The 144,179-nt window shown below is 33.9% G+C and overlaps 1 protein-coding gene across 1 annotated transcript; it reads right to left on the bottom strand.

The window, feature by feature from the left end:
* Positions 1 to 30,239: 30,239 nt before the first annotated feature.
* Positions 30,240 to 116,118, bottom strand: LOC131401208 (protocadherin-11 X-linked). The gene is made up of 4 exons (XM_058536298.1): positions 115,817 to 116,118; positions 68,604 to 69,187; positions 40,806 to 43,301; positions 30,240 to 37,186 (listed from the first exon to the last, which is right to left on the bottom strand). The coding sequence occupies exons 2-4, from the start codon at positions 69,141 to 69,143 to the stop codon at positions 37,142 to 37,144; spliced, it is 3,081 nt and encodes a 1,026-aa protein (XP_058392281.1). The 5' UTR covers positions 69,144 to 69,187; positions 115,817 to 116,118; the 3' UTR covers positions 30,240 to 37,141.
* Between the last annotated feature and the right edge of the window lie 28,061 nt (positions 116,119 to 144,179).

Here is a 144,179-nt window from a genome sequence, read left to right as displayed (position 1 = left end):
ATTTAGGCTGCAAATTTGTTTCTTGATTTACAGTAATTATTTGTATATCTCATCAGGTCTGCTACAATTAATCATAGCTCTTTTAGCATCTTCTTTATTCAAAACAACCACTCCTTATAAAATATGTATCAATAAATGATGCTCCTCAGCGTAATATAAGGCTATGTTTTTACTAGGGGTGCCTGCAAAGAATACAAACCCCAAGGGCCAAGTTTGATTAGGTTGTTCATTTTACAAAACCCCAAGGTAAATAGTTCAGTCTTTTTCATATGCGTAGTGAGGGAAGCGTTACTCAGTGCAGGAGTTGAGAACATATTCACAGCCTGCTGTCAGTAGTGAGTACAGATAAAGGGAATCACGAAAATAAACGTTGAAACTTAATTTCCAGTCTAGGTGTCTGTTTGTCTCGACGTTTTTATTTTTAACTGAAAAATAGGTTCACAGAAATATATGTACTTTTATCTGGCCATTTATTTGGACTATAAATTAGAGTAAGTCTACACTTTAACTCTGGACAGATTATTAATACTTTCCTCGTAACTATGGGGCCCTGAGTACAATCCTTCCTCCTTTACACCCTTGCGAATTATGAGACCTACTTTCATCTAAGCCAATACCTAATTAAGTAGCAGATCAGAACCTGCAAGCAGAGTCTGTAGGTGTTACATTGCTTCTCCCAGTATTCTCAGAATGCTTTTTTTTGTTGTTGTTCTTGTTTTCCCTATTCACCATGAGCCCTCTGCAATGGGGTAAATTCTTGGAAAGCTTATGACAGATATCAAGGATATGTCGCATGAGCTTAGACAAGTCATTTAACTTCTCTGGTTTCCTGAGATTCCTCATCAATAAAGTGAAGGAACTGGACAAGTAAGCCCTTCTAGGTTTGTGAGTCTAAAATCTCTACCATTTACATTGTTTACAACGTCAGTCACATCAAAATAATTTTTTAAATCTCCGTTGAAAGGCAATATGCTTAATGGTTAAAAACATGACGTCTAGAGCCAAAAAGCCTGGATCCCTTCCTTACCAGTTACTAGTTCTGAGACCTTCAACAAATTATCTAAACTTTCTGTTCCTCAGTTTCCTCATCTATGAAATAGGGAAGATAATGGAATCTATATCATACAGTTATTGTGAGAATTAAATGAATTAACATATGTAAAGCAGTTAGAAAAGTCTTTGACACTTAGATGGTGAATTTGTTACATTATCTAACTGCCAGAGACAACAACCTGGAATCATATTGACTACATTATCACTATTTTTTCTGAACATTTCCCAAAAATATTGTTTTGCATTGAAAAACATTCAGATATTCTGGACAAATATGTGGCGTGTGTGTGCGTTAATTTCCTATCACTGTGGTAACAAATTGCCACAGACTAGTGGTTTACCACAATAGAAATCTGTATTATAGCTCTGGTGGTCAGAAGTCCAACATGGGTCTCGCTGGGCTAAAGTCAAGGTGTCACCAGGGCTCTGTTCCTTTCTAGAGGCTCTAGGGAAGAATCCCTTTCCGGCGTCTGTAGGCCACTCACACTCCCTTGGATCACAACCCTTTTCCTCCATCTTCAAAGTCAGCAGCAGTCAGTGCATCTAACTTCCCATCACTACGACCTCCTGGTCTGCTCCCCTTTTCCACATTTAAGGAGCCTTTTGATTACCTTGGATCCACTTGGATAATTCAGGATACTATATCTATCTTAAGATCAGCTGGTTAGCAAACTTCATTCCATCTGTAAACTTAATTCTCCTTTGCCACTAAGGTATTATATTCACAGGTTCCAGGAATTACAACATGGACATCTTTGAGAGGACGTTATTCTTCATAGCACAGCATGTATTTTTCACATTGAAGCCCACAAAATATGAATTTGTTTTTTATTTTCATTAATTCAAGAACCTGTTCCTTTTGATTTAGAATTTCCATGAACTTTTCTTTTTCCGAGTCTATGTGAAATTATAGGTCCTCTGAATGTGGTTTAGGGGTTAGTTAAGAGATGCTTTACATCACTCACTTTTGTTAAAGATTATATGCAGCAAAAGTGTTTTTAAGCTCTGAAAGATATTTACAATAGAGACCTAAGATTCTGTCATCCAAAATATCTTAAGAATTGCTACTATAGTCTCAAAATTAAGAGCCTGGACTCTAGAGCTAAACTGATTGCGTTTAAATCCAAGCTTTACCACTTACTAATTGTGTCATCTTTGACAAGTCACTTAACCAGGCTATGACTCAGTTTCCTAATCTGTAAAACAGAATTAAATATATTACCTAAATTAGATAATATATATCAATAGAACAGGACCTGGCACTCAGTTAAGTGCTATATACATGTTAGCTATTATTACTGTTTTAATAAATTTTGAAATTATCTATTTAAAATGTCTAATTTTATAAAAATGCATTACTAACATTAATAGTAATAGATCTTGACTGATTTTACAGCTACTAACTTATACAACAAAGACTCTCTTAAAAATGGAAATTTTATATGTGAATGTGTAATGCCAAATACAGAGTAAAATAAAGGACATTTCTATATGATAGAAAACACTGAGTCATCAAATGGCTGAGATATTATGTGCTATCATCTTCAAAATGCAAGAGCATCAAATATTTCTAAAGGGAGAGATACTCTGGAGGCAAGTTTGTAAATGGAAAATTCATCTAAAGACCAACCACCACTGAAGGCTCTGTGGCAAATTTTATTAGTAACTTTTTGGGTGATATTTTGACTCTGGAAATCCATAGAGTCAACAGCATTTGTAGATCTAGAAATTTTCAAGTGTGTGCTTTTGCAGGCACTCAGATTATGAAATTACAGACTAATTAGTGTAACTGGCTATATAGGTCCAATTGAGGTTTATCTATAATTTTAGCAGGTAAAAGAGAATCTACATGACTCCAAGATTTCCTAAGACTTGGCATTTTTCAAATTATAAACACAGTAACAGTAGAATTATAGTTAGTGGGAGAAAAAAATTAAGAAGAAAGTAAGCTAAATTCAGAGATTTTTTTTCCACAAATATATTTTTTCTCATCACTCTATGTTCATACAAAAATGTAAATAATAAATGCAGTATAAAATGACTCAATTGTCAAAGAAAGCATCACAAAGCAAATTATAACAACAACAAAGACCAAAAATCCTTAATTTTTCTGTAAAGTGCCAGATTTCTCTGCCTTTACACTTACTCTGAGCTATTCATGGGGCAATTTGGGATCATTTTACATATTCATTTTCCTTTTAAATTGAAAGAAATATACTGATTGAGCCAAACTCCCTGTAAAACGTCATGGCCTTTTGTTTTCAATTGTTTACTGAATGCAAAATATAAGTTTGAATTATTTAGCACATAAGGGACTTATTCAGGGCTCTAGAGAAACGCCTCTGGTACAGTATAGTACCTCCCTATTTTATTCACCATTGCACAGAACATCTATAAAAGGCCCAAGTGCTTGCACAGTGCTTTAGGGCTCATTCCCATTATCCCTGAGCTGTGGTTACTTCAAATGCTCTGCTAATCGTTCTGTGCTCTAACATGCTCCAGAGGAAAATCTAAATGTTCCCACAAAGTCAAAGAGGAGTTCCACTAATGAAATTAAGCGAAGGGGATAAAATGTGTTTTTGTCAATGTAGGCCCCTCAAGCTAAACTTTGGAAGGTGATGCACATGGATTATTTAGTACAAAAGCTTTTAATTAGTATTACTTTACACTTACTCCGTAAAGGGTAAAAATAATCAAAACAGTCCATCAGGCTTGTTGAATGTGTAACTAAGCAAGTTTTCAATAAGCTGAGTTCCCATCAGTTATCTACTTGAAAAGTACCTGAAAGTTAATTTAAGAGAAGTCACAAGGAGTGGCTAAACAAGTTCTTTCAGAGGAAACATACTTTTTCCTTTAATACTTACAAGGAATTATTTTTATCAAACCCAAACTTCATTCTTTTTCTTTTTAATGCTTGTTTCTTTTTTTTCCTGATAGGGTTCTCTTTTTCTCAGTACCTCACACTTTAAGTCCTGGTTGTGGAGTGTAATTTGCATTGAAAACAACAATTCCCAAAAGCTTTGGTGAGGACATAATGGCAAAGAAACAATATGCAAATATTCTGCCTCTGCCTCAACATTGATTTCTAACCAGCCCTATGTGTTAATGTAATTGCTTTAATAGACAATTGTCTACAGCTTGTAAACTTGAATCAACCCACATCACTCTTTCACTGCAGTGCCCAAAACATTATTGATTCAAATATTATCTCTAAAAACTAAGACAATCCTTTTTTGAGACTTCAAATTTAATTTAAAGACTGTGTGTAAGTGACTCTAGGTCAGTGCTGCCATCACCTGAACACCAACTGACCTTGACAGCTCTGATATTTTAAACAGGCAGTTGGTAGTGATTGACTCACCAAAGAACAGCTCATTATTTATGGTGCTCTCTCTTACTGAACCGACTTGATTCTGACCTGAGTAGTTTTCATCTGCACCTGAGCAGTGTAGAATTACAGACTCCTACTGAATTGAAAAGTAATCTCTTCCTTTGTATTCCCTAATTTCATGGCTTTTATTTTTTCAGTCTCCCTGAAGGGTTTGTATCCCCTCCTGTGGGTGATATCTTACCTACACTGTCCCAGTGGGCAGTACTGCTGGTACAGGCACTTCTCTTAAGTCTATATTGTCCTGAATTCTATTCTGTGGATTAGAATTCTTCTTAATATTTTAAAAGAGAGCCAGAATGCCAGCAGTTGTTTGAGGAAGTCATTTATCATGTGACCATGGTAAACTTAAAAAGAAAACCTCATACATGAATCCATAAAAATCAAGTTGATTTTCCAGGAGATTTAATAAAGCAAAAATTCCCTGAAGTAGTTGAGAACTTTTCTTGAATAAAAATGGAAAATCCACCATTAGCACACAATGTGAAAAAACATTTTTGCAGTAAATATTCCCGTGTTAATATTCCATGGACACATTTCAGACCAAGTAGAATGCCTCTTGATCAACTACATCTTGATCTGTAATTATCTATTATTATTAGATGTCTTTCTCCTCTTATTCTCCAATGTTTGGGTGCCAAGTAAACTTATATTCTTCTTAGAAGATTAGCATATATGCATTGTGTTGGAAAAATTATGCTTCAAATAAGCATTTGAAAAGAAATTTTAGTTAATAATATGTAGCATTCTGCTTGTGCTATCACCCAGTAAATACGAAACACTTTTATATGTGATCTCTCTTCAAGATCAAAACAATACAGTGAGAAGTTACAGCAAATATTAAAAAGCAATTTTTTTCCCAAGAAAGGAAACTCAATCTAGGAGATTGAAAGACTTGATAAAATTCACAGTGCTAGTAGTGGGAGAGTCAGAACTAAACTCAATCTTAATAGGCTCTAAATTCAATGCCCTTTTTTGTATACAACCCTCCAACTTAAGGGGAAAGTGCAGTGTCATGCACACTGAGATTTGAAGCAATAGTAATCATGGTAAGAATAATAACTAAGACACTTTCTTTAATTCTCCATCCCAATCTCTCAGGCATCTGCTCACACACATGCACGCACCCAAGCACGTGCACACACACACACACACACTCCATTATAAGGAGACTTAACTTGACTATTTACTAAGTAGTAATTTCCTTGGGAAGGCCAAAAAGCTGACTAAAATGTGATAATGATATATCATAACAAAAGTAATCGGGTAAAAAAGTAAGTGACAAGTAAATAGTAAGAAATATGAACAGAGAGGTGATTAACTCTGATTAACTACAGCTACAAATGAATCAACAAATTTAGCTTCAAATATGTCTAAGAATTAATTAATCAAATATCTCAAGGCACACACTCTCTCTGAAAAGCTTCTGATTCCATATATTAAAGGTAACTTTCCTTTTATTGGAAGAGTAGGTCTCTAGGGCAAGATTCTACACTCAATAATATTCCATAGATACCTCCTTCTCCCTGCAAGATAAGTTTAGGAGCAATAATTGTATTTGATTCTTTATGTTCCTTCATTTGTTACCTAATGAAAAAAATCTAACAGTAAAAGTAGGATAGCAAGGCAAACAACAATTTTGAATTCAATACTTTACTAACAAAAAGAAACTTACAGTTAGGTCTTTAATTCACTAGAATTTTCTGGATAAAGACCTCAGTTCTCTATGTGGTTCACAATAGGAAACTAGCAAAAGTTTCTGTGCTTGCTGATAGAAATATATTAACTTGAAGAACTCTAGAAAATATATTGGGTTTTATACATAGAATATTCTCTTACTAATTATACACTATTTTCCCAGATTAACATGATTGTAATTAAATGCTTCATAGAATTACAATTTAACTTATATATTAAAATACACATACTTCATAAAAGATTCTCATAAGTTTTAGTTAAATGAGTTAGTCCCTTCATTGTGTAACGTGCCAAGGTTTTATGAATACATAATACTATTATAAAATAAATGTGTTGCCTTGAAGTAGTATTTTATCGGAAAGTTGAAAGATTCCCTATAAATTTCTTAATATTTTCAGTTCAAATTAGCTATTGTAACTCTAGAATCAAATTCTAAAATCTGTAACTTCTATAGAACAAAACTCTAGCAAATAATTTCAATTGTTTCTAGATGAACATTACTCTATGGATTGCATCTATTACAGTTTGGTTATATATTATAGAAGATAAGGTGATCTTGAGAAATAGTTGCAGATTTCAGGTTGGAGCCAGATCATGGAAGATCCCAAATGCAAGATGAGGAAGTTTGGACCCACTTCATTTAGTGATGAGAAGTTTGGAGTAGAGAATGACGTTATCAGAACATGACTATAGGAGAATGATTCCAATATCAACTGATTGGATAGACTGAAGAGAAGACAGCTTAGAGCCAGGGAAATCATTTAGGAAATCATTTCTCTACTTAAGATAGAACGTAATGAAAGTGTATGCTTTACTTAAATACAGAAAAGAATTACAAAAAAATAAGAAAATAAGTGCCTGAATTAAGATGGTGGCACTGGTAATGGACACGTGTGAGCTATTTTAGAGTTGGAATCAAGATAACTTAGACTTAGGTGGGTATGAAGGTGATGGAGAAGGATGTTTACCATCGAGAGTTATTACTACTTTTAGTATTACTTCAAATATATCAGAAGCCCATTAAGTTTATGATTAAATTTCTATCAATGAAGTAAAATTAAACAAACAAACACACAAACACATCTTAACAAAAGTTAAACATATATATAGGCATCCCAAATTAACTTTCCATCTTCATACAAATGAATATATCTTGTCTATATGATTGTTGTGCTTTTGGACTTTTATATGTAAGCAGTTCACATAATTTTTAAAGCCTGAATTAAGAACTATAAGATTACTTCTTACATTTAATTCAAGGATGCTTTTTAATTCAATGCTAGTTTCAGAAATTTATATTGTCACTTATTTTACTCAAAAGCATCTTCAATAATAATTGAAAGATAAAACAAGTTTCGGGAAGCCAAGGTTAAAGGAAATCTCATGGGCCTAATTGTATATATTTAATGGTTTTACAGGAATCCATTATGTCACCTATCAGTGTTGAAGAAACTCTCTTTAGAGAACATAGACGATAGATGGTTGCAGTTTGAGTTCAGATAATTATTTGCATAATGTTACTTGCTTATACCATGCTTGGAGAGAAATATTTGAATATGTTTGATACTTCACCAGTTAAAAATAAATCTACTTAAAAATACACATATACATATTGTAATGCTTAAGCTCTATCCTCAAGTACATTTATTTTTACTCAATATTTCATTAAAATGGTAATTTACTGTTATTTGATCATAATTTCAGTATATTTCAATTGAATTTATGGTTTTTACAGAATTTATTCTATCAATGTCTTTTAGATTCAATTTCTGAAATTCTAACCTAGGACATAGTTTTAGAGTTATATTTATAACAATTGTGGTCTCCAAATATCCTTGCCCTCTTCTTTTGCTATCAAAATTAGCTAGACAACTTTTCTAAATAATTAGCCTCCTTGGCTGAATATTAAAAGCTATCAAAACATTTTAAAAGTTGCTATATATAAGAGGAAAAATCACTAAATTAATGGATCTTGCAACTTATAATTGTTTACTGGACTATCAATTCATCTAAGGGGGATCACAATGTATATATCTGTATTCTAAGCACCCAACGTGATACCTAGTACAAAACAGATCCTCCATACATACCTTAGATGTTTTTGAATGACTCATAATAATCCAAGTAATTTTCAATCCAACAGAATGTATGTCACCAGAAAACAAATTTGCTTCATTCTTTCTGTGGGGTACATTCGTGTCTAGAAAGTTACCAAACAATCATTTTGTTGGTGGTGGTGCTGTGGAGTTGATTCTGACTGCTAGTGACCCTGTGTTCAGGAGACTAGAACCCTGCCTGATCTTTTGTCGCCACCCTCTCTCCTTCCCAGTGCTTTATCAGGCAACATTCTGCTGCTGTTCATAGAGTTTTCATGGCCAATTTTTTCTGAAGTGGGTGGCCAGGTCTTTCTTCCTAGTCTGTCTTAGTCTTGAAGCTCTGCTGAAATCTGTCCACCATGGGTGACCTTACTGGTATTTGCAATACCGGTGGCACAGCTTTCTGCACCCCAGCAACACACGGCTGCCATAGTATGACAACTGACAGATGGGTCATGTGACTCCCTAACCAGGAACAAAGCTGAACCCGGGCCACGGAGGTGTGAGTACCGAATCTTAATACTAGACCACCAGGGCTAGCTAAAACAATCAAAAGAGATATGGAAATTGTAAAGTGCCATAAACGTCTTGTGGTTATTTAGACAATGCTGATTTTAATCATTGACAATTTCTAAATGATTTGATTGGAAGAATTAAAAGTCTAGTTACATTTTTAAGTGAAATAATTCCAAAAATGCATTGCATTTTCCAAATAATTTTGCACATTAACTAATTAGTCATGGTGTGAGATTGTTCACAGAACTGGAACAGATATAACTACCCTAAAATTCATGATTCACAAATCACTCTGTGTTAAATAGTCACTTCTTTAAAATTACTGCTTTAGAACATTTAATTTCATTATTTTAATAGTGGTTTCTCCATTTCTATTTTCTTAGTAGGTTAACAAGTGTTATAAATATAGTGGTTAAATTTATAAAAGCCTCAAGTATGTAAAATCAGTTTCCCATAATAATACTGTAATTTCTTTTTACTTGTTGTTCCATCATACTTAAATATAACACAATAAATGAAAATGTTATGAAGGTTTAGCAAAAAACAATTAAAAATAAATATTTCAATGGAAAAGAAATGAATTAATAATAGCATATTTTTCCAACAGAAATATCATATAGCATTAGAATTTCATAAATTGAAATCAATACTACAAAATCCATGATAAAATATGTTCATCTAATTCAGTTTTATGTAATTTTTACTAAATAGTGTTACCAGAGAAACTCATATTTACATATAATCAAGTATCCCAAGTATCCCAAAACATATTGCAAAATGATGATTCTATGCTCTGCCTGGGTACTACTACAAAACATATACCAATTATCTTTTAAGTTCCCATAATACAAAAAAACTAGATGCTTGAAGTCATCAAGAAATTTAACAGTCCACATAAAGCATTATTCATTCAACCTATTAGGTCATATATACTGAGAATATAGAAACATGTAAGATAAAATCAGGAGACCTCATAGATGAGTGTAACCGGTACCAAGCTTAATGCAGATAGGATGCTTACCCTTTCCTCTCTTTCCTTTCTTGAATATTTATTTTACAGACTACAGTTCACTTCCGAATAGATAGCCTTATCTTTTGAGTAAGACTGAAATTGCTGTTCATTAGTAACGGAGGTCAATACATACCATCCCTACCTCTTGTAGAGTTATCTGTTGGACTAAATCTCTCACTAACTTAGCCAGAGAACACGCAATGGTATATTTTGATTATTCTTTCTTCACCTGAGATAGAAATAAAATGGAAAGCCCTGAAAAAAATTAATGGTACATATTGAATTATTCAGAGTCCACTTTACTTCCAGAGAACACTTTGGTTAAAATCAGAGCATTTAGAACTGAAAAGAACATTTTCACAGAACACCTTTGTGATAGGTAGAATTCTAAAACACCCTTCTCTCAAGATATTCGTCCTAATCTCTGGGACTGAGAATATGACGAGAAGCCTGTGATTATGTTAAATTAAGTGGCAAAAGGAATTTTGCAGATGCAATTAAGGTTACTAATCAGTTGATTTAGAGTTTATCAAAAAGGAGATTATCTGGGTGGGCCAGATCTAAGTACATAAGCCCTTTAAAAGCAGAGAATTTTCTCTAGCTGGTGGCAGGAGAGGATGTGAGAGAGATTCGAAATATGAAAGAGAATAAACTTGTGGGGGGTATCTCCATTGCAGAGATGAAGGAGACTAAGGATTTAAGAGTGGCCTCTAGAAACTGAGTGGTCTCTGGCTGACAGCAAGAAAATGGTACCTCATCCAAGAACTAAATCTTCCCAAGGACCTGAATGAGCTTGGAAGCAAATTCTTCTCCAGAGATTCCAGATAAAAGTCAACCTGGCCAACACCTTGAATTTGGCCTTGTGAGACCCTGGGCAAAGAACCCAGTCAAGCCTGCCTGAACTTCTGACCTACAGAACTGCAAAATAATAAATGAGTAGTTTTAAGCTGCTAAGTTAGTGATAATTTATTACACAATCATGAAACTAATGCAGCATTCATTCTTCATAGATAAGGAAACTGAGTCTACAAATATAAAATGATGTGCCTCTCTCTTCATTCTTCACATTTCACCCAATGCACTTGCATTGGGTTCTTCTATTGGCAACTTTCTGTGAATCTCACAAAACAAAAATATGTAATTATTTTTAAATAGTCAAATATCCATAAAACTCAAAAAAAAAACTGCCAAGGAAATAACACATGAATTACTGTGTTATCAAATGTACTAATGTGGGAATTATTGTTATACATCTCCATACTCTAATTAATTGAAATCACTTTCCTTTTAGCCTTGGAAGTAATAAACTGATTGGAATACCCATTATAATAGGTCCAAAATCTTTGGGTGTCCATAATAGCTTTTCTACATATATATTCAATTAATTAATTAAAAATATCCTCTAGAGATAAGCTTACTTACTCTGACTTAGCTAGTTTCATTATTTCATATTGAATTAACATGCAAAAGTCCCTATGTTTTTGCAAATTTCAGAAATAAATATAAAATCAACTATCTTTGTATAGACCTAAATGAGCTTTAAAAATACATTATACCAAATTAATGGAGTTTCAGTAATCCTATTAAGGAAAAGAGAAACTGCTGATGTAACTCTGGAATCTGTCATTTGCTTGAGTTAGCAAGTGTTTGTTCTAAACAGTTTGTCAGGCACAAGAAAAAGATCAAACTGGCCACATTAGAATCCTACAGTAAAATAAAATGGAAGAATTTAAGTAAACCTCCAGGATGTGCCCAAACACCAGATTATTTGACATTGTGTGTGTGTGTATGTGTGTGTGTGTGTGCATGTGTGTGTGTACGTGTATCTTTCTGTATGCTTCTTAGCATTATTGCTGGTAAAATAAGCGAAAATTAAGTGATATGAATCAAGGAGGTAGGTTAGTGTCTTGAAAAAAAATCACTGAACAAGGTAACAGTCAGAAAATTTGACTCATCTCTCATGAACCCTATTTCCCCGTCTGTTTTCTCTTACATGGTCTGTGATGCCCCTTTCCACTTTATGGATACTTTTTACAGGTGAACCTAACAAGCTGCCTTTGCTTACATAGATTTTTTTCTTTCAGTTATAAGCCCTATTCCTCTTCTGTAATTATAACATTTATAATGATCATAGCATTATAATGCTCAATATTATAAGAAGAATACACCTGTAATTTTTAATCAGTGGAACTTGAGTCTTAACTATCCATCTTCCTCTTGATTCTATACTCCTTCGACACAAATTGTTCTATTTTATTCAAATTGTTTCAGGCTCTCAGTTCGTCTTTAAGATCTTGAAGTTCCATTTTCATGGACCATTACATAGGAGCATTTGATTTTTGTGGCAATAAATCATTATTTTTGAGAAAAAGCTTTCTACTCTTATGTGCATATGTATTTCAGTGCTTGCTACACATGAACATACTGGTATACTTTGTGCCGAGTGTACTGATTATATTAACTGAGGATACTTATTTACAATATTCATTTTGCTGAATCAAGTATGAGTATTTGCTCTGATAAGATTAAAATTATTTTTTAAGTAGACCAATAAAAATAATTAATTTTCTATGTTTCAGCTTCAATGTACCAGGGCCAGGACACAGTGAGAGAAGGAGGTTTCTCTAGCAGGGTACTTGCACGACCTTGAGAGTGAGTGTCTCTAAATTTTGTGCCCTAGGTGCCTCACTTACCTCAACCTAGTCCCACCCTTGTAATGTGCATTAACTGATTTTTATATTATTTAATTTTGCATCACTTTTTCTGTTCAGACATTATGTTGAATGGCAATTGCAGATGTATAAAATTGCTATGAATGTATGCATTTTCAATATTTGAGAAAAGAGGACAAAACGTGATATCTTATACAAAGTGTATTTGAAGGTACCGATAAATATGCTCACCAAACACCTTCTTTCAAATGATGGAACATTTATTTTTGATATAAATAACAGAGTTATAGATTTATCCCTGGACATAGGAAGTAGATTTAACCTAATATAATCATTGAAATGGCCATGCATCTGTAGCAACAATAAAGAAAGGATCTAACACTTATCAGATTGGATTAACTTTACAGTACCTTTGGCATTTTGTGATTGCACTTCCAAATAAATACCCTTAAAGGTTATAAACTTACAAAAAGTTGTGTTTGAAATTCCAATAATAAACTTTTATTAATTTAGAATTTCTGAAGCCAAAAATATATATAGCCTCAAAATCTTCCAAAATTTTCTAGTTTTTGTTCTATTTTTAGATCCCCTAAAATAGGTTGCAAATAAATGATAGTTGTAAAAGGTCAAGATTCAACTATTTTAATAGGGATTTATGAATTTATCTCATAATCGTTTATGGTTTAAAGAAAAGCTAGTCCAACTTCTTTATACATCATTAACTGAACCAAGTAATTATGATTTAGGGACTAAGATGAGAGTGACATTTTAAACAAGGTCAGATACTTTCAAAGAAAACAAAATGTACATTTGACATTGTTGAACTTTGCAAACTAGACAATGATACTGGTAAATGTGATCTGACATAAAAATCTTTCCAGTCTTTTCTTCTTGGCTGTTTTTCTATTCTTACAGATCATCATGTAACGTCCTCTGTGAGGTTTGCAAATGCCAATATTGGGATGTAACTTTTTTTAGGAAGTCAAATGGAGTATATCTAAAGCTCGTGAAAATGTGTTATTTTTTTTGGTTTGATAAATGCTTGTATGAAGAATTAAGAACCTGCTTAAATCTGTAGATGAATGTTTCTACACAAGGCAACTTGAGCTTTCCTATAGTAACATTTCATTGTAAATGCAAATCACCAAGTTCAAATATCAAGGTGTTTTGGTTGGGCCTATAAAAAGAATGTATGTCATAGTTCAATATTAGTGTCAACCTTTTCCAACTTCTAATTTCTTCTTTCCCCACCTTAGGTAGCCTTTACTGAGAACTGATAAGGCCCAACAAGGGAAACATAAGTGTTGTTATTTTTATTGCTTCACATAAAGTGAAACCTTATCATGGTGATATCCATAGAGAAACTAGAGACAGAAAGGCCAACGTGCTCATCAGCAGTCTTTTCAGATTAGTTGGAACACTTAGTTTCACTGGAAGATGCTGTAAAAAATGTATATTCCAGAGATATCTTGATGAAACTGGCTTAACTCACTGAATACTATTGGGCAACGACTCTCTGCAAGCCGGAAATAGGAGGTGTTACAAAACAGGCATTACTGAAGAGTGAAATTACCTTAGAACTGGCAATCTAATCATATAATGTGCCATCTTTACAGACAAATTAGGAAATGAATGTGACATACCAGCTTCCAAGGTCTCTCTTGAGCTGAAGTTTTCAACTATTTATTAGGCAATATCAGGTAAGATTCTGAATCTAGTGAGGCATCAAAAAGACTGCAAAATTTGATTTTTTTTTAGCCTGAATTACTCTCCTTTGAAGTCAGCAAGCCATAATAAATGCCTGCACCTTCTTAACGTTATATCAGTAAGACTTTTTTAAACCAGCGAAACACTGCAAGACCTTTAAAGGAATTCTTTCAACATATGAGATGTCATATACATTTTTAATGCATTTCCCTTTGGGTGCCTTGAGTTTCTCATGACTGTGAATGTTTAGGTGGGACATATTACCAACATCTGAGCTACCAAATGTGACAGAAGCAAAGGATCAGAAAGGAGAGGTCGATATTTTTACAAAGTAGTTGTGGATGGCAGCACCTAATTGTTCAAAATAGTTTTATCTTTTTTCTTTAAATATGTCATTTTAAATTTATTTTTTCCAAAAAATTACTTCAGCTGATGGAAAACAATCCAGTTTCTGCTCAGCTTTAACTTGGATACAAATTTTGGAGCAAACCATTTGGAATAGCTTTGTTTTGAATAGGCCTGTGTAAAATTGCCTCTTCTCAAAGGAATGAAATGGCTTTCATAATGTGCTATTTTCTACTTTATCTTGAATGTTTTGTATAGTTTATTTTAGAATTACATAACTGTGCAATTGTATGAAAAACTGTAAAGAAATAACTAAACTGAATAAAGTTGTCCTTTACAGTGGCAACATATTACATTTGGTTTTTTAAAATACAAATTGAAAAGTATCAGTACTAGTTAAGACCATGGCAGCTTGAAAACCTGTATCTGTCTATTACGATAAATTTAGGTCAAGGTTTGGGTATGTGTGTTTGTTGAAGTTAGTGTGTAGTTGTATGTACATCTGTGTACCAATGGTTGCTCTTTGGAGAAGTAACAGACATATAGAAATCCAGAAGCCACACAGCAAATAAAAAATAAATACCAGATTCACCTTACCTCTGTCTAAAGATTAGCTATTTACAAAACCACTAAAATCAGTTTAACACTTGCTCATGTTTTAAAATTATACTAGTGAAATAGTTTGGTGGTACATATGATTTTTATACTTCCACTTGTCACACTATTTTAATTTATTTTAAATGCAGTATTATACACTATACATTGCCTGCATGTCATTGAGTTAGCAGAGCTACCTAAAGTTTATTTCTTTGGCAAAAAACAGTGTGTCCATTAGCACTTTAATGGTGAAAATGCTTTTCTAGCAAAAGTATTCTTGATTTTCCTCAAGGAGACTTATCCTTTTTAGAAAAAAAGAACAATGAAAGAGCAATGTTAATATTTGTTCCAAAAGTAGTTTTGTGTTTGATTTTTAAATAGGGATTTCATAAACATTTTGTTTGTCACTTTCTAGGAATCTAACCAACGGGATGATTCTTCACTGATTTAATGAGTTCTTATGACTACATTAAGTAAATAAATAAACATTTTCTGAGTGCCTGTGTGCTGAAAACTGTGCTAGTTACATAAAAAACTAATAAAGACATTGTGTCTGGCTTAAAAAGCTCAGTCTAGTGAGTAAGCTTATTAATGAGCAGTGTTTCAAATACGTGGATGAGGATTCATCTAATGGACATATGCTTGTGTTCAGTGATTATCATCCCTGTTTGCACATCCAAATCACCTGTTAAGCTGATAGAAAATAAAGATAGCTAGGCTTTAATTCAGACCTACTCTATTAAAATCTCATGGGAGAGATTCTGACCTCCGCATGCAATTTTAATGCACAGCCAGTGTTGTGAATCACTGGTCTAGACGGTGATCAAATATAAGGTCGCTTTTATCAAAATGGTTAATATACTGAGTCAATGATGATTCAGCCTGTTCGTTCCAATCTAATAGAGGGAAAGGGTGAACTCCTCTTTACTCAAGTAAAAACAAATTGGGAAAATGCTGAAGAATCTTCAATATATAATTGCTTATTAGATAGTTTAACTGTCCACGCCCAACACAGAAAACAAAGATTTCAATATGCTGAACTTTATTAAAATAAGATTTAAAGAAATATCTACATATCTCTGCTAAGTTAATGTCAACTTCTACAGCTATTTGTAAGCTAAAAATATCTTCTCTATTACAATATTAAATTCCTGGGTCAACCACATTATACTTTTTTCTAGTCTTGAATATGCTAAAGATATTTCATGAACATTGAAAACCATATCCTGAATTATACTTCTTCTATGTGAATTCTATGAAGCATTAGTTTTGAGGTATAAAAATGACAAGTGACTAGTTATGTGTATAAAGATAAAGAACTAATGAATTGTAAACATGCTTAAATTAGATAGAAATCATGCAGAAAAATGTACTATAAAGTAGACAGACTTTTTTTTCTTTTCTGACATTGTACCATGGTACACATACAAAAAGGCACAATTAAGTTTATTTTTTAAAAAATAAAAATTTCAAATCCTGAGAAAATTAGTTGATATATCATTTTCCACCATCAAGTAAAAATGTGTACAATTGATAAAGGGAAATAATCAAAAAAAGGAAAATAAAAATATCATTCTATCTCAAAAAAACCCACTATTTATTAATTATATGTTATTTTCCAATAAGATACAAAAGTGTAATTAAATAGAAAAAATCTACAAACCTAAACTTTGCACACTGTTTCTCTATAAAAATTACTTTATGTACAAATATCAGCTACTATATTAAAAAAAAAGTATTTAATAATGGTGTATTATCTATTAGAGCCATTGACAACTGAAAGGATTATATATAAGGATGTCACTTTTTAAAAATTTTAAAATTCAGTCACTTTAAAAAAAATTTCTTATTTATGCATACAATAAGTTTCTGGAAGTGGAATTACAGACTTTTGATACACATTACCAAAGTTTACTTCTAAAAGCTGTTCCTTTACATACTACCACAAGTTTCTCTTGGAGTTTTTCAATAGAAGATCACCATTAATAACAAATATTAATAGCATTCTATTTTCCTTTTCAATATTTACTTTCCCTATGTTATTTATTTTTTTTTATAATTTTTATTTATTTACTCCCCCCCCCCAAAGTGCCAGTAGATAGTTGTACGTCATATCTGCACATCCTTCTAGTTGCTGTATGTGGGACATGGCCTCAGCATGGCCAGAGAAGCGGAGCGTCGGTGCACGCCCGGGATCCGAACCCGGGCCGCCAGCAGCGGAGCACGTGCACTTAACCGCTAAGCCATGGGACCGGCCCTCCCTATGTTATTGTTTTGAATGGAATGTCCAAAACAATTTCAAACAAATAGTGATCTAAGGTTATTACTGATTTTAACGGAATCTCCTCCAGTGTTTCTCTGTGAATTATAATGTTGGCTGTTGGGTCAGTACACAGAGAGATTTATGTACAATAAGTTCATTATAGCATTGTTTATAATAGCATAAAATGGAAACATCCAACAGCATTAGATAACTAAATATATTATGGAATATCTATATAATGTGATACAATATAGCCATCAAAAATTTTGTTTTAGAAGAATATTTAATAAAATAAGAAAATAATTATTCCTATTTTGTAAAAACAAAAAAAAAAATCACTGGAGTATATACATAGAAAAATATTGGAAAAATATGCACTAAACGTTTATTATCATTGAGTTGGTGGGACTTCAGGTAATTTTTATTTTTCTTTATTTTACTTATCTATTCATCTGTATTTCTCAAACTTTCTAAAATTAATGCATGCTATTTTATAGTCAGAAAAGAGTCAGTTACAAACAGGTACAAGTTATTTTGGGGAAACATAATGTTCAAATTGGCTGACAGTTAAGAACTCTTTGCTTATTAATCAATCAATCATAGTTGATTGTTTCCACTAAACTAAGAAATAAAAATACTTAGTTGTACTGTTACCTTTAACTCTTGAATATGTTTCCATCATATGTAAAATTGCGCTAAATATTCATAACAGCTTTCATACATGTCATATTCATCTCAAAATATTTAATCCCTGCATCCATCTTCTCATCTTTTTTTCCCCAGAGAGAAAAGGAATTAGAGTGCCTCCATCTTTAAATGGACAGCACATACACATTTGTTCTCCATCTCTTCGACTCCCAATTCTTTACAGAACTTGCACTCCCAGCTTAGTTCAAACTCCAATTAGTAATCTCCAACTGCCTTAAATCTTGGAATCATATTAGAAATATTATTCACTTTGACCTCCCCATCTCATTCGTCAAGCCCTATTTTCAATTTCCACCTCTACCATCCTAGTCCTGGCCCTTAACTCTTATTTTGATCTCAACACAACATTCTCCTAGCTGATTTCCCTACTTTAAACTTGGCTTCCATCTTCCATTATGATCCTTAACTCCTTAATTAATTGTCTCAAAATATTTTTCATCATAATATTTTCCTACTCAAAGATTATTTATGTGTTCTATCCTAGGAATTTGCTTATGCTGGAAATACAAAAATCGTTCTTTCAAACAACTCAAAGTCTAGTGGGTAGAATAAGATTTTATGTGATCACGGTAAGAAGCAAGTTGGTCAGGGAAGGCTTCATAGAGGAGTCTGAACTGAGTCACGTAGAATCTGTGGAAGTTAATCATGTTAACAGAATGACAAAGAGCAGGCCTCCACTAGAAAAAACATGAATGAATTTGCAGAGACTAAAAACAGCATGTTGTATAGTAGAAAACTGCAAGCAATTTGATATCCCTGTAACATAAACTATGACCCAGGCGGGGATGGGTGAAACCTAAAGCTGAAAAATAAGCAGAGACCACATCATAGAGAGCTTTGTATGCTATGCTAAACAACTATGGTATTTAACCTGACAATTGTGAGGAGCCAATGAAAGATTTCAAGCATAGGAGTGAAAAGACAAAATTTCCAATTGAAATAGAACATCCATTGGCTGTGAGGAGGCTGGTTTGAGTGGAACTAGACTAGATATATGATGAATGCCAGTCAAGTAGCTATTGCATTTGTCCGGGGAAGATGAAGAGGACCTACAATAGCACAGTGAAATAGAGACAGAAAGCAATAAATGCTACCATTGTATGTAAAAGTGTGGAATTTGGAATTAAAATATTTGAATTTAAATACCAGCTCTACTGATTATTATCTGTGTGACATATGGCAAGGTGCTAAACTACCCTAAGCTCCGTTTTCCTCATAAGTTAAACAGGGAAAATAGGATTAAATGAGATGTTCTTGAAGTTCTTGGCAAATGCCTGGCATGTAGTAAATTTTCAATAATATTATATGCTATTATTATAATAATATTTCAAACGTAAAATCAGAAAAAAAAGTTGAATTGTTGAAATGAGGAGGGAGCAGGAAAGGAGAAAGCATAGAATATTACCTAGGTTTTTAACTTGAGAGATTTGAGTAAATGGTGACTCCATTTAGTTGATATAGGTAATGGGCCAGATTTGGGAAAAGAGAGTTAAAAGGAATTGATTCTATTTGGAGAATGTTGAGTTTGAGATTCCATGGACCATTGATGGGAAGATGTTCATAGGCGAGTTTTATACAGCTGTCAAAATTGCAGGGAGAGGCCAGGGCTATATATGGGGATTAGAATTCATCAGGATATAGGTCATACGTGAAAAAACAGGGAGAGTTTAAAGTGATGAGAACAGTAGACAAAGAATATAACTAAAAAAACCCAAACTAACATTTATGCCATGGACAGATGATGTATTCACATACAGAAAAGAAATAAAATTGTCAGAAAGTAGAAGAAAAATCAGAAGGGAATATCATCATGGAAGTCATGAAAATAGAACCCCAAAAAGGAGTGAACAAATGAGAAAAAGTGTCAAATGAAGCAGAAAGGTACTCATATGAAAAATGTCCCTTGAGTTTAGAAAATAGGAGGTCACTGCTAACCAGATGAAGAATGTGGGTAGTGAGTGGATGTGGGTAGAGACTAGATTACTATGTTTTAAGGAGTGAATGGGAATTGAGGAAGTGTAAATAGTAAATGTAATTTTCCCATTTGAGAAGGATATACACGAAATGGTGTTCTAAAAATAAATATTAAAACTCCTTTAGTCTGATATTTATTGCCTCCATAAAGTTGTCCATAATATAGCCTTAACATATCTTTCTAAATTTATCTCAAAGGTAGCTAAAAACTCTGTTCCAAAAATATGACATATACTTTAGCTCATTTAATTCCTACCAACGGGAACCATTCCTTTCTCTCCATTTTCCCAAATCCTACCTTAAGGGCAAATCATATTCAATCTCTTCCATGAGTCTATCTATCTGCTACTCTAGTTCACAGTGGTTTTAAATGACAATTATTCTTATACTGCCTTGTATTTTAGGTATTTATTTTCATGGGTATACAACTCATGGGCGTAAATAACGTGTTTTCAGTTCTGAAACCAGTATTTGAATTACTTAATTTTTTTTTTTTTTTTTTTTTTTTTTGTGAGGAGATCAGCCCTGTGCTAACATCCGCCAATCCTCCTCTTTTTTTGCTGAGGAAGACGGCCCTGGGCTAACATCTGTGCCCATCTTCCTCCATTTTTTTATATGGGAGGCCGCCACAGCATGGCTTGCCAAGCAGTGCGTCGGTGCGCCTGGGATCCGAACCAGCGAACCCTGGGCCGCCGCAGCGGAGCGCGCGCACTTAACCGCTTGCGCCACCGGGCCGGCCCCTGAATTACTTAATTTTTAAATGAAGATGTTAACAGAATCATTGATAAACTCACAGTATGGTCAGAATTCTGTCATTTTAAATAATATACAAGTTTTAAATGTATAAGTCTATGCTTAGGAAAAAACAGGAATCTATCGAAATACTAAAAGGGGTTAATTTTGAATGGCAGGATTATAAAGTGATTCCTGTTTCCATCACCGTATTTTTTTTCTTTATTTTCTAAACTTTCTATCATAAACTTTTATAATCAGAGAAAATAAGCATAGTAGAAATAAAATAAAATAATCGTGCTCCTGAGCTGAAAATCTATAAACTATTCATTTAAAATTTTATGGATGTGTAATTTGCTTTGCTAAACCAACATAAACAACTTAATTAGCGTTCCAGGTGTGATGGAAATATAAGACTTTAATTGAAAAGTTATTAAACTGATTCTGGACAATATATGATATAATTTAAAGTTTCAAACTATTTTTTAGGCAATTTAGTTTCTATAGCATATGGATTCTAATTATGTTGAACCTAAGCTCTATTAAAAATGTTGTCTTTGTGTTTTATATCTAGATACCTATTTCAATTAGAGCTATCCTTTCTAAGAGAGCCATTCATGTACATGGAGATAATAGAGTAAAATGGCTAATATTAAAACCACATATTAAGTCAGATTCTTATCATTATATTATAAAATTTCCCCCCAAAGTCATTTATTCATAGTTCAGAAAATCGAGTCTTACTCATACAATATCTCCCTATGCCTAAGTAAAAAGAATGTGAAAAAAGGAATTAAGTATATATTTAATGCCAAGTATAAGAAGTTGAATTTTCTGAGTTTGTAAACTACCTCTGAACAGAGGCATTTTGAGTCTTATGCCAGAGGCAGAATGATGGACAGAAAAGAACTTGAAATTGAGAGGCCAATCTTGGTAAAATTCCAGACAGGCCACTTACCAGTTGCCTGAGGTTGAGCAAATCACTGAAACTCTGAGGCTCAGTCTCCCAATTCAGTTTGTGACGTGAGGATGACGCTGACAACGTCTTGTTCACTGGGTAGTCAGGTGGATTAGTTGAAATAATAGATAAAGGGCACTAGCAGTTAGTCAATGCTTATTATGTGCCAGTCACATTTTATAGGTTATTTCATTTAGTTCTCACAACAACCCTATGAATTTGCCACTATTTTTGCAATTTTCTCGGATGAAGATCATGAGACTCAGAAATACTTACAAGCTTTTTGCAAGACCCAACAGCTAAAGACCAAAAAGTCAGGGTTAGAACTCATGCCACCTGATTCGGAAGCTCATCCCCCTCCTACTGCCCCAGTGTGCCTAACACAGAGTAGGCACACAAGAACGTTTTCTCCTTCTCTTTTTTCTCTTTTTTTTGAGAAAAGTCACTATAGCTCTATCATTTCTAAAATGTCCCTTATTTGCCACTGAAAGCTGTCTCAGCTCCCTTAATTGTCATGCAAAACCCATGGTTTTAAGGAATTTGAGTCCATGTGCTTACAAGCTGTTCTAAGAAATACTTGATATAATTTAGTTCATGAATTAGAAAGTACATTTCAGAAACACAGGAGTCTCCCAGTCTCCCCCATATAATCACAAGCTGGCCATTTTGGGAACTTGAATGAAATATTAATAAGGTATTTGTAATCAAGAACCCATCATTTTCAGTGTCTTGTGAAGGAAGAAACTTGATTGTAGAGCAGTTTTAAAGGCTTGTTTAGTTAAATAGTATCGATAACAATTATCATTTACCTAGAGCTCTCATTTTTCAAATGCTTTTTGAAAAATTGCCTCATGTGAGATTCTGAAAAACCCATCCTCTCCATTTTACACATGAAGAAACTGAATCTCAGACAGCATAAGTGATCTTCCAAGGTCACATTAGATTTACTAGCTAGGAAAGCTAAACCTCGACCATGGTCTGAGTCTTACAGCAGTTTTATTTTTGTTAGTTTAACTTTTTCCCCAATTTTAATACCATTCAATATCACTTCGTATAGTTATTATTCAGGGCACAAATTTATCACAGACTACATAGGTTGTGTATGTAGTAGTAAGAATCCTGAACTGGAAGTCAGGATATTAACACTTATTACCTGATATTTTTAAAATCTAACTGTATGACCTTGGGCAAATAGCTCTGCATGACTTAGGCAAATCACTCTCACTTCTGAGTCTAATCTTCTTCATCTGATATTTTATGATTCTAACACTAAGTCAGCCTTGTCAATAGGTTTCACAATCATTAGAATGCAAAACCTTATTTCCATCAACTATATTTAAAAATTCATCCACCTACAACTGAAAGGGTTTTAAAGTTAACGTTATTGCCTAGAGCATTACTCAATACTTCTACTCAGGGTCTTGTAAAGAACACACATGATAGGGTTCAAGAGGCAGGACTACTGTGTGGGACAGCTTTAACTAAGTAGTTAATAAAAATAGGGTTGCCTAGACTCAAATCTGAAATAGCTGAGATGTAGGGAAACGAGCGCTTAAATTGGTTAAATTGGGTTTGGGCAAATTTTGGAAGCTCTCTGATATCCAGGGATTTTTTTCTCTAATTCTATAAAATGGGTGTGATACCAATAATATCTAGCTCATTGTATCGTTCAGAAGATTAGATGAGTTCATCAATGGGGAACAGGACTTATATTCATTGACTGTCTACTTTATTTCAGACACTGTGCTATGTACATTTTTATACACTATCTCACCGAATCCTCACTTACAACCCCATTAATTGGACATCTTGACATTGCTGGAAAGATGAAGATCCTTAGGTTCAAAAAGGTTAAAAATCACACAGCTAAAACTTGCAAATCCAGATTTGGAAACCAAATCTATCTGACTCTAAAGCCCAATCATGTTCCACTACATCTTGCTGTCCATTGTGCCTAGCATTATTTTTGGCACCTAGCAGGCACTCTCAAAATTTTCCTTGAACTATCCTTCTCTTGTTTCCTTCTTTTTTCCAATCCTTATTTTCAGAACTTAATACAGCACAGCCATCTGATATATGTTCCCTAAGTGGTCTTGAGGAATTAATGCAGCTTCCTCAATAAGTGCTGAACCTTTCCCATTTGGAACCAAATGTATCATATGATATTGTTTAGTATATATTGCACACTATTAAAAATTGATGTCCCTATAGCTACATATAAATTGCTTAAATTAGGAAGCATAATCCAGAAACAAAAGATTATTTCAATTTCTCCTATGTAATCCAAAATTAGCAATTCTAAATGACTAAAGTAAAAATTCATATTGTACTTGAATTAGTGATTTTCAATACTTTTATAGATATCTGATGGTCCGTATTTGATATATATTTCTGGTTATTACTAATATGTCTCATCAGGTTAATCAGAAATTCATAGTTATACTGACTGTATTAAATTTTCCTATTATAAATTGATGAAGAAATTACATTTATATTTGGAGATACACATATATACTTTTCTCTTTCAAACTCATCTTGTGGCTTACCAAACTGCAGGACATTAGAATCGTATTATGTTTTAAATATTGCAAAGGCAGAATGGAAAGGGGAGGGGAAGTCTCAACATACTATCTGCAGAAAGCTCGATTTGATTAAATATTTTTTGAATATCCATAAGTGTCAAAGTTTGTTCTGGGGTTCATATATCGAGAGTGGAGGTAGATGGAAGAAGAGAGACTTCTTTGTCTATGCTATTCGCATTTTTCCAACTGACCTGTTCACAGGAAATTGTGCCCTATGGCACATATCTGCTAATAGCAATAGCTTCTGGAATGAACATGGTGCTTGCCAACCTTACAAAAATCTAGTAAGAAGAATTATCTAAAAGATCATCTGCTGAGCTTAAATGCATCAGAATGAGTCAAGGAAGGACCAAAGAAAGTTGGGAAAATCAACTTAAACTGGGTGTTGATTTGTAGAGCAGAGGAGAAATTCACCAGGAAAGTGGTAAAAGCAAAGGGCCTCTGAACTTCAAATCAGGAGACGTGGGAGCCATAACTCTGCTAGACATGTAATGAGGTGTAGAGGAAGGAGAACTGAGAGTCAATTAGATCTAGTTATAGATTCTCTCTCTGCCACTTACTGTGTAACCTCTCTGAGAGAAAGAACTATCATATGTAAGGTGCCTAGCACACTGCATAACATAAAATACATGCTCAAAAAAAGTTGGTTCTCCTCATACATTGCTGGTGGGAATGCAAACTAGTGCAGCCACTATGGAAAGCAGTATGGAAAGTTCTCAAAAAACTAAGGATAGAACTACCATACGATTCAGCTATTCCACTGTTGGGTATTTATTCAAAGAATTTGAAATCAACAATTCAAAGAGGCTTACGCACCCCTATATTCATTGCAGCATTATTCACTATAGCGAAGAAGTGGAAGCAACTCAAGTGCCCATTGACTAATGATTAGATAAAGAAGATGTGGTGTATATATATAGAATAGAATACTACTCAACCATAAAAAAGGACAAAATTGTCCCATTCGCAACAACATGGATGGACCCTGAGGGTACTGTGTCAAGCGAAACAAGCCATACAGAGAAAGACTAACACCATATGATTTCACTCATACGTGGAAGACAAACTAACAAACAGACAAAGAGAACCGTTTAGTGGTTACCAGAGGGGAAGGGGGCTGGGCGGTGGTCACAAGGGGTGAAGGGGCACATTTATATGATGACTGACAAATAATAATTCACAACTGAAATTTCACAATGTTATAAACTATTATAACCTCAATAAAAAATAAATTAATTAATTAAAAAGTCAGTTCTTTCTTTGGGCCTTGGGTTCCATCATCTATCAAACAACAGAGGCAGACTAGGATACCACATAATCTCTAAAATAGAAGCAGATCACAGATGAAACAATACATCTCATAAAGGTTATAGAAAATACTACACATCTTGGAATTAGATTGGTCAGTTTAATATAACCAGAAGAGTAAAAAGCATTTTCAATAATTCAAGTAAATGTTTATCCAAATCCAAAACAAAAATGTTACCATTAGAAGAACATAATCTTTATCTTAGTTTTTCTTTTTAAATTAGGATTTAAATTTAAGTTCTATAAACTATTTTAGTGTGTGTGTATATATATATATATATATATACACACACTATATACACATTATATATATTAGTATTATATATATCTAGCTCTGTATGGAAATTGAACCTATACGGAGATCTTTCTGGACTATTAGATTCCTTTATTCAAGGGGAAACCTCAAGGGGAATATATATGACTATTTGATGATTCTGCCAGAGAAGAGAGAAAGGATAAAACTTTGAGGGATGAATATATGAAACTTTAGGGATGATCATTTGTAGAAGGGCCAATAGTAGGTATTACCAGGGAGAGGCAAATTAAGAAAGATGTAAATTGATGAAACAGAAGAAATGTTAGAGAGAAATCTGTGGTTTTAATCCTTTGGCTCCTAGCGTCTCTTTCTCTTTTCCTGTTAGGCTTTGGTTTTTTTCAGCACTAGCACCCTCTCTCAGTGTCTCAAACCATTTTTCACAAGACTTAAGCACTTTGTTGCTTTAGCTATGCAAATTGTACTTCTCTCAATCTGAAAAATGTAATTTCAGAATAGCAGGTTATGTGGCTAAATAAGCTTTACTCTCCACACAGTGCATATTTATATTATAACGAGAGCAGTGATCACTGCGCAGGGAATAACAGAGTTCAGGTTATTTGATTGAAGTACATCAGAAAGTGATATTACTAAGAAAGACTCATAGGAGAGAATGGTCAGAGACCCGTTTTCCAGGGTGAAAAGGGCCATCTTGTCCAGAAAGCATCTAAGTAACTGATGCTTTTTCTCCTGTTGGATTCACAGAGATTAGATAAGAGACAAGACACTTGTCCCTATCTGAATATGGGACACAAAAGTTGCCCAGAGAATAGGGAGGACAGACCTATAGCGTGTTTCCTTTATGTGTTAAGAGGACAAGGCTCTCTCAGCAGGTCCAAAACTTCCCATGCCCGTATATGATAGTCAATCTGGGGTTGTAACACATTCCACATGCCAGAGCAACCTAAAGAAGAAAGGAGATGTTGACAAGTCTATTTTCAGAATTTTTTCTTAGGTTTTCATATGAGAAAGGATATGGAATTTTCTCCACGAAAACAAAAATGCACCATGAAATTTGAAATTTCACACACAAGCACAAAGACAGTTGTGGTAGGAATAGAGTTAAGGCAGATTTGACACATAGCTATGGTAATGTTTTAGTTAGATTCATTTTAGATAAGATTGTTTCTAAGAAATAAATCAGAGTAAAAAATACTCTTTGGCTCTATCAGATTAAAAAAGAATAAGTGAGGGTGTGTTTTATGAATAATAATCCTTCCACTGTCCTAATAGAAGTACTACAAAAAATATTTTAAAAAACATACAAATATGAGAGGAAAGTTTGTTCACTAGAAATGTGGCAATGTGCTATCTTGCAAGGTTTTCGTGTTATTGAGTCCTTAGCTTTGTCTTCATATCCAATCTTCCAGTTGACCCTATATTATAATGGCCCTATATTCCCAAGGGATATGCACTGAAGAAAATAGCCACTGACTTTAACTCTAAGAATGTTACTAGTTGCTTTTATTTTATCAGTGATGGTTGGAAAATTCTCAGTAATTATAACTGAGCTAAAGAAACATTATGTCCCTACCCATGATGATGTTCATTCCCTTTAGAAAAAAAGTTAAAATAAGTAATGAATTTTTGTAAACCACCATCAGGTAATATGGAAATGTTTTATAGTAATATTGGTGTAACAGCATCCTGGTATAAGACTGTCTGGGAAAGATATGAAAGAGAAACCAACACAAAATCCCATGCATGCAACTTAGAAAGAATTTTTCTATTATAATAAAGACAAAAGAAAAAGGGCTAATTTAAGAACTATTTGATTTATTTTCATCTCATCTACTTCCAGGAAGCAGGTAGTATATTTGCTTTCAGTATGTGTGCATTCCATAAAGATATCTATCTATCTTTATATATCAGATACGTATATATTAGTTTTGAGTAAGGATATGTGGTTTCTGAATTTTCAGGGTAACTCTACCACGTTATAATTTGGATGTTATCTACATTTGATATCGCCTGGTTTTTTCCATCTGTTCCTGTTTTCACAAAATTGATAACTTTAATTTTAAGCATGGGAAGAAAATGATTTCTAGTTGGGATGACCATTTCATCTTAGCACTTCAGTGATAGTATTTATGTATATACAAGCACATTTTAACTAGAGTTGTCAAATCAGTTCGTTGTGATTCACCATGGAAAATGTTCCTCTATTGAGGACAAGAAAACCTTTTTCTTGCCATATTTTTCTTTGAAGAAGTGTCACATTGAGATGCTTCTTTTTTGCTAAAATGCATAAAAGCAGTATGTGGTTCTCTGGTCTCTTTGTATAGGAACTATATTGTGATCAACAAATGGGTTAAATTTTTCCTTTGATACTTTTTATTATAAGTGTAATTCATGGACAAGAAATGCAATAAGAATTAAAATATCTGAGGTAAATATTAAAATCTTTCTAAAATTAATGAAGAAAAAGGATGTAACAACAATTTTTTGGAAATGGTTTCCACACACTGATGTCTGAAAGGTTAAATGACCTAGTCATTTACTTGAGGTTTTTAACTTTATAAGAATTATGTAAGGTTAATGTTAAGAAACAGGAAAGATATTGAAGAAAAGGATAACATCTAGGCTTCTTTCTTTTTTTCTTTTTTGGTGAGGAAGAGTAGCCCTGAGCTAACATCTGTTGCCAATCCTCCTCTTTTTTGCTGAGGAAGATTAGCCCTGGGCTAACATCCATGCCCATCCTCCTCTACATTTTATGGGATGCCTGCTGCATCATGGTTTTATTAACCGTGTGTATGTCCGCACCCGGGATCCAAACGTGCGAACCCCAGGCTGCCAAAGCAGAGCTCACGAACTTAACCACTACGCCACCAGGTCGGCCCCCAGGCTTCTTTCATTTTTCATGTAATCACAGGTGGCATTCTTTCATTTTTATCATATTCTCTCTGTTATTAAAAGTATTTGTTTTCTTTCCTCATTTCCACAATTGCACTTCCACTTCAGTGACCATGGCTTAGTTATTTTTGTTGTCCCAACAGCAGTGTCTTAACCAAAGGAAGTATTCAATATAATTCTGGTAAATTGTTTAGATTTATGAAAGCATCAAAGTGCATGGCATGGTGAAGCAACAAGGAGCAGAGTAAATGTGACAAAAATACGGGGCACATGGATTAATAAGAGATACGGGATGAACAAGTAGACCTGGTTAAAATTGTAAAATCTCTTGAAAAATACAGTAATTAAAGTTTTATTCTATATGCAATGGGGAAAAACTTGGAAGCTTTTCTGTCATAGACTCCACCTGATCAGATCTGTGTTTTAGAGAGTATTCTGGGTACAGGGTAGCAAATGGATTGGACAAATGAAAGTAGGAAGCAGGACAACCTATTGGTAGTGGAACAGGTAACTCATGACGAAGACCTGAATAAGGAAGTGGCAAAGGGACAAATGTCAGAGGCATTTTAGAGGCAAGATCAATAGGATTCGTTTACTACTTGGATGTGACTGAGGAAAAGAAAGTGTTTTTGACTTTAAGATGCTTCCTGAAATGGGTTAGGTACCTGTTTGCTCAGTTCAGATTTCAAGAAATTTGGAATGAGTACCTAAAATATACTTGCCAGGTACTTTACTAGCGATATTCATACACACACACACATACACACACACACACACATCTAATCATTATGATAAAAACTGAAGTTTTTGTGTTTTGTTACTTTTATGTGCTCTTTTTCTTTTTCTTTTCTTTTTTTTAACCTTGTATACCCAGAGATTTTCTGCACTGGAAGAAAATGAAAGTTTTTTTTTTTCAACATACTTTCAGTTAAACTCCTTGGGTGAGGGGCTTTTTACAGTAAACCACGGGAGAACCTTGATTGTCCCACATCCATACCTCCTTATACCCCAACCCTCACCATAACCACTGTGATTCTCTACATTGCGTTGCTCACAGTAGCAGTTTGAGAAATATATAATCTCATTTGAACTCATGGTAAACTCTATTATGTGGCATGTTCTATGAAATACAGTGGTTAATAAGTGGTACCATATTACCAATCTTCAAAGAATTTTAGTACAATAAAATGCACAAAGCTAAAACTTTAGTAAATATGAGTCACTTCTATCTACTTCACTGCTTTGGGTTAATCGAAAAAGACAAGTTATCTCCCAATGTTTGTGAACAGGAATTCCAGTATATAAAGTTCTGGTTAATATAACACAGATAATGAGTTATACCATGAAATTGTAGGATGTTAATGTGCTAAAAATTATTTTAGGATCTTTGATGATGTTAACGAAATTGGTAGGCCCTGCTGACAACAAGCGCTTCAAAAAATATCAGAAGATGTGTTATTGCAATGCAGAAACAACTTTATTTATAGGTATTTCACTTAATACAGATTACACACACTTTATGCACTGAAATTACATCAAACACAACCAGTGTTAGTATCTACACGTATTCCAGTTGAAAGATGCTCTATAATCTTCATTCTAATATATTCACACAAAAACCTGTTTATTCTTTTTTAAAATTACAGCTGCAAATAACAAAGAAAAACAAAATTTTAAAAGTGACTGCTGTGAATGCTTTCATATTTTAAATCTTCATAATTTTAATGTTACACAGCTTTTCTTCAATTGCTGTTCTTAGTACTAGCTCCACTCAAAAACAGAAATGATAATAAAATGTACACATTGCCCAATCTGAAAACTGAACTTATTCTCATAAATACTTCCACGATGTTCATCAATCCATAGTGCACACTGAGATGTTTATAAAAATGTATGTGTGTATATACATAGATAGGTAGATATTTATGCATGTATATGATTATAGTAAATCGATATCTTACCCTTTTGATGGAAACATAAACCCACAAAGTTGCAGACATATGAAATTGAAAATGTGACATTGTACAGAGCACTAACAAACAGAGAACTACTTATCTCGTTTTTGGTTTCATAAGTATTAAAATTAAATAAGGTATTAATACAAAATAAAGAGGATTATTTTTGGATCTTTTTGTATATGTTTTAGTTATACCAACTGATCAGAAATTGACTAGTACTGAAGGCAAATTTATCTTAGTTTTCTTTGTGAAAAAGAAGTAGAATCTACACTGGTACTTAGATGGGAAAAAGCAGTTTAACTTTTTAATGTATAATGTAATGTTACTGGATCTGTGATCATTCGGAAAACAGGGAAATTTTATGAGGAGAAGTACTGCAGTTACACTAGAGGCAAAATAATTTGATTAAAAGTAAAAAACACGAGTACATATTTAGAATGCACTGAATATGACAAGAGTTTTATTAAATGAAAGGTGATGTATAGGAAGATATAAGGGATGCAGGATGATTATAGTTTGGAAATGAGGCATAAGAGTTTAAAAAGAGAGAGAATAACATTGTAAACATAGATATATAATCTCTGAATAAGTTGCCTTTAGCGTGAAGCTTATATCACTTTTTTCTCCTAAAAATTTGACAAACATAAATATACACACATACCATGTGCAAACATATATATGCTTATACATACACTAGCCCATTTTGATGCCATTCTGTTAGAATTACTTAAACACCAAATTAAAATAAATTTTTCTTTAGACACATAGTTAGGTATATTAATTTCTAGAGTTTGGTATGTTTACCCTTCAATTCCCACACCTAAAAATACTTGTATGTTCCCCATCATTTTTATAATTTGTGTGCATTTTGAAATAAATGTGTGCATAGTCTTATAGACAAATAAAATTTATATATGTAAAGTTGAATTGTAGCACCGTGTGGAATTTTGTGGCTAGATGTTATAAATTACTCTAGATTCAGATACTGATATCTTTATAAAGCATGTCAAACTCTTTTTTCCTATCTAAAAGGAAATAGTTATAATATTATTCTGTAGTATTAGATAAAGTCTGTGTCTTTACAAAGTCAATCAATTTTGTCAGGTAGATAAAATATCTCCATGTTTAGTGAAAAATTGTATTTTGCCTCCAGAAGTTTTGGAATCATGTAGACAAAGCCATGATACCTATCTGGAAACGAACTCAGCACCTTCTCTTGAATACCTATCCGTGTGAAAAAATGTAATTATTCAATCTGAATATCATAAATAAATGTATACAATTTTCTGCAAAAAAAGGCACCCAATACATAGTTCTGAATGACGAGATCAAATGAATAAAATTAATAATGAAATATAATGTCTCTTTTAGGAGCTCATAAATCAGCTTTCCAGAGTCCATGCAATTCCACTTTTGTGTGTATTTTTTCCCCATCTTGAATATGAGACTAGGCCTGTGTTTACATATCAAAAGAGCTGGTCAAATTTGTTTTTTTTTCAATTTTAATTACTTCAAGGTTGTGACACTGAACAACTACTTGAGCTGCATGTTTGAATTACTGGGAATATTTTTGTGTAAAGTGATAGTGTTTATGATCAATTCTCTTTAGTTTTGAAGTATCATTGAAATGGTGATTTGCATTGATTTTGAAATGGAGGTTAGAAGTGACATGTAATAAAACAAGTAAATACATTTTAAAGTTTATTTCTTGGATTTCTGAAAATAATATTTTTCACCAGAGTTGTATATTCATTTACTTCTAATTACCACCAAATAGAGTAAAAGTAGTACTATTTAAAATTTTCTTTAGTTAAGTATCTAATGAAAGCATTATTTTGTTATCTAATGTTTTTGCCAAGTATTAAGATAAAAAGAATGAAAATGATTTTAAAAGTTAACTGCATTTCAAAGAGAATAACATTTTATGAAGTAAATCAATGAATAATTAATAAATATAAGGCTCCAGGACGAAGGAGAAAAGTGCAAATATTTCTAGAATATCCATTGAAATATTTCATTTTCATTATTATGTCCATTTGACTATGTAAAACCTAATGGAATGTGATTTTTTCACTTGACAAAAAAAGTTTTACTCCTCGTTGGATAGTATTTTTGTATGTGTGGGTAATTAAATATAATTAACCACTTAAAAATGGACAGTTTAAGCAATTTTAATTGAGATTATCTAGAATATGAAAAAGGTAAGAGTTGGTTATGAGAATTCTTGGAAATAATTAACTTGGTTGTTCGTTCTAAAGGAATTTTTGGCAGATATTAAGATGGCATTCTTTTTAACTAAAAAAGCTTTTTAATCAAAACTTGATATTTTCACTGAGGGGAGGTTAGTTTTGCGGTGGAGATAAATAGTATGCCTGTGTATTATACTGTCAACTAATCAAGCTATACTATTACATGAATTTTTCCAACCATACATCTATAAAAATAAACAATATGCATAATAAATAAGTCAATTACCACTGTGTAAAAAATCCTGCATGTATAGTTTATAATATAAAAAAAACAGAATAATTCTTTAATTTTAAAGTGCACCACTTCCAAAAGTTACAGAGCCTTTAAACAGAATTACTAAGCAAATTATAAAGAAAAACGTACTGATATAGCTGGAAATAAAAACAAATAATTTTAAAATCCTTCATCTAAAATCTATCTACAATTTCCTAAATTTTTGTACACTGAATGTGTATTGCATGTGCAATAAAAATAAAAGCCTACGACTACTCTAGAATTAAAAAAGTCTACTTCTAATTCTAAATACCACATAAAACCATGGATGTCATGTATGGATAACCACAATGCATGAAAAAACAAAAAGCACAATAGTTCTTTTTAAAAATAGTAATTATATACAACACATACAGCTTTATATTATCACAGCACCTTTGAATATACTAGAAACCTAAATATAAATAATATTTGAAATAGACAAAAGCTAAGCTTCACAAAATCTAAGAAAACATGTCTATTACACAAGAGCATCTCTAGGAAGCATTTACAGAGTGTGTCTTAAGTTCATATAAGATTTTTTAAGATTTGCTTGTCCTGTAGCATTTCTGTTGAGATCATTGCTTCATATCACACCTAGCTAGACACACAATTACAAAATCTAATTAAACAGTGACGAGTGCAGGCAACAAAATAGTAAAATGAGGCAGTATTATTTTGTGTTGAAATTAAAAGATTAGTAAATACTGTACAAAATAACAGTTGATTGATTGAACCTAAATTCAACTTTTAAAAATTATTCTAAAGTATATTTATTCTCATTGATTGATGTGTATGGGGTAGTCAACAGACAAAACAGAAGATGCATACACAAAAAATTAATTAATGGATAGAATTATAATTGTCATAAATTTTTAAATTTAAATTACTGAAAATAAAAATAATTAAAGAAATGTAAAGGCTTGAATAGTCCTATTGCTAAAAACAAACTTTTATATTTAAAGTAAAATGAGGGAATGTATTTCACCAATTTTTTTCAATTTATGCACTGTGGATTTTAATCAAAAGAAAATACTTCTTTGAGTGATTGCAGTGGTGAAAGTATACAGTACACTGTAGTTTATCAATTAGATGGTCTACTTAATCGATTCCATAGACTAAGTTCACGGAAAGTTCCTTTTCTTTATCTATGATGACTAGTCTTAAGATTTGCTTTCCTTCTGTTTTTCTTTATTTACTGACTAGAATAAGAGCCAGAGAGACTGTCAAGGACATTTCATTGGGAATATTCCAGGAGCCCATTAATGCCAACACAAGAGATGAGAAGATATCTGAGACTTTGTAAGCCAAACACGTAATAATAACAATAATTAAATTAAAAGTGGCACTAAATCAACTGATAAGAAGGAACCAAGTAGGAAAATACATATTTTTATTCTCTCTGGCTTATGTGGAAAACTAGTTTCAATGCTGTCCATATTGTTCTCAGTTGGTAATATTATTTCCTCAAGCATAAACAAAGGACAGATCAAGCGTAGTTAATCATCAAAAGTGGAATCCATTTTCATCTATGGCCCAATTGTAAACACGGTTAAATTTCAGCCATCATCTATATGGATAAATATTTTAGCCTCAAAGAGCAGGAAAGAAATCAATTTCGAAGTTCCTTTCTTACAGAAGTTGTATTCTGACAGATGGAGTCACAGCTTTAAAAATAAAGTTTGTTTTCATATTCTGCAAAGATGACACCTGTAAAACTATTGAAGAATGCTTTATTTAGAGATCCTGGATAACTATTTCAAGACATTTTCATCTTAATATATAAAAAGGAGTGATTAGGAGTTTCTCCTATCATAGTCATAAAGGAAAGGGTCACTGAAGTGGAAGAAAAATGAGGTATTCTCCCTTAGCTCACAGAGTGTGCAGAAAAGGAGAGACCAGGGTGGTCATGACACAGCACTTAAAATGCATTTATACAATAATTACATGTACAAATGGTCATGAAGCCACAGTAGTTTATTACGGGACACTTGAATACTGATTCATTTTCTTGGGCGTCATCATTTTATTCACAATTAAATTGAGATTACGGATTTTGGAAACTCCTGCTCTTAGTATGTCTTGGTACCTGCAGGACACTGACTCTAGGGGTATAATAAGTTGACTCAATTTTGATATTCCTTGGAATGATTTGAATTAAACTATTTAATTTATCAGGAAGAAATAAGGGAAAAGTTATAAAGTTATTCTATGTGAATAACTTTCACAAAGGTAAAATTTAATTTTAAGTACTTTTTTCTACAACAGTTGTTTATAAGTATGTAATACAATATTGTAACTTACATGAAATTTCTCATTACCAGTAAAATAGTTACACTCACAGTCATTATAATTAACTAAGTAATGTTTGAAAAGCCAAATAGCAAGTATGTTCAAGGAACTTGACATCGTTGCAGGTACAGAGGATTCTGCATTGAGTAAATGGGAACACTAAATTTTAACAGGAACATGTTTAAAATATTACCTATATATCAAATATCCAAGAATCACACTAATTTGAAATGCTAAATAGAGCATAAACCTCTTCTAAATACCTGTACATCAAAGAACACTTCAAATAATACACTAATTTAATGTACATACATAATAGGCCAAATCCCATTAACACTTTGCAAGGTAAAATAATACACAGTGAAGCATTTGAATGAAAATCCAGGAAACATATGTTATGTCATGATTATAAGGGTCCTTTATACTCCCTTTTTGTCTCAAGAAATCATGTTTCTTTTAAAAATTCCATTAGTAGTCTTAATAAGTCATAAGCAGCTTAAAGAATATAGCATAAAATTGGGCAACGTCATTCTTTCCTCAATAAATTTAATGTACGCCTAATTTGAGGCATTTAGTCGTTTGTGTAGGAAATGAATTTCTTAACATATTGTGAAAAATGAGTTAATTTTAAAGGGCAAATAATTTAAAGCAATGAAACATATTCAGTAATTTAATGCCAGAGAAATAAAATATATCTATTTAGATGTGACTCTAGTACCTTATATTTTCATAGGTATTTTCAAAATTAAGATAAAATCTTTTAAAACATCTTGTTTAAATCCTTGTTTCTACTCTTATATGACTAGAGTTATGTTTATTTATACAAGAAATATCATTACATTTCCTTTTCAAAATATCAGGGAGTATAAAGAACTTTACATTCTCCTTTTGATAGATAAAAATAGAAAGAACTTCTTTCTTTTTCAGTATTTGTAGAAAAAGGAAACATGATTACAACAAAAATAATTTTTAATTATTAAAGTAGTGGAACAACATGATTACAGTCAACATAAAAACCCCAATAAGATTATTTTATATCATCCAACTTTTAAGCAGAGTGATGGGTAATTATAATTATTTTCTCGGCAACACTATATTGGTGAATATTTTCAAAAAAATGAATTTAAGTGTTTTGTTGTTGTGTTTTTGGTCTTAAAAAATCTCTTGCCCTGGATACCTTTCAGAGGGTAGCTTGGATAGTTGAGCTTCACTTCCAAACTCCCGGAGATGATGTTTAAACTCTTCAGCAATCAGACATGGCAAGTAATTCCATGTTTCATTATTGACATATTAACCATCAGTTTGTACACCAAAACAGCATTGTATTACATCACAATTGTTGACATTCAGAGCAAGCAAATGGAGAAACAGCAGGATAAAACTCTTTTATTACACTGAACTGTTTCTTCCACAAATTTTAAATTTTGACCGCAAGATTACAGCTAAAGTAAGCATAAGGTTCAGTGGGACATTATTTTTAAGGTGGTTTTTGTTTTGCTTGCCTTTATAATGAGAAATCCAGATTACCAAATTAATGATCTTAGCCAAATTTTGAAATTCACAAATCATTGGAATTTTTTGGAAGGGGAATGGAATTATGTTGTTCCTAGAAAGTTATATCTCACTGCAGATTTCAATAGTTGATGTCCTGGAATCAGTCTAGGACAAGAAAAATAACATGTTATCAAAATCAGATGGTTGTGTTCTAGGAGTCTTAGTTGCCAAGCATGCTACATAGCTAAAATTCACATTACTAACATACAGATGCACAAAATCAAAGTTACTGAATTTAACAGTAGTGAATAGCAATCCCATTCCAAGCTGATTCAGACTCCTGTTACCATTTTGAATCCATGTATAATACCTACAGCATGGTTACATCCATGAATTTTCTTATAACCGTCCAAACCTTCCACCATTCTTTTTACCTCATTTCCGAAACTGCGAGACTCTTCCAACTCCAATCACAGAAATTTGTTAGGATTTTTTTTCTTTTTGAAATGAAGTACCTCAAATACATATCTCAGACAGTTACTGGTACATAGAAGGCCCTTGAAAAATGCTACTGCCATTGTTATTCTACTCTCTAATTTTCAAGTGTAGAGTCTTCACAATATTTTAATGGGAGAGCTGTGTTAAGCAAGACTTGGTTTTGGCAGCATATCTCTTTTATATGACAATTTTCAAAATTAATTCTGAAATGGCTATGCTTTTTGTTTCTCTGGAAATACCAACCAAATGCTATCTGCTTGCTCTGAAAGATGTTAATAGAAGGTAAAGTGTAGAATCATCTTTTAAATTTCAGGTTTTTCATTTCTACTACAATATATATAAAAATGCCTTCCTGTATACTTGTAAAAATGTATACCAAAGAGGGACATCATAATCCCCAGTTATAAATGGTTTTATGCATGGATGTATTTCTAGCTAAGGAATGTTCCATATTTTTTCAGAACTCCAGAGTCAGAAGAAAATCTACAGAAAATATTTGATTCACTTTTTAAAACAAGAAATTTCTGATAAATTCCGTTATATCTTACAGGCTACTAGAACTATTTCATTTCTTCACTTTCATATTTCTATTCAGATGAGTAATGAACTAAATGTAAATATCACCCTAAACTCTCCTTTTGGAAATGTATTTCTCACTTCATTTAAAATCAATTGGAATATTTCTGCCTTCTGCTAACAGTGATATTTTATTCCACTGTCAGAATTTCCTCAAGGAACAATGAATTTTTATTGTATTGGGTGACACTTTTCCCCATTAGGTATGATGTTTCTTTAAAAAGAAGACATCTACTGTATTTGAATTTTTAAATACATGAGTTCTTCTTCAGTGGTCACTTATCTTGCTAGCATTCTGCAACATGAGTGAATATAAGATGCCTCTTCTGGCATTAATAAGAAATTGAAGAGTATATGGAAAGGGTGAAAACAGTAAATGCAGCAAATAATATAAGAATTAAAATTATTTTTAGTATCATATTAGTCTACCTAAGTTCACCAATTCAATGTCCAGAAGATATTTAGTAATTAATCTGAAACAACTGGGAGCCAATGACATAAATTATAGAATTTACCTATTTTTTTGAGATGTGAAAAAATAGAATAAGTCATCTGAGAATTCATTGATTCTAAGATAGACCTTTTAGCTAATAAAAACCTAATGATAACCAAGAACTTATTCTCGCTATCATTTATTTTTCATATTTTGCCTATCTCATGAAATCGTTTGCCCTGTGTTTAGGAAAAGATCTCTTAGCTAGATAATATAAAATGCCATCATGAAAAAAGTTATTAATTTTATTGACTTTATAAAAATTACAAAATATCAAAAAATAAAAAGGAGGATATTTGAAAAATACTTCAATTTCTTCTTCATCCATGCCTTGTTTACTGTATGTTCATATACTCAAGTAAAATAAGTCTAGCTCATAAAACATCTCCATACCTTCATGAACCGTTGAAACCAGAATTTGCTCTTTTATCTGACTTCATGAATGATTCTATTAAAAATGAAGATCTGCAAATGTAATTCACAAACTCCACCTTTTGCATACAGCTTTAAGTGAGTCACAAATTTAGCCTAGGGAAAAGTGCTGTTAGGATACACACACACATAAAGTGCTATTGATAAAGGATACTTTTCTATTGAGAAATGTTTCCAATAAACAGAATAATAGCAATAAGAATTAGAAAATGAGTGCCCTTTTAAATGGTTAAATATAAACAAAAACACACCCTGAGGAGATATTAGGCATCTATTATGTTTGTCACCCATCTAAGATCCATCTAGGTAGGAAAACATGGAGCTCATTCGAGCTGTAGAAATAACCTCTTCCCTGTAAACTCATAACAAAACTTTCTACAAAGAGGGTATGGTTCTATTTTACTATTTGCAATAGCATAATTATGGACCTATTGTAACAAAATGCACCCACAACTGAATTAGTATCTGACCTTCACTGTGTAAGAGAGAAAGGTTAATGTTATTGTATAATGTAACTACACTTACCCTTTAATGACCTCGATTCTTAAAACTATTTCTTAAATTACAATAAATTATTTTCATTGTTATTTTGAATCCTGATAGACTTTAATATCTCTAACTTTGATGAAAGAAAATCTGTTCTGACTTTCACATTACTACCATCTTATTAAGCCTGAATAGGTTTTCAAAAGCCTTTATTTACTGAAGCTGAGATGAAGACCTTTTTCAGAATAATACAGACAAAATAATAAAGTCAACATGTGGCATGACTTCGAAAGAAAAAATGTAGATAAATTCCATCACTTGACTTTATTAAGGAAATAACCATACTTAAATCATTTAATTTACTTATGAATTTCTAGATAAATTTTTATTAATTTCTCCACAGAATACAGATAAAAAGCACTGTATAAACTCTTGTTTTCATAACTTTATTGGGTTTTAAATTATTGTACACAGTTTTCTTGGGTCTTAATATACCCATATTTTCCTTTGGGCCCATTAGAGAAAGGAAACATATTTCATTTTCAAAAAGTCATTATCTTTTAAGAATGTCTCCTGAAGGGCTCTCAATACCTTGCATAAATATGCAAATACTTAAATGGATATCTAAAATAGAGATCTCATATATATTTCATTCTCTGGCTTGAAGATGAGAGTGAGTAGCATGACTTCATTTTTCTATTCCCACTCTTGCTACATTGTGTGAATATAGATTTTAGGAACCAGGAAATAGTGAGTTCCTAATGTGAAAATGACACTCTCTTTTCATTGTGGGGCTTGGGGGCATGGTGGGTAGGGAAGATATCTTGATGCTATTTGGTTATCTTGGGCAGACACAGATTTTTCCTAAGTGAAGTTGAGATTCTCAACACCATTATTATGACCCGCTTATCGGATTCTAAAAAGCTTTATTGTGATGTACCTAGTCCCAACTGTTCTGATCCTCATGCACACAGTGGTACTAAGGACAGTGCCACAGCCCTTTATTTTGGAGTTTTTCCAGTATATTCTCTAGCAAGAAGTGTCATACTGCCATCTACAGACAACATTGCCCCTATTATAATCATCATTCTTCACCCAATTTTCCTGCAAGAATGAGTCATTTTGTTCTGATTTTCTACCAAACTTAAAATGAATCCGTATATCTGTTTGGATACTTCTTCAGAATATGATTGCTTCGATCCCCTGTTGAGTCAATAGATTCTGTAAAGTTCTATTTCAACTGAAATTAATTTTTAAAAATATAAGTAGAAGGGTTAGTTAGAAACTTGGATTACCTACCGGTCTGGTGTGTACAGACACAGGGGTCTTGAATGTTGTCACTGGATAGCTGCACTCAGAAACACTGTAGGGATCAGAACTGCCGGAGGAACACTTGGAGATGGAATCGCAGGCCACGAAGGTGTTATCAAGAGGCAGTTCCTGGATGATGTGGTGCTTCGAATTCAGAGGCGTTTCCGGCTGGATCTGGAAGGCAGGTTGTGGGGAGGCAGACTTGTAGTGTCGGGCCAAATCAGGGCTATCAGGCTTGAAAGTAGTAGGTGTAGTGCCCCAGTTATACTTGCCCATGGTTTGCTCTTCCAGTTCAATGGGAAGGTCTAGTGTGACACTGTTTCCATCATTGTCAGCATCATCTGTCTTAGTTTCTTCAATAGTGACAAAGTTAAGCAGCAAGTTCTTAGGGGCATGCTTCTTCTTCTTCTTTTTCTTTTTCTTCATCATTATCATTTGCCTGTTTTCTGGGTTTGGAGTAACCCATTCAGAATTCTGTTTGTTTTTCTGAGCAGCCTTAAGGTGTGGTGATTGGCGGCATCTTACTACAGCAGTGATGAAAATAACAAGGATGACAGTTATGGTGCCAGCAACAATGGCCACCATGATCTTGACATAGTCACTGGTTGGTGAGGATGCATCAGCTGTCTCAATATTTTGGGTCACTGGTGTTTCAACGTTTTTGCGCACTAGTTCATGAATCAGTGTAGCATTGGTCACTGACTCATTCACGAATAAATTAACAATTACAACATTGAAGAGAGAATCAGGTTGTCCTAAGTCCTTAGCTTTGATTACCAGTCTGTGTAAACCAAGGTCTGCAACCACACATTTCTCCTTCAGTGTAATGTTGCCTGTTGTTTGGTCAATTATAAACAGACTTTTTGTGTTTCCTCCTACAATGCTGTAACGAAGCTCTGCATTCATGCCAGTGTCATTGTCAACAGCAACTACCGTGAAGACCACTGTGCCTGGATTAGTGGATGGTAGAACTAATTCATAGGAGTAGTTGGAAGAAGGGACAACAAAAACTGGCTTGTTGTCATTGACATCAACCACATTTATGGTCACTTTGGCAGTTGAAGAGCGGGATACTCTACCACCATCCTCAGCCTTTACATAGAAAGTATAAGATTCTTGTTTTTCTCTATCAAATGAAATATTTGGTTGGATGACACCAGTCTGTGGATCAATGGTGAAGTCATCATTCACATCTAAAATGGAGAGAGTTACTGCAGAATTTTCTCCATAATCAGGATCAGTTACAGTGATTAGTCCTACCGTGCCATGTCTTGGAAGGTTTTCTGGGACATAGAAGTTGTACTCATTGTGAGTGAAAATTGGACTGTTGTCATTCTGATCAAGAACGGTCACTAAGACTGTGGCATTGGTCATTAAGGGTGGCATCCCATTATCTTTTGCCAGAACCGTGAAGGAATATTTTTCCTGTTTTTCTCTATCCAATTTCTTCACTGCAGTCAGAATGCCTGTACGACGATCCAGGTTGAATTCAGATGGAGCATCAACACCTAGCAGGTAACTGATCTCAGCATTATGCCCACTGTCTGCATCCGTTGCACTTATTTTTGTCAACTGGGTGCCAGGAGAGTTATTCTCAGGAACAGAAAGACTTATAAAAGGTTGGGTGAAAACAGGAGCGTTGTCGTTTTCATCTTTTACTTTGACGAGGAGCATGGATGATTGATTCAAAGGAGGTTTGCCAGCATCTGCGGCCAGTAATTTAATGGCATATTCTCTTGTGGACTCATAGTCAAGATATGCAGCAGTCTCTAGGAGGAACTGATTACTAAATACCGGCCTTAATCTGAAAGGGACTTCGTGATCTGTAAAGCACGTCACTCTACCATTGTGGTCAGCATCCTTATCTGTCACAGTTATGAGAGCAATTTTGGTGTTGAGTGGAGCATTTTCTGAAAGAACCACAGTGCCATTGATTGGATTGATGATGTATCTTATGTCAATTGATGGGACATTATCATTGATATCTGTAACATTTACTAGCACCATTGCTCTTGCTGGCGTCAATCCACCATCACTAGCTAAAACTAGTAACTTGTGGTTTGGTGATTCCTCCCTATCCAGTGCTTCTTTGATTGTGATAAGTCCAGTGGTGGTGTTGAGGTGAAATAGCCTCTTGGCGATGTTGGAGACTAGATTGCTGAAATAGAAGTGAATCCTGGCATTTTCACCTATGTCAGCATCTGTAGCATGTAGCTGTGTCACTGAAGTACCTACAGGAGCATTTTCTGGTATACTGACTTCAATTTCACTCTCCTTGAAGACTGGGCGGTTGTCATTTGTATCAGCAACACTTACTTGCAAAATAGCAGTACTGGATCTTTGAGGAAAGCCACCATCTTCAACCTTTACTTTCATTACATAGGTATCCTTCTCTTCTCTATCTAACTCCTTTTGAACAATCAGTTGTGGCATCTTGTCTCCTTCTGGTGTTTCAATGACATCGAGCCCAAAAATACTTTGACCCTAGAAAACATAGAATGAAACATATTTAAACTTATGTTATTATGTAAGGAGACCATTTTTCACTTTCTTGAAGCCACATGACAAAGGATCAGGTCAGAAATAAGTGCCAGAAGACTTGAATTCTAAGCCTCAACTCTGCCTATAACTAATATTGTGACCTCAAGCAAGCTGCTTAACATCTTTAGGCATTTGTAAAATTAGAGAATTGTGCTAGAAGATGTTCTGAGGGCTTTTCAGGTCATAGCATTTTATGATAATAAATGTAATTCATTATGTAAACTATTAAAGTTTTCAAAAGGATGAAGTATGTAGAATTTTAAAAAGAATTGTCATTAAGTTTCACATGATGAATGAAGTTATAAGTGAATTAACCATGGTGGTCCAAATGACTCAAAATATCTTACTGTAGATTTCAGTTGTCCAGGATGCCTTTTCACCACCAAAAGTAACAATCAAGTATAAAATATTCATCCAAGACAATAGTACATATATATCATCTAATAAATACAGCTAAAACCTTTGGCAGAGGGATAAAAATAAAACCTTGTGTAAAATACACAGAATTTCCTTTTTTTAAAAAAATAGAAACAGGTGTTAGAAATGAAATTTTCTTGGAGATTAACAACACAATGTTATTTAATTAACTTTTTTTTTTAACAAGCAAGCACAATGGACTGAAACTCACATGCCAATCTGTTAAATTGGGAAATATAGCCTGGAACAGCAACTATATTCCCTTCATGCCCATGAAGTCAAATTATAGGAATGTTTAAAAAACAATCTCCACTGGTTCTGGCTTCCCCCAAAACCTGCAAGGAGGTGGTTCAATTAATATAAAATTGTAAAATACTTACTCAATGTGCATGGGATCTCTTAAGTGCTGCTGCTTATCAGTACACAAAGGGTCTCACACTCTTAACAAGTCTTTTAAATAGTCAAATATCTTAATTTTCTTCAAGTCCAATTTGTAAAAGAAAAAAAAATTCTTAAAGTCCCCTATCTGAACTACAGTAAGATGAACCCTACACAGATGAATAGTGATCTTGCTAGCTGATAGAACAGCAGTGTTGACTGGCTCTCAGGGGCAGTCTTATCCTGTGTTACTTGTAGCACTTTGACAGAAATGAATACGATAAAAAGGTACTGGAGACTGTGAAGAAAAGATCAGAAGGCCTTAAGATTCTCAGCACATGCATGATTATGAACCCTTATGTGTGCGTGCACACACACGCACACACACTATAATTTTTAATTCTCCAATCTGTTTCTTTAACATAAAAGTTACTGACGTGGCAAGGATCAGTTATTGATCTCTCATTTATGTGCTCTGTCATAAAAGAACAAGACAACATCTGAGGGTTTTTTTTCATAGTTTTGTCATACCAGTGTCTAAAATAAAATCCTAAAAGTTAGAAACTAATAAATGATATCAGGTTTTCAAGGATCACTAGAATATATGGTGAGATTATATGTTCCTATTGACTTTTTAATTTTCCAAATTGTTATAATTGCCTACATATAATTTTGTACAATACTCAAGTACAACTATCTTTTTCCTCATGAATCGTTTAAAGATATTTCTGCAAATTTTTGGACTTTTTTTTTGCTGAGATTCATTTATACTTTTATTCAAATCCGGAACCATAATACATCTTGGTGGAAGAATTAGATGTTTATTATGAAATTTAAGGTGGCATTTCAGAAATATTAATTAAAATCATCAGTTTGCTCCAATGCGATTTTTAAAAAATTTTAATATGAAGTCAACAATGTGTATTGGTTATCTTGTTTTTAATTCATACAAGCAAAATGAGCATTCTATTAATATTTTATTCCTATAAACCAATAAACAATTTGCCTTTTCTTTGAATAAAGTATATAGCAAGGGAAACATTTTTCATGTCATATCTACTTACAAGTGTGAAAATTAGCAAACTGAAATCTATTTTTCAACTGTGTATTTTAAGAATAGAATTTTATAACAATAATATTAAATATAAATAAAGTGTTTACTATTATAACTTGATCTATATAAACTTAGTAATTAATGATAATTTTATTTTTCTAATGATAATTCAAAAGGCTTTTAGGAAAGTTCAAATCTAGAATGCTACATTTATGACTAGAAAACATCGTTTCTAAATTGCACTTCATAAAAATCCATGGCACTTAATACAATTTTGTTAATTCTTGGCATGCCAATATTGAGTGGCTAATATGGTCACAGCATTCTTCTAGGCACTGGGAATATGGTGGTGGGTAAACATATTTTACTAATGTAATGGAAATTAAATTCTAGCTAAGATGATAGAAAAATCAATGACAATCTAAGTATTTAACGATGGTATTGATACTAACAAATTCATATTAATTAAGAGAAAAATTATATTTTAATAAGAGCTATAAATGGAGATTATAAAGTATTATTAGACGTTCTATAAGGAGAAACTAGTATATATCATATAGTATAAAATGAACAAGTAAATACTCTTAAGTCCTTGACTTTCAGACCCAAGGATCTAATTTATGACTATACTACATCTGGGAAATAGAATATGCTAGTTTTAATTTTTAATTTTATGTTTGCATATTTTGTGCTTGTAAATTTAGAGTTTAGTCTTATGGGTTGTCTGAATTTTGAATGAACCTTTTCTTTCCCAAGCAAACAAAAGCTAGTTTACGTAGATCAAAAAATCCAAGAACAGCATGTTCATTGTCTTTTTTATTTTTAGTCTTTTAACAACAGGAAGTATTTACTGAGCATCTACTATATGCCAGTCATCTAAGAACACAGTGATGACTAAATATTTTTTTTGCCTTCATCATTGTCTTTTAATTATTTTATGTGAAGTGACAGTAATCTTAAAAGATAGATATTACAAATTCTCAAAGTGATGAGATATACATACCAGAGAATGTATAATGTCCATATTGCTCCTCTGTCTTCTATGACTGCTCTGTCCAATACGATAGCAATAAGCCACAAGTATTTAAATTTAAATTTTAATTAATTAAAATTAGATAAAATCTAAAAATCAGTTCCTCAATCTCACTAGCTATGTTTTAAGTTCTCATGGGTACACATGGGTAGTGACTACTGTGTTGGATAGCACAGATATAGAACATTTCCACTATTACACAAGGTTCTATTGGACTGTACTGTTCTAAGATTCACAATATTTTTTTTTAACAAACATCTATGCTCAGTCAGGTGATTGCATGCATACCCACCCAGATATTTAGAGCTCTACAAGTGACTTGTATTCTCCAAGCAATTTGAAAAGGAGTTGCCCACACATAAGACATAAATAATTTTCAAGAAAGTTTTGGCCAGATATCTAAGTTTGATGCCAAAGTGTGGTGCCAACGTGAGCTTACTATCATTATTGAATGACTATTCCAAGACTGTTCCTCTGTCTTGTCTCCTTCAGGAATAAAGAATGACTAACACATGGATCCAACATTAGTTCTACCCTATGGCAGTTAACTCAACTGGCAGTCACACCCACATGAGCAATGAAAAAAACTGACGCCCTTTGCCATATGTTAGACCATGATATGAGAAAGGTGTGGGAAAGGTAAAAGGGGAAATAAAGATGTATGGTTCCTTAATTCATGACCTCACTAAATTTAGCATAGATAAATCGTATATACAAAAAAGTTAAAAATTGGGGATAATTGACCTGTAGTATTCTGAATTCCAAACCTACATATAAAATTATTTTCCCTTGTTTATAGGGACAAATTCTACCTGAAAAAAACCCTTGGATATGTCTCCCAACTGTTCTTCCTTTGGTGAGAGCACTAGCTATCACTCATATGTGTGTATCTCTTGGTAATTTACTTAAGCCTTAATACACTAATGGATGTGAGTGTAGGCTAAGATGGCATCAACTTTCATTTATATGTATCATCTCTAAGGACACAGCAGAAGGCATATACTAACACATTCAGTAAGCATTTGTTAGATGAATAAATGCATAAATTAAAAGGATAATTCCTATTTTAAAAGACAAAAGGAGAAAGAGCAGGTTCTTGTTTTTAATTCTCAGTTTGTGTAGGAATAGGAATATGCTATAATTACTGACCTAGGTTTTTTTTTCTTTTACTTTAATAAAACTGTCCAGAAAACAATTTCAGAATTATTTTATAAAACAACTATTTTTTTATGTTTGGGATATAATAAGCTAAAGTTTCAATCTCTGGTAAAAATTTACAACCTAGTTGTAAACCTTTATTTTCAGAAGTGGTGATAAGTACTAAGTGTGGTAAGTGGCCAGTGCATTATTTATAAAATACAAAACCTTACATCTATCAGTCACACATATACAAAAAATAAAAAGGGAAAACAAAACCTTAGAGAAGAAAACAACATATATGAACCAGATGCAACACACTATATGTTGATTTTGGATTCTGATATCTTAAATGACATTGATCTCAAGTATACAAAATTGACAGTTCCACTTCAGGTTAAGAAAAATGTATGGACTTTCTAATAACCTCATGTAATGCAAAAGACTTAATTACATTTGTGAGTGATATTTCTTCCTAAATTCAAAAATAAGCTTTGAGTTTGCAAACCCAGGAGAAAAACTGCTGAAATAAACAGGATCTTAAGCTCATCTGAGACTTTAATTCTTTGTAAGGATTTGTAAAATCAAAAAAGAGAAATTTAGTGCTGGATATGAAACTTCCAACAGAAAGACTTTTGCTTTTGAAAAAGAAATGAATAAAGGATATTCGTTGCCAAATTAAAAGCTATATTTTTTGCCTGTTGTTCTGGGAAAGAATTAACTGAACCATTGTACTAAACTTTAAAATTTTTGACATATGCATATGCAAGACACCACTTCATTGCTTCTTGGAAGGTAATAAATAACACAGCACTTCCAGAGCTATAAATCTGGTACAGCTGCCCAGAAAATGCAGACAGTGCCAGTAAGTACTAAAAATAGTTCCAAAGAGATTGGATTCTAAAACTGATTAAATAAAAGCTGTTTACTCGGTAGATCGAGGAATACTGAGGGAAAGACTAAAAAATTATTTCTGAGTTTTACCACTTCTTGATTTATCAAGAACTAACTTAATTTTTTTTTTAATTTTTCATTTCTTTTCTTACTGTTACTGATATGTCTTTGGGCCAGAAAAATGCAAGGACATAGTTTCAAACGGATAAAACCACAGACATATGACTATTTTAATAAACATAGGGAAAGAAATTTAATATTTGCAATACAAATATATTGGGCACTATAATAAATTTACTTTAATTCCTTTAAAAAGTTTCTTTGTTTACTATAGGCTGCCTAGAACTACTGGAGAAAATAGCAATTGTTTCTTAAATAGTCAATATTGTTGTGTCATTTAGATTCTATGTACTATTTCTAGAACATTTCTTTCAGCATGCATTTGTAGCATTGTCAAGGAAATACAATTAAAAAATGGATTACATGTAAAATGACCTGAGCTGTTAGTCATATATTTGACAATAACCTTGAAGTCACCAAGTTCCTCCCTACTTTAAAGTTATATTAAGGAAAGGAGAGTTATATGTTTAAGAAAACATCAACTCTCTTTGAAAGAAATAAATTTACATTAAAATATTAATAGCAGTGGTGTTAATTTTGGCAAAGCCATGAACAGAGTTTAAGATATCACACATGTTTATCTATTGGGATTTAGCAAAGCCTGTATGTTAGTACAGTGATATTCGTAGCATAGAGTTCTTCTTCTTTTTTTTCTGATTTTAGTCCCAAGAAAAGAAATTCCTTCCATTGACTTTTTTCCTCTATTTTATCAGATTTCAACACTAGGAACAGTTTGTTTTTCTTCTTTGACAAAAGAGTAGGCACTCAGGAAGGTTCTTAAAAATGATAGCACTTTTGTACTAAGTTCTGTCTTAAAGTGTACTCCTCTCTTACTTCTGGATTTTTTTGATGATATATGATAAATACTATTTATTTCCTTTTTTATGGCCATGTGTCACTGTCACTATTCTGTGTCCTCCATCTGGGAGAATAATCAAACCACTTGATTATATTATTTGGAATAAGCACTCAGATTGAAATGTTTTAAAGTGTTAACTTAAATTCATAATGTTATGAACTGAAACAAAGGAGATTTAATCGAAGATATCAGGGTGGTTATATCAATGAGAACAGATGGATATTGAAACAAATCTACTCAACAGGTTTCCATTTTTCAGTCTATTCTTCATTTAGATTTGAAAAGCCAGATTTTGACTTTCAGAAAAAAAGGGAAAACCTTAAACAAATGACTGAATATGAGATATATTTTTGAAACAAAAGACATCATCTGATTCATTCCACCAACTTCCTATGAGGAAACCAATCATTTTTTACTAGTATGTATAATAATTCAGCATTCTTTTTCTTATTTGTTCCATTTGCTGCTCACTTGCTCTCTCTCTGTCTCTCTCTTCAGCTTCTAACACTTGCAAAGACTATGCATGCCTTATAACATAGAAAACTTTAATACTAGGCAAATGTTTAAAATACAAATTGGACTTGATCCCAGAGATTTTAATGTTTTACATTTTATTTGAAAATATTTTCTTTTAAGGGATATATTTTCAAGCATGTGATTTTAATCACTAACTGCCTTTAATTGAAAAGACATGCAAAACAAATGAAATGTCATTTCTAATTGTTGTTAATCAGCTCTTTTTAGTAGCTGCTCCCTTGTGCTCAAGTTAGATGAGCTGGATTCCTAAGAAAACAAGAGTACAGTATATTGAATCACTGCATACTAGTACTAGAAGAGACTTCAGATGTCATTTAGCCTTCCTTCTCCTTTTACAAAAAGGACACTGAGAGACAGTGAGGTTAAGTGACCTACTCATGATCACACAGCTAGCTTATTGAAGAGTCAGGTTTGAAAGTCAAGTCTCTTGACTTTGACTTCAATAGTTTTAACTACAGTTACCACTCAAAAATGAGACCTTATTGGTGCTAGTAAAAACTCTGCTACTGTGGAGAACTCAAGGGCATGAGATAATCATCAGGTAATCATTATCCAAATAAAAGCAAAAACAAAACAAAAAACTGTGTTGCTTGATCCCTATTGAGCCACTGACAAAAAGCTTTCTTTCCTGTACCCTTCAAATCTACCCTACTTCCCTAAGGAGTAATATTTACTGAAAAAAGAAACCAAAGAAACACTGTCTAAAATATAAAGAGCATCATCATTTCCATGCATAAATTAAGATGAGTCAAATTCTAAAAATGGAACTCACCATCACTCTTTTTTAATAATTAGTATAAAGTATTTTACATTTCATGGAAGATTTTCTTAAATCTTTTAAAAAAATTCTTAAAAAATCTTTCTAGAAAAAAAGGCAAAAGCATTTTATGTTGCTGCATATTTTACCTAATCTCTTGTTTAAAAGAAGTAAGGTAATGATTTAAAGGTTAATTTTAATTAAAATTCATGATTAGGCCAAACCATATGAAAAGATTAACCATCAAATAAATGGAAAATATGATCTTTCACTAATAGCTACTCTTGCAAACCTGATTTCTTATTAATATCAGGGAAGATAAAATTCAAGATGCTCCTGGTCCATTGTGACAGTAAAACCTTCAGGTAAAGACAAATCAGTACATAAGATAACTCCAAGGGTGGGAGAGGGGAGATACTGCTACAAAATCTAAGGTTTTATGAAGGCATTTTATCTTCTAAGTCTCAGAGTTTCTTGAGTGGTTCTAACTCTGATTGGTTCTACCCTCTGAATTGTTAAAAGTTCTCAGCCAATTTCTGTTGGACTTAATCCTCAAAGCCCAGAAATTGTTTTATTTTCCAAAATATAATATCAGTTTCTATATCATATGGAAAGGCCGTTTCTTCTGTGTGTTGCGGCCTCTGAATATCAATTAAATGGATGTCATGATAAAGACGTTGGCAATTTTTTTTTGAGAGAAGTTAAGTTCAATTTGTCCATGGATCACATTCTCTTGGAAATGGTAATCACTGCAAGAATAGCTCAAATCTTTTGCTCTTTAGGGCAAATGGAGTTTCAAATGGGCAGAGATGGCTCATTCTAATCAAGGCCTTGCTAAATAATTGGAAGTCATTAATGCTATTGTGGGTGAACAGCCAAATCTTGTGGATGATACATATATATATATATATTTTGTATTGTTGGTCTCTAAAACATTGTTCACATTTATGAATAAAAGTAACAGATTTCTCAGTGATCTGGTTTTTGAGGGTAGGATGTAGCCCAACCGAGTCAGATGTATATGGTGGTGGGGGGCAGTTGTTGAAGGATGGCATGAGAGGGGCAGCAAACTTGGGTCCTTTTTTTTCCCCTGCACATTTCAAACGAACCAAAAGGCTATTTTTTTTTCCAAACACAGGTGAAGCACTGGGAATCCTAGATATGGCTTTTTACAATCTAGACTTTAACTCAAATGCATATTCTTCTTTGTGGGAGGTAAGACTAGGCAAGGAATGGGGGGCATGGGATAGATGTGACATGCATCTGGGATAAGGGATAATAAAAGAGAGAAAAGTTCAAGGCAGACAATACTAGGTCATGCCCAGAGGAGAGTATCTTGTCTACTGAATCAGAGAAAGCTCCAGATGAGGTCATTTATAGTCAGAGTTATTTTAATAATCCAAAGCCTACCCAGTTGGCACTAACCCTATGGGACATATCTCAAGATGTTAAAAGGGCCTTACCACTGACCCATGTTTTCCTCTTTTAATTTAGGGGGAAAAGGAACTCATCCTCATTTGCCCAAATGTTTTCTGATACTATTTTAGAAGAAAGTACCATGTCCTCTGAGATCATTTGTGTTTCTTTATTATTACCTGTGTTTTCAGCAAGATGGAGAGGTGAAGCCCAAACTTCTCTGGCATTAAGCAATTCACGAGTTCATTTTTTAAAAATCATCAAATAAGGCATCATCATTAGAAAATTCATTATCTTTATTATCAACAATATCATCACCATTGCCATTACCCTCACGATATTCATCATCATTATGATTGTTGTAGTAATTTTTATCTTGTGAAGGCCACTACCTCTCCTGGATAAATATCAGAGTCTTAATCAGTTTCATAGGCCAAGACAGATATCTTTTATGTAAACACAAGGAATCAAGAAAATCAAAATAAATTTTAACATCTATTCACTTTTGAAAGCTAAAATACATAAGCCATTGCTATCTAAATGAATTACTGGCATAGTAAATGACAAAAATATTTTTACCACTGCCTTCTACTAAAAAAAAAAAATCATCTCTTCTTCTTAAAGCAGCTCCCCTAAAGGAAAAAACCCATCAAGGTTCTATAAGCATAACTATGTTTTTATATTTAAGGAGTCTTAACCTACTCAAACTTGCTAGAAGTATTTAATATCAGCAAATACTATGCCCCATGGCACTGATTCTAGGAGTGATTTAAATTATGTCTGGGATCAGTTTGAATTAGAAGAGACAATTATATTTTCAGACTGCTAGTAATTCTTTTTTCTCAGGTGCACTGTATCACACTTTTTAATCAGGGCATCAATACACTATAATATCTAACCACTATCCAGAGAATAGTGATGTTCATAAAAGTTCTCCAAAATTAATTACGGTGATGCCTTGAAAGGCAGAACCAGTATTTTTATGCCACAACGTCTAGCAACTGTGTCAATCGATCAAACAACTGAAACTTCCAGTCTTATTCAATTAATCAGTTCTTTACAAACTCAGCTAGCGACAAGCTTAACCAAATTGATCTCAGTTTTGCTCGTTGAACCATAGACATTTTCAATCATGAATAGCATTTTAGACAAAAATGATTATAGACATATGGTCAAAAATATGTTTTTATGTCCCACAATGCTAAAAGAAAACAATTATAAAATTTAAGCTAAAAACAATTTATCATAAATAAATCCATTAATAAAAAGATTAGCTTAATAAATGCTTCTTTTAACAAGATAGCCACATTAGTGCTATCATATACCAATGCAAACTGTGTTCCATTCATATACTATATCTTCAATTAGTTCTTAATTTGTCTAATTCTAGATGTTAATTTTTATCATTTCTTATCCTTATTAACAATAGCAAATAGTTTTTTTCAAAGTTTCCTATTTTAACACTACTAACAATTCTTATATGACTGTAAAGTCAAATCAGAAAAATAATGATTTTATTAATGAAAAGAATAAACTTTTCTTTGCTAGCTGAGCTCCTTTAAGTTATAACACTTTTACAAGCATGTATACTCATAAATATCAATTTTATTCTTCTAAGTTTTTATTCTAACATTGGAAATTAAGTTGGCAAAGGACACACATATTTGGTTAATATAAATACTCAATTTATGAAGTGGATTCATTGCATAAGTTAAGATTTTGCTAGTGTTAATAATAAATGCATTTTCTTGATATGTAATAAAATAGAATAAATATTGAAATACCTTTGTGTAATTAATGAACTGTTTATCCCATCTGAAATCAGAAGAAGAAAATCATCTCTCAGGCTACTCTGCTCTACCATTTGGCATTGTGTTCCTTTTCTGTTACAAAGATAACAAAGTGACTTCTATATTTAAAATTAATTACCATAATTTTGCAAATTAAAAAAAGCACTCTTACTTCATAAAATCTCTATCAAAAAACTTGTTATATGTGCTAATACTATTCCACCTATGACCCCTAAGATTTAAGAAACTGTTCAAATTGCATTTATTGTTTAAACATTTGTGAAGTATTTTCTCATCTGGAACTGCTCATCATTTGAAAGTTTGGGGAAATGTTCAAAACAACCTGACCTGCCCTTGGAGTTACTAAAAAAAAAAAATTTGCTCTTACCATACTAGGACATGCAAGGATGGGCTAAAGCAGTAATTCTCCACCGAAGAATCCACTTTCCCCACCCTGCCACCCCACACAGGGGATATTTAGCAAACTCTGGAAATATTTTTGGTTGTCACAACTAGGCAGGAGGGTACTATTGGGATCTAGTGGGTAGAGGCCAGGTGTACCAACAAAGTTCTTGCAATGCAGAGGACAGCCCCTGTCCCACCCCATCCCACAAGAAAGAATTATCCAGCTCCAAATGTCAATAGTGCCAAGGTTGAGAAACCCTGGGCCAACACATTGAGAATTAGAATCCTAAAAGAAGAAGACTAAATTGTATCCAAATAAAAAGTTTTACTCTGAAATCAGTATAACTGCAGTTATACTTGTAGGGTCCAGCAAATAACCAGAAAAGATGCCGAGAAATATAAATGGAAAGAAACTAATCACATTTGTGCATTAGAATCATTTGCACAAACATCACTTTTCTAGGGCAGTCAGCTGATTATAACTAAACATGTTTTTGTATAGACCTTATCTTGTGGTTAATTATACTTTTAAAAATGCTGAAATTACCAATAAGTAATACCTAGTTTTATGAAAATATAATGGATTAAACGTTTTTAGGAGAAGAAACTTTTGACTTTGATTATTTGTAGGGTAGGCCAGAATAGCAGCAAACTAATTTCTATTTGTGACCAATGAAAGTACCATTTAAAAGTTCCAAGATTTATACAATAGCTTGAAATTATAGGTGGTAAAATCAATACATATTTAAAATATAATACTTGAATTTAAGAAAATCCAACAAGTGTCTAATGATCAAACCATCTGACTACAGAACTGGAGAAATCTTGATTTCCTCAGCTGACTTTTGGTTATCAACTAAAATTTTAAAATCAAGTTTTGATGCAGGTTCCAAGACACGTTCTCATCCAATAAGAGCTAAAGCTATAGATGACAAAGAAAAACTGAAAATGTGGGAAATGTTATATATACATAGAAGCCATTATTCTATTTATCTGATATGAATAAATGTCAACTATTTATGTTACATTTATGTAAATTTAAATTTAATATTGTCTATTATTTCTTTTTTTTTTTTTTTTTTTTTTTTTTGTGAGGAGATCAGCCCTGTGCTAACATCCGCCAATTCTCCTCTTTTTTTGCTGAGGAAGACGGCCCTGGGCTAACATCTGTGCCCATCTTCCTCCACTTTATATGGGACGCCGCCACAGCATGGCTTACCAAGCAGTGCGTCGGTGCACGCCCGGGATCCGAACCAGCGAACCCCGGGCCGCCGCAGCGGAGCACGCGCACTTAACCGCTTGCGCCACCGGGCCGGCCCCTGTCTATTATTTCTTAAATAAAAATGGTGAATATATTTGATCTGTGACAATATTATATGAAAAACCACAGTGGTCTAAATATCTAGGTTTTACAGATATTTTCATAATATTCTAATGTGATTCTTAAAGTTTTGTGCTTTGCTTAGTGATTTATTAACGTACAGTCAGTAAACATAGGTTTATGACAAAATGTGGGAAATTTTCCATAGCTCACTACATATCTTAATTAATTTGCATCATATTGAGTAATAATGATACTGGAAAAAACAAGATTATGACAGCAGACAACACTATTTGCAATCTACCCAGAAGTTGATCTAGTTCATCCCTTACCTATTATAACAATGTCTTTCCCTTATTCTACTAAAAGAGCTGTCATAAATGTCAAAAGATACAATTCTTGACAGTTAAGGGTTATAAAATAAATGCTTCAAAAGTAAAAAGTTGGTAGAAAGGAATTTTTAGTTTAACTCTCTTTTGAATTGGGACATTTTGGGGCTTTTGTTTCCTTTTTTATGATCTACATTAAATAAAGTGTACCACTTAAGATAAAACATAAGCAAACCTATTTTCAGTCCTTGTGCAGCAACAAGTCAGTTTAAAAGGAGGAAGACAAAAAGATATACAGGGTAAACTGTAATTAAAAAAATGTTATATTTGGAAAGTCACGTGTCTTAATAAGATTTTTAGAATAAAATGTTCTCAAAATTGAGTTCCAAACTATAATGTCCACAAAACATTCTATAGCATTAATAAGTCACTGTGATTAAAACATGATAGCTGGGCAATGTGGTAAAAATAAGAAAATTATTTTTTACTCTTGACTAAAAATTAATGTAAAAGTCTTATATGTCAAAGCCAGTGTAATGCTTATATTTCCCCTCTAGAAGTCAAAGCAGAAGTTGAAATTGCAGGTATCTACAGACTCTGTATGTTATCACAGCCTCAGTAAGAAGCCAATAGTTTGAAGAGAAATGGTTTAAGGAAATGTATACAATTACCAAAAAATCTTCAAAGGGAATGTAGCTGCACCAAAATAAATTGTTGAAAGATGAATCTCTTTATTAATGATGTCCATTACATTGAGGTTTGTGATACCTACAAAGTCCAACTTGAAATTCCCTTTAAAAATTCCTACTATTCTAAATAAACACACCAATTTGCTTTGACCTATCCTCTTAGAAGAGGGAAGATGCTGCTCCTTGTAAAATACTCTATACGTAATGGAAACCAAGAACAAGAGTGCTACCACGCTGATCTGAACTAAAGAGGAGAGCTTGCTAAAAACACAAAAAAACATCTAATGGAGATGTGAGTTTATCCAAACCCATGAATAATTCTAGATTTAAAAAATGCTTTCTGATAGTCTTGATCTACATTTGCTGAAGTAGAAAATTTCTAGGAAGTAGTTTTAAAGTATTCTGAAGAAAAATGTGATGGGAAAGGATATGATTCACTCTAATTTGATTATTAACTACAGCATAACAAAGTATTGACTATGGGTTTGAAAGATTAGTTATATAGAATTATGCTAAATTACTTTCATGCACATAATAGCATTCACAAAGAAGCCTGAATATTAAAGTGGTGCTCAGGTGATAGACTTTGAAGTTATGTTTTGATTATCAAACTGTAATTTAATGAAATCACAATTTCTCAAAAATTTGACAACACTGGGATATATATTTTTGAAATATAATAAAACCCTATCAATGAGAGTAGACTGGTAAACATTTAGTAAATACCAATTTTAACTTCTGAGAAAGACGCTTTTCTCTGATCTAAATCATTTGTGATTTGGCAAACTGCCAACAGATGGAAGCACAACACTTAATTAATGTAAAGTTAAAGAACCTAATAATAAGCAATTTCCATTTTACGACATCATTACTCTAAAATCAAATGTATACTATTAAACCACTGGATTATTAAACCAACTGAACTCTATACCACATTTTGTATTTCACTTGATTTTTATCACCAGAATTATTTAGGTTTGTAGCAATTGCTATTAACTCAATTAACTATATACTTAAATCTAATTCAACTATTTTTATTAGGGACTATGCTAAAATATTCAAGTTATCTCTAAGAATTAAAGGCAAGTTTCAAAATAAACATACTTGTAATGTGTTTACTGATTCATTGAATCACTTCACTTTTCATGAATAATGTCATATAAAAGATCAGTAATCCTGATATACACAATCGACTTTTAAAGTAGAATTCTGCATCATATCTGGTTCAACGAGTCAATCCACATAGAACATTTTTGGGGGAAAAATTTAAATTTATCTTTAAGAAAATAATTAGCTCTACTAGAATAGGATATGGACACTTAAGTCACCATTCAGATATCTTCTGATGGTGGCTTAAGTGCCCATATTTATATATTTTAAAATATATTTTATATATTATATACATTTTATATATTTTTAAATATATATATAGTCACCAAAACCCTTAATGAAAAATCCAAGCAAGTCCACGTAAAAAAACAAAACATACGATGCAAAAACAATTAAATGATTATTGGTGACATTTTTTAATGTTGGTGAATGGAGAAACAACAACAGAGTGCAAATTTGATATTGAATCAATGGTATCAATTATTCTCAAACCAGTATAATAAGGGAAAATATAAACTATTCTGTTAAAAGGATTTATGAAAAATACCTCCATGCAGATAAAAAGTCACTATTCTCCTACGGAAACCATTCAAGGCTCTTGATCTACAAGCTAATTCTTATTTTGGAAAGACGTGCAAAAGGTTCTTTAGTTCACCCTCTCTTTAGGCTATACTCAAATGGCCTTCAGATAAATAGCTATTTAGGGAAAACTGTGTAGAAAAGGAGAAACTGGGTAACACATTTAGCTTCTTTAAACCTTAATTGTTTAGAACCTTGGCCAGAAGTCTAATCTCCCCTACTTTTGCGAGTTAGTTGGTGACAGCAAAGGACAGATAGTCTTCATATATTTGAATAATGATGAAGGAAATCTTATGTCCAAAATAAAAGAATTTTTAATGAAATTACACCTGCTTTCCGTGCCGTTCTCTTGCCTATTTAGCTTTAGTGCATACTACATGAGATGAACAATGCCAGCTCAAAAAAGGATTCACTCTACATAAATTTGATGACAGCATGTCTGTTGCCACATAATTCTTTACAAGCTAATTTTTTGCCACTTGAGCTAACTCAGCCTGAGAGTCACTTAGCTAAAATAAATGGAAAGTGCAGTTTGAGTTTGTGCAAGTAATAGTTGGCTTCATTGATGTTATGCAGGAAGTGGCAGCTCTCTGGCTCAAGGTAGTCCAGACCTTCAGGAAGAAGATGGAACGTAAAATGGCAAAGAAAGAACTACTTTAGATATTTAGGGTTTTAAATATTGTGACTATATTCTGTTAGTCCCTGTTTAATTATTAAAAAGGGGCCCCTTTCACTTTCAAAATTGTCTTTATTTGGAGGGTAAATTATATGATCACTCTCATTTTATACAATGCAAAGAGATAAAAGAAAACCAGAGGAGGATAAAATAGAGGTGAAAAAATAGACACAAAGATATATACAAGGCAAACAAAGATAATTCTTTCTTTAATTTACAAATGGAATCTGAATTCTACAGGTCAAGTCATTTGTCCACTCTCCCTGTGGAAATCATTAAAGAAAGCAACACTTAAAATAACTACAAATATTGCTTAAGCAATCATCAAAATAAGCAGCTATCTTTTAAAGCAACTACTGGTAACTGCAACGGGAGAGCAAATCCAGTTATTTGTGTAACAGAAATTGCTAAACGTGTGAAAGCACAGACTTATGCAGTCAGTTATTTGTGAGGAAGAAAACAACAAAAAAAGTCTTTCAATATCACACTAACAAAACGCAAACGCTGTTGTCAGTAAAAAGAACTGCTGATAACTCATTGTGGCAATGCACTGCAAATACGAGTGAATCAACTGTCACTAACTTATTGAAGCAATCACAAGTTTGAGAAAGCTTCACAGCTGCAGCAGATGAAACGATTGTCAATAAACTGTGTAGCAAAGCATGGAGATACTTTGGAATAACTCTTGAGGTTATATAAAACAATAGTTTATGTTTACTTACAAACTGTATCTAATCTAATTAAGACATTATGCCTTAAGGCGGAAAAAAAAGAAAACAAAAATAATTGCTTTACCAAATTCCACAGTTGTCTGGTAATATCAGGAAGTTATTTGGTAAAATGCTATTTTTACATTCATCAATACCCAAATAAGGCCAGTCACTATTTTGTGGGGTATGTAGATCATCATCTCAGACAGGAGTCAATTTTTTGCCTCAAACTTTTAACAGTCTATATTATAGAAGACCAGACATAGTTAAAATGAGATTACTATTCACAAAACATTCACAAAACAAGTGGAGAAAAATTTTAAATTACTTAAATTTTCCACAGTATAATTATATTGGTGTAGACAAATATAGCTCAAGAAGTCGTGTCTATTAGATACACTATAAAAAATTCAGATTTCTGAGAGAGTAAAACTTCAATTTTATTAATCTGGTTATTTTGCACGTAAACTGGTTTTCTATGTGACATCTCCAGCTTTATAAAAATCCTTTCATAATACCAGTTAGGTATTTGATCTTAAGCATCCTTTGAAGGACTAAAGCAAAACTCCAGGCACCTAAATATGCCTGAAAACTCATGGTGGAATTTTTGGAGAAAATAGATTTCAGAGAAATGTCTAGAATCCTAAAAGCTACAGATGGATAAACTAGTTTAGCCTATATAGAAGCCAGCCAACAATGCTCCAAGTACCATATATATCATCCCCAATGAAGAAATTTTCACTTTTCCAGTGCCATGAGTACTACTATTTAAAGATGCATTCCCTTTCAATACAATGGTTTTCAAAGGCTTAAAAATGATGCAGTGGTCATCACTACTTCTTCAACTTACAGAGTTCTAGACTGGGTTTGGAATCTAGGATAATGATGTTATCTGAGAGGGTGATACAGCGTTGAAGGAAATGGTATAGCTACCTGTTGCTGATCCTTTAGGAATCACTTTCCTCACAGTAAAATTAAACGGTTTAAGTGCCTCCTGAACATGCAAAATCTGTTAAATACTTAAGTCCTCAGAAAAAAAGTAGTGTCACTCCTAAATGAAGTACAGAATATAATACTCAACAGCAGAATCTTATACTCTTTTTGTGTATTCAGCCAATGTAAGTAGCCTTCATTTTATATTTATTTATTGAAGGCAATTGAATATCTGGGAGTTAATTGAATATTCATTAGTTTGTAACTGAACATGATTATGTTTTCCAGCTTTTTGATAGCTATATGCATTTTCATATTCATCTATATAATCATTCAGTGACTTAAATAAAGCACTATGTTCAACTAAAAGTAATCTATAAAGTTTTACACTTCTTAATTTATTTATAATCCATTAAATCGTTTTTTTTTTAATTTATGCATCCTTGGATTGTTTAGAGCATCACTTTGTTCTTCTATTAACCATTTACTTTATTATTTCCATTGCCAACAGCAAAGCTATCCTTGTCCCTTGCCAATCTATTTTAAATGGGTGCTTCTAAGTAAACTCTTGCCCTCAGAGAATACCTTGGCCCCTTCATAAACCAGGAAACCATACTAGCATCGATGAAAGGCTAGTTCTAGCAAATCTCCTTCTTGAAAAATGATATTTAAAATCTATCTAATTTAGAATGATTAAAAATTCAAATTTGTCATTACACATCTCTCCTAGAGAATGCACTGCAAAAAGACAATCGTGATTGACTTACAAGAAAAGAAACATGAAAATAGAAAAAATTTTCAGTGTGAAAAAAGAAAAGACAAAAAAGGAAATTTTATTTTTTATAATGGCATATGAATGAGATGTAAATAAATCAATTCCAGATGGTAGAAGCTGTATATGAGAAAGTATTCACATTAGCAGTTATCATAGTCATATGGGAGGCCAGGAGGAGGCAAAGACAAATGAAGAGAAGGAGATATTTGATTCAAGAGAGAAACTAAAGAAGGTAAATGGAAGTTTGTTTGTTTTAGATTGAACTAGGTCCAGAATAAATGCGGAGCCAGTGGCATTGATTAAGAAAGAGAATAATGCTATCATATTTTTCTTTGTATATATATATAAAATATGTATGAAAAATAAGTTTAGGTTGTAAAATAAGCTTTTTAAAGAGTATAAAGCATAATTTTAGAACAAATGGGGAAAGCTATAATTAAACTATAGAGCAAAACCAATAGCTATTGTCTATAGAACATTTTTCTTCAAGGCAGTCAGCAAATTTTATATATTTTTCTTATTTTATTAATTTTTATAATATCCTTGCCTGTTAGATAAAGATAAATTTAACTTTTTCCAGCATATAGGAGAGGAATTGGAGTAACAGATACTAAGTTTGAGAATTAAGATAATAGAAAGACACATGTAACTACCACCACCAGCACAGGAATTACGGGTTTCATCAAAAAAGTTTTATTTCCAGTCTCAAAACTGTTTTGCAGATAAATGTTGGCAAAAAGTATCACTGCCATAATTGCGAATCTAGTAAAAAATAAAATATCATAAATTAATGAAGATGCTGGGTGAAAATCTACTAAAAGTAGATTTGGAAATTTTAACTTTCCTGAAACGGTGAATATTCCATGTTCTTAATGGCATAATGACCATTTTAAGATAAAATGTTATTTTAATATAATAAATATGTTTTCCTCCTTACTATCATCAGTGTAATAATATACTCCCTATAATGCCTGTTATTAAGCTCTTTGGGGACAGTGACTATTTTTCAAACATATTTTTATCCCTCAAGACTTTGTACATTGGGCACTCATTAAGTATATGCTAAATTTAGACGATTGGAATTAGACTAAGATATTAGTTAGCAGTCAATTACTTTTAAAACTAAGACAATATTTAGTAGAACAGCTTTCTATTTAGAATTTTACTTCATTCTACTGGAGAAGCTTAAAATAATGGATTTCTATATTCAAAATAAGCAAAACGATGAGAGATGTTCATGAGAATATCCTCCATAAAATAAAATTACTCACTAAATGAGATCTCAAGAACAAATGTAAATTAGGTTAAATAACCCAAAACTTCATTTTATAATATTCAACTTTTAAAATTGCTTGTTTTGCTTAATGAAACAAAGTTTAAAATTACTATTTTCAAAAGGTTTTTAATTTGTATTTCCTGTTGTATCACTTTGTATTATGTACATTTCTTGGTTTACCTGCAAGTATAGAGATGTCTACATGTAGCAATTAAAATATAATACCATTAAACATTCTTTCAATGTATTAAAAAAAAGCAATTAGTTTTTTACGACTGGTAATCTAGAATTATCTCTTGCATTTCACGCAAATGGGAAATATATGGACAGCTACAGTTTTATTGTTTGAGTTGCGAAAAGACACATATTTGTGTGTGCATGCATGTGGATATTCTATTTTGATGCACTGAGCTCTCTAGTAATGAATATTTAACATTTTATAGATAAAACGCATTATTACATACTTGTAGAATAATATTGGTGGAGATATAATAATTTCTGAAGGCAAAAGACAAAGAACATTTCAAAAATAGTTAAGAAAATTAAGTGCTGTTTTATAATTTTATAATTTATAATTAAATTGAACTTAATACTTTCCTTCCTCTGGTAACTTCTACCTGCATTCAGAAACTAAAAGACATTTCAACAAGGATATACTAAAATTTAATTTTTGGTCAAAGCGTTTTTATTTGATCAATTATGCTATTGAATTATTTAATTATTCACACTTTTTTATTGATTTTAGAAGATGACTGTAAACTGATAAAAGTAAAGGGAGAATATTAATTTCTTTATATTAGATTTTGAAGTGAGAACTATTTTTCATGTACATTTTACATTTTTTGCTAAAGAATAATTTCTTCAAAACCTGGTCCAAATTCACATAAAAGCATAAAACATAAAGCTTGATAAAAGCTCAAAGCTATCTAAACTATTTTATAGATCAAACTAAAACAAAATCAGAAAGTTTCCACCAAAATGACCTTATTGCTTTTATCATCACCTCTGAACAAGAAGTCATCACCTCTGATACAAAAACTTTACCAATCCATACATTTTTTTTGTCTAAGATTGAATGGAAGATCATACTTCAGTTCACTAAAAGGGTGTGTCCACAGCACAAAGTGTTGTTATATAGTCACTATAAAGGGGTATAGAGAAAAAGAATAATTTATGCCAAACGAACTACCCACATTGGGATATTTATTATCTTAGATTATTAGCATTGATGAGAATTATGGAAGTCAAGTAGATCTGTATAACCAAACCTCGTGTTTTTATTAAAGATTTCTATACCAAATAATTTTGTCTTGTATAAAGATATATTTATATTAGGTTTTAAGTCATTCCCTTTGGCAGGCACAAAATTAAGCATCAAATTGTTTTTTATTTAGATACAGTCAAAAACGGAATAACAGATCAGTAAGTCTCCACCTAATAATAATCAACATAAAATTTAGCAGTATTTCTTATAGTTAGTTGTTATTATCAGGTCAAGGGACAGGAGGTGAGTAAACTAATCACATTTGCTCTTCACACAAATTGGAAACACATTTGTTCTTCAGAGTCTCAATTTATAAATGCTAGAATTGAGCTAAAATGTTCTACATAGATGTGTTCCATGTGGGACTATTAATAACAGGTGTATTTAATGAAAGGCATTAGTGGACTATGAATATTAACCAGGGCTCTGATAATAGTAATGAAGTCAAAAGTTACTTAATCCTATTAGTGTCACACTTTCATTTTAATAAGACCTGACAGCATTAATAAAGATCCATTTATGAAGAGAACGAGTTTTATGTTGTCCTTTTTCCCCACTGGAGGTGCACTTTGATAATAACCCCCAGCTTCCAGGGACCTAATAGTCATTAGCATTTGATGTCCTCTCTTTTTCTTTTTAGCACAGATCAAAAATGTTAATCTGCACATCATAGCATTCAAAGAATAAAAAATCAAGTTATCTTAAAGCTGAAAGGCTGAACTTCTAAGTAAAACGTCATTTTATAGTTGAAAAAATGAAGAAATCACTGTATTCAAATTCTTCTGAGCTCCTTAGAGGCAACTATGCTTTCTAAAACAGTTAAACATATTGTTTACTATAGCATATTCTGCCTGTAATGGCATCATTGAATCTTTACTCACTCATCCTGATACTACACATCACTTTGAGCTATGGTTACATAAGATAAAGAAATACTAATTCCTTCAGAGTAATAAAGTTTGCTTGCTCTTCTTCTCCACGGTATATTATTTGATGCTTCATTCTTGGCAATTCAAGATTACTAAATCTAATGGTAGATGAGATTTTCACAATTTGGATTTTCTAATCCAAGATTTCAAAACAAATCTAAGTCTAACTTTAGTTTCATATTTAATAACATTTAATAAAATGGTATATTTATAATATACATAAAATAATGTATGTTTATAATATATACAAAATGGTATATATATGCACACATTCATACATGTATATGTATCTATATATATGTATGTATATGTATATAGATACATATAGTTATAAATCTTTGGCATAGGTAGTCAAAATTAAGGGAAATTATATCAAAATACCACGGGAAATTCTCATTATAGCATGACGTTATTTGAAACATAGGGAAAAGAGATTTCACTTCTGAGTATTTTTTCAAGTGGCAACCAACATCACAAACTTTTGTAGATAAATATTTTTTTCTTTAGAGAGCAATCAAATCTCTTACAAAGTTGAAAATTTATCTTGCCATGGTCACACAGATAAGTTTTATTTTAACATAATTTTCTTTGTACTAAGCAGAATCACTTGGTAATCACTTCATTCTTTCATTCCTCACTTTCTCCTTTTTCTTATTCGTTCTGTTTTTTTTCTTCTTCCTTCTTCTTATATCATGAACTTGCTGTGATCTCCTCCCTCAAAGTTATCCATCTGTCTATGTGTCTGTCAATCACATCTAAGAGTCAGAAGACCTTATTCTGGTTCCCAATTCTATCATTTACTAGTCATATGATCACAAACAAAATAAATTATCACTCTGAAATGCATTTTCCAAATACTTAAAATGTAGAATAATAATGCTTTCCTTGTTTATGCCAAGGCACACCTAATATCACAAAAAATGCATAAATTAAATTAAAATATTTATATATTAAAGTTTTGAAGATAAATATTCTAATTTTGTTTTATGTTACTTTATATTATATACATTTTTGATACATTTAATAAATCTTTTCCACCACTGCCTTTATTTTCAGTTAATTAATATAGAATTGTCAATAGCAAGATCCCTTCATGCGTAAATTGACCTATTTTTCCCTAGAACTTTTCTCTTTATCTCCCCCTTCTCTCTCTTTGTTATCTGAACTTTTCATATAAATTTTATATTTCCTTATTTAGGATAAGCTGTGATTTTGCTAGTCTTGTCTAGTCAATAAAAATTGAAAAAATTAATATTAATTAAATTCTCATCCTATTTTGCAAGACAGAAGGTCTTTTAAAATAAATTATTGTGATTGGCCTACTTACTTTTAAATTGTAACATAAAGTTTATGGATAAATCATAACCTGTTTTTTTCTTTCTTTTTATTTAACCTCCCTATCCCCTCAGCACACATACCACTTTCTTGACAGGACCATTTTGTAAGTCAAAGTGCACTCAGTTAATATCACCCATGTCATGGTCCTCTGCATGCCCGGGGCTATGCTTTGTGTTCCATACTCATTATTGTTAACAAGCAGTCAGGACAGTATTTGTCCAGGGGGCCACACAAATTCCCCAGTACTTTAGGTACATCACACAGTTCACTTTTGGCTTATCGCACATTCTAAAGCAGAAGGAAATTTTAGAGCATGTCTATTTCCAAGGCTCATCTAAGAACCTCTACTGAGCCTTTTTGTCATTTGCTGGCAATCTTTCAAAGAAATTCAAATGAAAACATGTTTTAACAAAGCTAAAATTATGCTAGTAGGTTTCTTTGCTTTATTTGAATTTGTTAAGCAGCTTTCAAGACAAATTAGAAATTTCTTGGAAGTTCATTAAGCTGCCCTGAGGGAGATATGACAAAATTATTCTTTGAGTAAAGCACTGTATTTCAAAACAACACCTTTGTCAGGATGGTTGGGTGGAGAGAGTCTATTACTAATACGTGATTTAAATTTGGTAAGGTCCCATTTTGATTTTACCTGTTAATTTTTATTTCCCAAATAAACTGTCTTTCTTTGTTTAGGCTGTGCTGTCCAATATGGTAGCCTCTAACCACATGTGGCTATTAAAATTAAGTTTAAATAAGATTAAACATTCAGTTCCTTCGTAACATTAACCATATTTCAAGTACTCAAAAGCCACATGTGGCCAGTAGCTACCGTATTAAATATCACAGATTATAGAGCTTCTGTCATTGCAGAAAAATCTATTACAGAAATTTTTGAGATAGTATCCACTCTGCTACACAGCTTACTATTGCAAGTGATGTCTCACATTTCTGTAAAGAGTTAAATGCTTTAAAGCATCTCCAAAAATCTTCTATACAGGCGTATCTGCTCGTATTCTTATTCTTCTCGATTCTGCCCCTGTGACATTTATATCATCATCCTCATACTATGAGTAAAGAAACTAAAGGTTTAGAAAGATTAAGCTTTCTGAAGGAGGTGATGTCTAGTCAGTGGTAAGCACACAATAGTGATCCATATCTTTCTGACTCCTGCCTGTTTTTCTATTTCGCCAGATAAGAAGATACCACTGCAGGGACCTTAACTAAAAATGCTCGTTTATAAATTATCTATCCCTTCTTTTTCTGTTTTTGCTTCTTATACTCACACACAAGTCTGCATTTCACTTGAATTCGCTCGAGAGATCTGTAGCCTTCAATTTCTGAATGCATTTATAAACAAATATAGCTTCACAACATATCGGCATCAGCTGAGCAGTTTTCTACTATTACACGTCCTCCAGGCCAAAATTTTCAGGTGATACACATCAAAATGTCTTATTTATGTGTTCTTTGAATATTTTCTAACATTGGCCATTATGTTAATCATAATCTGGTAGTGAATAGTCAGAAACTGATTATAAAACTTGGAAAATTCCTTTACCATATCTATATTAAATCTGAACATTTGTTCTTTTACATATTGTCCAAGATCATTCAAATGCATTGAAGTATTTCACACACCCCAATCTGAGTTTTATTCTACTCTATATACCATATAGGTAATTGAAAAGAATCGCCCTTTCACTTGATAAACATGGTTCCCCTGCACATATTTTGAAGAACACTAAATATTCCGCCTATTCTTCCCTCTGCCTTTCCCATCCCAAGACCAAAATCAAGCCAAAATAGGTTCTTCAGATTAACCAAAACTTTTTGGCTAAAAAGCTTACTTACCCTTTATAGCAAATGAATGTTCTATGTTTTCAAAGAACAGGAACAAAATGAAAATATTTAACATTAACAGCACATTAGCTAAAATTTAGTCTTATTTTGATGACTCAAGAGAAGCTTAAAGATACTGCCTTGACTTGAAATCATCATGAAAAATATGAGTTATTATTCTATATATGTGTAGAAATTCTAGTAATAAAAATGTTCTATTTACCCCCAAAATGAATTTATTTGGCATCTTTTCAAATGACAAGATGTAGCTTTCTATCTAAAACAATCACTGAGAAAAACTGGTAGTCAGGTTTGTGGATCCATCCTTAATGTTTAGATTTCCTTGTTTAAGTCAAGTTTGCAGCAGTCATGACCAGACAGATTAAAAGTAAAATATTGGGTAGGTCATTGATTTGTAAGTAGCAGGGCTGAGCTCCTGACCCCTAGAATAGATTATTGAGGGAAACACAAACAACCGCTTGGAAATGAACATACATAAAATGAAGATTCATAAACCTCATGCAATTGCAAATTGCATTGATAAAATTTCTCCACTATGCTTTTCTTGAACTTTGAAAAATCGAGGTGATGACTTACCCAAAATTTGAAGTACACTAAGATCCTTTTTTTTTTCTTGTCTTTAAAAAATGAGCTATCTGTAACAAAGTGTTTTTAAAACGCACCTTAATTAGCTGGTAGTTTTGAACTCCGTTTATTCCTATGTCAGGATCAATGGCTGCTGGGAGAGCATATCGGGAGTTTATAGCCGAGTTCTCTGGAATTGATATGTTGATAACCGTTGCTGGGAATAATGGTGCATTATCATTTATGTCTTCTATCAGAAAACGTATCTTAACCAGTCTAAATATTTCATCCGGCAAAACGGCAACCTCCACTTCATAAAAGCATCGAGCCTCCACCAAGATACCGGCACATAATTTCTCACGATCAATGCGAGCTCCAGTAGTGAAGATCTCACCAGTACCCTCTTCTATTCGAATCAGTGGCACATCCCCAGTCTTGTACACTAGCTTGAACTGCATAGGAGATGTTAAGGACTTGTCTGGAATTAGCGACAAGTTGAGGTCTTTCAGCAAGTCGCCTATCAGGACGTTTTCTGGCATTTCTTCTCGGACGGTGTAGTTCTTCTCCTGGGCGCCAGACTGAAACACGACGCATGCTAACAGGACCGCAAATATATACGTCCCGGACAACAAGTCCATACCAGGCACAATTGTGACGGTTCTCTGTATCAACCCACAGAAAACTGTCAAAGAAAAAAGAAAAGAGAAAAGAAAGAGAGGGAAGAAGAAATTATTAAAGCCAACAATTAAATGTATGTTAACTAAATGCTCAGTTTTAAATTAAGATCATTAAATGGAAATATTAGCCCAATCAACCCTGTTAAATAAACCAATGACAGATTTGTTTTGAATCTGATATATGCATTTTTACATTAAGATGAAAGGTAAATTAAATAAGATACCTATAGTATCTTAAGAGACCCAGAGCATTTATAAAATTGTTCACCATTGGGACCGGTAGGGTGGCGCAAACAGTTAAGCATGTGCGCTCCGCTGCTGCAGCCGGGGGTTCGCTGGTTCGGATCCCAGGCACACACCAACACACCGCTTAAGCCATGCTGTGGCGGCGTCCCTTATAAAGTAGAGGAAGATGGGCACGGATGTTAACCCAGGGCCAGTCTTCCTCAGCAAAAAAGAGTAGGATTGGTATCGGATGTTAGCTCAGGGCTGGTCTTCCTCATAAAAAAAAAAAAAAGTGTTCATCATTGATAAAATATATAGAAGATAATACTATAATATACCAAGATAGTTAAAGGTAATAAAAATAATTAAAAACATTTAAGTTAGTAGTTAAGGAAAAGTAAAGGGATATTAGCTACTAATCACAAAAATATAATCATTATTCTTTGTTATAGTATGGCTTTCAAATGCAATTCTTCTATCGGTAATGAGTGTTTTATACAATATTCAGTGTGTTCATTTCTGGGCATCAAAATGTAAATTCGATCTAGATAAAAGGAGACAAAGAATCACAACATGTTGAGGGATTCAGGAAGTCTGGATTAAAGAAGAAAAGTCCTTTGAAAGAGGAGAGGGGTTGATGTAACAAATGCTCAAACATGGGAAGAACTATCAGTGAAAAGGGGATTAAAGTTTTCTTTCTTTGGATGAGAGGAACAAGAATAGGTATAAATTTCAGGGAGGCAACTTTCAGATCAACATAAACAACTGCCGATTAAAGCAGTCTCGAAAAAAAAAAAATGGTTTTCAGGAGATAGTGAATTCCATCTTTGGAGGTACTGCTATAGAAGCTGGATCACCAGTTTAAGCCTACACATTTATGATGTAGAAAGCAACATCCAAACATTCAATGGGAGAACTGGACTAGAAGACATCCCAACTCTGAGGATTTGTTTATATGTTGCAGACCGTAGCCTGTATGAAAATGGGTTTTCACATCTGCAAACTGACATAAGAATTACTCAACTATAAGGAACAGCTTTATTAGGGTTTAAAAATATGAAAAGCATTTAAAAACACTTTACTGAATTAAAACAATGAGTCAAAAAACAAACAGTCTCTCTGGCTGCTTTTTTCCCTCTTGCTTATTATTTTTCACTCATTTAAATCTGCCAAATTATTTCAGTTTTCTAGTTCTTCTGATAAAATTCAATAAGGAATTTTTATTTGCTTATAATTTGCAAATTTTTGTCAATTTCCTTTATTAATTCTCAATTCCTATTCTCAATTTGATTTGTTTGATATACTCAATTTGATATATTAAATATCTTTTAATATCTAGTATCATGAAACACTTTAATGTGCTTCTGGATGTTGTTTGTAGGTGATATGTTATATAAACATAAAACAAAATTTGTATCACACTGCACTAAACCCTATCAGATGTTATATTTTTATAATTAAATAGGGATTACTGCGGTTATCGATGCATTCAGTTTTAAAGGATCAGCTGACAGATGGTCATTTAAAAATCCATTACAGAAAACTATCAATGCACATAAGTATCTAGTTAAGGAAGTTCTCAATATTCATTGGTAATCAATAACATTAACAAAATTTTAGTAATGGTTCTAAAAACAAGAGGACTCATGAAATTGTATAAATAACTTGCTATGGATATTGTGGTCTGATTACACCAATGTATTATATTAAATAATGTTTCCACCATAAAGCTGTGCATCTGCATTTTTAAAAAATATGTTTATGGACAGGTCGGAAGACACAGTGAAGAAAAAGAAACCTTCCTATCTGCAATCAGTAATAGAATAAATGCACTTGTTGCAACAATTGAGACAGTTTAGGTCATGAATAGAAGCAAGAAATGAACTAGATAAACTTGAAACATCTCATTTTATAAATTCTTACCACAGAATGTAAAATTATATATTTTAGGTCCAACTACTTTCTTGTATTAAGCAGTTGGTGCCATTTATAAAACATTTTAAGTATAATAGTGAGTAACGCTAACGCTGAAGACATTCTCTATCCTAGTAAACAACACAAAAAGGCCATTGCCTGTGGTATTTTTAGCATCATTTGCTCAGTGATGAGCACTGGGATTTCATAATATAGAAACCTTCTCAAGATTCATTCCCTTGTGAATTATTGGCCTTATACTCCTTTATGAATATGAGAATAAAAATACGTCATTTATACTTACTATAAGTTCATATGCATACACATAGGTGTGTTCTATTCATTGTGAATCTAGGACTTTTAAAAGAATTGAGTGTCTATGTGTGTGATTTTATAAATATCGTGCAAACATAAGCAAAAATAAAAATGGGACAGTGACAATTGGAATTAAAACTACCACTCTATTCTTATCTTACTTAGGTATTACACATTATTACAACTGGCAGAAGAATACTACAGACCATTTTTAAAAACATTGCATACACATTGCAATATCTCTATACAAGAGGAAGAATTAAGAAAGTGACCTAATCCCAAGCAGTCCCCCTCTCCCAATCCATTTGAAATTTGTTCTACTTTACCTTAATAACATCATCAAATAAAATATTTTAAAATGTGTTTCATCACTTGAAATTCTTTTGAAGGTTTTAAAAACCAGGAAAAAAAAATGGGGGAAAAACACAATGCCATTTCTGAAACTTAAGCAAATATACATATTGCAAACCTAGAAGGAATATTTACCCTCTAGTTAGAAATGAGTTTCATGAAGGTTTAGTCACTTATTCAACAAATATTTATTAAGCAATTTTTATATGCCAGGCACTTTTCTAGCCACTGAGAATAATCAGTGAACAAAACAGACAAAAATCCCTGCCCTCACAGAGTTTATATTTGATAATATAAATACGCCAGAACATTTTTAATTCAGTGTTCAACCAATGTATAACAAACTCAACTCTGACTCTATCCGGACGTAAACATGCATGATTAAATAACCTCAATCTCCAGATTGCGATTCCAACCCTTATATTTACCACTTGAAAATGTACTGTTATCTTTAAAATCAAAAAGAGTTTCCTCTAAAATACTAAGTTTAATTCGATGAATGACCAAGACAGAAATTTAGCTACTAAATATGGATATAAAGAGTCACTGCTTAGTTTGATGGAAGCATGACGAATTTAACTCAGATATGTAGGGAAAATATTCTTACACACATACCTTTACTTGGCTCTAATTTTCTCTCTCTTATGAACAAATTATAAGGTAACTTTAAATTTCTTTACCGTTCTCCCACATCCCACTCCTACTATTCTAAGGTTAGTTTGGAAAATGATAGGGGAAGCACAATGAAAGCAGATACAGAGAATTAAAATTTTCTACAAATTTCAGTAGTGGGGGTACTATTTAAGTGATCTTTTTTATAGGCAATACATAGTGGTTGGGTAGGCAACAGTCATAGTTAGAGGGACAGAATCATGACAATCAGAGAAAGCAAAAGCAGAAACAAAATAAGACACTCTGAAATTTTATATGATTATAACTATGTGGTATATATGAATGGTGCAATGAGCAGAGGAGTGCATGTATCTTTTTGAATTAGTGTTTTCATGTTCTTCAGATAACTACCCAGCAGTTGAATAGCTGGATCATATGATACTTCTATTTTTAATTTTTTGAGGACTCTCCGTACTGTTTTCCATAGTGTCTGCACCAGTTTGCACTCCCACCAGCAGTGTATGAGGGCTCCCTTTTCTCCACATCCTCTCCAACACTTGTTATTTCTTGTCTTTTTAATTATAGCCATTCTGACCGGCATGAGGTGATATCTCTTTGTAGTTTTGATTTGTATTTCCCTAAAATTAGTGATGTTGAACATCTTTTCATGTGCCTGTTGGCCATCTGTATATGTTCTTTGGAAAAATGTCTATTCATATCCTTTGCCCATTTTTTAATTGAGTTGTTTGTTTCTTGGTTGTTGAGTTGTATGAGTTCTTTATGTATTTTGGATATTAACCTATTATTGGATACATGATTTGCAAATATCTTCTCCCAATTGGTAGGTTGTCTTTTCATTTTGTTGATGGTCTCCTCTGCTGTCCAGAAGCTTTTTAGTTTGATGTAGCCTCATTTGTGTATTTTTTGTTTTGTTTCCCTTGCCTGACAAGACATATTAAAAAAGATACTGCTAAGACTGATGTCAAAGAACGTACTGCCTATGTTTTCTTCTAGGAGTTTTATGGTTTCAGGTTTTACATTCAAGTCTTTAATCCATTTTCATTCAATTTTTGTGTATGGTGTAACATAACAGTATATTTCATTATTTTGCTTGTGGCTGTCCAATTTTCCCAACACCATTTATTGAAGAGATTTTCCTTTCTCCATTATGTGTTTTTGACTCTTTTGTCAAAGATTAGCTATCCATGAATGTGTGGTTTTATTTCCAGGCTCTCATTTCTGTTGCATTGATCTGTGTATCTGTTTTTGCACCAGTACCATGCTGTTTTGGTTACTATAGCTTTGTAGTGTATTTTGAATTCAGGGAGTATGATGCCTCCAGCTTTGTTTTTTGTTCTCAGGATTACTTTGGCTATTTGGGATCTTTTGTTGTTCCATATAAATTTTAGGATTCTTTGTTCTATTTTGGCTAAAATGTCATTGGAATTCTGATAGGGATTGCATTGAATCTGTAGATTTCTTTAAGTAATACGGACATTTTAACTATGTTAGTGCTTCCAATTCATGAGCATGAAATATCTTTCCATTTCTTTGTGTCTTCTTCAATTTCTTTTAACAATACCTTATAGTTTTTAGTTAAGTTTATGCCTAGGTATTTTATTCTTTTTGTTGCCATTGTAAACGGGACTATATTCTTGATTTCTCTTTCTGCTAGTTCACTGTTAGTGTAGAGAAACATAACTGACTTTTGTATGTTGATTTTGTACCCCGCAACTTTGCTGTATTTGTTAATTATTTCTAATAGTTTTTCGGTGAATTCTACAGGGTTTTCTATATATAAAATGTCATCCACAAACAGTGACAGTTTTACTTCTTTGTTTCCAATTGGGATCCCTTTTATTTCGTTTTCTTACCTAATTGCTCTGGCTAAGACTTCCAATACTATGTTGAATAAAAGTGACAAGAGTGAGCATCCTTGTCTTTTTCTCGTTCTTAGAGGGATAGCTTTCATTTTTTCACTGTTGAGAATGGGCGGGTTTGCCATATATGGTATTTCAATAAACATTTCTTAAGCACTTATGTGTATTTGGCACAGTGCTCATGCACTGCTAAACATAAAGTCCTACTAATAAATTTGGTATATATTTGAAATAATTCATTTGCATTAAGAGTAGAAAACTACACTACACAATATTATGGAGTTAAAACATATTTTTATGGAAGATGAATTTGATACCTAAATTTCTGTTTCTGAAGAGCTAAATTTTCAGGTATTATGTAGGTTTTTACATGTAAAAACATCCAGTTTTTACTGCCAATTTTGTACACTTTCAAATATATTAGTAATATTTAAATGGGGCCCAATAGACCTTCTCTAAAATTAGGATCTCTCAACTTTAGCAAGGTGTTTATGAATCCCCTAATTGAAGTTTGAATGATTAGTATTACATTTATATTTGGAATTAAAATGAGTTAAAACAAAGTTGAAATGATAACTTACTACAGGTTTGAGGGATATTGCTAAATTAACAAAACATTTTCTTATGTATTAACTTAGAAGAAAGAGAAAGGTAAAATAGCAGAAATATTAACATATATAATTTGTCTTTGAGCTATTTGTAAACATATTTGAAATGTATCTGTTATAGACATGATTCCTTCATGCAAACTAAACTGAACCTAGAATATGAATTTATTGTACAAACTAAGAACAGACAAGAAGTAGTGTTTAATTTAACTCATAAATGCTAATTCAGTTTTTAAAGCCAGAATTCTGCATAATTATGTTTCTGCCCTAAATTAAATGTATCAAAACATGGCCTGTGTATGTACCATTTATGGTTCAAATGTTTTTCTATCCATTTATTCATTGATGTTGTCATTTTTAACTTGTCATCCAGTTTGTTTTGGTTTTGAGGTGACACAAAATAAAAATCACAGTGGAAAAAATGGAACCCTCATACACTGCTGGTGGGAATATAAACTGGTGCAACCACTATGGAAAACAGCATGGAGATTCCTCAGAAAAATTAGAAATAGAACTATAATATGATCCAGCTATTCCACTTCTGGGTATTTATCCAAAGAACATGAAAAGACTGATTCAAAAATTTATACCCCACCCCCCCATGTTCATTGCAGCATTATTCCCAATTGCCAAGACCTGGAAACAACCCAAGTTCTCATCAATGCATGACTAGATAAGAAGATGTAGTATATATATACATAATGGAATATATACATATAGTATATATATACATAATGGAATATATACAGATAGTATATATATATACATAATGGAATACTACTCAGCCATAAAAAAAGAAATCTTGCCATTTTCAATAACATGGATGGACTTAGAGGGTGTTATGCTAAGTGAAATAAGTCAAACGGAGAAAGCCAAATATTGTATGATTTCACTCACATGTGGAAGACAAACAATAACAAACACAATAGATACAAAGAACAGATTGGTGTTTACCAGAGGGGAAGTGGGGAGTAGGGTGGGCAAAAGGGGAAAAAGGCACATGTGTATGGTGGCTGACGGCAACTAGACTTTGGGTGAGGAACACGATATAGTCTATACAGAAGTTGAAATATAATGATGTACACCTGAAATTTATATAACGTTACAAACCATTGTTACCTCAAAAAAAAAAAAACCAGCAGAATTCCAATTGCTGACAGAAGAGTTGTTCCTTACAACACAAAGACAGAATGGAGATCAAATACAAAAGTAGCAAATGTCCATTGCAAGTGGATGGGGAAAAATCAAAATACTAAACTACATCTACAACATGATCCTAATTTATGGAAATATAGATTATTCCATAATCTATACCATGGTGGGGCGGGGGGGGGTGCAAAACAAAACCTTAATAAATTACCTCCGGAAAAAAAAAGAAATGTTTATTGGATCTTTGGGTTTCCAATTTTTTTGTTTTGAACTCTTTTTTTTTTTTTTTTTTTAAGATCATATTACTACAAGGACTGGCAAAGACTCCAAGAAACAACAGGAGTGATATACAACTTGGAGTGTTCACCATTTTGTGCATTTTACTTTATTAAAAGACCTACATTTTTCAGAGCATATTTTAAGCACAATCTTCTCCTGCGTATATTCATTACAAATTACGCAAAGTTGTTCTCAGGCAAGCAGTTTTCTCAACTATAAGTAAACTATTTAAATTAATTAACTAATCCTGTATATTTTTAAAATATTTATAGATTCTTCTTATTTAAAATTTCTTTTGCTTTTTATCGTGTTTCCCACTTTGGATTACCACAAATCCCACTCAAGTTTATAAAAGAATTAAAAGTGATTCCTTTCATCATTAGCCTTCATTCACCATACTCTGCTTTCTCACCACAAGTAAAGAGAGAGTCTTCCCTCTACACAGTAATAGACTAGCATATTGGAAGAAGAATTTATGCTACCTTTTTATAAATCAAGCTGTGCATTAACCTCAAAATGACTTTGAGTAACTGTCAAACGGGAAATCAAGAATATACAACTTCCATCTCCACAGAGTTGGATACAGTTTTATTCTTTGGACTGGCAAACGCTAGCCAAACCCTAATTGTGGAATATTCATGAGATATTTCATTTTAATGTTTAAAATAATAATCTTCGTGTTTCACTGCGAGTGTATGTCCTTGTGTGTATGTGTGTGCACGTACACAGACAGTTTCAATGAAAAATGCCAATTGAAATGCCATTACATTAAGCAGTGGTTGAAATAGAAGTGTTGTGGTCAGGGCTACTCTCATAGTAAGGCAGTCCCTATGTGCAGTACTTTCACCGTGTCCCACAATAATGCATACGGAGGCCAAAAAGATATTTTTATTTAGGCATTTGCAGTCATTCTTATTTTTATTAATTTAGTTATTGCACTGCTTATTAAAAACATAATTTGAACTTTACTTATTTATGAAGGTTTGCAAAAAAACAAATTTATTTTCTGAAAATTAGATTTCACACTGGTTTTGAAAAAGAGGTCGCCAAAAAAAGAAAATAAAGATATCATTCTTTTTATTAGGTACTAGATGCTCAAATTATTTATGTTACTTTACCTCCCGAAATATTTTTGGTTTTTAGAGTTAGAACTTGAATTGTGATGATTTCAACTTGAAATAAAGTATGAAATAGCCATTGTCAACTCATTGTCAACTCATGAAAAATGGCCATTGTCAACATTTTAGGTAAATTACAATTTCTACATAGATGATAAATGTATAATATTGTCTTCAAATGTTCTTATTATTCCAAGAAATATTAGAAATACTGAATGATTTTATTCTTATTCCTTTTCAAAGATATTCAGCTCTTTAATGGAGATTATAGAATGAGTTATCACAACCAGAACTATTTCACACTTGCTATAACTGGCAGTCACTCTAGGAAATTGTGATCACATGCTACATTAATTCTTCCTATAAACTGATAACGCTGGAAAATAAAGCCCAGTGCTATTCACGATAAAATTGCTTGATATTATAGATGGCACAGGAAGAAAAATTTAGAAGCAAAGGTGATTATGCCCTCAGAACAAGAAGTCTCTGTTCTACTCTATAGTCATATTTAGACTACAAGCATCTGGAGTTGTGCAGTCCAATATAGTAGCCCTTGCCACATGTAACTATAAAAATTAAATTAAATTAAAAATTCAATTTCTTAGTTGCACTAGGCACATTTCAACTGTTCAGTAGGCAAACGTGGCTAAGGGCTACAGTCTTGGACAGTGCAGATTATAGAACATTTCTATCATCACGGAAAGTTCTGTTGGACAGTGCTGATCTAGAGCAAGAGGAAAATAATCTTGAATTATGCATGCACCCAGGAAAGGGAAATGATGGCTGGGGTACCCAATTCATAGGCAGGGGACAAAAAAAGGATAAAATGAAATGATGCAGTAAAATTTATTATTGAATCATTTAGGAATTAACACTATTTTATGATATTAAATCTTGAAACTATTAGGTAGTGAATATTTTTAAGAGATCGGTAACTTGTTAATTCAAGGAGAATCAGTCAAATTTCCCCTCATTTCAAATTAGAAATCACACTGCTTGAGATCCTCTGAGAGAAAAAAGTGTGCAGTTTTATAGTTATAACTAAACAGTATCTTAAAATAGAATTATTTTCATAAAACATTATATGATCTTGATAAATCCTATGGGAAATGCTATATAAATCAACATACTGTATCTGAGACACTAAAATTATGAAGAGGTAATATACCAATACAACTACCTATCTGATGGTTTTTAGTATATTGGGTGGGGTCAATAGAAGTGTGGAGTACTCACCATGTTCTCCTGATTTACCACCATCAGAATCCTTATACCGATAGTATGAAGAATATGATGCATGATAGAAATTATCAATTCTTCAAGAACTTCAGATAGGAAACTGAAGGGTATAGTGCAAATATCCTAATAGACAACTGTGTAAGTTTGTCTTCCTTATAATATGAGAAATGCATGCATACTGTAAATAAGTACCTGTAATGTAGAACCAGGCAAAGCAAGCCACTGTTTTCTAACATATCTAATTATCATTTCACTCTCATTCCTTCTCTATTGCCCTCAAGCCCACATTGTTCTCTTCCTTCTCTGAACATACAGTCAGAGCACTGATATACATTGGCTGCTACAGTTTACAAATTTTCTCATATTTCTAATTTTGTGCAGACTTAACCCGTGACCTCCAATTTCTCCACAGTGCTGGATACAGTCTTAATAAATGTTGCTAATTTTGTATTTTTATCTATTTATATATATATTTTTTAAATAAATAATATTTAATAAATAAAAGGCTCTGAGAGTTTAAAGAACTTAGACAAAGTGAGTTAAACCACTAGTAAAAGCCATTACCCACTGAAATAAAAATGGAATCTTTCAGTTTCCCTATGCAATATCCAGTTTTGCTCTTAGTCCATTTTTGCACTAAAATTCCTATTTCTTATGAGTCAGCTATTCTCAATTTTAATGTTATTGTCTTTTAATTCTATCTTAAAAAAAATAGACAAACCTAAGCAATGTGTGGATAAAGATCTAACATTCTAATTTCATTTAAATTTTTACACAATAATTTTCAGAATACTTTATGTTATACACAAAATGATAAATTTACATGAACATTTTGTGCATTAGGTATTGTTTTTTACCTTTTCCATATCCACTATATAATGTTGCTCTAATTGTTTTTCATTTACTCATACTTATTTCTTTCCCATGTATCAATATGTTAACATGTCAATATTAAAATATGCTCTCTTTTATAGGGCATGATTTTACCCAATATTATTTTCAAACTAGTAATTGAGTCCACAGACTAAAACAAGCTAGAAAAAATAAGACTTTTACTTCTGTATTGTGTGTCATATTCATGAGAAAATGTAAAATCAATTTTGCTTATATAGTCATTATCAAGAGTATGAAAAAACAATCTGTCCATAGCTAATTCCATCATACTTACAAAACGAAGCCATTTTGTAGAGGCATTGTTTAAATATACTTTTGGTTTGATCTTCTAGTTTTAAAAATAAATGAAAATTTCTCCATAAACAGAATGAACTGAAGGACTCCATGTAGATCCATTCTTGCAACTGTCTTAATGACCAATATTGATGACTTCAGACAAATCATTCATTCAAGAATTCACATACATTCTAGCAAGACGATTCATTTAAAGCTATTACTGAATATATTTGATGTGGAAATTGAAACAATCATTCATTTCCCTACTTAAAAATCAGTCACAAAAAATTTTTATACCCTACTTAAAAATCTAAGTCATAAAATATTATTATATCCAAATATAAACTGCCCTGACAAGATGAAATTTTTTTAAAAAAGCATTTTATTTAAGATTTTGTAGCATGAGCTATGGAGACAGATTGTCTGGTTTTGAATCCATAATTCACCACTTATTAGTTGTGTAACTTTATGCAAGTTTTTTAAATTCTCTGTCTCAGTATAAAATAGAGATAATAGTAGAGGATACTCACAGTGTTATTGTGAAGACTAAATGAATTAACATTAGGTAAAGCACTTAGAACAGTTCCTGGAACCAGAATAATATTGTATGTGTTTGCAATTGTTGCTGTTGTTACCAAATAAAATAAACAACAGTGTTTGTATATCCTGCACTCACAATGACAAATAAGTAAGTCTCATCCTGTGGGGGGAAAAAATGAACTTGAATTCTACTATTAACTCTGCCCTTAAGTAGCTATGATGTTGGACAGGTCATTTAATCACTCTGTGCCTCATTTTCCTCATTAAGGTAAGTAATATTTCAGTTCATCTCTAAGATCCTTTCTTGTTCTAGCATTCTATGATTGAAATAAGCTTTAATCATAAATCTGTAATCATTTGCATAATGAATCTCAATTATGTGCAATGCTACAGCTTTAAAGAATTTTACATCACAATTCCATACGTAAAGCCAAAATATCTTATTGTCATCAACTGCAAATTTCATATAATTTTAATTGATTTAAAATTATGTTTATAAGGTTTAAAGACTATGTTTTCGGTATGTAGTGATTTATGGTTGTTTCTAGCTGGGTGACAAATAACTTTTTATATAATTTAGAATAGAAACGTTGTATTTTTGTTTTTGTTTTTGAGGACAATTGACCCTGAGCTAACATCTGTTGTCAATCTTCCTCTTTTTTCTTTTTTCTCCCCAAAGCCCCAGTACATAGTTGTACTTCCTAGTTGTAGGTCCTTCCAGTTCTTCTATGTGGGATGCCGCCTCAGCATGGTTTGATGAGTGGTGAGTAGGTCCACGCCCAGGATCCCAAGCGGCAAACCCGGGGCTGCCAAAGTGGAACGCGCAAACTTAACTGCTATGCCACTGGGCTGGCCCGAAACGTTGTTTTAAAAGAGTATTTTAAACACTATTTTCCATTTTCAAGGTTTTTTTGGTAATAAAATTTCCCCTCAAAATTTTATACATCTTGATAACATTTTCAAGGAGGATATATTCCAATGACATTTAACTTTCTATATTATTATGATTAATTTTGAAATGCTTAAATTGACCAATTTATTCCTTTGATGAAATAGGAAACATATATTGACTCATTGGATGATGATTTTAATTAATATTTGAAATTTTTAAGAACAAGTATAAGTTAGAGAAAGTGGGGGGTTATTTTAATTGGATATTTGTAACACATCTTGAAGCCCTGTAATCCAGCACTGTGTTGAAAATATTGAAGCAAACACATCTTACAAAATCAAATGATTTTTGAAATAGTATTTCCAACTAATATAGGTCATTATGATTTTGTATTGAAAATGATAAAAATTCAACTTCTGTAAAGCTGATCACTTTAAAATAAAAAAAGGTAATTAAAACCTGTTATAGCTGACAACTACAACATTGCACCTTCAAAAATTTCCACTAATTATAGCTGCTAATTTTCAAGAGGAACTGTTAAAGTGAGTCAGATTTGACATAAGGACAGCACCTCCACCTCTTTTTTTTTATTCAGAAGAAAAGTTTTTTTTAAACAAAAGATTTCCAAATATATTATCTATCGAACGAGTACTTTTTTTACAGACTACTTTTACTTTTTTTGATGTTGGAAAATTAATATTATTTTGTAAAATATTATATACAACAACCAAAAAAAATCAACAACAAAACTGAAAGCAAAAAAACTACATGTGTTACCTATTAAAATCTACAGACTCTAAACTCTGAGGCCTAGTATTCAAGGTCCTTAACTAGCTGCTTCTAACGTATGTCTTTCTCATTAATTTATAATCCATGACCTCCCCTCTTCAGCCAAGCCAACATCCACTCTCTAGCCATAATATTTTCCACATCTTCTCTGGTCATCCAAGGTCATCATCTGCTTCAGGGCATTTCACAACTCATTTCTTCTAAGAAACTTGCACAGATTAACATCACATGGGGAATATGTGAATTAGGATGAGAGTAACGATAATGTTAAATGTAAGTGCTTAAGGGATTGTAGTTAAAATATGACAACCATGGAGAAGGCAGTCGGCAAAGTCCTGGAGCAATGAGTTCTGTTTTTTTTAACTTTAATTTGGAACAAAATCTTAATAATAATTATTATGGTGCTGGCCTGGTGGCGTAGCGTTTAAGTTCACGCATTCCACTTCGGCAGCATGGGGTTCACTGGTTCGGATCCTGGGCGTGGACCTACTCATTGCTCATCAAGCCATGCTGAGGTGGCATCCCACATAGAAGAACTAGAAGGATCTACAACTAGGATATACAACTATCTACTGGGGCTTTGGGGAGAAAAGAGGAAGACTGGCAACAGATGTTAGCTCAGAGCCAATCTTCCTCAAAAAAAAAAGTTCTAAATGCAGGATATTTCAATTTAAAAATAAAAATAATAATAATTATTATATGTCATGTGCATTCAAATAGCACATTCCCTTACTCATTTATTCTTTCTCCTTCACTCTTTACAAGGTGTACAGAATATTGTTTTGAACTGAATGTCTTATTTAATAAAAATTTTTACCTTGGTTTAATTTGGCTTTGCTAACTTAATGGTGAACTACCACTAAGAAAATAGGGACTGTGCTTCCTAATTTTTTGGTAATTCTGCTCTACCATCTCAAGTTCTTTTGAAAGCAAGCCGGGTACAAATATCAGGTCTTTAAAATGTTGTGTGCATGTTAAGAGACAATAAAGAATAAGATTACGTCAACATGCCAATGATTAAAGTACGAACTGTCTTATTCATGGCAGTTTGTAAACTCAATCTGTTTGTAAATGTAGCAATAAGGTGAGGAGTTATGTTCCAATATCTGTAAGGGGCTTGAATAATTTGGGAAAGACTGTGAGGCACTAGAAAAACTGGGAGGAGCAGAGGATGTGGAAGGGGCTGTGGAAGAAATTTGAAAAGAATGAGGGTACTAAGAAGAGACAAGGAATGATTTTGAGGATTGAGGTGAACTAGGAAAATAAGAAGTATTCACAGAGTCTAGGCAGGACAAGAATGGATGAAAACTAACTGGGAGAAACTGGAGTGATGGAGATGAGGAACCTAAGGAGTGGGTAGAGACTTGGAAGAATTATAGAAACTCAAAAGTACAGAGAGGAATTTGGTGAAACTGTAATGGAAGTGAGAATGACTTCAATGAATGGGACACTTGAAGGACTGAAAAGTACAGGGAAGGTGTGGGGAGATTTGATGGATCTGGGAGGTCTTAGGCACCACGGAGAGTAGATTTGAGTATCTGAAGGGAATGGTGGGAAGAGATAGAGGAGTAGTGGGGATAACAAAAGGGAATAATGAAAATAATAATGTGAAAAGTAAAAAAAAAGGTTTTTAAATCTTTTCTTCCCTAAGTAAAGATTAAAGTGCCTGAGAAATTTTGCATTGAGAAGAACTTTTAAGACATTTCTTCTCACAGCAATGTGGGGGGGGGGCATATATTTCACTCTTTCCTTGTGCCACATGGAAGAGAGAAACTGAGAATGGGAATTTGTAACAAAGAACTTAAATACATTATTCTATAATGTGAAATATTTTGTATTATTATATCACGAGTACTGTGAGAAGGTTGAGGGGGTGCATTGGAGGAGACGTTAATCACTAAGTCTACGAACTTAAATGATTTTTGAAAAAATTAAAACCTCCTATGACACTTTGAACATTATTTCAAATTTTGTTCAATTAAATAGAATCTTAACCTTTATTTACTTAAATGGAGATTGAGAGGATGGACTACTAGCTTATTTAATCAAATCATCATCCTACCAGTGCAACAAATTCCATATATTTATTCATTAGAACAATCCCTTGTTTGCTAGTTTGGTACATATTTTTTAAGTATCTTCTATGTATCAGGCATTGGAAATGCAAAAATAAGGAAGTACAGTACCTCTACCCATGGTGCTCATAGTTCACAGAAGAAAGATTTGTTCTGAAAATAGGTACTTTTGTAATTTATCAGTATATGGATAACTAATAGTCCTAATGACATCTCTGCATGATCTAAAAGGGCCTTTAAGTCTTCATAGGTTACCATCAGTAGGGCTGTAGTGTGGTACCTTTTCTCATAATTGATTCTTTAAAAATTGATAACGCATTGATGACATATGTGGTCATCCAAGCCAATAGAAATATTTACTGTAATTTGTGGGATTTTTGTTGTTGTTATTTTACATCTCTCCCCACATGATATCAATTAGCATATTGTAATATGGCCTTCCCTTTCCCCTCATCCATTCTCACTGTTAACACTTTAAGCTTGACGCAAATCTTTTAAGAAAAAGTTAAAACACTAAAAATGGGAATTCAGATAAAATTTGTACTCCTGAAAAGACTCAGAGGAAGTGTGACTTATATGATATTTAACATATATAAAACTCACCTTGAAATATCTGAATTAAAACCCACTTTCGAACAGTCCTCATAGCGCTCTGCAATCAGCTGCAGGGTGGAGGATGAAAAGAGGGAGGGGAAGAAAAAGATCTTTGCCTCCAGTACAGTGTAATAAGTTGAAATAGATGCACTAAAAAGATAGGGCTTCAGTAACCCAAATGCTACTCCAGGTGGGATGTTCCACAGCAGGACCTCCAAGTTCCCTTTAGTTTCAGGGATACAATGATTCTGTATTCCCTGATGGATAAAGTGCTGTTAGCAGCAAATCATTCAGGACTCTGATATGTAGGCACAAAATATTGTAGGAATTCACAATGGGGCAAAGTCTCTGTTACCCTTATTTGTCTGCTAAGGGAAGATTAAATAAAAATGTCATATCGACTAATAGGGCTTTTTCCCTTGGAGTGTTCTAACAGGTTTATACACCTAACATATAGAATTGGGAATCTGCAGTAGGTTTATGAAACAGTAGAATGCATAGATTCAAGGTACCATATATATGGTCTAAGTGTGATCCTAGCCCCACTGGCTAGTAGTATTTATTTCCTAAAGCTGAGGAAAATGATCATGCCTTGAATATTAATCACATATCATATCACTAAGAATTCATGATCACATACATATTAATTTTAATTTTCTTCAGTTATGAAACTGATCTTAGCTATAATGCTTCTTGATATCAAGTCATACTATCTTAGAGGGGAATTTCTAATTCTGTAAGGAGGATAGCAAAACATTGTCTCACCCAAGCTTGTCAGCTTCTTCACAAGACTACAAAGTTGAGAGCAGCTGAGGCAAGACCTCTCTGGCATGTGATCTGTGGAATCCTTCTTACTCACAAAAGGGTTTTCCTGTGGTAGGTCAAACACTTTGAGTTGGATTTCAAGAAACCACAAATCTAAATTCAACAAGTACACAACATATGACAGAGGTCCGTCATTATGTGGCAGGATCCTCCAATTTACTGTAACGGCTACAAATCAAGAAAAGGTTAATGATTTTGCACAATTTTAGATTTTGGAAAAGGGGAAGCAAAGCATATAAAGATTGTGTTTTCAATATGATTTTACGGATCCCTCTTGGATTAAAAAACAAAAGTCTACAATACTTTTGGAGATAGGGTATGCTGGGAAGGTATTTCCAGGCTTTAGAATAGACGAAGCTTTTAAAATTTTGAAAGGTCAGCCTATACTGTTGCATTCTTAATTCTAATTAAGTCAGATCTATTAAAGTTAATGCATATTTATGTAGAAATTATGGCAATTTACTACCTATTTATATTTTAAGTTTTATATCGGTGCTGCAAAAAATTATAGATTAAATGAAAATGTGATCAGAATGGTACTGATATAAATGTTCCTCTTTGCAGGAAAATCGTTTATATTGTAAATGGCTGTAAATTATACTTTTTAATATGGGAAATGAGAATCCTATGTCTTATTATTTTATGATCATCTCCTTCCTAGAATTTCAGAGATGTGTGTTTCTCACATCCATTTCTCTTATCAAAACTTTCTAGAGCAATGCTATCCAATAGAACTGTCTGTGATGATAGAAATATTCTGTATCTACATGGTTTAATACTGTAGCCACATGTGGCTATTAATCACTGGAAATGTGGCTAGTGCAACAGAGAAAATGAATTCTTAACTTTAATTTTAATTTAAATTGGCACATGTAGCTAGTAACTACCATATTGGATAGCACAGTTCAGAGGTACTTCATATTCTGCATTTAATTTAAGGCATGCATGAATTTACTTAAGGAAAATGTGTTTTGTTAGGATACTCCATCCTTTTCCACCCATTCATCCAGTTGATCTTTAATTTTTAAGCACCCTCAGTGTGTAAAGCACTATGTTACGTTTATATAATAAAGGAGGTTTACATTACGTTAAGTTTATATAGTGGGGGTGATAAGAAAGACCTGTATAAGGTAAATAATACATTGAATAGGCTTACTGACAAAGGAAAGAGTGAAGTGTCATGGGAGTACCAAAGAATGTGAACACTTTTGGATAATGGAATTAGGAAGATGCTCATGTAAAAAGTAGTTCCTTAAATGTTTTTGGTAAGTGGTTGCAAGGTATAGGAAAAAAGTAAGGAAAAGAGATTGCACGAGAGAAAAGTCTGAAATTTAGTCTGGAATGTGAGAATAAGGAAGAGGGAATACTTCAAGGCTTTTTAAGTCTAAGTGACTGAAAATGTTAGTGCAAAGAACAGATAAGGTAAAGTCAGGAGAATGAATATGTTTTGTTAGAAAGTGTTAAGAGTAAATAAGAGAATGTATTTTAATCTAAAATCTTTATAAAAGTTATTTGATTTGAAAAATTTATTTGTTATAAAAGTTAATTAAACATGAGTTAAAATTTTAGTCATCAAACTAACTTTATATGTTAGTCGTAATTGTACTAATGGTAAATAAGATCAATATGAAGGTCAGACATGCTTAGAGAGACCTCTAGTAAAGTGTGATCATCAAGCATCAATCTAAACTTTCATCTCGGCATCTATATTTAAAGACTGAAGATGAGGATAGCTACAGTAAGGGTAGCTAAACACAAACATATGTGAATTTTCCCTTAATTCCTGTATAGAATTCTTTTTGGGCAGTGCCAGATAACCTAAGATATGTCAAATTTTTTTCATGCCCTAGGAGAGTGCCTTAAATCCCTCAGCAAGTATTGCAGTCTGTATTAATCTAAAAGCAAAGATCAAAACACTTCGGGGAAGTAGACATCCTTATTATGTGATATTCCTACATATATCACAAATGCCATAAATATAGAGCTTTAGTGATGGATTTACTGATGCCCAGATCCATCAATGTTCCTTTTGAATATAAATTTCTTAACACGATTTAATTTGAATAAAAGTTAAAGTTTACCTAAGGAGATCATTGTTAGTTTTGATTCTCTGAATTAATGCTCACTATTTTGACCAGAAGATAATTTTTGCTTCCTTTGCAAATAAAGAGAGAATTGAAGATTTCCATATTTTGAATAAATATGTTTTTAAATAAAGAATCAGGTATTTAATATAAATACCTAATTAGTTTGAATGTACTTTGAAGTGTGGGACATAGTCAGTGTTGTATCTCTGCCTTTAATAATGACCAGGCCTGTAACAGGCCTGTTCTTTTCATAGCTGAATTTTCATCTCTGGATTCATAGAGCTAACAGATATGGGTGCCATGTCTTTCGAGGTAATTATGATTTCCAAGAATTTGATTAACATAAGTGCTCATTTTTTCCATTAATAAGAACTTTGAAAGTTGAGAAATTGTAGCTCTTTACATTTAATATTTTATGAACTGGTCAGGTACACTTATGACTTAGGGGTATGCCTTCGTAGGTAATTTTCTTCCTGCTAAAATGATATATGAAGATCAAGAAGTTGGGGATATACAGTTTGCTGACACATGGATTCTTAATTCCTGGAATTTCTGCCCCCTCATTAAAAATATCTCTATCCATGGTATGTTGATGAGCAAATTGAAGTATTACTTTTCTGATCTCTCTCTCTGTCTCTCTCACACTCACACACACACAGAGACCATTTTTATTATTAATTAAGAGCATAAATGGCAAATGTCTAAAGACTGAATCATATTTGTCTCCTCTAATTACTTTTGGTTCTTGGTAATGTAACATGTCAATGAGCTTAATTCACTCCAAACAAAATGTTGAAGATATAATTGTCAACTAGAACAATTTTAATTAGTAATTGCCTTGATGGCACATTTAGAATATGTGTATTTTAAATGTAGCTGCTCTGAAATTCCAAGTTGCTCTACACCATAGAAGCCAAAATATAGCTAACTAGGGTTGACTTCTTCTCAGAATAGTTTCCTCCTTGATAAATTCTGTTACAATAGAGCTGGGATGGCCAATATTTAATGCTTTGGGTTCTTCCACTTTAATCCTGTTAGCTGGATGATTTACTAGTAAATTTGTATAATTGTAAAGTGAAGCAAAAATTACTTTAAGGCCTAAGCACATTTATTGTAAGAAAATTAGATATTGGGTGAAATACCAAATTTCAGGTACAGCATTACCACGATGAAGTACCTGCCAAGTATTGAGTCCAGCAACACTAACCTTAGTGTGCCCTGTACAGAATAGCAAGAGATTATACAAATATTCAGGTGTAGGAAAAAATAGAGGCTACAGTAATATTATAGGATGTTTGAATGGTTAAGAGAAAGCAATATGCTACTTTAATAAGTTACTTTCTTCTAGTTGGCCAACATACTTTCACCAGTTCAGATAATGAAATTCCATGTCTATATTGTCTATGAGACTCTGAGGACTTAGTAAAGAATACTTGGGATAAAGCAAATGACAAATCTTTAAAAATACTGTCATTCATAAATATTTCTAGGTGTAAGAAAAAGGTACTCTAGTGGTTTTAAGGTTAAGAGAGAGGCAAGCAAACAACTACATGGCTAAAAGAGGTTGAAAGTTCTGACCTACAATTTTGCTAATACGAACGAAAATCAGAGAAAGATGACTTGGGAGAGAGGAAACTAACATATCAGCTAAAGGAAACATACGGCACTCTCTTCTTCAAAAGTCTCCACTAGACAACCATCTTCATTGGTTGATTCAAGCTTACGAATTAATTTATCAAGTCCAGTTGCTGCCTGCCTTAGGCATTGATTCCTCCTGTTCACCTTTACGTCAATAAGGTATACTAAGAAGTTCCTATCAAAAGCTAAACTTTTGAACTTTGTTGAATTAGGAGTATTTATCTCATTGACTCTCCCTGATCCTTAGATGCATGGGTCTATAAGACCACATCCTTAGTGTTTTTTTTTTTTTTTGTGTGAGGAAGGTTGGCCCTGAGCTAACATCTGCCAATCCTCCGCTTTTTTGCTGAGGAAGACTGGCCCTGATCTAACATCCATGTCCATCTTCCTCTACTTTATATCGGAGGCCAACACAGCACGGCTTGCCAAGCGGTGCGACAGTGCGCACCTGGGATCCGAACCATCGGACCCGGGCCGCTGCAGCAGAGCGCGCGCACCTAACCGCTCGCGCCACCGGGCCGCCCCGCCTTGGTGTTTTTGATAGTAGAAAACTTTCATATTTATTCAGATTTCACAGAAGCTATGAGTAAAATATTGTTTACTCTCTGCTCTTCTGTACATGTTCAGATGTAATAGCATGAATACAGTCGGTAAGGGAAAACAACAAGGAATATAGACACTAGCCTCTGTCAATATCAAGAAAGTTTCTGAATGTTTTGTTGTTGTTATATTTTTCCTGCATTCAACAAATGTAGTCAAGTACAAAAATCCACATTGCATATTATCTTTCCACCAGTTTAAGCCTAAACCTAACCTTAAATTTACTTGCTTGTGCAAATTTAATTTGCATAGAGAAATTTAGTTCTTCAGTGAGATTAAAATTCCCATCACCTGGGTGCCTTATTAGTTAATAGGTAATAGGAAAAGAAATCCCACAGGTGAGGTAACTGAAATTTACACTCTTTGTGACTTATCATCTTGAGAAAAGTTTTTTTGTAGTTTCAGATTTCTGTGGGCTACAATTTTTAAACAGGTGTACTGTAGAGATTATGAAAAATCTCCACTTAGAGAATTTAAGATATCTAAGAGAATTGTCACAACCATGAAAGGTGAGAAACATTAAATGCCCATTCTCTCCTTTTTAAACAAAACAACTTTTTTCTAGTAGAAATCAAACCCTTTAAGTGGCTATGCTTTAGCAAACGCAAGACATTCCTTCACTTTCGTTCCCTTTATTCTTCTAGCAAGTTTCATTTTTAGCCTACAAGATAAGGGGAAAAAACATAATATTTCTTCCCAATTTTCAAAAAATTAGTAAATCCTTAGAATATTCATTATAAGTGGATCAAAACATTCAACCACATGTCATTACAAAGGCAATCAGTTTAAATCAAGTTTGAACAGCAACCTTTCTTCTCCCTCCTCACTTCTACAGTCCTGCTGATCTCCCCACTTTGTAGTCCCTTAAATTATTCATATAAAATGTACTAAATTATTCAAGAGAAAAGTCCTAGGCACTTCACTTATCCAACGTCACTTTCATATTACCAAACTTTGTTTTCCTTTTATTTGGGGGGTAAGCATTCTGTTTATTTTGCCCTATATCTATTTGTCCTGATCATTTATTTTAGTGTGAAACTACTCTAAACATAATACACGTAACAGATGAACATTATTGTGGTGAACATAATGTTTCTGTCTTAATATTAGAACCTTAGAATATTTGAAATTCCTTTTTGAGATAAATTACTACAAATACTGTTTTAAAAAATACTCACACTTCTATGTATGTATGTATATGTAAATGTATATAATATGTGTATATAAAATATATAATATCTAGATCAAAAGGGTCAAGTGAATAATTTAAAAATGCCAGAAGCAAACTACATTTTGGGGAGAAACAGAACTTTGAGCCTCAAGAAGTCATCTTCTATGTTTATTTCTTCATTTGGGGAAAAGGTGGGATGAAAATTCTGCAAAATAACTACTATAGTTACATATGTTGTTATAAGCATTTTTTAAATAGATAAAGTGAGTAGAAATAGAATCAGTGGAGAAAGAAACAAATCTGCTTATTATCTTTTATATTCAGAAAAAAGTCTTCCCTATAATAAAATTTGGTATATTCATCATTTTTTAATATATCAGAAAGGGAAACTGCAACTTCTAGAAGTAATGACAGTAAGTGATTTTATCAGTATTTTTGTCACTTCAGCTTTCATAAATGGAAATTGAGTATTTTTCTTAGCCATTTTTCCATAGGTTATATTCACTAGTTTTCAAAACTCTGACTTTATCATGTTAAAAAATGAAAGAAAAACATTATTCTTGGATCACTCTCTAGGACTGAGTAAAGTTCCTCAGGAAAATTAGTCTTTCTGAGCAGGATCAAGTAATATGTCTTTAACTAAATGTCTTTTATCATGACATTTTACAGTATGCCTACTATTATTATTATTATATGAATTTTTTTAAAACATGCATACTTAGCTAGGTTATTTCAATATCTAGTCGTTCAAAACTAGAATATTTTTAAATATTCAATTTAACAATAAATAATTACACTTTAAACTATATCCTCTTTGACCAGACAAAGTGATCAGTTTAGAAATAAAGATCATTTCAGGCATAAAAGAAAGGAAACCCACAACCGCATATATGTTGACTGAGTAGTCATTTGAGGATGAGGAAGTAACATTTATTTTAAAATAGAATTTTCTCAGATAAACCAATAAATACATTACTAAAGACTCATAAACAATAAATTTAAAATAAATTTAAAATTGAATCTAATAAATTAATGATAGTTTTAAACAGTCTTTAATTTTTTCTGACTTCCTCATTGGTTACTTATAAACGACCAGAACCACTTTAAATATAATACCGCTATTTAATGTTTTGTGGTATTTTTGTAGATAAACAATATTCTGAATCGCCACAAAAATCCAAATTAAAAATGGCATATTTTAATGATATAATATTCTTTAAAACAATTTTGATAACTTTTTAAAAATCATCGGGATTCTGATTTTACTGAGTGTGAAAAGACTTGCATTTTGTAAAAAGGGAGAATGTATCACATTAACATTGCTTAAGCTGTCAAGAAAGAATATTCTTGATTTGTACTGACTACTGTTGCCAGCACTGCTGCCAATTCAAGAAGTGTAAAATTTCCCCTATTGAGCAAACAGTAGGCATTATCAGTAATCACACTAAGGATATGTGATCGAAAAAAAAATCTAGAAAATTGAATAGTTCTCTACTCAGGTTATTTGAACCCCTGCTTCCATTTTAATTACACTCGTAAATTCCTGCAAGTCATAATCCTATTAAAATAAAATATACAGGAAATAAAGATCCATGTTTCTGTAAATTATTTTGGTGACAAATATCTTGATACATTTAGCAGTTAGATTCATCTTAATACAACTTCTACAGTATATAATCAATTATTAAAATAACAGCAGCTAACATTTTACTGAGTTCTTATTGCATGCAAAGCACTGTGCTAAGTGCATTTAATACAACAGTCCTATCTATGTACTGTTATTGTTACTTCCATTTACATATGAGGACACGAAGCTCTAAGTTAAACTTGCCCAAGGTCTCAGAGCTATTAAGGTATGCAGTTAGAATTTGAAAGCAGATTTATCAGACTCCAAAGCTTAAGCTCTTAACTACTATACAGACTTTATACAAGACAAAATATGTTTGTGCTCACTTATACTAAAACAAACAAAACAAAACCTAGCAATGTCTTGGAATTAGAATATAGATACAGAGTATCAAGGGGATCACCCAGTAAAAAGTCGATCTGTATAAAACTGTAACTTTAGGAAAAATGGGAAATGTACTTGATGGAAAATGGTTTTGTTAATTTAATTTTTTCTTAGGAATCAAATTTTCTGAAAATGGGATAAACAATTACTTGGGGGTCTCCTTTCATGTGTTTCTATAATCCGTATTAAAGTACAAATACTATAAATCTTCTGCAGAAGGAACTAAATACTATCTTTTGATCCAAATACCTATCTTCTTATTAGAAAAATGTCTACTTATTCAATAAGTAATTGAATTGGAAAATAGATTTGATTGATGCTACATCTCATTGAAACTGATGTTGCGTATTTAATGAAACTATGTTTCATTTTTGGGAACTCATGTGAAAATTAGATCAGAAGTCCCAAGTTTACAAATCTTACTTTCTCCAGAAACATGCATTATTCATAAAGATTTCTCCAACACTTATTTTTACTTAAGCCTTATATAATGATCTTGACAAATCTGCATATATGAGGAATATATTCAGGAAATAGCTCCACTGATAACATTATAATTTGGGAGTTATTAATAGAAAAGCTATGATTTCTCCCTTTCAGTAAATCTCCTGGTCTCTGGCTTTTGATTATTAGGTTGAACCATATGAAATTGCCAATATGCACCCAATTTTGAACTGAAAAATAGCAATTTAATAGGGTCCTAATTCATATATTCTGTCTAAGTATTTAGCAGACTTTCCACTAATATTCAATTCTCTATATAAATCACTATATCAAAAAGAAAAGATTACTTCCAAATATCTGAGGAATATGCCAACTGAGTGTGCAGAAAAACTTATTTAATGCAAGTGGACATTAATAAATAAGTGGGAATTATCAAAATGTATAGGCCTCTTAATAATGTAACTTTGATGTGGAATGAGCAGCAGGATGCTCAAATAAGTAAAGAGAAATGATTTATCTGAGAGTTGATAAAGGCAAGGCAGATAATATAAAAGGTGTGGCAGTGAGAAGCAGAAAATAAAGGGGATCAAAAAAGATGAGTTTTAGTCAGCAGAATTAATTGAATCTAAACTATGCGCAGTATACTGTACTAACACAGGCAACTGTAAAGAAAAGACAACAAAAGCAATACAAAGACAAGTTGGAAGAAAATAAAGAAAATTGCCTATATTTAATTTGGTAGATGTCCTCTGCGGTGAAACACAGACTGTCAATAACAACTTGGATAGACAGACATGTTACTCCATCTCTTCTAATGTATGCATGCAGGGATAAGATTTGCATGTGTATGATTGTCCTTTAATCATATACAATGCTATAAGGGACGGGAAGAGTATCTGCCCCACTGGAAGGAAGACCAGTTTTCTGAATTCCCTCAGTTTTTTCTCTAGTAACCACTTCTTCAAGAAAGCACATTGTTAATGTACCCGTATGTTTTTAAATCAGTCAAGATTTTATTGTTTCATTTAAATAAAGTTCTTTAACATATTTTGGCCTCACAGATTCTTGCATTTACTAAACATCTTTTACTTATATTGCCATCTAAACATGACTGTTAGTCATATGTAACACCTGGAACCTGATTTTTAATACAGCCTGGAAGCCTGATATTTAAAGAAGCTTTGATGAACATATTTACACAGTAAAAATCTCTTTGCAAAACAAATAATTGATTTGAATATTATATATTATGTTAATACCCCATATAATTTTAGCTTTATTTAATGTCAAAATATTTTAGTTTTAAAATATGTAATTTTTCTATATGAATTTACTTTGTAGATAAAGTTTTAAAGTATTTATGTCACTCCAAATGAAAGTAAAATGTGACTTTCACTAATGAAAGTTTATTTCATTCTGGAAAATCATGCTTGGCTATTTCTTTCCCTTTGAGAATAATCAAGGGTCTATCTAAAATCTCTATGCAAATGTTTTTCAATGAGTTTATGTTGAAGAAATTTCCGCTATTCGGGGGCACAATATGCAGCCCATCTTACCTTTTGTTAATAATTTAAAAAGAAGAAACTCTCATTGCAAATTAAGAGCCTCTTCTATATTGAGTAACAAAGGTATAAAATAAATGCTTCTCTTGAAAACTCAATTTTTTGTTTTAAATTCTTCTGAGTTGAATAAGTAACCACCTTACATATTAAAATCACTTTATTCGAAGTCCAGATGGGGTAATTAACATTTTTAAAAAGAATTTCTATGTTATTTTTAATTAATGACTTTTTAATTTAAACTAAATATTCCTAAAAGTTAAATATAAGCTATTCTGTGCCTTAAATTAAATGACCAACTGAATATATTTAAGATAGGATTAGTTTGTTTTTGGTTTTGCCTTTTTTTGAGTCAGTGCTAGCAGCAGAAAGGGTCTTAGTTTTCAAAAGAAAGCTATTCCTGACTCATATGATAGATGAAAAACAAACGGGTACATAAACATAATGTTAAACATAGAGAATCATTTTAATCACAGCAAAATTATCTATCTCATATCACCTTTGTTCAAAATGCTAGTCAAAAATATCTATATGTTTTCATGTTTGTTTTATCAGGCAATACTTAGATATATAAATCAAAGCCTTATTCTCCTGGGCATATACTCTTTTATTGTGCATCTCTAAGGCAACTGAGAGCAAGCAAGGGGCCAAATTCACAATATGGGGTACATATTTGCCTTAAACAGCCCAAGAACTTATTCCAAATTGTAAATTTTGTTTTTATTTTTACAAAAAAGATTTTTACAAAAAGAGATAATTTTTACAAAAAGGATAATAAAAAGGATTTTCAAATTTTTTTGGCAGAGATGCACATGTGTAGAACAGAAACAGAAAACAGAACGACTTGTAGTAAAATATTTTAATCTTTCAACAACTCACTTTACAAAGAAAGAGGGGTGAAAATTCAGTGAAAGAAAGAAAAAATACAGCAGAAGAAAAAGATAAGGGGATGGAAGTGGAAGAGTATGGAAAGTGTTGAGCAAAAATCCTAATGAGGTATCAGGTCAATCTCCTTACTGTGTGAAGTTGGTAACTTTCTCTGACTAGAAATGTGGTGGTGTCTGTTACTAATGGGTCAACGTGCTGCTAGTGTGGCGGCACTAAAAGATATTTCAAATTGGTTATGTAGAGGAAAACTTAAAAGAGCTAGTTTGTTTTTCCATGATTAGTATATATGATTATTTCAAATTTTTATTTAGGAACATGTGTCTAATCATTACATTGCCATTTATCTAAGCAAGACTATATGGACACATGTATCCACATATCCTTCTCCATAAATACTAATGTCTAATATATTTATAATATGCATATATCATATTTCTACAAATACACTTGCAATTACATTTAGAAAAATATACAACTTATATACCATTTCATCTGGTTTTGTAATGTTATGCATAACACTTAATTTTTAAAACTTATTTATGAACATAGCAGTGTTCAATGTTTGTGAGCATTTATGAATATAAATGTATAACATTTGAAATATTTAAAGCCTCGTATCTTTCAGTTTTATTCTTCTAATACAATTTTTTTCATGTCTTATGACTTATTTGCACAATCTCTCAGAAAAATTGTTCAATGGCCATTATTTTTATGTTACAACCAAGAAGCTATTTGGGTAGTTATGCAGAAATTCATAGTAAATCAAGTGAATGGCCAGAAATCTATCTTCTCTTGTGAATCTTTAAACCATTTTATTAGGTTCATTTACATTATTTATCACACTATATCAAAAACGTTTAAGTGTTTGACTCTTTATAACAAATAGTCTCTTAGCAACTATTTCACACTCACTCTTGTGAGCCTAGCACAATGCCTCAATAGAAATGGAGTCACTCAACAAAACTACGTATGTTTATGATTCGTTATTTATAATTTTATTTATTTATTTTTCCCCCAAAGCCCAGGTAGATAGTTGTATGTCATAGTTGCACATCCTTGTACTTGCTGTATGTGGGACGTGGCCTCAGCATGGCCGGAAAAGCGGTGCGTCGGTGCACACCCAGGATCCGAACCCGGGCCGCCAGCAGCGGGGCGCGAACACCCAACCGCTAAGCCATGGGGCCGGCCCATATGATTCATTATTTAACTGAAGGATAATAGAAAGTTTAGTTGTAGATATGCCTTTTTAAAATGACTCAGAAAATAAAATAATTTGTGTCTAGGAGGTCATGGATTAATTCAAATCTCTATTCAACTCTATGGAATATTCTTCTAAAATTTCTATTTTAAATTCCCATGATGCAAGATTTTTTTTCAAAAGAAAACAGTTCAAGAAAATATTACAAAATATGGAGCAAGTCAGAAATAAGGTAATCAAAGTCTCTGGAGAAGAGTAGGGTTTGTTTAAGTATTAATTCATGATATATAAGGAAAATATAATAAGTTGTGCCTAAATATTTTTAAAAATATGTTTTGACTAGATACATAATTATGATTTATTATACAATTTCAGTTATTATACATATTAAAGGAAGAAATATTCCATGTGTTAGTAAAATACATACCAACAAGAACTGAATTCTTAAGCACCATTGCTATCCGGTGGTAATATATCATAATATCAGGAAGACAACCTAAGTTCTACAAAATAGATTCTATTCTGTGAACACTAGAATTCTCAAGTAAGAAAGTGGCATTGAATATCAGTAAGAGAAATACAATTTTTAAGCATTTTTAAAGATAAATTTATATTTGTCGCTCTAATTTGAAAGCCTTTATGTATCATGAATTTTAAAACATGTGTGTGTACTTTTCAAGATTTTAAAATATCACTATAATAAAAAAATGCATAATGTTTGCCTACTGGAATGAGAATCTACTTAGGCAAAATTCCACCATGCTAAGCTTCTCTGTTTGTACTTGTCAAGCAGAGGCATCTGTGTTCATCTGTGTTCTAAATTTGTACTGTATTTGCATCATTATTGCATGATAATAATGTTAATCATTAAAAAAACAAATCCAAGAGAAGATATTTTAACTTGTGACTAATCTTTGATCAATACCCTTCACTCACAGTTTTTAATCCTGGCTCATAAGCCCTAAGGATATGATTAAAGAATAAGGAATTGCTGTACTTTATTTGTCTGAAGTAGAAATACAGACTGAGTTATTTGGACAATAAGACTAATATCCACATAAAAATAAAACTAGCAGTTAATTTGGAAAAAAAAATCAGTTAAAATAATTGATTTATTTAACTAAATGTGATACTATGCAGATGGATTATAAGTAAGTTCAATTCTTCCTTTGTGGTTCAAGAGAACGTTAGTGATTTAGTTGTTTAAGGCAGTGAGACATTTTACCCCTCTAATATTTATCCCAGTGTTATGTATCAGGATTTCTGAATAGAAACTAGAATTGAAAGCTATTAACTTGGGATTGTCCAAGCAAATCCATTAAAAATCAAAATTGCTACATGCCTTTAAATCAAACCTGTCAAATTTCTAATAAAATGAAGTAAAAATGCAGCAATCTTTGATGAGAAAGATCATAAGCCATCTATAATTTTAATTTGCTTAAATTGATTATATAATCTACAACAAAAAAATGGAATTATCAAAAAAGAAAGTCTAGGTTTTAAATTAGACCTGTAAAGTTTACGTGTCCACTTTCCCAGGCTATAACTGAATTGTTAATGACAGGTGATTTTATAGATTGACTATTTCTCCTACAATTAAGATGTCCAGAAGGAAAAAATCCTTAATATTAAGTTTAATTGATGTAGTTTTTTGTTTACTCTAGGCATGATGTTCTATAGCTGTAATATAATTAATAAAGCGGAGAAATGGATATAATATGAAACATTTGTCTAAAGAGGAATAAAAATAAAATATCCATGTGCATAGTGTGAAAATAAAGGAAAACTTCATTTAACATGGAGTCAGGAAGCCCTGAAAGGGGTGTTCTCACACATGTACCACTCATTGCTGGCCTGCACAGCCAGCAGGAAGAAGGAAGATAAAGTCTGTTTGTATAGAATTCTTTGCGTAAAATTCTCTGGTCTCAACTTCCCATCCACGACGATAAGAATGTTACTTTTCTTCTGGTATGAAAGAGGACATTTTTCACATGGGAATTTCATCTCCTGCTTTTAAGAAAAGGAAGGAAGATCCCTCCCTTCCCCAGCAACAACGTTCTAAGGAGCATTTACAGCCAATAAGAAACCGCCACAACCTTGAACTCTTGTTCTTCTTCAATGAACTTTTATCCAAAACAATCCTTCCCAATTTCCTCCTAAAATCTAATAAAAGTTGGCCTTCCCTTTGTCTCTTTGCACTTGCCTATGGTTCGCCTTGGTTTGCTTGTCCTGAATTACAATTCCTCTGCTATTCCCAAATAAACTCATTATTTTTTGAGCTTGCCTCAGTTTACCTCTTTATTTAGGTTGACAATAATCATTATTAATATAGTTAAATGATATTTCAAAAATGTAGATAAAAATAAACTTCTATTTATCAAAAATGTAGACAAAAATAAACTTCTATTTATCTGGTTAAAAACCTGGGCTGTGAAGTAATAAAATATCTGAATTTGATTCCTGACGTGGTGGTTTACTATCTGTGTAAAACTTTGGGCAAGTCTCAATGTCCATATTTATAACATGGAGATAATTAGAATACCTCTACCTCACAGGAGTACAGATGTAGAGGTCTAAAATAAAGATAACTAAAGAACAGAGGAGGCTTTTGATTACTTTGGGCCAATTGAAAAAAAATATATATATATAGTGATTATCAAGTGGGCAAAAAATAATTGTTGTGGGTAAATGTGCATTTATATTTTAACCATAATCTTCAGTTAAATAACTGACTCTGGATTTTTTGATTGTTGTGAACTTGTTAGTTTTGAGAATCAGCTTATCAAGTAAGCCTTTTCTAGAAGGAGAGTTAAGAAAATGCTGTTGACAATTATTGTCCTCTTTTAGTCATTTAACAGTTTCCGACTTTACCTGTTTGTCTTCAGTAGCCTCTGAAAGGAGGAAATTCTTCTATGGTGACTTTTTCATGACATAGCTAACATTTCGAAATTCATCTATATAGTAGTTCCAAAATAATCATACTATTAAAAAAAAAAACTACACCTAGAAATTTTCTCTGGAAATCAAATTAAGTTAAAGACATTCATATTACTTCTTAAAAGAATTAAAAAAAACTGTAGACCAATAACTATGAAAGATAAAACGCTGTTTGTTCGTAATGAAAACTCTTTAAATTTAAAAGAAAGATATACGTTTAGCTATGTAAAATAAATTTTCATTCAAACAAATACAACTAAAGCAAAATAAACTGAGATTGCTGGCTTTTAGACTATTTCCTTGCATTTAACCAAAAGTTGTTAATTCATATTTTGAAAAACAGCATGACCTTTGAAGATGTGTTTGCTGAGCAAAAGTTTGCAACTTCATTCCATTAGTCTATTAAAAGCTTAACGTGTTAGACGTTTTTAGCAGGAGAACAAACACCTTTAAAATAAACAGGGAAAATATTTAATTTTCTGTAAATAAGCAAAGCATAAGTTTCATAAATTGGATCATTCGTAGTGTTTATGGAACATTAAAACTTTAATGTATTTTGAAGTCCTAAGTAACAGGGATATGCTATTAAAATTAACATGACTATAAAACTGTTCTTATAGTATTTCTTCAAAACAAGATTCTTGGATTCAAGACAGAGATCTATGTTGCAATACAGCAGAGTATTATAGTGAAATTTAAATAAAGTTTAAATTGCAGCATAAAAACCTCATGTACAAGATGGATCTAACATTCAAGATGGTAAATTATTTAAAATATGTAGTATTGCCTTATAAAATTTAGGTTTTATTTAGAAAGTCTTAATAAGTCTTTAATTTGTTCACAAAGAGCCACGATTTTTAATACTTAATACATTTTTGTTTGGTATTTACTATCCAAGTCTATAACCAAAATTAGTTGTAGCCCTTTGGAACATTTCAGGCTATATGATTATTACACATCTAATTTCGTGTTATTTACATAAGCCCTTTTACTATGGTAAAAGATGTAACAGTATGATATAATGAAAAGCACACTGGCCAAAGAAACCTAAATTCTATTCCTAACTGTCACTGTTACTAACTGTCACTAACTAGCTTTTGTGACCTTGGGCGAATCACGTCAAAAGGAATGGAACCTTCTGGAAAACAACAAATCTTAAGTAGGTGTAATTCATCACAGTTCACATTTAAACAGTATTTTTGTTTTATTAAGTTACTTCAGAAAAAGTGCAAGTTATACACAATGACAAAAAAAAACTCAAAGGATGACATTCCTAAGCAAAAAAAGAAAAACTGAATGAAGATTCAAGGACATTACATAACGTCTATGAACACGTATTTCACTGAAATATCCTTACTTTCTCTATTTGGAGGCACTAATATTGAGAATAAAAAGAAAATCCTAACAGCAAACAAATTGAGTGTATTTTCATCAAAATATTGCTAGTTATGAGTTACACCTCAGCATACTGCTAGTTCCATGGAGCCTGAGTATCTCATCACAATTTCCATTTATTTCTGCGGATAAATGTTAACCCTAACCTACCTACTATATCTATGAAATACCTCCCTTCACTTCCTTCTTTTATTAAAAATTTCAAATCACTGCATAATTTCCAGGATAAATTATCTACAACCAGTGACCCAATCTATACAGCATAGTGAAAAGCTCATGGAATTTGACGTTACTCCTAACTAACTTGGTGACCTTAGGCAAGCAAGCGATTTAGCTAATTCTGAACTCGCTTGATTCTTCATTTGGAAAAAAAGAAAGAGAAGGGGGATCAAAATGTCTGCCCCACTTAACTCACAGGGTTGTTTGGAGTGTTAGGTGATTATATGTGAAGTCTTTTGTCAAGTTCAAATTCACAAACAAATATCAATTTTATGTAGAACTGTAGTTTTAAGGAAACTTGACAATAAGGATAGTGTTTGTCTTTTATATTCAGTAGCACTTTGGCAGAATATGTGTCATCGTTTATACTTTTAAGTCTACTAATTATCTCATGAGATTCATTAAAGAAACTAAACAGGGTTTGCTTCTCTGACAACAAAAGATATTTTTGTAATACCTTCTAATAATCTAGTTCTTCCAAGGGAAAATGAAGTGGATCTCCCAGGAGGTAAAACTATTCACCCCACGTGGTTCACTACTATAACAAAAATCTATCTCATGGAAATGCTTGAATGTAACTCAAATAAAATGAGAAACCTGAAGTCTCCCAAAGTTCTGGGTTGCAAGCATTGCCAGGACTTAGCCAGAGCAACACATCTTAAAGAGTTTGTTATTTAACATTCTGTATCTAAGCCAACTCATAGCCGTAATACATTTTTCTTTTTTCTCCAAAATACTCTCCCTCCAGACCTATTTTCTCAAATATTTTTATCTCCACAGAAAAAGAAAACTCTTAGGAACTTGGCTCTAGTTTCTGAACCTATTTAAAATTAGAACCAAATCCTCATTTTTTTCCTAAAATGGCTCATCAGATTTATCCATCCTAGTACTCCCTTCTTGTTCAATTTGATCACATCCTTATTTCCTAATCCACTATGACTACTGTATCACTGTATATTTATGTTACCACATGTTTTAAATTACTAAGGTCAGGGATACTATCCTAATTGTGCCCAATAAGATTCAATGAGTGCTCACCAAAATTTGTAACACAAATTCAAAACTCCTAAAAGATTAAATATAATAAATATATTGTTAATTTTTTCCTTTGATATATACCCTTAATTGTATTTGGACCTAAAATTGTAGTACACACATTGGCTGATAGAATGAATATTGTTTCAGGGATCACAAGAGTAAGGATATAGCTCTGTCTCTGACACTTAATAGGTATGTGATCTTAAGAAAAAGAAAAAAGCTTGTCTGTGTCTCTTTTTTCATATGTCAAAATGGTGTATTACTTGTTTCACAGGTCTGTTGTGAGATTCGGATGAGATAAAATCTGTAATATCCTAAAATGCAATGAAAATAATTTTTAAATGATAATGTAATCATTCATGTAGTTAAAACCTGGTGGTAGTGCCTTTCATAATTACCAAAAGGTGCTATTTCAGGTAATTCATTTAGATTTAATGCAAAGACTCATGATAAATTCACTTTGTTTTTTAAATTAATTGTTTTTTTTTTTTTAAACCCAGTTGTTTCAGTTACCACCAAAGCATGTTCTTGGGTGATTTAGTTGCTGTCATTAGTGTATGGTATAAGGAAGATATAAAGTGTAATGAAATTTTCAAAGGAAATATTAAACATTATGTTCTCAGAGTGTCTTCTATTTCTTTGAATGATGATGCTTACTTGAGTTATCAGTCTTCATCTTGGAACCTAATCTTAACTTGGAAATTCTAATCTTTTTCTAATGAATATAATCAACCCAATTCCTTAGTAATGCTATTACAGTCATGCTCCACATAACAACTTTTTGGTCAACAACATATACATAATATATATAACGGTGGTCCCATAAGATTAGTACCACATAGCCTACATGTGTAATAGGCTATACCATCCAGGTTTCTGTGAGTACACTCTATGATATTCGCACAATGACGAAATCTAAGGACGCATTTCTCAGAATGTATCCTCGTCATTAAGCGACCCATGACTGTACTAATTTCGCCATCCTATCATATTACTAGCAATTATAAGTTCTTCAACATTTAGTGTACGTTATATGGCATTATCTACTGGCTAATTGTGCTCAATCTTTATTTCCTTCTCTTTAAAATCTTTACTAAAATTACGTGACCTGTGATTGAAATTTTGTCTAGTTCAACAATATTTTTCTCTATTTAATATTTCCACTATTAAATAATCTTTCTATTAGGATGTATTCATATTGCCTCTAAAACAGGAAAAAGAACTAACAAAGTTATGTAGTTGTATTTGATTACTCTGACAGGATTTTTAAAAATATTTTTATCATTTCTAATATTTGTTAGATTAGTCCAAGAAATATCTCATATTTTTTCTGTCAGTTGTTATGACCCTGATTTTTTATATTGTATTCAATTTTATATAATTTTTGAGTTTTAATGCCATTGTAAATTAACTAATTTTTTTCTTGTTCTGTCTCAAGGCATGAACATCATTTTTCATAGAACTGATATTTCTACTTTCTATAGAGTGAGTTTCCATCTCTAGTCTTTGAAAATATAATTCAAAGAAATCTGTCATTTTTCATCTGTTTTTTGTTTTGTTTTCTGTATTTCTTTTCTTTTTTGCATATTTTGGAATTTCCCCCTCAAAGAAAAAAAGATATATGATATTTTGGCTGCTATACATGCCTCCTCAGGCACATGGAAACAGTCTGCTTAACATTACTAAATAATGTTAAGAGTAATGACATCCAAGGCAATTTTGGCAGGCACCCAAGTTCATTTAGCACTTACAAAAAACATTTTAATCCAGTTGGCCCTTTAGTTCACTGCGATCCTCAAGTTGCCACCAAACAAGCTCTGCTGTTGCTATTAAAGTATCAGAGCTTAGAAAAGACTAATACAGTTTCATTTGGAAGGCGGTGGCTTCTGAATCCCAATGCCACAATTAAGACATGAATCCTAGCTATGAAGTGACAGCTTTTTCAGTTGTTTCCCTAACTCTGCTGAAACCACATTGTGCCTCCTAAAAAACACAGTTTAAACACTTAAACTTGACTTATTTCAATAGCTGCTTTCAATTTTGTTTGTTTTAATTTGACACTGGTTCCATACCAAGATGAACTGCACATAAAGAAATGGAACTTTTAAGATTTCCTAGACTGATTATGAATGAAAAGTTCACTTAGATTAAATGGCTATTCTGCTGTAGTCTAAGATAAAAGTCTAGGTGTGAAGAAAGTAGTTAGGCAGCATGGTGTCTAATTTACCATTTGTTCCTGCTTTGGGGAAAGTTTTGGGGGATAGCAAATATAAAATAACCTCTACCAAGGCTCTTTTGTTGCTGTTGTTGCCATAAAAAATGTCAGACACTAAAAAGAAAACAAAAATGTCTTCAAATTACCTATGTGAAAATTTAATTAATCATTTTATTCTGAAATCTGAATGATTAACTATGTTCATTTTCAATATTTCAGAAACTAATATCTTCAAGGATCTATACTATATTAAACTGCTTAGAATTTTTGGATCTCTTTGGAAAAAATTTTAAAAATATTAGTAAGCTATTGACACTGTGGCCAATGGTTTTTATTTTGAAATGGTATAAATGTATGTATATAGTGCTTGTAAAATAGATTTGCCTATAAAATGAGTAAGCAACTGATTTTTATTCTGAACTAGTTTCAATTGATCTAGTTACACCAAGAGTTAAAATCAATTTTAATATCCAAATGCAATAATCGTATATCATTTTAATTTTTAAAAATTTCATCCTTTACAAAATAGCGACATTGAATTTTTTTTCATCTGTTACCTTTGGCTTACTTCACCTTTTTCATGTTTGTTTACCAGACTAGAAATTAGCCCCTTACTGCTCAGTGTGGTTTGAGGGGCAGCAGCATCTATATCCCCAGGGAACTTGTCAGAAATGCGGAATTTCAGGCACCACCTAGAATCTACTGAATCAAAATTTGCATTTTAACAAGATTCCCAGATGACTGGTAGGCACATTAAAGTTTGAGAAGCACAGGAATAGAATATAACTTCCTAGAAACTGGAGTTTAAAATAAAGTCATTAGCAGTGATTGTGATGGACTAGAAATTGTATATTGGCTCTATTTCTTTCTAAAGTGCTTTGATTCTGTTAGAGCTATCCAGTTATATATATATTTTTAGCATTGGCCTTATATTTCCATATTTGTTTACTCTTGTATGCAATTCTAAGGCATTCAGAAGCCATATGATATTTAATAGATTCAAACTCCCTCCCTCAAATCATCTTGCTTCGCACTCAGTCACATTATAAAATGGGCAGCATATATCATAACTGTTTTATCTCATGGATGCTAAAATGGAGTTCATGGGCTAAGAAAAGCTGTAAGACAAGGGATGCTGTAAGAACTGTGGAGCCTGACTGAGGGCTAAAATATCAGTGTTAAACTGAGCAAATTTTTCCTGGTGTAAAGAGAAAGACAATAGAAATCCTGCCTGATGATCACAGAGCAAGCATCCATGTAAAAGTTTTATCCTGTTAGGTTGTGTGTGTTCATTACCCATTCTTAAGCCTCTCTTTTAAAAATTTAACATACTCACATGTTTTTGAAATCTTTTGATTCTAGTAAAACTAGCAAACATCTATCAAATAACAGTTAAGGTACTCCAAATATACAATATTAGAAGTGAGAGAGAGAAGCCAGCCTAGGCAGTTTCAAAAAAGTTGCATGTTTCACACTGAACTGAAAACCAAGACCTGTCACCTAACACTCTGGCAGTGCCCTTCTCCACTTGATTTCCTTTTGTTCCCCCTTCCTTTCCTTTTGCCACAAAACGAGTCTAAGGTTATTCAGGGAAGAAAGGAAAGCTTCGCTTTGGCAATATTTTGCCTGCCTACCTTTGCCTGACCCATACTCCCTTGCACATACACATATACCTCAACATGGGCAATAACATCATGCAGCAAACAGACCAAAGTTTAGAAAATTCACTTAAAACCTTTCCCAAATTCTATTTACTTTCATGGAAATGTACATTTAAGCCTTTAGGTAAATATGTATTTGTAAAAATAAAACCATCCTCCAAGAAATGTGTATTTCTTGCCATCTTAAGTAACTGGGCTTTTCAGGTCATTTTTAAAAAATTAAAATATTTATATAATTTAATGCATTGATACTTGAGTTTATTCACTTGGCCTTCATGTCAAGACTTCATTGTGCATATTTTATAACACAATATGCACAATACAGGTGTTTTCAATTATCTAAATTCAAAGTGTGGAAAACATAATATTTTCTATATGTAAGTCAGATTGGGAAATTATCTAGCTTAAAGCTAAAGAAATAAACAAATAAATTTTGGATATAGTTAACGTTTCATAGGGTACAAAACTATTATTGCATTTGAACAAAGTACGGAACAGGTAAGGTTGTGGAATAAATTAATTCATGCTATCACCTAATACCTTATATGAGTTCCTGTAGCACTCCTTTCACATTTCTGAACCTTAGTTTTCTTATCTGTAAAACGAAGAGGTTGGACCAAATGATCTTTCTGGTTCCTTCCACTTCCAGAGTTTATGAAACCTGGACCACATTTGGTGTACTGTAATGTACCACCTGGCACTCAATGTTTGTTGAATCTAATTTAATGTGGCTATATATTACTTTGCTGTTGTTGCTCACTGTTTTTGCCCAATCAGAATAAGCTTCTCAAAGCAGGTACTCCCTTAAATTTAAGGGCCACTCTTCACAACCCAGTCCAACCCCCACATCTAAAGTATTGCAATGATGGACAAGCAATAGATTTTTAGTTATTAATGATTAATAGATCAGTGTAGTGAAACTGGTAACTTGCAGAGCCAAGGAACAAGCAAAGAATGCTTTATATGTCTACCGCTTTTTGTAAAACATCATATAATTTTTTTCATTGGAAAGGGACTTGAAATAATTTACAATTTCCTCATTTTACTTTTGGGAAAACTGTACTCCAGGGAGATTAAGTTATTTGCCCAAGATCACTCTCTAGGTACTAACAAAATATAAATCATAAAATACTTTGTGTTCACACAATTTAAATAAACCTTCTGCTCTTACTTCTAGTACCAAAAACCACAGGATAACGGAGTTTATAATCCTGAAGACAACAAACAATGATTTGCATATTGGGAGCTTAATGTCCTTTTGGTTGATATGATACAAACCTACACCCAATTGATTCCCAAGGATATGTTGCTTCAAAGATGGCATTTAAGTAAGAAAATCACTACTTAAAAGTCATTGACAAATATTCCCTAAACTAAATCGTATATAAAAATATAGATGTCCTAAAGGAAAAATGAATTAAGCTATAACACTAAATATTTACCATATTAAAACTTTATGGTGTGTCATTATGATTGGTCATAATTTGAATTATTCCTATAAATAAAATAGACGAGCTGTATGAGCATCCATGAGCACGTACTGTTAAATTTCAACAGTCCTACTATTTTATCTTATGATTTTTACAGAGTTAGGGCAAAGACTCTAAATAGGAGGAGAATATGACACAAGGAGCCAGTTAATTGACAAACATTTAAATATACTTGAATATACTCGTCTTTGAGATTTTTATTTTTTAATCCAAGAAGCTTTTTTTTCTTTTCGCCTTTTACATTCAGAACTTTGAGAAAATATACTCAAAGAAATGAGAGGCAAGGCGAGTGTTGTGAAAAGCCCTTGTTTGGAGCCTGAAAACCAACAATCCTTTACAGGCTTCCCCTCTTATTAACTGGAAAACCTTAGAGATCTGATTTCACTTGCCTGACCTTCAGTTTCCCCATTGAAAAAATAGGTATAACCATGCCTTCTTTTTCTATTCAAACTTTTTATGAGACTAAAATAATACATTCACTTTTTAAATTATACAAAATATAGGATACCGTACAAATTAAAGGTATTAAATCAGGAGAATGAATTAAAACAAAAGTGGCAGAAATCAATGTTTTGTTTTCATTTCATATAATGACATTAAACAAATTGTAAACTCAGTACAAATCTTGATTTGCATTCTAATCACTTAAAGATTAAAAAAAGAATTTTTATATAGTTTAATTAAAATCCATCAATAAATTAGTTTTATTTTTGTCATGCTAAAAGATATGTTAGATTAATAAAACAGTTTTTATTGAAAAGAGAAAAATCCTTTCCCAGCGTTTATTCTCTTCTTTCTTTTTTCTTTCTTCTTTTTGTTTTTCCAAATCTACACATTCAAGATGAGCAGATTAGGTGAGGAAAAAAATCATTCTTTCAGATCTAGGCTGGAAATGACAACTACAGCCATTGTCACTCTTAGTTTCAATATTTATGATACTGATTCAATGCTTAACAAATTAAAGACAATTAAAAGGGCAGTTTAAATTCTTGATCAGTTTAGGATTTCGAGTGCAAATGATAATAGAAATATTTATAATTTCTGCCAAGTCACCCTTCTAATTCAAAAATCGTAATTGAAAAAGACTCTTTATCCTTTTTTTTTTACTGTTCGATAATGAGAATGCAGTCTTTCCACAGATGTAACCAAATCTCAAAAGGCATTTTTCACCCTAAAAGAGCTTTCTCTATGTGATAAACCTGTGTGTTACAATTAATGCTGCACAGGGCATAAATCTTGAGGGATCGTGGCATATAAGTCATGATGTTTTCTCCTAACAAACGACGACCACATTTTAGTGATGATACCTTCGTGATGAACTTCTATTGAAAAATAACACCATTTCAAATAGGATTAGACTAATTTAAACATTGCAAGCCAGTTTAGAATATCAAGGCATCTTACCTAGTTTTCTTCATTCTGGATACTGAATGATCAATAAAGTCTTCAGATAATAGAACTCTGCTCAATGACATGTAATTTGGAATGTTATAATATAAAGTCAATCCAATTAAATGTACTTGTATATTTTATTTTTCCCAAAGGTAAAATTTACATATGTCATTGATGAAAGAATGTATCATCTATTTTTATGGCATACTTTTTCTTCCCTCCCCAATTCCCAATAATGTTCAGCCAATTCCACTGCAAGTGAAGATATGGATGATCTGAGAATTGCCACTTTTCCACACACAAAAAAATAACTTTCTAAGAATGCAGTAAAAAACAAGGGTTCCTTTGCCTCTGAAGATTGACATGGTAACTGTGTATGTTGGTATGAACATGCTTTGACAAAGGCCTTAAAATCCGTGTGTGTGTGGGAGGGGGGTCTATCTGAAGGGGATGCCTTCTCAAAATATTTAAATTTGAGCCACTATGACAATCCCACAAAGCAAAAAGGAGAAGGGAATAAAAATAAGAAAGAAACTTTTACTGAAAACATAAAAGGAATGACCCACGGGAAGAGGACACACCAGAAAGAATGGGATGCAGAGAAGTAGTTTCAGGAGTGTGTAGTGAGAAATTAAGAAAAGTTGGAAACATACAATGTACATTTTTTGAATCCCCAATGTAGTTATAACCAAAGGAAAACAAACATTTGCAGGCATAATAAAAAATATAACAAATCTGAGGAATTCCACTATAAATCTTGTTTGAAATAAAACAGCAAAAGCACACAGACAGTAAGAAATTTTGGTGAGAAAAATTGAACAAATCTGTTAAGTGAGTTTGAAGTACAGGTTCCTTGGTTCCTTTTTGTTGTTGTTAGCTTCTTGAAGGTCACTGAAGAGGAAGGGACAGTCCCAGGTGGCTAGTGGGAAGGAGGAAGTAAAATAGGGATGATGGAGAAACTACCTAGGTAGGTAATGCAGGGAAAAAGCAGGGAGGGAAGACTCACAAAAGGAGGAAAAAGAATAGAGATAGAGGTGTTTGCTAGTACCAAAGGGGAGGAAAAGGCCAAGATTAAGGGACTCTACTTGTTGGTTGAGAGAGAGCTGAAGCGGGTAAGGGTGGGAGGGAGGGTGTAGGGCACAGAGATGACGCAGAGAGAGCTGTGTGGAAAATGGAGTGCAGTGGGAATAAGTGTGCTTGTGAGCGGCTGAAGGAGTTTACTCTGTTGGCAGAAGATGGAGAATTTGGAAGTCTGGGTAGGGAAGGTCAGATGATTATAAAGATATAAGTGGATAGATGATTATGACTAAAGAAAAATTTTCTTTCCCAAAATAGCATTCCTTGCTTTCTTAGTTCTCCTGATTTACTATAGGCCTTCTTCATTCATTTGTCCTTTTTTCTGGATGTTACAGTATCTTTTTATTTGCCTCCACTCTATTCCAATGCATTAGTTTATTCAAATATTCATTTAAGGACAAACAACAACAAAAATATTTCTATTGTGTGCCACCTACTGCCCAATTTTCTTACACTGTTTTGTTGTTGTTGTTTTTAACATATTTGCTTGAAAAATCTTCAGAGGTGGCCTGTGTCTACAAAATACACACATACCTCTTAACTCCATAGTGGGGCATCAGGCCCCCCACACCTTTCCTTACTTAGTCTGTGTGAGGCTCTTCTAGGTCTACTTCCTGGTTAGCCACTGCCTAGGAATGCCTATTTTTCAAAGTCAGAAAGACACCTCCTTTATGACTCTCTTCTCAACCTCTTAGCAAAAATTAATTCCTCCCTCCACTATGTTCAATTAGAACATTTATCACACTGTATCATAAATTTGTAAGAGTCTCCTGGCTCACAAAGGCCCAAGCTACGTTGTCATATTCTCTTTTGTATTCCTGGAGCCTAGCACATTGTCTGGCGCACTAGGTGACTAATTAATGTTTGTGAATTCTTTGGTGAATAAATAGATGACACCCACCACCTTTAAAATATATGAAGCAAGATTATTGGCGAAAATTAGATTTCAAATTTTCATACCCTGTATAATTTCCCTTCCTACTAATAGAAAACGTGGCAGCCATACATATTTCGTCAGTGTAGCTAAAGCCAGTGGTTTATATAAAGTCTCCTTGTCGGTGTGCCTGTCCTCCCTTCCCCAAGAACCTTTCCCTTCCCCAAGAACCTTATAAATCTTGGCTAAAGGCTCTTGTGGACAGCTTGAATAGAGAAAAGGAGAATGTGCTGCTTTCTAAATCCCTTACCAGATTTCCTCCTACCACGAGCAGCCTGAAAGCTCTCTATCAAGAATTTCTTCCTAGCAAAAAACATAAAGTTTTGAATACTTTGAAGATAAGCAATAACGTGAAACCTGAATCCCTTCTGCCAGCGCTCCCAGCTGCCAAAACCCAACATTACTTGGGCGTCCATTAGAATCGCATTCGGGTGATTAAAAAAAAAAAAACTCCTTCTAACCCTTAGCAAATGATTGAACTCTAGAAAATGAATGTGTCTTTATGTTTGGTCTGAGTTTCCTTCCCATGCCCGTATTTCAAACCCAGAGCAACTTTAAGTTTGATGCCTTTGCTGATATATCACGTAAAGGAAGCCTTCCATCAAAGGGAAGAAAACAAAACCCTAGATTTACAAAACGGAAAAATTCTTTGCTCCTGCTCCCTTTCCCCCAATTCTCCAACGTGTCTCCAAACCAAAATACAGTAGGTAAGCAGTTTGCTGCGATCCTCTCTGAATTTAATTTCCTTGGGGAGGTAACTCAGTTCCAAGGCCCTCTTGCCTCCACACGCCCTGCCTCCGTCCCCTCTTGCCCTGTACAACCTTTTCCAACTGTGCGCTGCGGTCCTTCTCCCAGAGCTAAAGAAAGAATTGTCCGCAGTCAGGGGAAACATATTAGCCTCAAATTCGGGAAAGCAGGGGTTTGCTCCTTAAAATGAGAGCAGGAAACTCCCAAGGGAGCCCGCAGCGGGCTTCCGTCTTGTAAAATCCTATTCCTGCATCTTCCCAATTTGGCGCGCCGGTCTCTAGAAGCGACTGCGCAGCGTAACATTAAAGAGCACGGTGGCCTCTCCCCTGCGGCAGCGGCTCCTAGAGCCTTTCTCTCCGCAACTCCCAATTTCCAGTTCCTTCTTTCAGTTAAGGAGACTCCCCACGCTGCGCCATCGCCTTCGATTGCGCACCTCCCCCACCGCACCATTTCCTTGGGAAAACAACCCTGTTTGCCTTCTCTGGAGCTTGCTCTGTTGCCGGCGAAGGACAGTCACGGGATTTTAAAGATGCCTGTCTTCACATCCCCCTTCCTTGTCACCCGAGGAGGAGAAAAAACAGCGGAAATTTAACACTGGTAACTATTGTTATTTCATCTGAAGAACTTGCCCTCTAAAATGCCGCTATAAAAGTAAATTCACAGTAATAGTGAAGGCGCAAGCTGGAAAGGGGAGAGAACGAGGGGCAGGAAAAAGGAAGAAAGGAGTGCAGGAAGACCCTAAATCTATGTTTGATCCCCGGGTTCAAAACCGGCCACGGCCCGGCCCGCAGTGACCTCCTCCACTTCTGGGCGCCTCCGCGCGCCTCTGACGAGCAAGCGAGCTGGAAGGAGGGACCGAGAGCGGGAGCCCGGGAAGGGAGCAGAAAGGAAGCGAGGGCGGCTGCGCACAGGGAGCGCGCGGGGCAGGGCCGCTCGCGCTCCCGGCCCGAACTAGCCATTCGGCCTCCTCTCCGCCCGCCGAGCCTCTCCAAGGCTGACATCATTGCCAGAAGGAGGGGCTGCCCATGCAAAGGCAACTGGAGAACGGGGTTCTCGGGCCTCGCTCGCGGAGGCGCTCCCTCGCGGCTTGGCAAGCGCAGCGCGGTAGCAGTGGCGGCTGGACTCAGCCCGCGTGAGCTGCGCGCGGCAATTCTTAATTTAGCAGAGGGAGAAACATTTCTTTAGACTTTAGCGCGTCCATTTCTTGGTTCATTCGTCAAAACCGCCCGCACACGGTCCGCGCTTCCTCCGATGAAACAAAGACAAGAAGGAGGGAAACGTACAAATACTATTACTTCGACTTGCTTTCAAACGTCCCCCTACCCCCAACACACACACACACGAAAGGACAGCCCTGAAGCTATTTCCCACCGTGATTGTGCGAGTTTGTTTCAAACAAGATTGAGAGTGGAATTCCATTTAGTCTTTACCAAGTTCACAAGATACCTGCAAGTACCCCCCCCCCTTTTTTTCTGAGTCACACCTGTTTTAACCTTTTAAGGGGAGGGGCGAGAGTCGCTTTAGTCATAAAGCGCCGCTACCTTTTCTGGTGGTGTGCTCAGTGTTCAGGATTCTCCTCCGCACGCTCCTCAGGTTGTTTCCTTGTTGCAGCGATCAGAGCACAAGAGGCTCCTCTAACACCATCGCCCCCTCTCCATATTTTCTGCCCCCTTCCCCGCCTATCCCAATTTTTAAACACTTTCCTTCACACACTTTTCTTCGTTCAGAAACAGCTATACGCTAGGTTTAAATCCCAGCTTGGGATGTTTCCACACAAGGACTTGCTATTGTTTTGTTCTTGCTATTTGATTTTATTTATTCTTTTGTTCTAACCCCTCTTATCTCCGGTCTTTGCTTTGTGGGTGTGTGCCGCAGTGGCACAAGTTTCGATTCCCAGCTTCCAAGCCAACATTTTGGAAGGGCACCCCGCACGGACATGCGAGGGCCCGCCCGCAGACGCGCGCGCACACGCACTCCACACACGCGCTCCAGCGCCCCGCACCCCAAACCGCCAAGGCTGCCAAAGCAGCGAAGCGCGGAATAATTCTTTCTAGAATCGAGGAGGTCCTTTTCAGTTGAGCTCTAAAAGTCTTTCTTTAGGGGAGGAAAGGTGGTGGTTCTCACTACACACTCTTGAAAAGTGACCCCCCCCCCTTGGTTTTTTGCAAGAGAATGAAGTCAATTTGCTGCTAAGCGCTCATATGCAAGTCGTGTCTCCAACCGAGGGCAGACTGCCTTTCCGCTATTCTAAAGTCTCTAAAGAAAAGGATCCATTTGCGGCTACACGCTTTTAAAAAGTCACCTTTTCTGATGATGCTCTCTTATTAAGAGGCATTCATTTTCGCGAAAAGGGACCGTTTTATGGCTACACGCTTAAAAAAATAATTCCTTTGTGGAGAGAGGAACAGTTTTTCGGTTCTATCTTAGTAAACCTCATGCAATTTATGAGATAGGCGTTTTTGGCTAAGGGATTAAAAGTCATTTCTTTAGAGAAAGTGGAACCCTTTTTATTCAGCTGCGCTCTTAGAAAAAGTAATTTTTTTTAAAATGAGAAAAGGATGCCGTTTTTCGGCTACGCGATTATAAGAAGTTCCTTTTTAAACCTAGGCAGAATTTTCCACACCTCCCATCTCTACATCCAGCAGGTGCTGGCTGAGCACAGCCCCACAAGTAGGGCGGGAAGGAAGGGTGGGGAGGCGAGGGCCAGGCGGAATGGCCCCGGGGACCCTGCGCGCTCCGTGGCGCGCTGCGCTCCCCTTAGCTCTGCGCCAAGGGTAGGGTCCCCAAGGGTTAGAGCCAGCCTGGCAGGGATCCAAAGCTCGAGCCCCCAGAGATAAGAGGGCAGCGGGGCAGGGCCGCGCAAGGTCCGAAGCGGGCTCTGTCTGGGCTGGGGGCATTGCCCCTCAGCTCCGACCGCTCCGCTGGGCTATCCCGAGAGTCCAGGGTGTGATCCTTTCTCAGCACCTGCTCCAATCTTAGAGCTTTCTCAGCCTCGATGAAGCTGGCTGTATCCGTTAAAGTGAAAGACCTTTTTGCACGGCCAATGTCGGGGAAATTCATGCCCGGACACTTTTCTGACAGAAGTGAGAGTTTTCGCAAAAGTAAGCAAGCCAAGCCAAGCGGTGGCAGTGCCAAAATGATATTCTATCTGTGCTCACCTCTGGGATTTGCTCTTTCTCTTATTTCCAGGAAAGAGATGAGGGAAGAGGGACGGGAGGAAACCAGAAGCGTCTCTAAAACCACTATGTGGTCATAGTCAAGACCCCAGGTGCAGGCAGCAGGAAGCCTCCGCGCACTAAGTGCGAGACTCACACCTCACACGCCGCACTCTGTTCTGGCACCCGGACCCGATACTTACTCAGTGAACGAAGCCTCTAGAGTAGAATGAAGTGGTAAGTGAAAAAGAGAAAAAGCTTCTGCTAGCTCCACGGAGACTGCGATTGCTGTAGCGGGCTCTACCGCCACAGCTCGCAGTCCGCGGAGCAGCTGGAGTCGCGGAGGCTGCCTCTGAGGCTGTGCGGCCGCCGGGGTTGCCGGGGTTGCCTGGGCTGCCTGGGCTGCCTGTGTCGCCGCTGCCACTGCCACTGCCACTCTGCGCACTCTGTTCAGCTTGCTTTCTGCTTTGCCGCGCGGGCCGCTGCGTGCAGCTCGGGCTCACGGCTCCTCCCGCCCTGACAGTTCGCCGACTGCAAGGAGCCACTGCCGAGCCAGCCCTTTTCAATGGCGAGGGGGAGGGACTTGATAGAGGGGGTGAAGGGGGAAGGAAGGGGGGTGAGTGAGTGGAGGGCGGGGGGAGAGAAGTGAACCAGTGCCCGGGCCGCCTGCTGGGAGGGGATGGCGCAGCACCAACTGCTGGGTACCCCCCTCTGGTCCCCACTCCCTGCACCCCACATCCCCCACCGCTCCGGGGGCGGCCCCTCCCGGCTAACGGGGAACCGGGGGAGAAGGGCGGGGGCGAAATGGAGGTAAGCTTAGGAAGTTACTGTTCGCTGCCCCGAGAAGGCGGCAGAATGTGGGCTGGCGGCATACTCGTGCGCGGGACCCGCTGCTAGGGAAAACGCGCCGCTTTCGGGCTGCCAGCTTTGCAGATTAAAAACGAGGGCATGCACTGCTCGCTCTGTCCTCCGCTCGCTGCTCTCTTAGGCTTCCCTTTAAGTTTAACTCATTCACGTTATCTTACAGAAGTTTTATTTTTCTTGTTATGTGTGCTTTTCTGGTGATCCCGCTGACCACCCTGTCTCTAGCTAGATAACAAGCATCCAGCAGCACCATTTTCTCATACAAAGGATACTTAAGGCAGACTAGTGGAATTAGGGGCAGGAGTCCAGCAAAGCCGCAACTGGAGCAGAGAGACTGTGTCTGCATATATCATACTCAACTGTGAGCCGGGTCTGGTACCTCGCTTGTTTTTCGGATTGATCGTCTAGGGGTGGCGGAGAGGTGATTGAGGGGGAGAGCTAGCATTTGGCTACCCCAGAGAGCAAGTATGAGTGAATATAAGCAAGCCGGTGGCTTCGGGCTGCTTTAGTTAGGGCCGGGGACCGGGCAGCATCGCGGGAGTGGACAGCGCGTGTCCGAGGTAGGAAAGGATGCAAGAGAGGGAGGGACCCAGCCCGGAGCCGCAAGACTGGTGCTTGCCAGCGCGCTCTGGCTGCCTAATCGGCGACGCCCGAGCGGGCATCCGGGTGCCAGGTCTCCTAAGACCACTAAAGCGACCAAGGGCAATGTGGCTGGTTTATAGTTCGGATGGGTCGTGGGTGTCTAGAAGCAGGGCTAATTCCCCCGTCCTTGTCATGGGATCAAAAGCAAATGGCAACAACAACCAAAACCTTCCCAGCTGGTCTACTCTGATTCTTGCTCCAAGGAGCAAGTACTTAAATTTACCCAGAGGCCAGAGAATGAACCTGGTGAATTCTCTAAATTCTTCCCCAAAAAGGTGTAGGATTTTAGGAGAAAAATCCGTTTTCTATACTTAACCAATAGAAAATCCTATCTTTCTAGTGCTCTGCTTTGTTTTTGGAAGGAGGAGGCTCTCTTTCCTGAAATAAAAGGAGAAAAAGTAGATAATGTTTTCGGGCGCCAAGAGCACAGTATTCATTTTATTTTTGTCTACTGAATGGAAGGGGGAATGCATCTGCATAGGGATAGAACATCAAGAAGGAAAAAATTTGCCAATTATCATGAGTTTATTTTCTCTAATAGCTTCTTCATGGAAAGTTTCTTTTTTTTTTTTTTAATTGAAGGGCAAATCTTTCTGACTTCTTTCCCCAGCGTGTCCCTCCATCTTCATAACTGCCTTCTTTCCAATTCCTGATATTTTTAAAGGTTGAAACCTTTGTTCAGATAATTCTTACATCATTTTTTTTCCTTTGCATTTTTTTACACCTAAAGCCACTACTGGGAGTGACATTAGCACCGCAGTTCAGTGCCGTCTGCGTGAAAGAGGACACAAGGAAGTATTTACAATTACATTTTACTCCTCCTGTAACTCTGCCTCCATTATTCACGGTATCCAGCACATGCATTGTCCTCTTTTTGGAAGCTAGGAAATATCTTGGAGATGAAATCAGAAGCTGTCAAATGCTTGCTGCTCTGACTCTTGGGGTCTGCTGGCTGAGACTCTGTTACAGGGGATGGCAGGAACTCAATGAAAATAAAATCACTGATTGATCCAGGACAGTATGGCAAAGCCATGCTATGGATGTACTCTCAGAGCACTAAAAATCATTCATGACATCTACAATAATCATTCATTAGACACCAATTGATTTATTTCTTAAGATTGCCATTTAAACCCAAGGGAGAGGGAGAGAACTATTCAATGACTGTTATGAAGTATTTAAAGTGATCGTCATGACAGACTCATGAAGTTAGTATTATTATCCACATTTTACAATTCCTGAAACTGAAGTTCATAGACGACAGGTAATTTGCACAAGACCACAGAGCTGAAGAGTAACAGACTCTGGATTTCCATTCAGAGTGTATAACTCCTGAATTCAACTACGTGGTTGCTTTATAGTTAATCTAGATTCGTCTATAATATATAGCACAACATTTAGTTTTAAGTTTATAGTCCAATAGAAAATGATTTCTGTAGATTAGAAACATTACTTACAGACCAAGGAGACTACTAATTGAACCAAGTAACTAAGAAAATCGTCTGAGAAATTCAGTTTGTTGATAAGACTGATAGATATCCACATCTAAATATAATGATTTTTTCCCTATTTTCTCTTCTCCTGTGTTCTGTCTGATGGTGGCGTCAATGAGCAATGGAATAACCAAAAGCCAGGATACCTGGCAAAAGCTCTCTTCTCGGTGCTCTAACTCTAAAAGAACTAATGAGGACTCTACTCTGCCTGCTTACAGAGAGAAGGACTCCTTGAATGAATACTTTTTATGCACCATCTGCATTATATACATTGTTCTATTAATCCTCAAAACCATTCCATGAGATAGATATTATTAGTTTCATTTTTTTTTTTAACACTGTATTGTTACATTGTTACACTGAGGAAACAGAGACTCACAGAGGCTGGGTAAAATGCCCAAGCTTATATAGCTATAAAGTATAGAGTTGGGAAATTCAAATCCTCATCATTTCCAGTCCATTATGCTGACCTTCAGCATATGGTCCTCAGATTGTGTGATTACACATTTTCAGAATTTGCGTTACATCAAAATTTTATAATTAATGAAAGCCCTCAAAAGTTAAAAGGGAACTTTAGGAATTTATTTTTTGGAGGAGATCCTATGGAGGAACTGTGATATTTATTGCACTTTGTTTGTTCACTGTTCCAGTTTGGAACTTGAACCAGGGTTCTGCTAAGATCAGAAAAGGGAAATTATGGTAATGTGTACCCTATAAACATGGAAATATGTCTAATCTCTGAGGATTAAACTATAAAACTATTATATAATTACAGAATGAATCAGAAAAGAGATTTAAAATACTGCAATGAGTAAGGATGTTTCTCAGGCTGATAAGAACTGATTAAAACTGAGATATAACGTGTTAATCTGCAGAAGGGTTGATCAGCCATGGAGACCCAGTAAAAGAAGACTCAGAGATAGGAGTTGGTAACTCCTATCAATGTACATTTTCATCTCACTGGCAAAACCACCCAATGATGAGATTGATGAAGCCAATCAAATATTCTGAGATTTCAATTGCCCTTGCATTGAAACACCTCTTATCAAGCAGTCTGCCATCTGATTGTGATTTGCCTTCCCATGTACTCTGTCTGCAGAGAGAATGCACAGGTCATGCAGATGGATGACAATGAGTACTTTGTATTACGTGACAGTTACTTTGCATCAAATTCCATTCATCTTTGTGTTGTTCATGACAACTTGCACCATAAATTGCACATAAATGTTACAATCAATAAACCATCATTGTTATTGAGAAAGTAGGTGGGTGTGTGGGAACAAAACCGTAAAACTAGATAAATTACATTACATTCTCCATGATATTTTTCATATTTAATATTAACCATCAGCAACAATTGCAATTAATAGGAGGCAGTGATACCCAGGGTTTCAGAAAAGGGCTTTGGTTTTAGACCAAATTTGGAGTGCTGGCTCTGGCATTTTCTAGCCGTGTGTCTGTGGACAAATTAATCTCTAGGCCTGTACTGTATAATAAGATAGCCACTAGCCACATGTGGCTATTGAGCACTTGAAATGTAGCTAATCCAAATTGAGATGCACTGTGAGTGTAAAATATACACCCTATTTTGAATACTTAGCATACGCACACACCCACACAAGTATGTAAAATATATCATTAATATTTTTATATAAGTTGCATGATGAAATGATAATATTTTGACTCGTTAAATAAACATATTATTAAAAATAATTTCACTTGTTTATTTTCAATTTTTTTAATGTGGCTGGTAGAAAATTTAAAATTACATATGTGGCTTGAATTATACTTTTTGCACAGAGCTATCCTAAAAACTTCAGTTTTTTAATCTAAAAATGGGGATGATAACCTTATTCACCTCAATTATTGTAGTGATATTTAAATAAGATAATGCACCTAAAATGCTCAGCACAGTGCCTGACATTAAGCTAAAAAGTTGTCACTCTCCAAGAGTTAGGAAATAAAGATGTTAAGTAAAATTAAAAAAAAAAAAAACTCTAACGAGTTAGGGGCTACTTAAAGAGAAATCTTTAGTTAAAAATGAATTTTCTTTATCCCAAGTGAAATCATTCTACTTCTCTTTCTAAAAAGGATGACAAACATACACGTGTAGTGGTGGGGGGGAGGCACAATATTGTGACATACGAAAATGATAATGTGTATGCAAGTGCTTTCAGGAGTTAAAAGTAATTTCTCAATTCTGAGCATTTTTACTATCATAATTTGTGCAGGCACTTTTACAATTAATTGGTAGATACTTCTAGTGTTGAGGCATTCAAGTCACAAATGAGAGTAAGGCTGAAACTGGTGCAGGTACACAGAGGGCAGATGAATTTCTGCAGAAGCTAAAGATAAATAGAGAAAGCCTGGTAGTTATAGAGCTCTGTGTTTTCAGTGGTTTAACTGCAGAAATACTGTACCTTGCTGATGACAAAATGTATAGCTCAACTGGAGACACAAGAGGGTGCTGTTAGTGAGAGCTTAGGAGGATGAATAAAGTCTTCCAACACCCTTCCCCCTCCACCACCATAGATTATAAGAATTTGAAAAGGGCATAGCTGTGAAATGAAACTAACACTTCTCTATTTCCTCCTGGACATGACTAGCGAGGTTTTTTCTTATTCCTGTGACTGGCTTTGCAACATTGGGCTATAGTGCTTGGGCAAATAATGGGGAAAAGTTTGAAATGGTTCCCTGCTTTGAGAAAAACTTTACCAAAGCCCAAGGAGGGGAGGACAAGAAATAAAAATACCCAAGAAAGGGCTTTTAATGAAGGAAAGATTTCGACTTGAATTCCTCACTACTCCAACAACCTCTGTAATTAAGTAGAGTTGGGGCAACTCTTTGATAATCATGGCATCTAAAATTTTTTTTCTCTCTCTAGGCTTGAACAGCTACACACTTGCAGTGGACAGAAACTGCAGCTGAATTTCTTTCATAGGAGCCTGAGAATTACAGCCTTATGTGTATAGCTGAACTTTGCTGAAGCACTGAGCTCTGATTAATGCAATTAACTGAGTAAAGGTACGTGGTAATGTTTGTCCTCAAGGTTACTGTTTCCTTCTAAAGAATGCGTTTCTCCTACTGTACTCTCATTTTTCTACAGATTAGTAGTTGCAAACTGTGCTGGATGCGGCTTTTCATCTGTGTGTTATTTGCCTGCATTGTGATGGAAGCACGCGAGCAGGGAAAATTATTGTCTTTTAAAGCATAAAAGGATCAGAATGCTATTAACGGTCTCTATCCTTCTTGTTTTCTTAGGACAGGCTTTAGCTTGAGTTATCCAGATGTTGCCTGGTGAGGTGAAAGATTCAAAGAGATTTTGATTGCTCAGGAGAACAGAATTCTTTTTTGTTGTATCTTTTAACATTGAGATTGATTTTTTTTTTCCATCCTACCAAAACTACTATGTGGTCACCTCTTCAGGAAGCAGGTATCAGCTACCGCTCTAAATTTGGGAAATGCATACACGTATGAAAACAATCACATGTTTCCAAAGCAATATATTGAAGTTGATAAAAAATGTACATTTTTAAAGAATCCTGGACTAATCCCATACCACTCTGAGCCTTCTTTACTTTTTAAGCCTCTTTATTTCTATTATAAGATATGACTATGAGCTAAGTAGATTTAACTTTTGTATGGTTTGTGAAATCAGTTATATTTTCTGATGTATGTTAACAAATACACTGTGTATTTCATTGAAACATGTAGGAAAACTGCTTTACTCTTTTTTTTTTTTTAACAACCATAGCTATGGTTTAGTCAACATAGTGTTAAATGGATGGCTACTTTGAGCCATTTTTCGTTGACTGGGGAACTGCAGACATTTCATTTTGAATGATTAGACATGCGTTTAGGGTGTCTAATAATCAACATAGGGTTTCTGTTTTCTTTTAAGATTGAACAGTTTTTATTTCATCATTACTGAAACTTAGCTGAATGTCAGTTTCTGTCTTTGGGTAAAATATAAAAACTAAGAATTCTTCTCAATTGCCAAATTGCAGCTGGTCTCAACTATTCCTTTTAAATTTCCTTTCACATAAGGTGAAGAATGGTGATTCATTTTACTTTCGTGCAAAAAAAAGATGTCTTGAATTTTTCAATTAACTGTTTTTTCTTGACTAACTTCTAAATAAAGTGAAACCACAGATGCAATTTGGCACACTATTGATCCTATCGTGGTTATCTTTTTTGACAGGCTAGATAATGAAGAAAATGTGTTTGGAGCATAGAAGGGTTCTCCTTTTAAGGAAAAAAAACTATAACACAAAGTTGGCAATTAAAAGAAAATATTGTTTCTGGATTCCTTCCACAGTGAATGTTGTTATTATTAGGCTCCATCTTCTCTAAATCTGTTGCTGAAGCTCTCCTTCAGACTGAATCTAATCTTGTCATATCAAAGAATCTTTCAAATTCTCTACTTTGTCAACTGATGGGTTTTCAAATTTGATGTCTTTTCAGACCCAGTATTCAGTGTTCTTGTGGTAAATTCAGCAAATCTGAGTTTTTATCCAAGACCAATCTTAGTGATCTAGTTTGTACAATTAGCCATCTACCTGTTATCTGAGTGGCACTCTAGTACCCTCTGCTAGTACCAGTGTGCAGGCTCTGATACTTAGTTGGAGAACAGGCATCCTGCCTAGTTTCCACCGGTCCATTTCCCTGGTATTCTAGGCTCAGTATCAATGAAATATTACCTGCTTGTCTGAGGGTCGTGATCCCAACAGGACAACTTTCTTAGAACTGTCCTGTAAATACTAAAAGAACTTATAACTCTAGCCTCACATTTTATTATGTTTTACATTTTTCGACCATTTGTTTTATGGAAGATGCTGAAGTGGGTGGGCTATGTTGGTAAGCCTTTTGCAATTCATCACAATAAGTAATATGTTATTCAAAGATGTTTGTAATTCTCGAACAGTGCAACTGAATTACTTAACACTCACACTTCCACTCTCATCAATTATAAATTATTCTCCAAAAAATAACCATAGGCATGTAACAATCATAGGAAAATTACAAATAAAATACCAGAAAATGTGAAATTAACTTTGTTATAAACTTGTTAAATGACAGAGGTTTCCAAATGTCCTATGAATTATTAACATTGTCCCATTTTTACAAGGATCACTTGGGGTGGGGGGCCTGAATGGGCTTCTGAACAGGCGATAATATTTTAAAAACACATGTACAAGATAAGATGTGTGGTAACTTTGAAGTGTATATCAATTAGTGACACAGACAATGAAATGTATATCTTCAAAGTTAGTCAAGGACCTCAAGAATTATATACTTATATTGAGAGTATTAAACTGTATTGTCAGCTATTGTTATAAACTAACATTTCATGGAGAATTAAATACTACTATAGTTGGTGCTAAATTAACTTATTTTTAACTCTGTGTTATTCTAGTCTCTGCTTCTTCTGAGGTCTTTCTAGGTTAACAATGCATAAAAATAATATAAATTCAAATTTTCTCTGAAATATAGTGCCTGCTTCTTATACTTTACAGAACAACTACGGCATGAGATGCAGTCTAGACTGGCAAAATTATCAGATAAACAGTATCTTTATGGTTACATTAGATTTGCTCTACCAAGAAGCTATAAATTATAGTTCAATAAACTCTTAACAAAATTAACTTGGCTTAGAGTTCTATTCAACTAATAATAAATGAAAAGAAATCCAAAAACTAAAAGATAGTCTTTTGTCTCCAAGGCATGTGTGAGAACTAGTAACCTGGATTGGGTCTCAAGGAGGAGGAGAAGGAAGGGGAGGAAGAGGAGAAGGAGCCGGGGAGGAGGAGGGGTATGAAGAATAGGCATCATCAGGGTCCTGAGGGAGGGAAGGCAGTACAGGTCCTTTTTCCTTTTAAACTTATTTTCTTTGATTTCTCGTTCAACTTCAATACCATCACGTTTAAAACTTATTCTATACTACTTCTCTTTCAACTTTTCAACAAGTACTCCAGCAGGGTAAAATGCTCATGTGGAGACTGGTGTGGAGGGAAGTGAAGTGATAGCAGAAAAGAAATTGAAGTTACCATTCTCCTCACAATGATTTTCATACTGCAGACTCTGGAAAGAAGGAAAGGCAGTTATCAGTTACCAATGGTGGAGAGATACAAATCGATGTTCAAACCCTGTCCCCAAACCCCTAACCTCTTTACTTTGAGCTCCCTAGGCCAGAGTTCCGGCTCTGTAGTCTGCAATAGAAAAGCAATTCGGAAGGGAGAGGGCAGTGACGGTGTGTGTGCTGTGGCTGAGGCCCTCTAGGGGGCAGCAGAGGAACATGTTGGAGTTGGGTGAGGTAGGGTCGCTGCAGAGAGGGGAAACAGGTTTCTTTAGAGTATGAGGACCTTGTGTGTCTTTAATATGCAAATATGTGTGGTGCCCTTCCAGCAGGGGCATATGAAGAGTTTATTCAACTAGGGAACCCTTTTCAAATAGTATGAAAAATACTGCTAGGCAGTTTTAAAAGCACGTCTCTGGGCTCTTCAAAACTGTCTGCCCCATCGTGATGAGGTAAATCCTTCTGCATATAGCTATGTCATACAATTAGTACCATTCATGTTACCCTTGATGTGCTGTTGCCCAAAGCAGACCAGACCCTGTTCTAAACTGGGAATAGGAAGAGCAATTTATGGGTATGGAAATAAAAGGTAATAAATTGAAGAAATCTGTACATTGTCAAAAAACAATGAGAGATTCCATTGTAACTATTTTTGCAATAATATATTACATTTTTGTCTAGAACTTGTCTAGAACACAATTTTAATTTAATAGGCTTCTTCTTTTTGGCTATATTTTTACAGCATGGCATTAAGGGAACAGAAACAGCTATAGTGTATTTTATCTAAGATGAATCTAGAAAGCTTGAATTCAATTTGTAATTCTATGTCATTCTAGCTGTAGAACATTTGATAAGTTACTTAAACGCTCTAAATTCCAATTTCAGTAACTGTGTATTGAGATATATAATTACCTCGAGAATTGTTATGAGGAATAAATGAGATAATGAACATAAACACAGCTAATGGAGTACCTGACACAGATAGGTTAATGTAGTTGAATGCTCCAATAGATTTAGATTTCATTAGACACTTAATGCAGTCATTGAGGTAAAAGAAAATGAGAGGTGGGGATAACTGTATTATTCACTCACTCATTTGTTAGTTCATTTATTCATTTATAAACAAATATTTAATGAAGAACTATATATTCAAGGCACATTTTTAGGTAAATTAATTCCTTAAATAGCCTTTCCATTTCACACGTAATTTATAGCTCTAGGTGGTGAGTTATATAATGCTGAGTACAACCCCATTAATTGAGGGAGGCAGGGAGAAGGGATTGGTAACCTCAATTTATTTGCAGAAAATAAATATCCCCTTCCACCTCACCTCCCACCATTTAACTTGTATCTGCCCTGAGGACCTATTTGCCCTCAAATACATTCCCAAATTAAAACGAATGCTTTGTATTATATATATATATGTGTGTATGTATATATATATATATGTATAGATAGATAGATGCAGATATATATAGATAGATATTTTGAAACAGCAGATTGTCACTAGTTTAGGTCACTTGAGCAGCCACACAGTGATCAAATGACTTATATAAACAGGTAGATTTACTATGAAGCTAAAAAAGTTTTAAAGTATTATAGAGCTATGTGTAGCAGTTTATTAATACACGTATGCTATTTTCTTGGATTTTTGCAATGTTGGTGATGTCAGCTTATATAAGTTTGTCATTTGTTGTGATGTTTTTCTTTATAAATTAATATTTTGTTTAAATAAAATTCTGTATTAGTAATTTTGTATTCTTTTGTTAAAGAGAGCCCCTATGTATAAGCGTCAGACTCCACAATACCAGGATTCACCCTCTATTTATTCATGTCAAAAGATCTCCTTTTTATTCTTCCAGAGAAAGTAAAAAACACCTTTAAAAATAGAATTTAAGTTACAGGCTTGAGTCTTTACTGAGCGGATTAATTTAGGCCTACAAAATAACTTCAATTTTTAATTCTGAAAAAATTTTAATAATTTTTGTAGCCTTCTGGAATATGATTCTTAGCCACATCAGCAACTAAAGGGAAAATAGAAACAAAATCTCCATACACTTTTGAAAGAGATTTTCATCCTTTAATTAAAGGACAAAAAGCATGCAATTTGTATAATATGGAGCTCTGTAAACTAGGAATGGCCCTTATCTTCTTGAAAATTATAGAATTTGTTCAAGTTTTGGACTTTTGGTCATAAGACATTTTTTCTTCTCAAGTAATCATCTGTCATGTTTAAAGGATATATGAAATTCCTGAGAAATCAAATGAAATGGAATTTTGTATTGAACATAAAATAGAAAACTATCAAATCAATCTTTCTTTTGAGTTTTGTGATGACAATCCTCTCTTGGATTAGATTTTTTCCACTTTGAACTGCTAAGTGTATTATATTTCACACAAAAAGAGCATTAGTCAAACTTTAAAATTTTTCTTCAGACCAGTTGTCATTTTGTTCTTTTTAAATGACAAGGGATAGGAAGCAATGCCATGATTTTATCAATTCCAATTGAAATTCTGTGCTATTATTTACAATCTGCTCTGAGAAGAAAAATGAAATCATAATTTACATAGTAAATTAAAATGAATGGATTCTCTTATGAAAATAAAGAGTAATTGGATTTTAGCAGATAATACTATCCTGTGAATCTCTTAATTGTTTTTATGTTTGTAGTTGTACTGCACATAGTATTTTTCAATTAAAAAAATGTTGATACTTGTTTAAGAGAAAGAGCAACTTGAAATGTGTTGGTTAAAATGGAGAATTTGTTAGTTACAATGTGATTAAATCTTGAGTTTTTCTCCTTGGGAAAGTTCCTTTAAGTAAAGTATGTGTTTAAAGGTATGGCTGAAGATCTATTAGTTAATAATGACGAACAAGTGTGCTGCGCACATATGCATATGATCCCGCTTACTCCATTTTTTTTTAAATAGCAGTGGTGATGGGTTTCCCTTATGATCAAAAAATAGATGTTCATTAGAGGATTAGTTAATGGCAAAGGGCCTAGTGTGGGTGGAAACAAAATATTTTTTTCTGTACAAAATTAACTGGCCTATATGTGACTCAAATCCATGGCCTTGGACTCATTAGCACAGTGCTCTAACTAATTAAACTAATGAATCTCAAAATAATGACAAATCCTAAGTTTGAAAGAATAAGATTCTTCTTTAACTTAGCTTGTTAAAACAGATGCAGACTATTAAGCAAGGATGCCAAAAATGTGCTAACACTTCCTGAAATCACAATGACAATAGAGAGAAAGCATTGTTTTTCTTTCTTTTCCTCCAGGTGCTTGTTCATACATGCGGAGAATGTCGAAAGTTAGCATTCAGTAGTCTACTGGCCAAGTGTTGATAATACTAATAAATGTAAAAGATGATAGGGGGAACTCAAAATAAAGAAGATGGAGATCAGAAATGCTGGGTATTGCTAAAATGCTATGCATGCATGTTCACAAAAAATTGGAAACCTAAGAAATTTAATGTTTTCTACTCTGAAACATCTGGTGCTGAATTAGAGACCGTACACAATCAAATCTAATATTGGGGGATCACGAAATCTAAATTGGGCAATTAATTTGGTCATCGATCATTTTGGTGATCCTAATACCCAGCCTAAGAGGGCTGAAGCAGATCCATCAGTTTGCTTTTTAAGCTGCCTTAAGGATTCATTCAGACAACCATGTAACCCTTGCCAAATATTTATTAGCTAGGTGATATATTTACTTAGGATGGTGTTTTCTAAAGCATGTTCCTTGGATTTGTAATTAATATTAGCTTTAAAGGCTCTGAGATGTATTGTAGCAAATACATAGGTGTTCAATACTTTCTAACTCAGAATTTTACTAAATTAGTTGCCTGTGGAGTCTTTTTTCTTTCCTTTTTATCAATGACATCTACTATTATTCTGTAGAACCCACTTTGAAAAATGGTGACATAAGGTACTTATTATTCCTACTGAGAAAGCATATGAAAGAATAAATGAAAATTACTTGCATATTGAAGAAATATCACAACAGAGAAACTGAGGCCCAATTATTTTTAGAATTATGTCTCTAAATTTTATATTTTTATGTTTTAATGTATACAATTATAAAATGATTAACATCTAACAGATTTAAGTAGGAATTCTTTACGTTCTAGGCATTTGGAATAGAGTGTCTTTACTATGTATCAAAACATTCCTGAGTACAAGAGAAGCAATATCAGTTACTTGGTCAAAGTACAATTTCTGCTAAATTACATTCTGCCTAATAATTAAAAGTCCCCTTATAGCATCAATTACATGTAATTTTCTTTCATTTTTCTGCCTCAAATCTCTATGTTATGTTGTCTTATGTTATTTTGTTGCTAAGTAGCATTCCTGAGATGATTGATACATTGGTTTGAAAAGTGATTTCAGATGGTAGTCATGATACTGGCTCAAGACATGATTGACGTAAGGGAAGCCATATTGTAGAAAAGAAAAACTCTATTGTAACTTTGAATGACCTCTGACAAACTAACCCAGCCGGATATGCACCCTCCAGGACATCTAACTGCTCTGTAGATTTTACGACCTCTGCTTGTGCATGTACCTCCCAGCTGTGATAAGATGATAACTTTGTTTTTTTTGAGTTCCTTAGGAATGTGATGACCCCCGAACAGAGAATCTATGCTGATAGCCATCATCAGTGAAAACTGAAAGATCTGGTGTGGCACTCCCAGTCTGTAACACCAGAAGGTCAACATTCCTAACCCACTCTCCAATAACCCAATGGCCTATATAACTGCTGTAAGAACTTGTACCCCCTTAAGATGGTTCTTTTAGACATGAGTCGGCCTTCTTCCCTCTTGCTGGCAAGCTGTAATAAAAATGTCCTTTGCTCCTACCACCTTGCCTCTTGACTATTGGCATCTCTTGCGGCCAGCCGAAGGCCCCACATTGGGCGGTAACAGTCACAGTATATGTGAAACTCATTTTATTGACCGTAATTTCTTTGTTAATTTTCTTTTGTCTTTGTTTCATTAAGAGGTTAACTTTTTTTTAAGGACATGAAAGAGAACTCACATGTATTCCAATGTACTTAATTCAGCAGTTCGACTCAATGATCTCTCACAGACCAATTTTACTTTATAGATTATTAACATGCTAGGCAATTATGGTGTGATGCATCAATTTTGGCTATCTACAGTCAACCATGGACACTAAAGCCACATATTTAAATCACTGTTTCTTTTGTTTAAGATTACAAATAGTGTTCAACATAGCAGATATTGAAAATAAAACTTATTTTAAATATTTTTATTAAATTTTCCCCAGGAAACAATATACTTAATAGATCAATGATATTTGCAATTTCATTCTGTTCACCTAAGTTGTTTTTGAAAAATAATGAAGGAATTTATAATACTAACTTTGTCATTTCTATTTGTATTCTTGTTTAAACCCTTCAGACATATTCTTTTATAAAATTAACCTGACTCAGATATACATACACGCTTTCAATTAGTTTTAAAATTGTGTTTCTAATTGGATAGCAGAATATTCCCTCATAACTGTAAATAGTTGCTCCTCTGGTAAATGTTATCATAAGTTTAAGACAAACTGCAGATCTTCTTCAAGTGGAATTCTGAATTCATGTGGTATATGTGCTGGGTGTACAGGAGGTGCTTATTCATTAATTACATACCTTGTTGGAAGAGTAGCACTACCTATTTTTAGTTCACCAACAATTTTTGATACCATTTTCAGAAAAGCACCATAATGCCACATAATTCCATGGTCATAAACTTAGTTTTTCTTGTTTGGAAAGAAAATGTGTTCTGAAATGTGTCAGTCTAATGGGATCTGGGTCTTTCTATGGGTCTAATAACACGAGTAGGATATTGACTTTTCTTGGTGAGTGTTTATTATGGAATTCATCAGTACTGCTATACAAATTTCATAATCGTTTTTTGGAGCTGGTAATAACTACTTTGTATAATGAGAACGCCAGAAGTAGTTGTTTTATAATGATGTTTTAAATGAAGAATTAATCTGCTTTAATCTCTAACCAATGAAGCAGAAATAATAAATATATTTTATGACAACAAACTTTGTTTTGTAATTGGGAAGACATTGTAGTTTTTTAAAGTATGAAAATCAAAGAACAAACAACACAAATAAAAGTTGCTATAAAAGAGTTTAATTTACTTTCTATTCTTTTCTTAGTTAATAAAAATTTTCTATGTAAAACTAGTGAATAAATCTTTTCAGTTGTCATAATTTTAAACATATATTTGAAACTGGAAGACGTATCAAGGATCATCTGCTCCAGATGTTTTCACACTATGTTTCTCAGAGTCCTAGGGTTTCATGGAGGTACCTTAGAAGTTAAGGCATGGGGTGCAATGAGAAGGAAGCTAGGTGGGCAAGGCCCTGCGTCATCCTCAGGTAGATTGCTCTGATTTTTTTCCTAATATATATGTGAGGTTCCACTTAATATTTTATATGAAGTCAGAGTTCTGCTGCTAAAAAAATGAAAAACACCTTTAAAAAAAATCACTGTTCTAGGCCATTATCCTCATTTTACTGTTGAGAAAACTGAGACTCAGTGGATTTAAATAACTTATTCATGAGCATATCCATTTACTGAGTGGCGGAATAAATCATTAAGGTAACTTGCCAGGATATATTTATTATTCCTTATATTTATGTATAATTCTGAACTTTTCAAAGCAGCTTCATGTCTATTATTTGATTTGATCCTCAGAAAATAACACTATTAAGTGGTTATAGAAAGCCTGAGCTCAGTTTTAGAGATGAGGAGATGAGGTCCAAAGAAATAAAGCCACCAGGGTTATACCACATTATTGGTGGAGTCAAGATGTAAACTAAATTCTCTTGACTCCAAGGGGCTTTCCCTGGATCATAGTTTGTTCTAACAGCTTGCCTAGAAAATGGCAGCTTACACAGATGTGGCACATGCACTTGTCAAAATGCAAATCTGAAGTCCATGATGCTGTCACTATAGACTCTCAGAACTCACTGAGATCTTAAAAAACATCTAGGCCCGCATTTCCATTTTACTGATGAAGAAACAGAAACCCAGGCTAAATGAAAGGACTTATAGTTAGAGGCAGGGCTTGAATTAAAATTCATATATCATAAATTCAAGTAAGCGTTTTTCTTAACAAACTGCGGTGCATCTTAATTTGTAAACATATGCTAGCTAGTGAAAATAAGCATTCTTGCTAGAGTTCCAGCACCCTTACTTTTAATCATCTAGCTCCTCTATCTTAGAATGCCAAAAGACCTTGCTGCCATAGACTCACAAACCCTCTAAGATAGGCGTGATAAGCTCTTTTATGATTTGCAATGACCCTAAGGAATAAAGGAACCCTCATGTGTGAGGAAGGATTATGGTCATCTAACATTTGCATGGAAATAGTAATTTTCTTGGTTAATTACTGTGAGAACTTTAGAGTGAAGAAGTTCATACTCTTCTATCCAGTAGAGAGACTTAAGTTGCTATAAAATAACAACTTAATGCAGATTAAGCAGATTAAATCTCCATGTTTTCTGAATGAGGTCTCAATCCACTAGAAGTTTAACACCCTTGAAAGGTAAATGAAGTTCTTTTTAGTTTCTGGCAATTCAGACTCAAGGACTGTGCTTATTTAAGCAATTATTTTTCTAAATATCTACTAGATGTATTTTTTCATAGTTACTTTTCTGTGTGCACTCCATTTCTACATGCACTCTATTATGTCACCTCAGATGCTTTCTTAATGATAGAGCTTCTTTCACAAATACACTTGCAAAATGAAATGTGATTTAGTATATCTTAAGTAATAACCTTAGCAGCAGCATGATTATATACTCCTCAGTTGACCATTATCTGTATTGGAATTTAACAACTACATTTTTGCCAGTAAAAAATGAGGAAGAAAAATATAAGCAACTCTCATGGGCTTATAGCTTTTCATTTAGTTGTAATTAAAATAAGAAATTATTGAAGATCCATTTGAATGGCACAGTTCATTGGGGAAAAACATGCCTGCAGTGATAGAAATAAATTAGGCACAGAGATGTATTCCAGATCAACAATTATGTACATATTATTACCTAATACACATTAAAAAATTCAAATACAGGAAAACAAAGATTAGAGTTTAGGAGAAGGTGAGAAGGAGATAGATACGTTATGAAGATAGGATGTCTTCAATAAATAGAGTTGGATGGGGCAGTAAAGGTTCTAAGGAGAGAAAGAGGCCAAAGGGTAAGGGCAAGGACCCTTGAACTCTAGAAGCTATAGCTCAGGACTGCTATGTATGATTGTGCAATTGTTCACAGCACAAGGGATTTACAAGTGGAGCAAGTGTGGGCTTAAATCCAAGCTGTGCATCTTGGAAGTGTTTTCTCTTAGAGGAAGGGGCACTGTGGCAGGCAGAATTTTAAAGATCCCTCCACCCCCTGAACCATGTTCAAGATTTTCTTGCCTTCGTTATTCAATCAAACACTTATCTAGATACTATCATGAAGGGATTTTGCAGATGTAATTAATGTCCCAAGTCAGTTGACCATAAAATACAGATATTATATAAGTGGGACTGACCTACAAATGTGATCACTTTAAAAGCAGAGAGTTTTCTCCTGCTGGTCACAGAAGAGAAAGTGAGAGATCCGAAGAACACGGGGAATTCAACATGCCTTCACTGGCTTTGAATACGGAGGGGATCATGTGGGAAGGAATGTGGATAGCCATTAGGAGCTGAGAGCAGCCCCCAGCCAACAGCCAGCAAGGGAGCAGGAACCTCAGTCCTACAACCATAAGGAACTGGATTCTGCCAAGAACCTGAATGAGCTTGGAAGCAGATTCTTCCCCAAAACCTACACTAAAGGAACACAGATCCGCCAACACTTTGATTTCACCCTTGTGACGCCCTGAGCAGAGAACCCAGTCTAGTCCACCTGGACTTCTGACCTATAGAAGCGTGAGACAAAATGGGTGTTGTTTTAAGCCTCTAAGTTTGTGGCAATTTGTTATGTTAGCAATAGAAAACCAATATAGGTGCCTTTAAAAAATCATATGAAGATGCTCTATGAGCTAGTGGCAGCTCCTTCTATGGCCTTATGCCCAAGTTCTTCAGAAAAGCAAAGGAAAGTCTTATGGGAAATCAATCATGTTTTCCTTTTTGATTCTCATTCCAAAACCTACACTAAAGGAACACAGATCTGCCAACACTTTGATTTCACCCTTGTGACACCCTGAGCAGAGAACCCAGTCTAGTCCACCTGGACTTCTGACCTATAGAAGCGTGAGACAAAATCGGTGAAAGCAATGCTATTGCTTTCAGGGGCAATTGTGACAATTGTCAGTACAACTACTGACCAGAAAAACTCAATCAAAAGTAGAGGGTTGTTTGTTCTCATGCTTGTTTTCCCTTTCAATTTCACTTCCCTTTTCACCTTTAATCTCTTCCACAGAACATCATTAAGAGTGACTTTGTGGCAAACCCGTTAATGAGGCTAATTCTTCCATAAACAGATTTTTCAGTGAGACTTTTAATTGTGAATGTCATTAATTGCTTCTTAGAACTAACATCCTGTTTATTGGACAGAGGTGATAATTCATTAGGGCTTTGGTTGGGTAAGTGCAGTGTGCTTAGAGTGACCAGAGGTAGTAAGATTTGAGACCTAACCTTGTAAACTAAAAATCCTAGCCTTGTAACTAAATAATCCCTCTGAAATAAGGGAGAGCAGAACTATTGTGACACATCACACAGATGCTTCTAAAAAAGGAAACAGAAACATGGCTGAGAGGATACTACTGAAATATTTTCAATTATAATAAAAATGCATTTTTGTCACCCTGATATGGACTTAAAAAACTATAAAATAACTTACACTTTGCATTTTAGCCTCTTTTTGTGCATTCATAGGCTAGGCTTTCCAATTTTCCCAATTGAAGTGACACAGTACTTCAACATGTGAGAAGAAAATTGGAGAAAAGGTCCAGTTAAGTCTATTAATTGGAAAGTTAACTAAAAGTTCTAGTTAACTCTTAGCATCATTTTGGAGGCAAAAACAAAAATCAAACCAAACCAAATAAAAAAGCAGTTGTGTTATATGAAATCTTATAAGCATAATTAGTTTGCTTTCTTAGTGTACTTTATTGTGTTTATGTCTTGTCAGATTTAGAGATTTCAAATTTCCTGAAAAAGATGCCACTATGATATGAACTCCTGAAATGCAAACTCCTGTGACTAGAAACATGTTTAACTTATGAACCACTTGTTTATTGTTTTAGACTAAAATAGAGTACAGGCCTAGCAGTAGCCAGCTGCCTTTTATAACTTAATGCACTCTAAGGAAAAAATTATAATTTTGTCACTAAGGCTATAATCTCTAATGAAATGGATGAAAATGAAAGCTTCACATATACTATGAATAGATGAAGATAAATTTTATTATAAGCAAAGTGTTATGTCAAAGGCAATAGTAGTCCTGTTATGGTAGTGATGACTAGTCACTATATCTAAATTATAATACATCCTAAAATAGGGATGATGATAGATAAAATATTGCACTCAAGATGGATAGACTCAGGCAGGGTTTAAAATAACACATTCATATACTCAGGCATGTAAAGTGCTTGCCCTGAAACTTTTGCCATTTATGAATTCCTGTTTAAACATCATTCCTTATTCCTGGGACTCAATGACTGGTTTATTCTCTGAATCAGTCTCATTTATCTACTTCGTGTGTTTCCATTTCATCTCGTCTAAACTACTGCTTAGAAATGGAAAATGTAACAACATTTAAGAGAAGATGCTTTATCTCTTTAATAAGAGCTCTCTAAAGAAATATGATTTTAGATTATGTTTGGTTTGGCCTATAAATTTGATTATTAATATGGCATGGTGAAGAAAATGATAATAATTCCTCTGTCTCTATGAACAGAAAATGAAAAATTCTAAAATCTTATTCTTTTATGTTTAGATATACCACTGCAGGGAAGTCACAACAGCTAAAATAGTAAACTGCTTTAAACAAGCTGTTTGTGACTTTCAAACAAAATTGTGTGTGCTTGAATTCAGAGAAAATCTACATATAATCATTCTTTTCTGAGATCTTGAAAATTTTGTAGCTCTTTTTGCTAATGGATATTTAGGGGGTTGGTTTGTTTGTTACCCTATGGTTTATTTTTATTTATGCTTACCATTTCTTCTTTCTAAAATTACCCTTCAGTTACAACTGAATTGAAATACTAAAGTAATTATTTGTCATTATTTTTTAAAACTGAAATGCTGATCCAGAAAATGTCAGATAGTGAATGGAAACCAATCTATGTTACCTAAGTGCTGCATTTACTTTCTTCTGCATCATTTAAGAAAGAAGCTGAGATGTTAATAAAGTTGCTACAATTATTCTCATCAAATTTATCATAAATTTGGGCTAAAGAGAACTTGCAGCATTTTTTGTTACCATAGTATTTATGTCAGAAACTACCCCCAAGAGTAAAGCTGATAGGATTTTTATGATGAATGCTTACTTATGATGAATGCTTTTTTCAGTATAATGACAATGTCAACCCCAGAGATAAGCAGGTAACCCTACAGATAGGTGGAGAACAAAACTGGAAAATCCAAAAGCAGTCAATATTAAAGGAAGTCTGATAGCTAATACAGAGACCAGTCACGTGATATTAGGGAGCAAGACTTGTTCTTAGGAAGACAGCTAGCAAAAGTTACATAAGCTCTAGCCCTTGAGTTACTGGAATATTCAAGAATACAGGACAAAATATAGATCCATTTGTCAAAATTATATTAGAAGAGCCTTGATTTTCAGAATAAAGCAAAAACTCACTTATCAGGGCATCAAGTCAGCATTGGATCCCTCCTAGCTAAAGATGAGATTGATTTAATAACTAGGGCACAGCCAAGCCAGCAAGTAGGGGACAAATAGCTGAGTCTGAAGAGGAAAAGGGACCTATAGATGTTTAGGAATAAGGAAGGGATTAACTTTCAGGATCAATGGGTCTAGACAAGGGTTTTCCAACCTTGGCACTATTGACATTTTGGACTGGATAATTCTTTGTTGTGGAGTGCTGTCCTAGGCAGAGTGAGATATTTAGCAGTATCTCTGACCTCTACTCCACTAGATGCCAGTAGCAGTCCCCTCCCCTACTAGTTGTGACAACCAAAAATATCTCCAGATATTGCAAAATGTCCCCTGAGGGGCAAAATTGCCACAAGTTGAAAATTACTTGTTTAGAGTATAGGAAGGGCTCAGTCTGCTGTAGAGACAAGCCTAATCATATTGCTGAAGAGTTTGAAGTGGAGAGCAAGAGGTAGTTTCTGACCACCAATAAAAGAGAGTCCATTGAAAATGGACTTTAAAATGGTCTAGTATTTGCCCTTCAATGAATATTAGCACAAAGGTTAGTGCCCACAATGATAAATTATGTCTTACTGCAATATATTTGTAGAGGTACAGTTACCAATTCATTAGATTATTGGGATGGTAAATTAACTTCAGTCTAGAAACACACAAGTGATAATATAAAATAAAGCAGGCTAATGTATTTTGTGCATAATGTAAGGCAAGTTACTATAGGACTAAAAATGTATATTTTATAATTGTCCACAAGAAGCTTACAATTTTGTAGGGACAGTTAAGATGGTATCCCATAAATTTTAAATACTAATATGAGATTTACCAGGTAAAACAACTGATTAATTACAAAATTAATGGCAATATAAGTTATAAATTTAGAGGAGTTAAGATTGTAAAAGTAGAGGGCAGATTTTGGAGAGTTTTGGAGCCAGATGGGAGAGATTTATTGAAGAATGTTGAGTATAAGAATGATTTTATGAAACTACTCTACAGGAGATTAGTTTACTAATGAGTAATATAATGAATTAAGAGTGAGATGGGAGAAAGTACAGAAAGAAGGCCTTCTTATAGGGTTATCGTAGTAATCCAATAGTGAGAAGAAAAGAATTTGAGCTAGTATTGTAGCAATGGGCATTAAAAGGAGGTAACTGATGAAAGAGACAATTAGGAAGAATTGATAGGAGTTCGGCCAGGGAGGATACAAATATAGAAGCTGACTGAGACTTTGAGTTCAGATATCTAGTTAATGATGATGCCGCTATTAGAAATGGAAAACTTGGGGATAGAGAGCTGGATTTCAGGGAAAGGTTGACATCTGCATTCAGTTAGTTGAGTATGAGAGAAAGCAGGACATTTTATGGGATCCTGTCCAATAAAAAAATTGTATGTTTTAGTTTGGAGCCTGGAAAAATGTCCAGAAGAGCCAGAGATGTAAATTTGGAAATCATTCATATGCTTTCTATGTGCCAGGCACCGTTCAAAGTGCTTTATATGTATTAACTAATTAAAACCTTTTAATAACCCTATAGGGTAGATAAGTTATTGTCCTTAATTTGCATATGAGGGAACTGAGTCACAAAGATGTTAGGTTATTTGTCCAGGTTCACACAGCAAGATGAGATCTATGATGGGAAACATGAAAAGAAGGAAGAGCAGAGGAACTGGAGAATACCTGTTTCTATAGACTGGATGTTTGTGTCCCCCACAAATTCATATGTTGAAATCCTACCCCCTAATATGATGGTATTAAGGTGGGGCCCCTGAGAGGTGATTAGGTCCCAGGGTCAGAGCCCTCATGAATGGGATTAGTACCCTTTTAAAAGAGACCCCAGAAAGCCCCCTTGCCTGTTCTGCCATGTGAGGATTCAAGGTGAAGACATCCATCTATGAACCAGGAAGCATGCACTCACCAGACACTAAATCTGCCAGTGCCTTGACTTTGGACTTTCCAGTCTTCAGAACTGTGAGAAATAATTTTCTGTTGTTTATAAGCCACTCAGTCTATGATATTTTTGTTGCAGCAACCCAAATGGACTAAGACATCTATTTATATAACTTTAAGGGTTGAAGGAAGAAAGTGAGCCTGAAGCGAAGTCAGTGAAGGACTGGTTCAAATGGTAGGAGATATACTAAGATAGTGTAGCATCATGTTTGCTGAGAGGATGTCAAGAAAGAGTTGAAAAGTAATGTGAAATGCCTTAGAAAGGCCAAGAAGGACTTGTTTTTAAAAACCTATTGGATAATACAAGGTGGTCAATTTTTAATATTTTCTCTAGTTTGAACTTTTTCCTCTTTTAGATTGCTCAGCTATTTAGTTTGAATCAGTGAGGTGCTAATAGTAATAGTAATGATTAACTCAGTCATTCTATTATGTATCATAGCTTGTGACTAAGCCAGAGAGATGTACAAAAAGTTAGATAGATACAGATATAAATTAAAGTATAGATTTCTTAGTCAATATATTGAAATATTAATATCATTTTGACTAGCATAAGTGGAAAAGAAAGACAGAAATGGGACAGTTAGGATATGCTCGAGTAGTATAGTATTTTAAGATTACAAATTTTGCATATTTTCAAATGATCAATAATGATACTAGTATTTGCTTAGCAATTTTTATCCTTCAGAGTCCTTTCACATCTCTGATCTAAGGAGGCAAACCCTGACCCCAAGATGTTTCTTTTATGGTAAAAAAGCTACATTACAAACTGAAGGCATTGTTTACATTTAGAAGAACTAGATTCTTTGCTTGCCTTCCAATAATTGATTGAATATGTATATACTGTGCTTATTTATCCCTGGATTTAGAGTGGACAAATAAGTAGAAGAAGCTAGGAAGCTAGAAATGGCTTCTTGAATGTGGATAGAAATAAGGGCTTCTGAATTTATCATGGAACAAACCAGATTCTTCTGATGCCAAAATTTTTCCCTGGCAATGCCAGTTTGGACTAAAATTGTAATTTGCTAACTTGAATACCTATGTATTTATTTATTTTTTTGTGAGGAAGATCAGCCCTGAGTTAACATCCATGCTAATCCTCCTCTTTGTTGAGGAAGACTGGCTCTGAGCTAACATCTATTGCCAATCCTCCTCTTTTTTTTTTTCCCCCAAAGCCGCAGTAGATAGTTGTATGTCATAGTTGCACATCCTTCTAGTTGCTGTATGTGGGACGCGGCCTCAGCATGGCTGGAGAAGCAGTGCGTCGGTGTGTGCCCGGGATCCGAACCCCGGCCGCCAGTAGTGGAGTGCGCACACTTAACCGCTAAGCCACGGGGCTGGCCCTGCTAACTTGAATACAAAAGGGCTGAAGGAGTGATGCAGAGTTCAAAGTTAATTAATTTAGTCTATGGGAATAGTTTATTCACTGTGAAAGAGGGAAGTATGCTTGAATCACTTCGTCCAAAAAAGAGAAAGAAAAGGACTTTCTGATGTGTTTATTTGAGACTAATACCATTGGGTAATAGGGCAAATGATCAATGATATCTTGGAGAAATATTTTTAACGAGTGCTTCTCAAACTTCAATGTGTATGCAAATCACCTGGGGCGGAGATCTTGTTAAAAATGCAGATTGTGACTTTGAGGGTCTGGACTGAAGCCTGAAATTCTGAGTTTCTAACAATGTCCCAGGTGATGCTTATGCTGTTGGACCACACTTGGAATAGTAAGGACTTAAATTCATTGGTCTTCAATTTCTTTATCCACAAAATGAAGAGTATAGGTTATATAAATCCATGGTCACTTTTAATCATAACTTTTTGTTATTCTGCCTGATTTTGAATTAATACCTCTTATGTTATTTTTGTTTTCAGTTAGTTTAGGGTAAGAAGGTATTCTGTTTAAAATCTAATTGATTTTTTGTTTTATTCTCTGTTTAATTAAGTACTATGATGACAAATAAAGAATTCTTTTCCCTCTCTAGGCAGACAGAGAAAAACCTGGAAGAAAGTGCTTTTTTTTTTTTTTTTGTGAGGAGATCAGCCCTGAGCTAACATCCGCCAATCCTCCTCTTTTTTTGCTGAGGAAGACGGCCCTGGGCTAACATCTGTGCCTATCTTCCTCCACTTTATATGGGACGCCGCCACAGCATGGCTTACCAAGCAGTGCGTCGGTGCGCGCCCGGGATCCGAACCAGCGAACCCCGGGCCGCCGCAGCGGAGCGCGCGCACTTAACCGCTTGCGCCACCGGGCCGGCCCCAGAAAGTGCTTTTTGTATAAAGCATTTAGGTCTTTGCTTTAAGAAAGTTGACATCCAGCCATTTGTGACAACATGGATGGACATTGAGGGTATTATGCAAAGTGAAATAAGTCAGAGGAAGAAGGTCAAATACCGTATGATTTCCTTCATTAAGTAGTAGATAATAACAACAAAAAACAAACACATAGAAACAGAGATTGGATTGGTGGTTACCAGAGGGGAAGGGGGGTAGGGAGGAGGGCGAAAGGGATAATTCAGCACATGTGTGTGGCGATGGGTTGTAATTAGTATTTGGGTGGTGAACATGATGTAATCCATGCAGAAATAGAAGTATAATGATGTACGCTTGAAATTTATACAATGTTATAAACCAATGTTACTGCAATAAACAAAAAATTAAAAAAAAAAAGAATTCAAAAAAGAAACTTGACAAAAAAGCAAGTTTGGATAGTTGACTTTCCAAGGCTACTTGGTATCAACTTGAGTAATAATTTCCCATATTGTTTGGACAGGATGAAAGTAGAATTTGGAAGCCAGTGGCTTTCCAAACTTGATTACCAGAAGAGGTAAGTCAAATTCTTCATAGTAGATTCACAAGTCCATGTCAGATTATACACTCCTATTCAAATCCAGCTCCAGACATGTCAAAGCAGATCCTGATGTGTTTTTCAGTACCCAACATTAACAAATTTTCCTGTGATTGCCCCCACTCACTGAAATGGATGACAGGAAGTTGTGCACACTCAATGTGCACTGAATTTGTTTTATGCAAAGCCTTTTACCTGTCGCTTTTCATTTGCTGTTTTGGACCATGTTGTCATCCCTCAATTGGAGCTGCTTCTCAGTTCCTAAAGAAAAGTTTTCCTTTTGATTCTTAAGAATGCTGAAGAGGTGCAGTTATTGCCTTAACTTGGTCAAGATGCTAGACACACTCCAATATATTTTGCTACTCATTACGATTTTTAGTGGGGAAGAGGGTAATCCATGTGCAGGTGTAATCCGTGTAATTTAGTAATCCTAAACAAAAGCTCTTTTCATTCATTGTAGCTTTAGTTAGCGTAAACCAAATTTTTTTTTTTAGATGTGTATTCACAGCTCCTGTCAACATCAGCAGGTGTCCTTTGTGTGTTAAGGGAATTTTCTTATTTTTAAATTTCTTTTTATTCTCCATATCTGAACAATAGTGAGTGGTTCTGCATCACAAGGAGTATACTCTGTATGTGAAATTTCCAATATATCTTTATAATTCTTACAATTCATAATCCTCTCTGCTGTCTCCCCAAAAAGGCTAAATTTCATTTTGTTTTAGAACACTTTTGCTTATTAATTTATCATTTGTTTTTCAAATATATATATAGCAGTTATAACTCTAGTAAGTATCACATATAGCTAAAAAACACACACACACATAGAGATATGTCTGCTTTCTGGGACATTCAGTCTTAGAAATAATTCTGTGTGTGTGTGTCTGTGTGCATGTAATGGGGAAGAGGGAGATACAATCACAAATATTTGGGTACATTATGCCTGTAAATAATTCAAGAAATTATATATTTTACATTGTTTTAATTTTCCTATGATCATTTTTCCCTAACGATTGGGGCAAGAAGGAATGCTAAAAGAAAGAAGGTGGCAATAGCACAGGGAGAAGAGTGAAGGGCAGGGACAGGAAGTAAAGGCCTTTCCCAAAGGGCCGAGAGTACATTGTCAGTCATGCCTCGTTTGTGGGATTCCTTGCTCTGCGTTTCTCCCCGTGGATATCGTACATTGGCAGGAGAGAGATTTCATGAAATAAATCTCCTCCCTTCTGTTAGCTGGCTCATCCATTGTAAAAATTGTGCATTGTATTATTATTCAGTAGTTCAGAACTACTGTTACCAAATAATGGCTACAGAAATCTTGGAGTAACAAGCAAGATTTGTCTGCTTATGTAAAAACATCAGTGCCATCTTCCTACTTTGGCCAAATGGCTGCAGGCTATTTCATCATCAGCTTTATCACATTCACATTTTCATATTACAAAGTCTGAATTACCTGACAGGAACCCATTTTCTTGTTATTGTTGATCCTGTTCATCTGTGTTCTCCCTGATTGCACTGGCTTACCTAACTGGACAGCTGGAAAATGTTAGAGAGCAGACTGCTCAGAGAAACAAAATTGTTCCTTTTGACAAATCTCCAGGAGTAACTGAAGATCTCTAAGGCCCTTTTCAGTTCAAAACGACTAGGATTCCACATCTAGTATGGTCTGTCTTTTATTTGAATTTGTTTATCTTCATCCAGAGGAGTGCTTTCTGGAAGCAGCTTAATAAATTGGTATTTTTCCTGTGAATGCCTTTGGTGATTACTGAGACCATGGAAAATAAAAATAGTGTAATAAAGAAATTACATTAATTAAAAGATTTTTCCAAATGTGTTTTTGGAACTGCTTAGGTCTGTTCACCCAGAACTCCTACTTGCGGTTCCCACCCCCAACCCATGCTGAAACGTAAGTTCCCTAATAGCATTATCAGGAAATTTTTTTATAAGGCTATAGCTTTGCTTGTTAAAAGACCTTTAAGAAGAGAAAGATGTTTTATATTTCAGGGAAATACTATAAGTCAATGTTAATGGAGTTTTTTCTTGTTAAAAATAAAGCACGTAACTGTGATATCTTTTTTAGTTTCATATTTTACCATGGTAATATTTTAGTGCATTTGCTTCAGTCTTGCCAGAGCTAAAAATAAATGCTTAGTAAATTTGATGCTTCCTGAGTTTATGGCATGACTGACTTCTTTGTACTTATGAACATTCATTAAAACCATATTTCCCTGTAAGAAGCTCAAAAACCAGATTCTTTTGTCCCTTTTCATTCTTTTTGTATTGTCTCCTTCACTCAAGAGGTAGGTAAGCTGCTCTTTACTTGTTTAGTAGTTCTGCTGAAAGGTGATATTTACTATTATTTTACACAATGCTCGAAGACGAAAGAACAAATCTTACAGGATGACCTCTTGGGAAGGTTTTATCCTAACTTCATCAACTCTGCACCCAAGGTCTATGAAAATAGCTTCCCACATGTGTGGCTTATAACTGCTTGGATAGCCCTTTCTGCCAGCAGATGCTGTATGAGTCTTAGCTCACACCCTGTATAGACTATGATTTTTGGTGCCAGATAGCCATCATGCATCCTTATCATTGGTGCCAGCGATTCTTTGTACCTGGGCTCTGTAGTGTAATATCTCATTACTGACTGACAGTTGAGTCATAGCATACCAGCTTTTGAAAATCTCCTCTTAATAACTGGCATATATTATTCAATTAGCACTGCTTCATAATTAATACTCTGTGAACACTCTATCTACTGGTATCATGATGGTAATTTCCTGTTACACATGACATGATATAGATATTTTCAAAGGAGTTTCTATCCAATGCTATGATTTTTAGAAATAGGCA

This window comes from Diceros bicornis, chromosome X, assembly GCF_020826845.1.
Source record: "Diceros bicornis minor isolate mBicDic1 chromosome X, mDicBic1.mat.cur, whole genome shotgun sequence".
Classification (NCBI taxonomy): Eukaryota; Metazoa; Chordata; class Mammalia; order Perissodactyla; family Rhinocerotidae; genus Diceros; species Diceros bicornis.
This window is presented reverse-complemented; position numbering and strand designations above follow the sequence as displayed.

Excerpts from the sequence above, each read along its gene's own strand:
- LOC131401208 (XM_058536298.1), bottom strand. The coding sequence starts at position 69,143 with ATGGACTTGTTGTCCGGGACGTATATATTTGCGGTCCTGTTAGCATGC. Across the intron at positions 43,302-68,603 it reads AAAACTACCAGCTAATTAAG|GGTCAAAGTATTTTTGGGCT; the intron begins GTGCGTTTTAAA and ends TATGTTTTCTAG. Across the intron at positions 37,187-40,805 it reads TGTCTGTACACACCAGACCG|ACTGATTCCAGGACATCAAC; the intron begins GTAGGTAATCCA and ends TTCTTGTCCTAG.